This window comes from Microtus pennsylvanicus, chromosome 3, assembly GCF_037038515.1.
Source record: "Microtus pennsylvanicus isolate mMicPen1 chromosome 3, mMicPen1.hap1, whole genome shotgun sequence".
NCBI lineage: Eukaryota > Metazoa > Chordata > Mammalia > Rodentia > Cricetidae > Microtus > Microtus pennsylvanicus.
This window is the reverse complement of record NC_134581.1, coordinates 48117096-48242360: the sequence shown is the minus strand read 5'-3', so window position 1 is coordinate 48242360 and position 125265 is coordinate 48117096. Positions and strand designations below refer to the sequence as shown.

At 43.3% G+C, this 125265-nt stretch overlaps 2 protein-coding genes and 1 pseudogene across 2 annotated transcripts; 2 read left to right on the top strand and 1 right to left on the bottom strand.

Annotated features, from left to right (window-relative positions):
• The first annotated feature begins 59922 nt into the window (after positions 1–59922).
• Positions 59923–84520, top strand: Mns1 (meiosis specific nuclear structural 1). The gene is made up of 10 exons (XM_075965297.1): positions 59923–60041; positions 60615–60833; positions 67345–67472; positions 68451–68553; positions 70010–70239; positions 70960–71176; positions 71262–71369; positions 73847–74104; positions 77967–78092; positions 79540–84520. The coding sequence occupies exons 1-10, from the start codon at positions 60039–60041 to the stop codon at positions 79630–79632; spliced, it is 1485 nt and encodes a 494-aa protein (XP_075821412.1). The 5' UTR covers positions 59923–60038; the 3' UTR covers positions 79633–84520.
• Positions 84521–84843: 323 nt separating this feature from the next.
• On the bottom strand, positions 84844–120137 carry Tex9 (testis expressed 9). The gene is made up of 11 exons (XM_075965298.1): positions 120006–120137; positions 119265–119328; positions 117512–117591; positions 112382–112430; positions 110756–110838; positions 108913–109091; positions 106297–106379; positions 104811–104984; positions 98928–99062; positions 86109–86243; positions 84844–85250 (listed from the first exon to the last, which is right to left on the bottom strand). The coding sequence occupies exons 1-11, from the start codon at positions 120020–120022 to the stop codon at positions 85173–85175; spliced, it is 1077 nt and encodes a 358-aa protein (XP_075821413.1). The 5' UTR covers positions 120023–120137; the 3' UTR covers positions 84844–85172.
• Positions 105279–106105, top strand: LOC142847008 (protein BEX2-like; annotated as a pseudogene).
• Positions 120138–125265: the final 5128 nt, after the last annotated feature.

The window sequence follows — 125265 nt, the reverse complement described above, 5'->3', positions numbered from 1 at the left end:
AACAATTCAGATACACAAAACAAGCCTTTGAGTAGTGGTGAGCAATCAAGAAGCACAGTAAATATTGAGGTCTATGTGGCTTATAACATGGAAACTGCAGTGGAAAGTATGTAAATACTGAGCCTGTTTGTGAGCCAGTATAACTTTTTTGCAAAGGATATTGGATAGATGTGGGCCATAAGTTCACTTATACCTGCTTTGAGTTTGGGTAAAGGCTAGTGATGCACTCAGGTTCAGTAGATCATTTACCTTGTGGCTACAGTTCAATGACATTGAGAAGCATTATATTGCTTTGTGGGGTTTCTTTTTAATTTATATTAAAACTGAATACCTTGTGTTATTTCTTCCCCTCTGCATCTTTTCAGTGTTTTACAGAAGATCTTGTAAGGTTTTCACCCTATGAATATATATATATATATATATTTGTGTGTGTGTGTATGATGCAGGATTGGGGGGTGTTCATGTATTGGTGGGAGTGTGGAAGTCAGGAAAATTCAAGTAGATCTCTACCTTTATGTGGGTTTGGGAATAAACTCAAGTCATTAGGCTTGTGCAACAAGCCCCTCTCCTTGCTGAGCCATCTCTCCATTTCTTTGTGTTTGTTTTGTATTTTGAGACAGGGTTTCTCTGTAGCTTTGGAGCCTGTCCTGGAACTAGCTCTTTTAGACCAGGCTGGTCTCTAACTCACAAAGATCTGCCTGCCTCTCTGCCTCTCTAGTGTTGGGATTAAAGGCGTGCGCCACCACCGCCCAGCTATCTCTCCAATTCTTATCCCATGAATACTTAAAGAATTATTCTAAACATTTGTAAAAGAAGCTAATAAGATATGTTATATTGGTTATACACACAAAAGTGAAGAAACCAATGCCTGGGCAATTACTGCATAGGGTCGTAATACTAGGACTTGGGCCTAACTTTACCTGGCTCTAAAACTGGTGTTTCTACCACACCTATGATCCCTAGCACTAAATATTCTCTTAATCAGCTTTTATTTTTCTTGCTATTTTCCTTACTGATAACTCTTACTGGCAAGTCATTACAACTTTATTTATTATTCTACAGTAGTTATAAATATGAAATCAAAGATTTAACCAGCCGTGTATGGTAGCAGAGGCTGGTTAAATCTGAGGTAGGAGGATCAAGATCCAAGTTTGGCCAGCCTAACTCTCTAGTGAAACCCTGTCTCACAAAACAAGAGCAGCAAGTCTTAAAATGAAAGAAAGGGTGGTACTTTGTATTATTAACCTCTCCTCAAGGGGAGAGGTTAGCATATAATTTTATATTTAGAAAAGAAAGTATGTAATTTAAAGATACACTTTGAATAGCTTATTGAAATTTTAGCATAATTACACTAGTGTAGCCATCCTTTATATAGTTTTTGTGGTTAACATGATTATTTCTGTTCCCATCGATTGTTCCTCTGGGACTCCATGGTAAAGCGTCTGCTGCACAAGGATGAGGACCAGAGGACAGATTTCTCAAATCTACATAAATGCAGAGTGGAGTGGTCACAGCCTGGAATTCTAGTTCTCAGAATGGAGTGACAGAGATGGGGTCCCCAGAGTGAGCTGACTAGTTGGACTAGCCAAATTGGTTAGTCCAATTGAGCTCAGTTGAAAGGCCCTTTGGCCTTCCACACCTGCACACACCTACAAGCACACATGCTAGTACTCACACTGCATATGCACACACATTTGTTAACTTCAAGACCACTCACTTTTATTAACTATAAATCAGGCATTAAAGGCTTTAAAGAGGGATTACAAACCTCTGACTTTACTAGATTATTACAATACCAGTGCCTCTTCAGCTAAAAAATGAAATGCCTATTTCTAAAGTTCAGAAAAAGAAGCAGTTGTTGTTGTTGTTGTTGTTGGTGGTGGTGGTGGTGGTGGTGGTGGTGGTGGTGGTGTGTGTGTGTGTGTGTGTGCGCGTGCCCCCTGAGCCTATAAGAGGAGCATCGAATCCATAGATCTAGAATTGACCGGTGGTAAGTTGCATAAAGTGGGTGCTAGGTATCAAAATGGGTTCTCTGAAATAGTTGGACATGTAGCACCCATTTACTGTTGTGAAGGGAAAGGCTTCTTTTGTAAATTTTTTTGACCTATGAGTTATGCAAGTCCTGTCTATCTGTCTGTCTGTCTGTCTATCTATCTACATATATATATAATGCAGAAACATTAGTTTCTCGCCTCACCAACTCCCTTGAATTGATGTGTGGGCACTTGAATTTGACAGTTAAGTAGGTGTGCTCCTTCCTCACTCTGAGATAATGAACCAGGAACAATGAAGCAATCATCTTTTAACAGTGATGCATCGTTATTCTTTTGGGGTACGCTCCGCAAGCTCAACTCTTGTCTTTCATCAACAATGAGTGGCACTGAAAATTTAAGGTGAAGACTGAAGAGATGGCTTGTAGTGGTCCAGCACATAAGCTGCTCTCCAGAGGACCTGAGTTCTGTTTCTGTCACATGTGGAGCTGTTACCTCCAGCTCCAGGGGATCCTATGTCTCCATTCTCCAAGAGCACTTATTCCACTTGCACATACCTGCACATACACACAGAGTGTCTTACTTTTTTGTTGTTGTTGTTTGGTCTTTGAGATGGAGTTTCTATGTGTAGCCCTGGTCTTAAAATTTTTAAGGTGAGACCATACAACAGGAAATTAAGCTTTTTAAGGTGAGCAGTGGAAACATGGAAATAGCACATACTGTGTTTCCTGGGTTGTGCAACCCTGCCATCTAGTTCCCAACCTTTCTAGCCAAAGTGAAACTGTCTTACCAAATAAGTAACTTCTCCCCATTGCCCACTTTCCACAATCCTGAAACCGCCAGTATCCATGCTATAGAGTTGTTTTCTTTTCTGGATATTTGGCGTCTTAGAACCATACAGCAGGTGACATTTTGGAGTCACGGGGCTACATCTTCAGCCTACAAACAAATAACTGGAAAGGTATCTTATGTTCATCAGTAGTTAGTTAATGCTATGAAAACCTTCATAATCCCCAAATAGATTTAATGAAATCCTTAGCCAAACCCCAGTGACATTTAAAAATCTATAGTACCACAAATACCACTGAGTAGTCAAGGCAGTTTTGGGCAAGAAAAAAGCTAGAAGCATTGTACTCCCTAATTTCACAAAATATTACAGAGCTACAGTAACCAAAATAATATACTGTGTAAACTCAAAGTAATGGAGAACTCAAAAATAAACGTGCCTATATATAGTTAACTGATCTTCTCTCGAGAATATACAAGGGGGAAAGACTGTCTTCAGTAAACCATGCTTGGAAGATGGAAATCCACGTGCAAAGTCATGACACAGGACCTGACCTCACTGAATGCAAGTTCCCACCCTCTCTGAAGAACTGTAGGCAGTTGACGGCTTCTGTGTGAGAATTTCGGTTTTCTTTAAGGGTACAGGCCCTAGCAAGTCAAGCACACTCCAGTGGATGCCCCCACAACCAGAAGTATGTGAACAGCTTAAATTGGGCTTAATAGGTTTTAAATTTCAAAAAGGCAAAGTTGTGGGTAGGGCAGTGGGTGGATGAGGGGGAAGTGGGGTAGCAACTGCCAAAATACACTATAAGAATTTTCAGAGAATTAATAAAATATTCAAAAACATAGGAATAAAAGATCTGAAACTATTGAAGTAGACTATGTAAGGCAAAAAATTTCTTGACGTTGTTTTTGACAGAATTTCTTGGGTACGGTACCAAAAGCACAGTTAACAAAATAAAAATTAAGTGTAATCACATCAGACTAGAACCTAAACAGCACAGGAGACAGCAAAATGAAAGACTAATAAAAAACTGATGCAACTCAACAGTGAAGTACCAATACTACTTACTGAAGATGGAAATTATTTTTATTAATATGTATGGGTATTTTGTCTGCATGTGTGTGTGTACCACATGCATGCAGGGCTCACTGAGGTCAGAGAGGACACCAGATCCCCTGAAACTGGAGTTAGAGACAGCTGTAAGCGACCACGTGGGTGCTGGGAATCAAACCTGGGTTCTCTGGAAGAGCAGCAAGTGCCCTGAAGTCAGGCCTGTGACCAGACATTACACAGAGTAGCTGAGTAGAAAGTGTGTGAACAAAGACATCTGACTCATCAGCAGAGGAATGGAAAAATACTCTAAATATCACTGGCTGTGATGCTTAGTTTGTCAACGAGATAATCTAGAAGCCTTTGGGAAAGGAGTCATAAGAGATGGTCTAGATTTTGACTGTGGGCATGTCTGTTGGGGATGGTCTTGATTAGTGGGAAGACTTGCTCACTGTGGGTGACACCGTTCCCTGGACAAGGGATCTTGCATTATATTTTTGGAGAAAGCCAGCTGAACACAAGCACTTCCTGCTATTGACTAGGGATGATAATCTGACTAACTGCTTCAAGTTCCTGCCATCTTGACTAACCTAAAGTGATTTACTGTAACCTTGAACTGTGAGCCACAAAAGCCATTTCTCCCCCCAGTTGCTCTTGTCAGAGTGTGCTATCAATGCAACAGGAAATACAACTAAGATATCATCAGGGAAATGCAAGTCAAAGCCACTTGAGGTAACTCCGCAAGTATGTTGGGGGAGGGGTAAATACAAAGGTGTAGGGAAAAGAAAAAAGGGTTCCTTGTACACTGTTGGATGTGAATTCTACAGCCTTTATGGAAAACAGTATGGAGTTTCTTCAAAACATCAAAAACATAACTACCACGTGACCCAACACTCATTTCTGAGCATATACACAAAGCACTCAAAGCCATGGTCTTAGAGCTAATTTCACCCCCATGTTCATTGCAGCACTGTTCACGGTGGTGAAACACGGAGGCGATCTAAATGCCCATTGACAGATGAATGGATACGAAATGTGGATATACATACACTGGTATATTATTGAGCCTTTAAAAGAAAGAACTCTTGGGCTAGGGAGATGTCAGCAGGTAAAGGCATTTGCTTTGAAGCCTGATGACCCAAGTTCCTGTCTAGAACCCATGTAATGGTGGAAAGAGCTGACTTTACAGAAGCTTTCTTCTGAAACCATATCCTCACTATGGCATGTGTGCGTATACTCATTTTCAAAATTAAATGACTGAGCCAGGTGGCACACACCTTTAATCCCAGCACTCAGGAGGCAGAGGCAGGCAGATCTCTGAGTTTAAGGGCAGCCGGGTCTACAGAACAAGTTCCAGATAAGGGTTAAACAGGGAAACCTTGTCTCAAACAAAACAAAACAAAATTTAAGAACTCTCTCAGGCTGGGAAAGTAACTTAGTGGTAAAGCACCTGCATAGAGTGTGCTCTGGTTTCAATCCATTATACTTCAAAGGAGGAGTGATCTTGTTATTTGTGAAAACATCAGTGACATGTTAAGTGTCACAGAAGACAAATACAACAATTCCAGTTATACAGATGGAGTTCTGTATCAAAGTCATTGCCTAAAATCAAACATCCAAGCTGATAGAGCACTTTAGATGGGCAGTCTCACGCCTGATCTCACAGGATAAAATACAAATATACTGCATGGTTTTCTAAGCACCCTCAAAGGATAAAAGGCCTCCTGGCCCCATCAACTGCAATATATGTTTGTTTAATGTATAGGTGAGCAAAGTGCATGTAAGGTATATATAAAACATCAGTGACGCTGGGCGATGGTGGTGCACGCCTTTAATCCCAGCACTCGGGAAGCAGAGGCAGGTGGATCTCTGGGAGTTCGAGGCCAGCCTGGTCTACAGAGCTAGTTCCAGGATAGGCACCAAAGCTACAGAGACACCCTGTCTCAAAAAACCAAAAAAAAAAAATCAGTGAATTTCATATATAGACTCTGGTCTCATCTTCTAGATAGCTCATGTGTATGCAAGTATTTTGAAAACTTCCTGTGTCCCATGCATTTAAGATAATGGAACACACCTTTCATAAGAAATCTAAAATAAGGGAATTTGTAGAAAAAGAAAAGAGGTCTCCCAGGTGGATAGAAAGATGTCAGAATGTGTTGATACTGCCCAAAGTGTATAAAGTTCCAGAAATGCTAGAATTTAGATGAGTAATACAGTAAACACCTGTACAGAATAGCACCTATAACTAGCAATGCCAAGTTGTAAATTCAAATGTTTTTCTAGAATGTATGCTTATCACATACAAACCAATTACAATAAGAGAGTAGCACTGAATGTGACAGGGGTTTCATGAGTAAACACCCTCAACCTCACTAAAGTGTAAACATTTTTTGTATCTTGGTATGTGTTAATTTTACATCAACAGTGATTTTTTTTTAGATCTGTTTTATTTTTAATTATGTGTGCATGCATTGTGTGTGCACATGCATGTGTGCACTTGAGTGCAATGCCTGCAGAGGGCAGCAGAGAGTGTTAGATCCTGGAGCTGGGGTTGCACACAGTGAGCACATGTGTTCTGAGAACCAAGCTCTAGACCTCTACAAGGACAACAGTGAACATTCTTAGTCATTGTTCCCTCTCCAGCACCTACAATGGGACTTTTTAAGAAAAAATTGAATTGAAGAAGGAAATTCTGACATATGTTTCAACATGGATGAGTCTTGAAGATATTGTGCCCAGTAAAATAAGTAGGTGTGGTTGAATGAAAATAGCTCCCATACAGCCAGGTGTGGTGGTGCATGCCCTTAACCCTAGCACTTGGGAGGCAGAGGCATGTGTATCTATGTGAGTTTGAGGCCAGCCTGGTTGACACAGTTAGTTCCAGGCCAGGCAAGTCTGTTTGTTACACAAAGAAACCCTGTTTTGGGAGAAAAAAAGGAAGGAAGGAAAAAAATGGTTCCCATAGGCTCATATATTTAAATGTTTGGTTCCCAGTTAGTGGAACTGTTTAGGAAGGATTAGGAGATATGATCCTGGTGTGTGCCACTGGGGGCAGGCTTTCAGGTTTCAAAATCCCACACTAGGCCCAGAGAGAGGCCCAGGCGCTCTCTCTCTCTCTCTCTCTCTCTCTCTCTCTCTCTCTCTCTCTCTCTCTCTCTCTCTCTCTCTCTCTCTCCCCCCCCTGTGAATCAGGGTGTAAGCTCTCAGCTGCTGCTCCAGTATCATGCCATGCCTGCCTGCCACCATGCTCCCCACCATGATGATTATGGACTATCTCTGAAACCGTAAGTAAGCCTGCAATTAAATGATTTCTATTATAAGTAGCATTGGTCATGGTGTCTCTTCACAGCAAAACGATAGTAATTAAGACACTCAGTCATAAAGATACAAATATTCTATGAGTCTGTTTGTATGAGGTACATAGCACTAAAATTCATAGAGGGCATGAATAAAATGGTGGTGTCAGGGCACTTAGGAAAAAGAATAATAAGGAACATTAATTTGTGTAATTAATATGTGGGTGTGTGGGTGGGTGTGTTCACTTACCCGTGCAAGTGGGGAAGCCAGAGGTTGACATCACAATGCTTTTCCTTAACCACCTTCCCATCATCTGTTTTGAGACGGTGTCACTTATTGAAATTACAGATTGGAGGGCTGGAGAGATGGCTCAGTGGTTAAGAGCATTGCCTGCTCTTCCAAAGGTCCTGAGTTCAATTCCCAGCAACCACATGGTGGCTCACAACCATCTGTAATGAGGTCTGGTGCCCTCTTCTGGCCTGCAGGCATACAAGCAAACAGAATAATGTATACCTAATAAATAAATAAATAAATAAATAAATAAAAGAAATTACAGATTGGAATTCAGCTCGACTGCCTCGTCGATGAGCCTCTGTTTTCTGCCTGTCTCCACAGTCCCACCCTGAGGTTACAACCTGCTGGTTACAGGCAAGCACCACTGTGCCTGACACTTTCTGTCTGTTCTGGGGATCTGAACTCAGTTCCTCATGTTTGCACAGAAGATGCTTGCTAGAACACTAAACCATCTCCCAGCCTCTAAAATTATTATTTAAAAGGTATAAAGATTTAGTTTTACAAGATAAAAGGAATTCTATAGATAAATCTTGTGAAAATTTAACAACAATAAGTGTTGTGAACTTTATACCTCAAAACAGTTAAGACTGTGAATTTATGTTATATTAAATATATATTTAACCACAATTTGAAATTTGAAAATGATCAAAGATATATGGCTTACTTCTGAACTTACAACCTATTCCCTTGGTCTATATGTTTCTCCCTATATTAGTATCACAATTCAGTTTTTTTTCATTGCTTAGTATTGAACCCATGGTCTTGCCTGGTGCATGTTAGACAAGCAATCCACCGTCAAACTGCACCTGCTGCCATGATGGTACCTGAATGTAGTGCTTTCTGTCATCTCTCGCTCTTCTCTCTTTTCTTTCCATCTTACCCCAACCCCAACCACCCATTCGTATGTCTATACAATGAGAAACTAGAACTAGTTGGCAGACAAATGTAAGATCTGTGATCTACAAGTCGGGGAACCCCAGGAGGCAACGATACAGAATACATCTGAAGGGTGAGAACCAGGTAGCTAAGGGAGAAAATTCCAGTCTGATCTGAGACGAGGACAATAGGGGAGAGCATTTTTTAACTCACTTTCTTTTGTTCATGCCTTCACTGGCTCGGATGAGGCCTGCCCACCTTCGGGAGAATAGCCTGCTCTCTTCATCCTAATCTGATCCTATCCAGGCCCTCTCTCATAGACACACTCAGAAATAATGTGTAACCAAGACGATTGGTACCTAATGGGCAGTAAAACTGACATCTAAAATTAACTAGTTCTCTTTCCTAGTTCTTGCCCTCAGCCATGCTGAGAACCACCATTAAGGCTTTGATAAGGACGTGGCTCTGAACTGTCTTCAAGGAGCCAATACTTATCTAAATGCTTAGATGCATGCTTTTAAAATATCTATATATGTGCACATGGGGTGTGTGCATCCAGTACAGGTGCCCGGCAGAGTCCAGAAGAGGGGTTCAGGTTCTCCAGAGCCGGAGTTACCGGAGGGTTGTAAGTTAGCTGCCTGCTGCAAGTGCTGGGAATGAAACTCACAAGGAGAGCAGTGTGCACTTTTAATTGGGTGGTTTTTAAAGTAGAAATTAAAGAATGAATGAGCAGATCATTTGGGATGAGGAAATCAGAGGAAGTGAACTAGTGAAGCTTCATCCTCATGAAAGGTGAGATTCTAAAAACATAAACGAAAGAGCCACTTCGGAACCCTAATGCAGGTTTGGTGTAGGAAATGAGAAAGATGACTTTAATTTTCCAGCACAGTTTGAAAACTTGCCATTCGATTACTAAATATTTAAAAAAAAATTTCAGTATGTTCCTGCTTTCATGCTTATAAATCTTTTATGAGTTGGGGGAAAACTCAGTGTAGCATTCATGAATAAGTAAGCACCAAGTCTGGTTTGGTGCGAACTCAAGGATCATCGCCATTTTCTTCGTCATTTGGCGACGAAAATAAACTCAACACATAAACATAGTTATTGAATTTGTGATGTTTTGTCCTACAACCCTAAATTTCAAAATACAGAATTTATATCTGCTTGTCATCTGGGTTAAGGGAAGAACTGAAGTCAAGCTGTGGAGCCAGTCCTGGTTCCTGCTGGTCAAGGGTAGACCCTCTTCACCACCCTAACTGAGAAGATGTACAAGACAAAATGGGAACTGTCGGCAGTATATTCTCAGCTCAATCAAGACGGGTGTCATCCACTCAGACCTGACCGCTCCAGGAAGGACAGGAGCATCAGAACACACCAACCAGGTACAGTTTGAAGTGTTTTCTCACTCCCTGTGAATTAACTAATTCTGAGAATAATTAAAACTTTCCAAGGAAATAATTGCATATATCACACATTATATATACATTATATAGATGTATAAACCTCATGGGATTATTACAAATATTACGTGGCAGAACCTGTGTATTCCATAATAGGTTTGCATAGCTGAAGATGATCTTGAACTTCTGACTTTCTCACCTCCACTTCCCAAATGCTAGGCTTACAGGTATGAGCTCTTAAATCCAGTTCTATGTGGTGCTGGGACTGGAACCCAGGACTTTGTGCATATTAGGTAAGCAGTCACGTGTAGACACATGTGGAGCCCTCTTTAAGGATGTTGTCTGCTTGGTTTTTTCCATATGGCTGGCAATTTCATGTCATGGTCACTCTTTTCCAAATTCGTCACCTTCTGAACCTATAGCATGGGCAGTACTGAACCTGAGGTTGAACTAAATTTTGGAGATGAAAATAATCCAAACCAAATTTTTATATTGAAAGGAAGTGAAGCTGAGGAGGGCTGGAGTCTGTAAATTCAGAAGGACTTTAGATTCATGCTGTCCAAATTCTTAAAACTGGGTGGTTGGTGCCTCTTAGGAGTAATGGAGAAATTAGAATTGTCTGCTTCCTTAGCCTGGCCAGGGTTGACCCAGGAATACAAGTCCCTTGTGGAGGAACTGTTTTAGAGCCTTCGACAGGAAAGTCCTCTCCCAGCTGCACACAGTTGCTCTTGTAACACTGGACCTAGAACAGAGGGTTTCTATCTGTCCCCTTCTGTATCCCCAGCATCGTTTCCAGATCTGTAGGCAATGAAAGCTCTGAAATTCTCATTGTGATCAATCATATTACTGAAGCCCTTAACAATGAAACCACTCCAGAGGGACCCAGGCATCTAAAAACAAAACAAAACAAAAAAAAATGCTCTTCTGTCTGGAGCTTTGGTGGCTGCTGGGGACAGTACTTGACAGCTAAATTATAGACAATTTGAATTGGTTTTTTCTTTTCAAAATAAGCAAGGCAGGAGGGTTGGGGTGAGATATTCTTGATACATAAAAAATTTTGAAATTCTTAAAGACCATATGTCCAATTACGTAATTCCAACATATCCTAAGTGACCCTCCTGGCTTTACTAAACCATTGGCCGAAACAGCTTCTTTAATAACCAATGGTAATAAAACACAATCATAGCATATAGAGAGGAATCCCACATCATCTTCCCTTTTCTTTCTAAATAAAAAGGAAGGTTTTAACACAGTAAAATTACATATAACAAAACAGGTATCAAGCACAAATTACAGTTACAATATTTGTATCTACTTTATCTTTTTTTTGGTTTATTTTTAGTTGTTGAAAAAAAAATTCCGTCTCCTCCCCGTTTCCCATTTCCCTCCCCCTCCTCCCACACATCGCCCCCTCTCTCCACTCCTCTCCTCCTCTCCCCCTCTCCCCTACTCCATTCCCCCTCCCTCTTGAGAATGAAGATTAGTCCAGATTCCCTGCCCTGCGGGAAGTCCAAGGTCCTCCCACTTCTATCCAGGTCCAGGAAGGTGAGCATCCAAACAGGCTAGGTTCCCACAAAGCCAGTTCATGTTTTAGGATCGAAACCTAGTGCCATTGTCCTTGGCTTCTCATGAGCCTTCATTGTCTGCCATGTTCAGAGAGTCCGGTTTCATCCCATGCTTATTCAGTCCCAGTCCCGCTGGCCTTAGTGAGCTCCCAATAGATCAGTTCCACAGTCACAGTGGGTGGGTGCACCCCTCGTGGTCCTGACTTCCTTGCTCATGTTCTCCCTCCTTCTGCTCCTCATTTGGATCTTAAGAGCTCAGTCCGGTGCTCCAATTTGGGTCTCTGTCTCTATCTCGACCCATCGCCAGATGAAGGTTCTAAGGTGATATTCATCAGTATGGCTATAAGATAGGGTCATTTCAGGTTCCCTCTCCTCAGTTGCCCAAGGTACTAGCTGGGGACATCTTCCTGGACACCTGCGAGCCCCTCTAGAGTCAAGTCTCTTGCCAACCCTAAGATGGCTCCCTTAATTAGGATATATATTTTTCTGCTCCCGTATCCACCCTTCCTTTATCCCAACCATCCCATTCCCCCAAGCTTCCCCCATCCTAAATAAAAAGGTAAATAAAAATAAAATAAAAAGCTAAATAAAAAGGTGAACCCAAAGAAAAACATATAGTCATCCGCCTGGATATGGGAAGTAGACAAGATTGCCGGGCAGAAACTGGGTACTTGGGGGTGAGGTGGCATGGGGCTAAGGGGAAATGGGGTGAGAAATCTACTTTATCTTTTATTATAACTAAGGAAAACTATAATTAGAACTATCTATTCTTCAACTCCATCAAAGACTCCAGAAGTTGCATTGTAAGCAACTTCTAAAACTTTAGAATTGACAGAGACATCTCACTGCCTGGACAGTCACCCAAAGTTCCTCTGTAACATTGGGGCATCCATCTTCAGCCTACAGGCCCATAGTATCCAGCAGACTTTTCCATGAAGCAGGAAATTTGAAAGACTGTTTTGCCTCTTTTGGCAGTTTGTCAGTCACTTTCTTCTGTATCCTGCAGAATGTCTAGCAGACTCTTTGATGAAGCAGGAACCCTGAAAGATAGTCTCACCTTTAGGAAAATTCAGCAGACATTTTTCTGTGGGTCCTTCAAGTCCAGTTCATACAGCGTACCATTAAGCAGTCCAGGCAAGAGCAGTCTCTTGACCAAATGGCTAACAAACTCCATAAGGAGCCTCTTTGATGCCCATTATCTTCTTGAAGTAGATTGGTGCTGCCAGGAACAGATGAGTCTCATTGTCATGAAAAGTCCTAAGTTCTTAAAACATTTTAAATGCCATATTCTTTTAGTCTTTGAAAGGTTTGAAGAATACCTATCTAACTGAAATATATCTCTGTACATCTAGAAAACCTAACTAACATGACTATAGTTTGACTGTTATAGATGACTATCTATTAATCTGTTATTTCTTAATTATACATTACATTTTTAAATGAGCTGCACAAACACAATACCTTAATCAAGAGCAGAAATGTACATATAACAAAATTGACTTTAAATTTGTATCAATAAACCAAGATCTATATCAATGCAAAGTATTCATCTCTATAGCATATCCCCCTTTAAGTATAAACAAACATTTGTAAACATCACTTAGGGAATTTGGGCATTGTTCTCTAGACTACTTCCTGCTGATTGGGGACACTGTTAATCATATTTTTCAAAAAGGGGAATTGCTGCAGGACAATGATCTTGTATTGTTTCAATAAAATGCAGATTGGCCAGTACCAGGCAGGAAGTATGGGTGGGTCAACCAGGCAGGAAGTAGAGGCAGGGTGATGAGAACAGGAGAATTCTGGGAAGAGGAAAGTTTCAGTCAGCTGTCATCACTCAGACACAGAGAAAGCAAAATTAGAATGCCTCACTGATAAAAGGTACCCTGCCACAAGGCTAACACAGACAAGAATTATGGGCTACTGTAAGATATAAAAGTTAATAAGGGGGCTGGAGAGATGGCTCAGTGGTTAAGAGCATTGCCTGCTCTACCAAAGGTCCTGAGTTCAATTCCCAGCAACCATATGGTGGCTCACAACCATCTGTAAAGAGGTCTGGCGCCCTCTTCTGGCCTTCAGGCATATACACAGACATAATATTGTATACATACTAAATAAATAAATAAATATTTAAAAAAAAAAGTTAATAAGAAGCCTGAGCTAATAGGCTAGACTTCTGTATGTTCTTTGGGACTGATGACTGTGGGACTGAGTAGGACAGAAATCTCTGTCAACAGGGTATCCTGTGTGGTAGGTCCATCTCAACTAGCAGTCTTGAAGCTGTCATGGATTTTGGCCCATCTGGGCTATCTTTGTTTGATCAAACCATATCCACTGCCCCAGCTTAAGGGCAAAGCAGGTCTAGCCATGCAGCCTTTGCTGCCAATACTGAGTCAGGAAGACCTCTCTCTCTCTCTCTCTCTCTCTCTCTCTCTCTCTCTCTCTCTCTTTTTTTTTTTTTTTTTTTTTTTTTCAAGACAGGGTTTCTCTGTAGCTTTGGAGCCTGTCCTGGAACTAGCTCTGTAGACCAGGCTGGTCTCGAACTCACAGAAATCCGCCTGCCTCTGCCTCCCGAGTGCTGGGATTAAAGGCCTGCGCCACCACCGCCCGGCAGGAAGACCTCTCTTAAAGGAGTCATGGCACCCTTGCTCACCGCAAGCAAACAAAAACCATCTGAAAAAAAAAAGTGACTACCAAGAAGCTGCACTAAACTCTGTTCTTTGTGTCTAGAATTTCTTCCCCAGCTCTCTCAGGTTTTATGTGGATGCAGTTGCCCCATGTTGGCACACCATTTTGTAGTAAGAGACTGCTTGTTTATTTCCCAGCTGCCCAGATGTGAATAATCACACATAAACTACATTAATTACAACACTGTTTGGCCAGTAGCTTAGGCATATTTCTAGCTAACTCTTACATCTTAAATTAGCTCACTTCTATTAACCTATGTATTATCACTATGCTGTCGTCTACCGGTAAGATTATGGCTAGCATCTGGCATCTCTCACCTTCAGCAGCACATGGTGTCTCTTTCACTCTGCCTACTTTCTCTCAATATCTCTGTTCAGATTTCCTGCCTGGCTTTACTCTACTAAGCCACTGGCCAAAATAGCTTCTTTAATAACCAATGTTAATAAAAACATATTCATAGCATACAGAGGGGAATCCCACATCAAACTATCATCTTCCCCAGCCCCAAACCCTGCTATCTTTACAATTCTATGAGTGACTTCACCAAATTCCTCATGTATTTGTCTTTCAGACTGGCTTGTTTCATTTCCTATCCTAATTACTTTTCTGTTGATGTGTAGAAACATCATGACCAAGGTTATGCATAAAAGAAAGCATTTATTTGGGGACTTGCTTAACAGTTTTAGAGGTTGAGTCCATGACCATCATGGAGACGGGGAATATGGCAGCAGAGAGGCAGGCATGGCACTGGACAGTAGCTGAGAGTTTATGTCTTATCCACAAGTTGAAAGAAGAGAGAGAAAGAGGAGTTATGGAGGACAGGAAGAGAATAACCTAGTGTGGGTTTTTGAAACCTCAAAGCCCACCCCCTGTGACACCCCTCATCCAACAAAGACACACCTCCTAATCCTTCTCAAACAGTTCCACCTACTGGGGACCAAGCATTCAAATATGTGAGCCCATGTGGGGTGGGGGACCATGCTCATTCAAACCACTACAGATGCCTTTAGGCACGCTACATTTTGTTTATTTTATTCACTCATGTGGATATTTGAGTGGCTTCCACTTTCTGGTTGTTAATGATTGTAGTGATATTTCATTTGTATTTTAATAAATAAAGCTTGTTTGAAGGTCAAAGAGTAAAACAGCCCCACTGGTCAGCCTTACAGACCTGGCAGTGGTCACACATGCCTTTAATCACAGTAGCCACACTAGTTTGTCATAGAAGCCAGGTGGTGCATGTCTTTAATCCCAGCACTAGAGAGGAATATACGACAAGAGGAGACAGCACTCAGTCTCAGTCTCATCCTGAGATCCCTGCAGGCATAATCGCCATTCCAGATTGAGGTAGAGGTAAGAGCCAGTTAATGTTTTTCCAGTAGTGGTTACCTTAGTGAATCAGGTGTTACCCCGCACTTACGATTTTCCAGATCTTTTCAGTATCTCCTGACCACTTTTATACTTTTGTTAGAGACATCCTACACAAATCTGTTTCAATTCTTATTATTTCCGAATTATAGGTATTACTACTTTATCACATAACTTACTTAAACTATTTTCTCCTATTATATGGGCTGAGCTTTTTGTTTTGTTTCATTTTTTACTTTGCTTATTGTGTTTTTGGATGACTAGAAAATTTAAACTTTGATAGTTCAGTTTGTCTGTCTTTATTTCCGTTGCCTCTGTTTTGTCATTATGTCATTATGGTGAAAGCTGGCATCATAAACTTTTTCTTCTAAGAGCTTTACAGTTTTAGCTCGGGGGTGGAGAGTTGGCTCGGTGGTTAAGAGCACTTGCTGCTCTTGCTGAGGATCTTGATTCAGTGCCCAGCACCACAGGGTGACTCACACATGTCTATAACTCTATTCCCTGAGCATCTGACATTCTTTTGGCTTCCTGGGGCACTTCATACATGGCATACATATGCTGTGGGACAGTGGTCTTATACCCTGTAAAGATTTGTCACTTATATTGCTTTGATAAAATGCTGATTGGCCAGTAGCCAGGCAGGAAATATAGGTGGGACAACCAGAACAGGAGAATTCTGGGAAGATAAAAGGTTCAGTCTGCTGTTGTCACCCAGACACAGAGGATGCAAGATTGCATGTCTCACTGATAAAAGGTTCCAAACCACGTAGCTAATACAGACAAAAATAATGGGTTAATGTACGATATAAACATTAGCTTATAAGAAGCCTGAGCTAATAGGCCAAGCAGTTTATAATTAATGTAGGCCTCTGTGTGTTTCTTTGGAACTGAACAACTGTGGAACCAGGCGGGACAGAAACCTCTGTCAACACATGTACATACAGGCAAACACTCATATACATACAATAAAATAAACAATTTTTTAAAAATTATGATTTTCTGGTTAACTTCCTTTTTCTGACATGAATTTTTATTGTTAAAGAAATCAGATTGGTCAGAGGAGTTGTACTGAGTTTCTCAACTGTGAAATTATTCCATCCCCAGTAGTGTTAATGAAGACATTACTCTGTTTCTTGTTTTTCTTAAAATTTGGCAATGCAGTCTAGACCTTAATCAGGTTTGCTTTTAACTTAATAATTTTGTGTGTGTGTGCATGATAAAATATATGCCATACAAACTTTACCACTGTATGCAAAACCTCGTTAAATGTAGTGGCAGTTGACTACATTTTCAGGATTATAACCATTGCCCTAACCGTTATCTCTAAGAAGAATCCTGTGCTGAGTAAATCCTCCCTCTGTGTCTGTTGATGTCTCCCTGGACAGTAGTCTTCTCTTACTGTCAGGGAACATATTCTCGGTCACACAGTGGATGCCTGAAGCCACAAAGGTTTAGTTCCAGATTCTGCCTTCTCCTCTTTTCCCTCATGAATAGATAGCTATGATGAATTTAATTAATACATTGAGCACAGTAAGATTTTAATAACCAGCAATGAAATAGATTATAACAATATAATAAAAACTTATTCACATGTTAAAAATTATAGTTTTAGCTGTAAAGGCTTAAGACCCATCAATAGTGACCAACGTCCTTTAACAAGGCTCTAACTCCTCTGGTATTCACGGCCTTCCACAGATTGGCAGCTGGTGACCAGATATGCAAACAGTGAGCATATGGGGTTGTTCATTACACTGCAACAGAGGCTTACATTGTTAAGAGTTTGTAGTGAGGGGCTGGAGAGAGGCTAAGCAGTGAGGAGCACAGTGCTCCTCCAGAGAACCAGGTTCAGTTCCCAGGATCCACATGGCAGCTCACAACCAACCTAACTTCAGTTCTGGGGATCTGACGCCCTCTTCTTGTAAAGGAACAATTCTGGATAAAGGCACCTTGGGGTTTTCACACACCGGTCTGGAAAAGCTGCCAAGGTCCACTTACTTGAATGCATGTTTCCAGAGTAATTCAAAGCACATAAGCTCGCTCTAGCCCCGCGCTAATGATGAGAGTGGCAAAGCAGAGAAGCGCCATTTGCCGCACTAAACATAATCGCCTCTCATCCCCTGGAGGGGTCCATTAAAAATGACAAAAAGATTTTGTTATGTTAGAGGTCTCTAGCAAATAATCGATGCCATCAGTTCATTTGCTGATGTCAGGCATTAAGTGCATTCTCACTGCCTGTGTGTGTTTTTACAGTTTTTGCTGTAGAGTTTTTACTTTCATTGCCTGTGAACATGACTAAAATTAGATACGGAGCAGTACATTTCAAAGGTTGCTGTTGTGCTTTGAGTTTATTAAAGTATTTAGCTAGGCCAAGCGTGGTGGCCCACGCGAGAGGAGGAGGCAGGCAGATCTCTATGAGATCGAGTCCAGCCTGGTCTGCATAGTGAGTTCTAGGCTATTCAGGGTTACAGAGTGAGACCCTGTCTCAAAATTTTAAAAAGAAAGGAGGGAAGAAAAAAAGTTAAGCAGAGAAATTCCTCACTGTCTCTAAGACATGAGCAGAGGCATGCTCGTTGATCAACACTTGAATGGGGTGGAAGGAAGTCCTTCAATAAGGTCCCACAAATATGGGGATGTAGTGTGGGATGAGTATGGGTTATAAGGAAAAGATGGGGTCTCTGGTAAGCCAGGCAACCTATGCCAAAGTAAACCATACATGCAGTAAAACATAATGAAGATAACGACTCCATAAGTACAGGAAGACCCAGTTCATTCCATGTCATTTTGGAGTAATCTTAATTTTACACAAGAAAGATTAATTCAAGTGTAAGAAAAAGTTTTAAAAGTCCTATAAGAACTTCCCAGTTTTGTTCTGGTTTCTCTTCACCTTGTATAAATCTTTCCTCTCTAACTAAAGATTTCTGTGGCCAGGAGTGACTCTTACTCTCACCCACATGGCTGAAGTCTCTCAAATGCCATTGCCGTATCCTGTAGTTTGCTTCCTTCTGTAGATGGAGATATTTCTTAATGTCATTGTTGCGCAGCCCGTATCTTCGTGTGATGCCTAGAATCCTCCTGAGACCTGAAATAAGTGATTGGTTTAAGATAACCGTAGGAGTGTTGCAGGTATGTGTCCTTTCACCACTACTCTTTAATATAATCCTGGAATTAATAATAGCAACAGCTCTGAAGGATAAGAAGATAGGCGTGTGCCTAGGTGGCGTGCAAATCAATAACTAGCATTTCGCTGATAATGCAGCCCTACTTGCTGAAAGTCCAAATGAGCTGCAGGCCATGGTGAACAGAGTGATGGGAGTAAGTGAAAACCTTGCTATGAAAGGAAACATTGAGAAGGCTGAGGTACAACATCAGGATTTTAACATTGTAATAAAGAATCAGAACCTCAAACAAACAATCAACTTTGACTATCTGGGAGGAAACTTCAGTTCAAAGGCGGGAACTATTTCAGATGCCAAGAGGCGGACAGGGATAGCGAGGGTTGCGTTTCAGGCTCTAGGAAAGGTTTGGTCAGCAAGAGATATAACGACAACAACAAAATCACAAGTGTAGGAGGCCCTTGTCATGAGCTGACTTCTTTACAACTCCGAAACCTGGACAAAGAAACGCTCCTCAGAACAGCAGCTGAATGTGTTTGAGACGGCTTCTTCCTCAACGTACCGGTGCCTAAAATGTATAAAAAATGCTCAAGTGTCAGCAACGAACGTGTCTAATCAGAAATGGCTCAAACACACAAAGGGATACTTCTGGGTTTTTGGTTTTATTTTCTCATTGATTTATTCTTCAGTATTTTAGTGCATGTCTATAACGCATTCTGGTCACTCCCCCTCTCTTACCCCCCTCCCTCTCCTGCAGCCCCATCCCCCAAGTCCCCATTCCACCTGTCTCTTTGTTTGTTTGTTTGTTTGTTTTTGCTGCTGGGTTTAGCCAGAGCCACCCACAGTGGCATGAGTGTGGAGCCTCCACCAGAGCAACAGTGGCTCTGCCATTAAAGACGATGGCTTCCTCTCCTCCAGCAGCCCACCTCAGCTGATACGCTTCCCAGAGCAGGACTGAAAGTTTACAGACTCATTCTTACTTAGGCCACTGCCGCTGCTGTGAATTCACGAGGCCACAGCCTTGTCATGTCTATGTAAAGAACCGTTTCACACAAGAGGCACATACATGGGTGTCAAGAAGCAAGTGGCAGTGTGCTCAGCGCCAGTCATCGGTAGTGAACAGCACATTCCAGCAATAAAATGACGATGCCAACCAGAGCCCTGGCCCCTCCACTGCTAGTGGGAGCAACATGGTGGAGCCCCGCTGGAAAACAGCCTGGCAGCGTCTCAGCAAACGGAACATGCACAGAGATACTACTCAGGAATTGTAGTCCTGGTCCTTTATCCTAGAGAAATGAAGACTTGTGTTCCTTCTGCCTCCACAACATAATCCCACTGCCATCTATAAATAAGCAGTAGGACCATGGCAGAGAGTCCCAGTATCACCACTGCCACCTATGAATGAACATGAGGGCTTGGTGGAGATTCCAATGTTAACAGAGACTGATCTTTTGTTTCCCTGCCACCCAGACTCGAATAATCACACAGAAACAATATTAATTACAACACTGCTTGGCCAATAGCTTAGGTGTTTTCCTAGCTAGCTCTTATATCTTAAATTAACCCATTTCTATTAATCTATGTATCACCATGAGGCTGTGGTCTACCAGTAAGGTTCTGGTGGCATCTTTTTCCTTTGCAGCTACATGGCATCTCCCTGTTCAGATTTCCCCACATGGATTTACTCTGCTAATCCATCGGCCAAAACAGTTTTATTCATCAACCCAATAAAGCAACACATACAGAAGGACCACATCATTCCAAGGCTTGCTGACTTGAGCATCAAAGAAGTTCAAAGGGCTGGGACCTTAGTAAGAATATCCATGGGAGCCTCCTGGAAGCCAGTTGGAAATAACATTTGGGTTACTCAGCTACTTGGTCCAACCTGTGTGATGTCTGTCCATGTGACCTTTTCTAATAGTATAATTATGCAGACTTTTACCATTTTCTAGTGTAGTTCCAATATGATAGAAGAAAAAATGACAAAACTACATCATTCCCTTCTGTTAATTTGCATAAGGCTGAACAGTTGTCTTTTCCATGAATTAATATTCAGAATGAGAACGAAATGCTTCACAGTGAATGAGACCGATGCTGTTTGACTGGTTCACTTCCTTTTTTTTATATCTATGTCAATACAGAGTGGTATTGGCATAGATAAGCACCTAAATCAATGCGAAGGAAGAGACAGTTCCCAAAACAGATATGTGTATCTGTTGTCAGTTGAGTTTTGAGCAGCATTCTAAAACGATTCTCTGAAGAGAGGGTGGTCTTTTTTCCTTAGGAAATGGAGTTGAGTTAGTTACATATCAACCTGTATTCATCAATTTCCTTTCCTGGGTAAAGAACTTGAGCCACACCACACACACAAACCATCTCAAAGAAATCAGAGGCAAAGGCCCACATGCCAAACTAAAGCTATAGAATTCTAGAAGGAAGCATAGGCAGGGTTCTTGTGATGTTGAGTTAGGCAAAGACTTATCAGAAAGGATGATTAAAGCACAATTCATCTTAAAACTGGTCATGTGGGCTATGTTTTAAACTTTTCTTCTTTAAGAAATATTTTAAAAAGAAAAAGTCTTACTACAAGCTTGGTAAAATATTTCCAAATAATGTATGTAAAATGAGCAAAATTTTATAATTCAGTAGTGAAATGCAACATGGACATAGTTATTAGAAAAAATGTAAGCAAAGAAGATATGCAAATGGATTCTAAGTACATAAAAAATGTTCAAGATGTAGCATTTTGGCAAGACATGAACTATATTAGACAACATCACTCAATTCATATAAGGAAAAATCTAGACAAACTGAAAACCAATAGCTCTCTTTTAAGTAATTTGATTTGTGTGTTTATTTTGTTTGTGTGTGTTGAGCCAGTGTCTCATACAGCCAGGGCTGGCCTCGAACTCACTATGTAGTTGAAGACAACCTTGAACTCCTGATCTTTCTACCTCAGCCTCCTGGGTGATGGGATTACAAGCACGAGCTTAGCTTTAATTTAATGAGTATACAAAATCGATATGATTTATGGGGTACCACATGGTGCTTCAACATTTGTCTACATTGTATAATGTTCAAAGCAGGGCACACATCTGTCCCCAGGACTCCTTGCTCTCTTGTGATGAAACACTCAATTTTTTATTTTCTTTAATGTTTTATATTTTATGCATAGGAGTGTTTTGTCTGCATGATTGTGTGTGTATCACATGTGTACCCAGTGCCCACAGAGGACAAAAAATGGCATTGAATCACTTGGAACTGTACTTAGAGACTTGGGAGTATTCATGTAAGTGCTAGGAATTGAACCTGGGTCCTCTGCAGGAGCAACCAGTTCCCTGAATCACCAAGTGTCTCTCCAGCCCCATCTTTTAGGTTGTTTTTATTTTGTTTTGTTTTGTTATTTTAAATATACAGCATGCTATCATTACTTACGGTCACTCTATGCAACAGAATACTAGAGCTCGTTTCTCCTGTCTACACTAGCACTGGCCAGCCCTGCATGCCAATGGCGACACTGGGGGTCTTACATGGTCTTACATGGACTCACTGGTCATTTGCATAACTTCTTTTGAGAAACACCATTTAGTTCTACATAATTATTTATTCAGATTATTTGTCGTTTTTATTTTTGCTATTGAGTATGGTTCACGCTCTGTATTAGCCCTCTATCTAGTGTATAGCCTGAAGGTATTTTCTCCTATTCTGCCATACAGAAGGGTTTCCACTTGATAAAAATTTTCATTTGTATAGTTTTGTTTTTGTTGTCTGAGATTATAGGGTCTTATCCAAAAAATTCTTAATCATTCCAATGTTCTGAAGCACTCAGTTCTTGTTTTGTTTTGTTTTGTTTTTTCTGGTAGTTTATGTACTTAGGTCTTAAGTCTTTAAAGCTTTTTTAGGTGAGTTTTATATGTGATGAAAGATAGGTGCCTAATTTTATTCTTCTCCATGTAGATTAGATATCTGATTTTCCAGCACACATTTTGAAGAGATTGCCCTTCTTAAGTGAACATTCTTACCACCTTTCCTGAAGATCTGTGGGTGGCAAGGATGTGGGTTTACTTCCTTTGGGCCCTGAGCGTTTGTCCACTAGTACCATGATGTTGCGATTTCCATATCTTGGGAAGTATATTATGGAATCGGATAGTGTAATGGTACTTCTTTGTTTTGGCTCCAGATTGCTTTAATTATTTGGGGTGCTTTGTGATGCCATACAATTTTTAGCAAGTTGTTTCTAGCTCTGAGAAGAATGTAATTGGTATTTTGATAGAGATCTCATTGAATTCATAGATCACTTATGTGGTGGCATTTCATTTGTATTTTAATAAATAAAGGTTGCCTGAGGATCAGAAAAGTAAAACAGTCATACTGGCTAGCCTTACAGATGAGGCAACAATGACACACACCTTTAGTTCCAGAAGCCACACTTGCCTGCCATAGAAACCAGGCTAGGGAGGTGGTGCACACCCTTAATCCCAGAACTAGAAAGGATTATAAAACGGGAGGAGACAGCTCTCAGTCTCATTCTGAGATTGCTGGAGGCAGGACTACCATTTTCAGACTGAGGTAGAGGTAAGAGCTAGTGTCTGGCTGTTTTACTTTTCTGACCTTCAAGCTGAACCCCGATTTCTGTCTCTGAGTTTTTATTAATCATGCTTCACTTGGCAGCCAACTTTTGGGGCACAAATTCATGAAAAGGGCCATTTGCCTGAGGCTTTTCAGTCAGTGGCACAGTCCAGAGCTGGACCCAAACCTAGCCACCTGGTTCAGGAGAAAAACTAGTGCTCCCAGCTCCCATTTCCCCCGGCTTAGCATCCATGTCAAGAGGGAAAGTACACAGAGAGTCTGGATACTGTGTGTTATTGTGTTGTCTTTGAATTGTTTGATAGCTAAGGAAGGAACAAAGACATTTGATCGTAAATGTTGCTGAATTAAACCAACCTAAATATTTAAAATTTTTTGACTTCAAGATATAGGTCAAAAGATATGTTACTTTGGGAAAGAGGTTCTGCTTTTGTTTTCACAGGAAGTGAGAGGCTGTGGATTCATTCTGGGTTAAGAAAAATAAGGTTTGATCAAAGAAGACCTCCTAAAAATCTCTGATAGGAGCAGATGGCCCAGATGATCCAACCTTTCAGAGGATCTCTGTTGCAGTTCCCTCTGAGTTCTACAGCCAGAACAGCCTCAAGACTGCTGCTGGCTGAGATGATCCAGCCTCACAGAATACTCCAGGCAGGACTTGACCATAATCCTAAATTTTCTTTGTTTTCTCCATAAGATTATCAGCACCCCCAATCAGTAGGAAGTAGCCTGGGAAACTATATCCACAATCCACCCAAAATGAATCGTGGATGTTTGATTTTATTTAGTGTGTTGGTTAAAAGTTGTTATGGATAATTGTCAGAAAAAAAAGCTAAACAAAGGAAATTAGATTCAAGGTTCTTGTTTTGAAAAGAAGAAAAGGAGGGATATAGATATGATAGGATAAAAGGGTAGATTATTGAATCTACCCTGAAAAAGGGGAAGGATATAGATATGATAAGATGAAAAGCTAGATTATTGAATCTACTTTTTTTTTTTTTTTGGTTTTTCGAGACAGGGTTTCTCTGTGGTTTTTGGAGCCTCTCCTGGAACTAACTCTTGTAGACCAGGCTGGTCTCGAACTCACAGAGATCCACCTGCCTCTGCCTCCCGAGTGCTGGGATTAAAGGCGTGCGCCACCACCGCCCGGCTGAATCTACTTTTAAAAAGCAACTACTAGTTTTAAATTGGATTTGCCTTTGTATATTGTACAAACATTTTGTATATTGAGATAAATGTTGTTAAACATACTACACATACATTTCTAGTCTTGTTTAAGTTATTTTACCTATATAGCTCATTTAACAATATAATGCAAATTTCTAGTCCTTGAAAGTTATTATTTCCAACTGTCTAGAAAAATAAGGCAATGCAGGTTAGTAATTAATTTCCTATTATAATTGATCTTGAACTTGTAGTCACATTTTCAAGGTCAAACAAAGATATATTTTAGATACCCCAATGTTACAGAGGAACTTTGGGTGATTGTCGAGGCAGCCAGCTGTTTCTGTCATTACTCACATTTTTGGAAGTCACCTGTTTGCACTTCCTGATTATTCAGTTAATATTATTCCCTTCTTGGATCTCTGAGGGAGTTGAAGACTAGACAGTTATAGTTTTCCTTGTTTACCTGATGCAGAAAGCAAGTTATGATAGAAAGTAAATTAGGTACAAGACTTTGGACTCATCAAGATAGGACAGATAAGGAGTATTTTCTCTGAATTTGTCAAATGCAAATGGACAAGACATTGTTGCTGTATTTACTGCCTGTATATATTGTATATAGTTTTTCTTGTATTAGTTATAGTCTTCTTTTTTATTTTAGACAAAAAAGGGGAAATGGAATGGAATCTCATTTGTATTTTAATAAATAAAGCTTGCCTGAGGATCAGAAAAGTAAAACAGCCACACTGGTCAGCCTTACAGACCATACAACAATGACACACACCTTTAATTCCAGTAGCCACACTGCCTTGAAACCAGGCTAAGGTAGTGGTGCACGCCCTTAATCCCAGAACTAGAAAGGATTATAAAACAGGAGGAAACAGATCTCAGTACCATTCTGTGATTCCTGGAGGCAGGATTGCCATTTTCAGAACTAGGTAGAGGTAAGAGCCAGTGGCTGGCTGTTTTGTTTTTCTGACCTTAAGGTTGAACCCCAGTTTCTGTCTCTGAGTTTTTATTAATTGTGCTTCACACTTGGAGTGGCATGAATATCTTAACAACACTGCGAACCCAGGAACACAGGAGGTCTTTCCGTGTTTTCATGTATATTCCTAATAATCATCAATGTTTTTGTAGTTTTCATTGAAGACATCTTTTACCTTATTGGCTAAGTTTAAAGCTGGATACATTTTGTGGATAATGTAAATGAAGTTGCTTTTCTTGTGTCTTTTCCAGATAGTTCACTATCAGCAATGTTCTGTAATTCTTTGGTGGGGTTCTCAGAGTTCTTGTCAACTGCAGCATGACGGCTTGACTGGATGCCCTCTTTTCTGTTTTGTGATTGCTCTGGCTTGCACTTCCAGTCCTGTTTTGCATTCGCAGTGACAGCGGGCATCCCTGCCAGTCTAGGCTTCGTTAAGAAAGCAGTCAGCTTTTCACTGTATTCAGCAGGATGCTGACTTACCGGATGTAGCCTTGTTTAAATGAGCTACATTCCTGCTTTGCTTCATTTTTTTTATCATACAGAAATGTTCAATTTTTATCACATGCCTTCTCTGCCTATATTGAGATAATCACATGCCTTTGTCCTTCATTCTGTTGATATGAATAGTCAATAATCAAAAGCGATTGTTTCCTAGGGCAAAAGGAAAACTAAAGCAACTAAAGGCAATCTGCCATAGCATTCTGCTGGGAGGAATGAAGAGTTATCATAGTTTCACCAAACAACTCTGAGGACATCTCCATCCACCCATTCATCCATTTGTTTATCCATTTATTCATTCTTCCTTCCTCCTCCCAATGTCAGCACTAGTCCGTGTGAGAGAAGCTGTTTCCCTCACACAATCTGCAGTCAAGGAGGAGGAGGTTTACTTATGCTAACTGATGAAGTGTGATGAGCACCCAGGGTAAGAACGAACAAAGAGGGAGGGAGACATCTACTGCCCTGAAGTCTGTGTGTCCCTGTACCTGGGATGACAGCCAGCATCACAGCTGCAGAGCTGTGGTTAAACCACAGCAAAAACAGAAAGCAAGATGAGGCCAAGACAGGAACCACACCATTGTGGTTAACAGGTGCTGAGGCAAGGACGAAGGAGATCTGAGACGAAGCCACAGCCAGGTGTGAGGGGCAGATGCGCCATCAATGCAAGAAGCAGCAACGTGAGCTGGCAATGCTGCTGCGTCCACCTCCAATTGTTAGGATCTCAAGCCTTTTCCCCTGGTTTTACAGGTCGTGTGGCACTTGCCAGGGCTAGAGTTCTGCCATGGAAGTGGAAGGAAGTGTTGAGAATCACGGGTCTGGAGATAAAAACTGAACTGGGGTAGCAAACAAGCTGGAGCTTTGATTGGCACCTTAGCAATGCTTTCTCACTTGTTAATACCTCGTTCTCTGTCTCTCAAAAAAGGGCACCGTGGGGGCTGGAGCAATGACTCAGTCAGTAAGATCGGTGCTTATGATGCCAGCACGAGGACCAGATTTGAGATCCCCAGCATGCCCACAAAGCCTGGCAGAGCACACCTCTCATTGCAACACATTGGAGGTGAGATAGGTGTGTCTCTGAGGCTTGATGGCCAGACAGACTAGCCAAATCACGAAGCTCCTGCCTGGCTCAGTGAGACCTCTGTCCCTCTCTGCTTTCCTTCCATCCCCCCTAAGCGAATCCTCTGTCTCCAGTTTACTTTCCTGGTCCTTTTCTTCTGTGGTCTGAGTCAGCTAACTGCAGACCCCCCTTTCCCTGGCTTCTGTTGCTCTGGAAGAAATGAATCTGGTAAGCGCATTAAGAAACACAGTGCCTTCACCGTGCTACTTTGAAGTCAGGACATTTGAATCTTAGCAGAAGTCTTTGCTGCTTTGCATAAAACTTTGGATGTAGCAATTAGGTGCATGCAAGCTTTTGCATGTGGCCATGCAGATATTCTGGGGACAGGGAAACAGATACTTCTTGGTCTGAATGGAGTTGCATGCCACAGTGAGGAGTGGGCCGCCTTCTAACTGCTACCATCTTGATGTCTAATTTGGCTGTAGCCAGTCACCTGTAGACTGTAGTCACCCGTAGACTGTAGTCACCCGTAGACTGTAGTCACCCGTAGACTGTACTCACCCGTAGCCTGTAGTCACCCGTAGACTGTAGTCACCCGTAGACTGTAGTCACCCGTAGACTGTAGTCACCCGTAGACTGTAGTCACCCGTAGGCTGTAGTCACCCGTAGGCTGTAGTCACCCGTAGGCTGTAGTCACCCGTAGGCTGTAGTCACCCGTAGCCTGTAGTCACGGCTGTAGTCACGGCTGTAGTCACCCGTAGGCTGTAGTCACCCGTAGGCTGTAGTCACCCATAGACTGTAGTCACCTGTAGACTGTAGTCACTGTAGACTGTGGTCACCCGTAGACTGTAGTCACCCGTAGACTGTAGTCACCCGTAGACTGTAGTCACCCGTAGGCTGTAGTCACCCATGGACTGTAGTCACCCGTAGGCTCTAGTCACCCGTAGGCTGTAGTCACCCGTAGGCTGTAGTCACCCATGGACTGTAGTCACCCGTAGGCTCTAGTCACCCGTAGGCTGTAGTCACCCGTAGGCTGTAGTCACCCGTGGACTGTAGTCACCCGTAGGCTCTAGTCACCCGTAGGCTCTAGTCACCCGTAGGCTGTAGTCACCCGTAGACTGTAGTCACCCGTAGACTGTAGTCACCTGGAGACTGTAGTCACCCGTAGACTGTAGTCACCTGGAGACTGTAGTCACCCGTAGACTGTAGTCACCTGGAGACTGTAGTCACCCGTAGACTGTAGTCACCTGGAGACTGTAGTCACTGTAGGCTGTAGTCACTGTAGACTGTAGTCACTGTAGGCTGTAGTCACCCGTAGGCTGTAGTCACCCGTAGACTGTAGTCACCCGTAGACTGTAGTCACCCATAGACTGTAGTCACCTGGAGACTGTAGTCACCCGTAGGCTGTAGTCACCTGTAGACTGTAGTCACCTGGAGACTGTAGTCACCCGTAGGCTGTAGTCACCCGTAGACTGTAGTCACCCGTAGACTGTAGTCACCCGTAGACTGTAGTCACCTGTAGGCTGTAGTCACCCGTAGGCTGTAGTCACCTGTAGACTGTAGTCACCCATAGACTGTAGTCACCCGTAGCCTGTAGTCACCTGTAGCCTGATAGTACATAGTTATGCTTGAATGGGCTTTTGATGTAAAAGGTTCTTGTGTCTGAAATCCCTGTAAGAGGCTCTATTCAGTAAAGCTCTGGAGAGATGGCCCCGTGGGTGATTGTGTCTCCTAAGCAAGCATGAGGGCCTGAGGATGGGTCCTCAGCACCCATGAAGAACCTGGGTACAGGGGTGTGGATCTGTAAGCCCGGTTCTGGGATGCAAAGGCAGAAGGCTCACTGGAGGCTACTGACCAGCCAGTTTAAAAAGGCAACCCTGGGTTCAGTACGGAAAACCCCACCTCAAAAATAATGTAGAGAGCAACTCTTGAGGACACGCAAACTCGGGTGCACATATCTGAACATACATGTGCACACAACATACACATGTATATGATGATTTTGTTGCAATATTTGATCCATGGTTTTCAGCCAGAAGGATTTTTGCCAGAATTTAGATGCTTCCCACGTCCTGCCATCTTGTTTTTTTGTTGATGATTTTTGTTTGTTTTGGTTTTTTCCTAGACAGGGCTTCTCTGTGCAGCTTTGGCTGTCCCGGAACTCATAGAGATCCCCCTGCCTCTGCATCCTGAGTGCTGGGATTAAAGGTGTGCACCACCACGGCCTGGCTCATCCTGCCTTCTTTGTCTAACCCTAAATAATAATCCCCATGTGGCCATCTCAGGAGATGGAGATTTCTAACATCTGTGAGTCCCAAGTGAAGTTCTAGAAGAGAGATTCTGGGTCTGTACCATTGTTAAGATGTCGAGGGGACAACAGATCTCTCAGTACAAGCAAAAAACCTGCTCTGTGACAGTCAGGGAACGTTCAGTCTTCAGTCTGATCCCTGCGTGCTCTCTGGTTGGCAGAACTGGGAGGCACAAGTAAGAAATTATGCTAATTAACTCTGATCTTGCAGAAGCAGAGCTGTGGGCCAAGAACTGACGATAACAACTTTTCCAGCTGGGCCTCGGGATGGAGGCTGAAGTTGAAATGTGAGCGGCTCTCTCCTCCTTTCCTGCCACCTTTCTTCTACGAAGAAATGGAATTCCAAAATTCTCCCTCTCCAAGACTCCTGAGGGGCCTTGCTTATCAAGCAAAGGGCTATCTTTTAAACTAACACCTTAAACAGGTCCCCTTGGAGAAATTCCATACAGTAGCATGTCATGGGGGAGGGGCCTGACGACTAGCCCCGTGACTTAGGTTTCCGCTGTGAGGGAATATTCACCATGACTAGCTGCGGGGGCTGAGCCACCCTCCTTCACGCTGTCCTGGGAAATAAGTTCTGGAAGCTGGCAGACGCCTGGAGAATTCTAAACTTGCCTCTCTCCGCCTGAACGAGTCTCCCCCTTTATCAGACAGTTGCTATGTACAAAGTAAGTTAACCCAGCGCCTTGGGTGACTGAGAAGCCACGCGGGATCCACCGCAGCTTTCTCCATCTGCGGCTTGGCCACGGCTCTTGCATATTAGTGCAGATCCCAACAAGCAGCAAGAGGGCTGTTGGAGCTTGGATTATGTTTGCTATGCTCCAAAGCTAAGGTGCAATCTGGTCTGGGGTCCCCGCGGTCTAACTAATGCAGTAATGAACTGCGACAGCTTGATGGGCCTCGGGTCCCCCCAATTCCCAGGCTGTTCTGTTCTGGGAAGATACTTGCAAAGTGAAAATGGGGTCCGTGTAATGAGCCCCACTCAGAAATGACAAATTTCATTGTAAAGTCACCTGTAAATGAATAGAAGCAATGACGCCTTTAACTATTCCTCTGCTGCCCAACTTATATTTGAGAGTCTTATTGTCAAGAAAACACGATGCGTTTATTAAATACCCTGTAGGCTACTGTTCTAGAAATGCCTGCTCTATCTTATGCAATTTTTCTATTTAATCTGAGTTGTATGTATGCTGCCGCAGCTTCAAAACATCTGGGTACAGCAATTTTTTTTTCTAGCCTGCACCTGCGAGGGTAAGTAGACACATAAACAAAAAAAGAAAAAAAAAAAGAAATTAAATCTTCCGCAGAGCTGGGGGTGGGGGAGAGCCCAGCCAGCCATGAAGCTCCAGGGAGCAGAATGACAGGCACTGAGCTGTAAACAACCTTGAGAGGGATTTAATTCTTCTGACAAGTGCCCGTGGTGGCATCTCACACGGACTCAGCATATGTACACACTTCAGAGAAGAGCCACACAGGATTTCATGCAACGGGAAAGTCGGGAGGAAGGGAGAGCGCCCCAGCAGCAGCGCCTCCCAGCTATAAATAGCCATGCAAATCAGGGCGAAGCTCGGCTAGTAATTATCTTGATTTTTCAGAATTCTTGCCACCCAGAAGAGATTTTTAGAGTCTCCTCTCTGCTTCTTATAATTACAGCTGCTTTTTCAGCCACCGCCAGAGGGTTGGTGGCTGTGTCCCAGTATTCCAGCAGGCCTCTCTGCAGCCGAGGAGAAAATGACCAAGTTGCCTTGGTGGGTCTGGCTTTGTCATTTCAGAATCAAATCAAAATGTCAGAGGACAGCTATTCATTATTCTGTGACAACCACTTCTTCACTGTCGCTGTAGCTTCTAGACTCTGGTGCTGTGGGACCCTCTGTGCTGAGCCAGTGACATGCCTGAGATACCAGAGAAGCCAAGCAGAGAGCTGCAGACATAGCAGCGAAAGAAGCCACACCTATGACAACCCAGAACATGGATCCTTTGCAACTAGAGAATGCCACATTTTCTGATCCATGCCCTTTCTCCTGGTACATGCAGGAGCTGCAGGGGAGGATTGGGTGACCATTCCAGAGCTCTCTCTCTGTAAGGAGATGAAAGTCTCCAACAACTTGAAGACCCCGAGATCCAGATGAGACCCCCAGCTGGTGTCAACATCTTGATTTGTCCAGTGAGCAGGAAAATCCAGTACAGCTGACCTGTGCCTGGATTCCTAACCCACACAGACCAAGAGCCCACACGGTCTTAGTCCCTTAGTGGTCATTTGTTCAGCAGCAACAGAAAACAAAAATCCAGCCAGGAATCTGAAGCCCGTGTCTTAAGCTGGGTATGGTAGCACATGCTCATAAATAATCCCAGTACTCAGGAGGCTGAGGCTGGAGGGTTTGGTGAACCAGCCTGCCTCCATTTTAGGCTCGAAAGTTATCTTATAGTAAAGACAAACCAGGCTCATTCCTGTTGATGATTAAATCTTTCCCCCCAAGGTTTGGGCTATGTCCCACCTGTAACCTTAACTACAAATGGTTCTGTACTTCCTGTTACAGGGAATGGCAACTGTGTCTTTGTTTCAAACAGTTGGGATGACCATTTGGCAACCCTACCTTTGTTTCAAAACATTGTTTCCACCACCTTGTTAGACTACCTTGTTATCGTCTGCTTCTCTAACTCTGTCTATTTTGACCCTCAAATTCCCCACTTGAAAACCCTTACCCCTGAGCTACCAAAACCTTGTCTTCCTCACACCCGAGGCTGGCCTCTCAAACCCCACCTTAGAGGGAGGGAGTCCGTATAAACAAATTAAAAAAGAATTCTTTCTTTAGTTAATTGATTGCCTTAATTAATTTGATCATGATGATTTGGGTCTGTAGTCTTTCTCCTCAAATTTTTAGGATTAACAGATTGCCTAGAGTTCAAGACCAGCTTGGGCTACATAGCTAGCTAGTAGTGCTAGGCTAACCAGGCGTACATAGCAAAAGCCTTGTCTCAAAACAAACAAACAAACAAAAACAAATGAAGTTAGGGAGGGAGAAAAGGACAGAGAATAGACGAAGAAAGAGACGAGGAAGAGAGGAAGAGAGGAAGAGAAGGAAAGAAAAGGATTAGAAACGTCTTTTTCTAGGATTTTGCTTCTGGGATTAGCAGCTTGTTTGCTGGATGTTGTACTGAGCAACAATCTCACAAAACCTCGCGAGAGTCTCCTAATCAGTAGAACCCCCCACCCCCTCCACCCCACAACCCCCTCCACCCCACAACCCCGCAACACACAGTGGCGTGTCTCTTGCCCTGCCGTCGTGGCTCGCATGGTTCCATAGCACGCACGGTGCAACTTCATCCTTTTGTATCTAGGAAGGCTGGATTCTGTGGTCTGCTCTTCAGAGCTTCTACGCATTCTGGATTCAGCTAATGAAAACCGAGACAACAAGAATGTTGGAGAGCAAAGCCCCCAAACATGCACCTGGTTTTTCCATCATGGATGAGTTACTTTGTGCTCCTCCTGTTGGCCTTCCCGCCTAAGTACCCCCATACTCCTCGGGTAGTGCCCCCCCCTAGCTCCCAACAGGTTAAAACTCTGCTCTATTGCACGCCCTGCACACAGTTCCACTCTGAATATGCTTTGCAAAGAATCTAATAAACATGCCCACTTCTGTGATGTGCAAATGGACTCTTCCCTTCCGAGACCTCTAGGGTACAGCACTCATCAGATCCCCATTGTAACTGCACAGTAGAGACAGGGTTTGGAGTCTCACTAGGGCATCCATCAGGTCTCAGAAGCTGTAAGCTGGCAGGTGTTTTGTACACTGTAAGTAACCTGGGAAGGTTCATAGCCTTGTCCTTCCTTCCCTAGCCACTGACCTGGACTTGGTGGCAGCCTCTACCCTTTGGTTGGGGAAAATATATTCAGGCTGACTCATGAAACAATGTAACCCCCTTTACACAGCACAACATATCTGTCGGGAGAAACACTGTCTTCCGTCTCTCTTTGATCAGTCTGAAGGTCTCACTGTGTGGGCCAGACAGGTGGGGAACCCCAGCTTCTCTTCTCATAGACTTGTGTGTCCCCACCAGGGCACCGACTTCTGTTCTGTGATGTCATGACTGGAAAAAGGAGTCAGTTTCCTTAGGCTTCCTCTATCCAAGGCCCCATCTCTCACCTGTCTGTCTGTTCTGCTGACTTTCATAAGGCCTGGGGCACAAAGGGTCAGAGAAGAGATTCTATGCACTAGAGGGTCATATGGTCTCTGCTGACATCACCTAGTTCCGCAGCTCTAGAGCGGCTGCCCATAGCATGGAAAGAGGGGTGTTTGTTTACAGAAATGGATCACACCCACAGGCGTTATTTCATCTACCCCTACGGGTTTCTTGGCTCACCTCTAAAATCCCGAGGTAAATCCTCATGGGCCCCAACTCAGAGCCAGGTAACGTTGTAACAAGAGCAGGCCCCAGCGTGGTTCTACGTACTTTGTTTTATGTCATGAGTGTTGTGTGTCCTGTGTTCTACATACCTTGTCATGCATGTGTCGTGAGTGTTGTGTGTGCTGTGTTCTGCATACCTTGTCATGTGTCATGAGTGTTGTGTCATGTGTTCTACATACCTTGTCATGGGTCATGAGTGTGTGTCATGTGTTCTACATACCTTGTCATGTGTCATGAGTGTTGTGTGTCCTGTGTTCTACATACCTTGTCATGGGTCATGAGTGTTGTGTGTCATGTGTTCTGCATACCTTGTCATGTGTCACGAGTGTTGTGTGTCATGTGTTCTACATACCTTGTCATGTGTCATGAGTGTTGTGTGTCCTGTGTTCTACATACCTTGTCATGTGTCATGAGTGTTGTATGTCATGTGTTCTACATACCTTGTCATGTGTCATGAGTGTTGTGTCCTGTGTTCTACATACCTTGTCATGTGTCATGAGTGTTGTGTGTCATGTGTTCTACATACCTTGTCATGGGTCATGAGTGTTGTGTGTCATGTGTTCTGCATACCTTGTCATGTGTCACGAGTGTTGTGTGTCATGTGTTCTACATACCTTGTCATGTGTCATGAGTGTTGTGTGTCATGTGTTCTACACACCTTGTCATGTGTCATGAGTGTTGTGTGTCCTGTGTTCTACATACGTTGTCATGTGTCATGAGTGTTGTGTCCTGTGTTCTACATACCTTGTCATGTGTCATGAGTGTTGTGTGTCATGTGTTCTACACACCCTGTCATGTGTCGTGAGTGTTGTGTGTCATGTGTTCTACACACCTTGTCATGTGTCGTGAGTGTTGTGTGTCATGTGTTCTACATGCCTTGTCATGTGTCATGAGTGTTGTGTGTGATGTGTTCTACACACCCTGTCATGTGTCGTGAGTGTTGTGTGTCATGTGTTCTACATACCTTGTCATGTGTCATGAGTGTTGTGTCCTGTGTTCTACATACCTTGTCATGTGTCATGAGTGTTATGTCCTGTGTTCTACATACCTTGTCATGGGTCATGAGTGTTGTGTCCTGTGTTCTACATACCTTGTCATGTGTCATGAGTGTTGTGTCCTGTGTTCTACATACCTTGACATGTGTCATGAGTGTTGTGTCCTGTGTTCTACATACCCTGTCATGTGTCGTGAGTGTTGTGTGTCATGTGTTCTACATACCTTGTCATGTGTCACGAGTGTTGTGTGTCCTGTGTTCTAAACACCTTGTCATGTGTCATGAGTGTTATGTCCTGTGTTCTACACACCTTGTCATGTGTTATGAGTGTTGTGTCCTGTGTTCTACATGCCTTGTCATGTGTCATGAGTGTTGTGTCCTGTGTTCTACATACCTTGACATGTCATGAGTGTTGTGTGTCCTGTGTTCTACATACCTTGTCATGTGTCATGAGTGTTGTGTCCTGTGTTCTACATACCTTGTCATGTGTCATGAGTGTTGTGTCCTGTGTTCTACATACCTTGTCATGTGTCATGAGTGTTGTGTCCTGTGTTCTACATATCTTGTCATGTGTCATGAGTGTTGTGTCCTGTGTTCTACATACCTTGTCATGTGTCATGAGTGTTGTGTCCTGTGTTCTACATACCTTGTCATGTGCCATGAGTGTTGTGTCCTGTGTTCTACATACCTTGTCATGTGTCATGAGTGTTGTGTCCTGTGTTCTACATACCTTGACATGTGTCATGAGTGTTGTGTGTCTTGTGTTCTACATGTCTTGTCATGTGTCACGAGTGTTGTGCCATGTGTTCTATATACCTTGTCATGTGTCATGTTGTCCTCTGAGCACAGCAGTTACTGTTGTTGTCAAAGCAGTTGTGATCACTGCCACATGCAGCCCTCAACATCTGACCCTGTTACATTTCCTTCTAGGAGAGTCTGGGGAGGGTCATCAAGCCCTCAACTGAGACTCCAGATAGTCTGTCCTGTCCCTCCCCAGCCCCTCCTGGCCCAGCTACAGGGGGTATCAGGAGGTGCTTATACAGTATGTAGAGCAGTGGTTCTCAACCTGTAGGTCGGGACCCCTATGCCAACTCTCTCTGTGATTTGTAACAGTAGCAAAATTACAGTTATGAGGTAGCAACAAAAGTGATTTTGTGGTTGGAGGGGACATACCATAACACGAGGAACTGTTTTTAAGGGTTGCGGCATTGGGAAGGCTAAGGACCACTGACGTAGTGTGAGAGTTAATTTAGGAGGAGGGGACAATGCCATCTATTACAGCTGTGGAGAAGTCATTATCCATACTGGGTTAAGATTTTTTTGGTGATGCAGTTGTTTTGGTCACTTGGTTCCTGTAAGGAAACCCAAAAAACTCGCCGGTTCATTAAGCCAGACTTGGGTTGAACCCTTTGGTTTGTCACTGGTACCCTACTTGGGGTTAATAAGTGTTTTACATCTATCCAGAACAGGTTTATGCAACACTTGGTGCCTAGATAGGGACAGGACAGAGCCACAGATGTGTTGGGGAAAAGCAGGTACTTTGTTCCTGCTGTGGGAGATAAGACTTGTCCCTAAAACTAAGCTAAGGGAGAGCACACACAGAGGGGATCCCGACGTGACTGTCTCCCTCTCCTCCTCGCAGTGTGGAATTCTGACGTGACCGTCCCCCCCTCCTCCATGCAGTGTGGAATCCCGACGTTACCATCCGACCCTCCTCCGTGCAGTATGGAATCCTGACGTGACTGTCCCTCCCCTCCTCCATACAGTGTAGAACGGAGTGTCTTTTTCTGTAATCCTGTTGATCCCTGCCCTGACTGAGTGATATGATACACAAAAAAAGGCCACTTTACCAGAGGGAAAATGAAGCTGGGAAGTCCAGGGGGTAGATTTTGGTGGGGTCATCTTCCTCTAAGACCTGTGTATTCTTGCTGGATGTGCTTCACCACCCTGAGAATGGTTGATGGACCAGAGAGTACATTGCAGTTTCTGAACGTAGAGTGTAGGGAGCAAGGTTGCCAGGGAGCTCAGACAGACATTACACTGCACCCGCTGTGAGGAAGACATCCATTGAGACTGAGCCGTCTGCCTAGAAATGTCTTGCTGGTATAAAACACAAAAAGAGACACAAAGGCTTCCCCAGTCCTCCGAAATGACAACATCAGGGGAAGAAAAGGAAGCAAGGAATGGAGATGTTGGCTTGTCATTGCTTAACGCTGAGCTGACATATTAAAAAGACCATGCTATATTTCTGTTTCAACACTTCATGTGACCCCAAAACCTGGAGCACATTGAAGCATTTATTTATATTGTTCTATTATTAAATAAAACTTGGGAGTCTGATTTCAGGGTAAAGACATCATTGATCAGAAAAGTGTCAGAGAAGTGACCTGTGACCTCCTCTTTCCTTCCTCCATCCAAAGGGCTCTGGAATCTAAGTCCCTCCCTCCTACTTCCTATGTCTATCTGTATTCTGACTTCTCCAAAACCTCTATGGCTAATTCTGGTCAACTAGTTGCCAACTCCGCCCTCTTTCCCCATTTCAATTTCCCAGAGATGAGCATTTAAACTACACATTTCTCTCTGACTCATGATATAATGAGCCCTACAGGTTTTCTCTGGTGCATACTATTTCATTTCCCAAAGGGGTTTGTTATCTTTTTTTTTTTTAGTTTCTAAGCATGTATATTGATTTTGCATTTATTGCTTCTAGTCATCTAATCATCATTTGATTCTTTGGAATTTATCATGGCTTTCTCTGTGTTCTGTTCTGCAGTGATATGCGTAAATGTTTCAGATGTACACGAAAAAGAAGTGCATTTTCTTTTAGAGATAATAGATACATATTAGCTAACTTGAAGCCAGGGGTAGTGGCTGCACCTGTAAGCCAGCACAAGCTGCAGAGGCAGGAGGATCAACACAGGTTTGAGGCCACCCCGGACTACAAATCAAGTTCCAGGGCAGCCAGGGCTACACAGCAAGTCCCAAGCCAGTCGGCACTGTACAGAATCTATCTCAAAACCCGACCAACAAACACAAATGTTTTGTCAGTGGACTCAAGTTCTTAGTGTTGTTATTTGAGTCTTCCTTATATTGATTTTTTTTTTCTCTGAATGAAAGTTGGCCTCTGGAACCTTAAGTCTCACAATCCAAGAGTTCAGTATTGGAGAAAACATTGGCTGTGGGCTGAGAGGTGGGGAAGGGAGTTGACTTTCTTTCTGTTTATTTTTATCCCCAGTATCCAATTTGAGTCTGCTACACTGGTAGCTCACTAAATTGAGGTGTGTGCTTTATGTCTTTTGTTTTAGAAGGAGGGGGGATAAAAAGAAGATTTACTGAATGTCTCCAAGGGGCGTTCAAGAGGATGTTAAACATATGCTTAACGTGTGTGTGTGTGTGTGTGTGTGTGTGTGTGCGTGTGCGCACATGTACCTCAGCACATGCGTGGCAATCAGAGGACAGTTTGGGTAGTCTTCTCCCTGTCTTCCATTCCACTTTAGGAATGCAGGATCACAGTGTGTGCTCTTATTACATAGGTTCTGGGAGTCAAACTGGTCAACATCCTTGCATATCAAACACTTTTATTTGGGCTGAGCCATCTCACTGGCTCCACCAAGAAGGTGTTTAAAAGTTCCTTACATGTAAGACTTGTGGCTACCACCCAGTCTGGAGAAAGACAATAGTGCATAGGCACATGTGAGTGTTTGTACGCACATGTGGACACAAGAATGTGTGCCTTTCGTGAGCTAGAACAGGTCATCCTGCATCTGAACGGGGATGCCAGCAGACAGCTGAGCAAAGAGAAGAGGAAACTCTCATGTCACCCCGAACCGCTGCCTCGACAGGTAAGAAAGTTCTAGAGTCAGGTGGCTAGAGTGGATATTTAAAGTCCACCCACTTGTCTTCAGAATACTAATAACCTACAGCCAGAAAGAATGAGTCCATTTGGGGATGTTCAGTATTTACACAGTGGCATTCTGTCCTATCTGGCTCCATTTACTGAACAGGGAAGGACCCAAACATTTAAGAATGCAAATTTGCAAAGCCAAATGAGGCGTCATTTAATTCTTTTATTGTCTTACAGCGAAAGACAGCAAATGAGCAAGTGGATGGCTTCATGCCAGTGATTTTCAGCGGTTGTCTTTTCTGCTAGGGATCGCCGAAAGCAAGCCCTCAAATGCTAGCAGAGGTAGTAACATGAATATTTTAGGGGCTGTACAATTTCTTTTGTGGGTTACAGTTGGAAATAAAAATTTTAGGTTGCAAGTCCTTTGGCAAATACATAGCAAACTGCCAAGATTAAAACTCTGTGTGGCTTAGGTCCCAACTCTGTTCCTACAAGACTAGGATGTGGCTCAGGTGTTTCCTGGCTCGCTAAAAGCTCTGGGCTCCACCCCCAGCACCAAACAAGCTGAGCACGGGGTGTGTGTGTGTGTGTAAGTCTGTCCTCCTGTCCCCGCACAGAAGAAACAGAAGTTCAAGGTCACCTTGGCTACAGAGCAGGTTTGAGGTTGGCCTGGGTTAAGGGAGACCTTCCCTGAAAAGAGAAAGGAAGAGAAGGGGGAGGAGGAGAAGAAAGGGAAGGGAAGGAGAGAGAGGGAAGGAAGAAACTCTTGGCTATCAGAGGCCTTCCACAGTGTGACACCCCTGCCTATCTTTCTGTTAATCTGTTTCCTCGTGCACTTAACTCAGCCCGCATCTCCTGCATCTCCATATTGTAGGCCTGTGGGTATTTTACGGTAACTGTGAGGAATGCCTAGGCCAGCGACCACACAGGACAAGGGCAGCCAGGGAGACCGCTGAGCTCAAGGGAACATGGCTGACAAGGCTGAAGGTCCTGGGCGTGTCGGCTGTCTCCTCTGCCCTTTCCCAAACTCCGCGAACATTGCTGCTTCTTGCAGACTCTTGGTCACAATGCGGCAGTATGAATCTCTCCCTCCCTTCAGCAAACCCCTATGCTTTGCAGTGAAACAACCTGGACTATCCCTTCGACCTCAGCGGGCTGCTGTTCTTGAGGCTAACCAATGACCATTAAAGGGTGCGCCCCCTGTTCTAGAGGAAGGGTAAATACCAGATTTCTTACTTGGAGGTGCTTCAAAACTTAATAATCTTCATTTTTTTTTTCTTTTACCGAAACCACAACGCCGCTCAAAACCACGAGCCAAACGCTGACCTAGCCAGTGGTTCTAGAACTTGACCCCGCCCCCGCACAGCAGTTTTTCAGGCCTCTCCTAGCAAGTGACTACTTTAACAATAGTCTCGGTTTCATGGAGAATAGAAATCCCTTCCTGTAAAAGATGAAGTTGACTCTGTGCTGCCCTAGAAATCTTAAAGACATTTCTCTAGCCTTTCAGTTCGTTTGGTGCTAATTTCACCAGTCACTTCTGCTGAATTATTTAGAGCCCCACCTTCCTGCTTTAGCTTTGAATTTGCATCAGAGAGCACCGGGCCTGTAGGTCTCCTCAGTCCCTGGGGCTCTCAGAACCAGAGCAGGCTAATCCTAACCACACACACATGCCTATGGGGGACGGACGAAGCTCTGCATGAATGAAGTCCTGAGTGAATGTTGACATGTATGACCACGTCGAGGGCCCCAGCTCTTCAACCCCAAGGGAAAAGCAAAGCCCCTCCGTGACCCAGTGAGGCTCAGAGGAATGGCAAAACCTTCTTCTGGGATGTAATATCGATACTGATAGTGTTGATATTCATGTTAATGATAGTATGTGCAGAAAGTGTCCACCATTGCTTTCTCCCCCAGGTGTTTACAGCCGGAACCCTGTTCCCTTCCAGAGACTGTTCCTACCACAATTAGCTAAACTGGTCTCCTTAATCCAGCTGCATACCACAGACCTGCTACTTTGTCCAGCTGTATGCAACAACCCCACCTTCGTTTTCAACTGCAGGTAACAAACACGCTGAGTATCGTGTGCTGCAGCTTCTCCATCAGAGCGCCCAGTCCCCCTTATCCCAGCTTTTCTGGGTGAGTCTGTGTGTTGTCTTATCTTCATTACCTCGCTACCCCAGTCAGGTCAATCCCCGGAGCCATGCTGGATGTGGCAACCTGTCTTTGCTTGTGACCTTTCTGTTGTCCCAAGCGTTAGGTAAAATAAACCACATATAGGACTTGCCATGTGCAAGTGTGAAGGCCCCCATGTAAAAAGCTGGGGTAGGCGGCACACACCTGAGGAGACAGAGACAGGAAGAGCCCTGGGCCTTGCTGGCTAGCGGGCCTAGTCAATCAGCAAGCTCCAGGTTGGGCAAGGCCTTCTTCACACAAAAAACAAAGTGGACCCGTGCTGAGATGACTCAGTGCCAAGTGTGATGACCAGGGTGTGACCTGGGGACCCACATGGTGGAAAGGAGAGTCCAGACTCCTGCAAATCGTCTTCTGAGCTCCATGTGGACAGCTTGGTGTTAAAAATGAAGCAAGCGGAAGAGAAGAAAGATACTGAGCACTGACCTCTGGCCTGCATTCACCCCCCCACACACACACACAGGTGCCTATGCACACAGACACACTGACTTTACACTGTTAGAACACTGAGAGACAATAGTCACTTTTAAAGGGCCAGATCCACAGCCTGGGGAGCTCAGGGGACACCTCCCTACGGCTCTCTCTATGGGACAGAGAGGTGACAAACAGTTTGTGCAGTGGCTTGACAGATCTTAATTTGTGAGAACTGCCTCCTCCACAATCATGATGTGAAACTTCCTGCCTGCTCCCCAAAACTTACAAAAGTGTGATTTTTTTTTCTTGGAGTTTGTTTAGGGCGGTCTTTCTGGAGCCTCATTCCAATGAGTCTACTCCCCCCTCCTCCACCCTATCCATCTCGTAACGAAGCTCCTTAAAACCATCCTTTTATATGTGTGAATGTTTTGCCCACATGTATGTCTGGGCACTACAGACACACCTGGTACCCACTGAAGTCAGGAGAGGATGTTGGATACTTGAAATTAGAATTAAGGATGGTGAACCACCATTTGCGTGCTGGGGACTGAACCTGGGTCTTCTGCAGATGCAATAGGTGCTCCTGTGTGCTGCACCAACCCTCCAGCCTGCCCTTTTCAGTTTTAAAGGGAAGCCCCTCTCCATCATGCTCCGAGCTCTCTATATTGACTTGTTCTGTCTGATGCTCTCCCCTCACCTCTAGGTCTGAGCTTGGCTTTGAGGCCCTTTCTCCTAATTAGCGAACGGGTCCTCTGAAGGGAGCCGTGTATCTGCCATTTTTCTGGACTGACTGCTCCTGTTTTATTATTGCTTCTTTTATTATATTTAACACAGACATGAACACATTTGAGCATGTATGCGCATATACTCTCACACCCATGAAGACTGCAGGAGGCAGTTAGAAGGAAATCGTTTGTTAGGGTAACAAAAAAACCCCACATATTTCCAGCCATCCACTAGACTTTTTAATTTTTAATATATTTACACATATATGTACATATGTATACACATATATTCCAGTTATATAATGTAAAAATATAAGACTTTCTGCTAATTTCAATTTTATTTCCTCCTAATCAAAAACAAAGATGAAAGACAAGACTTTACCTGAGTGTATTTCCCTTCTCTTCTCCACAAATTTCTCACTAGTGGAAGCGTAGCTACTGTGAGCAGGTCCCCTATGGCTTGCTCAAAGCAGGCCCCAATTGTTCCATCTTCCTCACACATACTTCTCTGGCTTTCACGAAACCTTTCTAGAAGCCCTGACTACCCAGAATGTCTGCCTTGAAGTCTTACGTCCCTTCTGTTCTATCCAGAGAAGGCTGGTTAGCCAAGCCCTTCCGGAAAGGCACACTGGCTGGTCCCATCTGGTTTCAGGCATTCTGGTTACCTTGCTAAATGTGGGCACTGTAGGGCTGTCCACACCGGCGTTTATAAAAGAGCCGGCATGTTTGATTTGCGTAGGGATTGCCACATGTCTTAGGTCCACTCTAACAGATTAACAGAGTCCCTAAACCCTCTGAGAGGGTACAGCATCAGTCTGGATCGGAGCGCCATCTACTGGCACAAACGCTAAGCAGCGCCAGCTACAGGGCATCCTCTACTCGGGAAGTAAGCGGAACCTCAAGCTCCAAAAGGTGGGTGGGAATCTCGGACTTATCCACTGGCTGTCTTGAAACAGCTTTTTAAAAGTTTATTTTTCAAAAATTATACATGAAATGAAGATCCAGAAACAGTGGGGCCACAGGATGGGTTAGGTCCCTCTGAGGTGACTGTTTATGAAGAAGATAAGCCTGTCTGTCTGTTTACTCAAGGATACTCATTTCTCTGTAAGGGGTCCCTACAGAACCAGCCACGTTTTTGCCACAAACACCGGAGTAAGGAAGGATGAGTTCTCAGTGTGGATAGCAGAGTAATACTAGTGATTGTTAATCCCTAACAGGGTGTCATATTCAGTCTATAAGATATTTTCTCAGCCGGGCGATGGTGGCTCACACCTTTAGTCCTAGCACTCAGGAGGCAGAGGCGGGTGGGATCTTTGCGAGTTCGAGGCCAGCCTGGTCTACAGAGCTAGTTCCAGGACAGCTAGGGGCTGTTACAGAAGAAACTCTGTCTCAAAAAAAATGAAATAAAATAAAATAAATAAAATTCTCAAACCTAATCAATCTCAACCTTTCTTATCTTAAAAAAATTGCCTTGCGGGTAGATTTAAATAAAGCTCACAGAAGTTGCTCTCTACATTTGAGAGAAAACTTCTCTTTGCTCGCACAGGGGCCGATGTGGATAAGGGGATCATTAGTGCCCATCACACAATGCCTCCCTCCAGCAGAGACGGAGCTCAGCTGCAGAAAGCCCTTCGATTCCAGCAGAGAGGTGAGCTCAGATCGTGTCGCTGGTTTCTGCTTGTACTTAATCTTCCTGTTTATTCTTGCTTCATTAAAGTCAATCTCCACAGGGCAAACTGTCATCCGAGCTTGGCCCATCCTGCTGTCGGGCTCTCTCCAGAGAGGAGGCTTCATCCTGACAAACAGGCTGCAAGCCGAGCACGTGACTGACCGTGACTGAACTCCTCTGGGAAAACAGGTGACCTGGAGGTGCCCATCTCACACCCGCACAGCAGAATCTGTTAAAGAGGACCGTTGGAGAGGACCTCTCAATGGGGATGATGCTTTTCCAGAAGACAGGCTTCAGATTTCCTGTCTGAAGTGAGGCAGAGGATCCTTACTTTTATCATTGCGTGGCGCAAGGCCCTTCAGGTTGCATTGGTTGGTGTCACTCACCTGCCAGGCATTTCCGTTGGGATTCAGTATCATCTAGAGGCTGTTTCTTGAAGACGAGGCTTCCTGCTAGGAACTGCAGACAAAGATACTGCCTGTACTGGGTGCTTTTTCATCACGCTGACCAAGTATCAGACCATGCCAGTTTTCTCAAGATCTCAGTGTGAGAAACCAAGAAAGCCCTGAAGGCTGAACCCTTTCAATAACGGCTAAAAGTTCAACGGGGCTTACTACCCAGCCCGAGGGTGTGGTGTCTTGTTCTGCCAGGGCCTGCCCTGGGCTCCCGGCTGCCTTTCTGCTTTCTCAGTGGTAAGGGCATCAGTGATCAGGGAAGCGCTGGACTGGTCGCTCAGCAGAAGCAAGGGCTGCCACAGCTCCCACACGCAACAGCTCAGCTCAGGGCTCTTTCTCTCAACACCTGGCTCTCTCCTTGGACTACTTGCTTTGCTCCTGTTTCTTGGCTCCTTTTAGGGTTGGAACATTTAGTCCTTTATTCTTCTCAGTCTTAATATCGAATTGTCCCTTGTCTGACGTCAGAAACACACGGGGCCAATATATGGTTGGTGCCTATTCCACAAGCGTTTGTGGAAGTCTTTATGCAGCTTTTCCCTTTAGCAGCATGAGGAACCTTTTCTCTGCTGGGTGCTGCTGAGATACAGAGGTACCTGAGAGGTGGGTCAAGGTCTCAGGCCTTTCTCTGAGGCTTGACGAAGAGGATGTAGTAACCACAGGAGAAACCCTCTAGGGAAGGCGAAGACAGCCAGAGAGCGCTCAGGCAGGGGAATGACAGATCAGCCGAGGGACTTGGTTGATTTTATGGGGACAGTGGTATCTGAACTCTGTCATGAAGGCTTTGCTCTGTGGAGTGAGTCCTCTGATTTCATCATTGTCAAAAGCTGAGAATGTCACTTTGCATAAATGTGTAGTCCAAAATGTTAGAAGCATCGTTAGAGCCATTTCAGAAGTTGTTGAAGCCAAAATTTCTTTGTCGGTTTCTTTTATGAAACTCAATCCAGCAACTGATACGAATAGGTTTTAAAGTCAAGCGTTCTGACATAATACCAACAGCATGCTAATTTGATGCTCGCATGGTAAGGAATTATGGAACAAAATATTAAATGTCCTTGTTTCCTATAATCAAACCACTATGTCTCTGTAAGAGACCTTTATGGGTACCTTGTATGGGTACCAAAAAACACAACTCAGAGCATACATCTCTGACCTGAGCTGAGGTGACTCAGACAGAAATTACGGGTGACGCATAATGTTCACCTGGTACGGACTGGCACCCTGTGTGTTCAGATCTGAGGCTACGACAAAGGTGCGTGAAGCAGCAAAGGCAATCACTGCCGGAAACAGGTGGATGTGATACCTGTTTACCTGTGAGTTATTTGTTGACTGCTACATAAGAGAAACCTCTCATTACTCACAACCCACGTTCAGTTACGCTCGTGTGGGCGGTCACAACCCACAGTTTAAGAAGTTGGACTTTGGGTCCGAGTACCATGTTATCTTTTATTTAATGTCTCAAGGTTTAGGACAAATCCGCCTTTATTATACAGTTGGAAAAATAATGATCAAAGGCTTTAGCAGATGTACAGTTTCCTGTTGCTTAAGGTGGCACGCTGAAGGAGGGCAATAATTTGCTCAATTATTTTCCTCCCCTCCCAAATGCTCTTTACTTACGTTACTTGACCATGAAGAGGAGCCTCACCCTTGGTCTCAGCTGTCCATCAAGACTCAGAACTAGAGTTGTCTGGTGCTGATGGACAGGCTGGCCTCATCCTGCTGCCCAGGTCCTTTGAAACATTGATAGCCTAGGGCTGTCTGTGGGCTTGGGTAGTGTGGAGAGGCAATGGGGTGGGTGACATGCCTCCAGTCCTGCAAAGTAACACACCACCAGCCCTTCAGGGTGACACTCCATCAGTCCTGCAGGGTGACAAGCCGTCAGTCCTGCAAGGTGACATGCCGCCAGTTCTGCAAGCTTCGCTTCAGAACACATTCTGGACTCCTGGCCTGATAGGGTACAGCCGTCCAGGATTTAGGCACACTGGGATAGCCCATCTCTGGGCTAGTCTATATGGGGAGGTACAGTGACTGCTCCCAGTCCTCACAACCCCTAGCAGGGTGTTGTTTGATGTCTGACTAGTTAATGGTTAAGATTCAGGAGGATGGTTTAGCTATTGGTCAAACCATCATGAACAGCACAGTCATCAAATAGTTAACATTTGTCTCCTCATAAGAAGTTCAGCACCAGTGAAAATAAAAATGATCTAAATAACACACATTTGAATGTACAATGAGGGTTTTCCTGGCCAATCTAAGTGGATGCTTTGGAGTCAGTGAACCTGAGGCTCACGGAGCTGGAAGCCTTTTCTCCAGCTCGCGTACCCTGGCTCCCTCTAGTGTCCTTGGCTCAGCCTATATTCTCCGGATTAAAGCATTCAGAGTCTGTGCTCTACGGACGGGAGGATGCAGAGCCTGCTTCAGCAGCATCTGCCTTGAGTTTTGTCATCAGATCCAAAGGGAATTTTTTTTCAATGGGGTGAGGAGTGGCGTCACAAGCCCGTAATCATAACACCTGGGAGGTGAAGGCAGGAAGAACAGGAGTTCAAGGCCAGCCTGGGCTACGAGAGGCCCTGTCTCCAATAAAGGGAAGGAAATGCCCATATTGCATGTAAAGTTTAAAGTAGATGTGCATTTATTTAGCATTCTGTTTATTTGCAAAGAGATTCCTGAAAAGTAGATTCATGAATGAACTAGATACCTACTAAGGTTGCATCTGATTACATTTAAGATGTCTGAAATTGAAATTAGCCCTACATTGGAAAGATTTTTTAAAATTTCTTCTTGTGTTTAGTAGGTACCCACTTAATGTTTCTTCAATAAAAAATTATATGAGCAGAACTGTGCTATAGAAAGAGGAAATTATCGATAGATTTTTAGCTATATTAGTGAGGCAGGCCAGAGAGGATATAAACAGAAAGGTGAGAACATCATTGCTAAATGGATTGGCGGAAACGAGGGTGGAGAACACACAGTGAGCATGGAACCAAGATCATTGCCTTCTAGCTGTTATGTTTTGTATCAGTGAGCTGGAAATTGTAAGAACAAAAAAGGTATATCTTTTTTGATATTTATTTATTTATTATGTATACAATATTCTGTCTACATGTGTGTCTGCAGGCCAGAAGAGGGCACCAGAACTCATTACAGATGGTTGTGAGCCACCATGTGGTTGCTGGGACTTGAACTCAGGACCCTTGGAAGAGCAGGCAATACTCTCAACCGCTGAGCCATCTCTCCAGCCCTGGTATATCTATTTTTTAAAATTATTTCACTTTTATTTATATGTGTGTATATGTGCACTTGTGTGTAGGTGACCACGAAGGCCAAAAGAGGGCGCCACATCCACTGGAACTGGAGTTACAAGCAGTGTGAGCTGCCTGAGCTCTGGGAACTTCATTCAGGTCCTCTAAGAGAGTGGTAAGCTCTCTGAACGGTAGAGCCAAATTTCTAGCTCCGAAAATATATCTCAATGGCAATTTGCAATATAAACTAATTGAACATTCTGAATGAGCTTGAGAAACTTCTGTTGCTTGCGTAAGTTGTTGAGATGGTCTTATCTGAGGGTACTTGGGTATCCAAGCCCTTGGACTAAAGGCAACCGGAGAAACTAAAACTGAGTCCAGGACTTAGGTGATCTTGATCTGAGATAGAAGGGGACACAAGAGACAGCAGCCGCGTCCATGTCGGGCAAGCATGTCAGTGTCCTCAACACCTGACCTTCTCCTTGCTGTATTTAGTTTATCTCCTCAACATCTGGCTCTGTTTACCATGTTATCCATGGAAAAGACTCTGTTGTAAACCAGCCTCAACAAAAATACCACTTTCCAGGGTAGAGGCGTGGGGATTTAGAAATAATAGTAAAGAATATGAAGACACAAAAATAATAAAACAGAAAAACATAGAATAGGACCGGGAGGGAGTTCCAGTGAATAGTGAAATCGCCCACGTTTAATTTCCAATTGATTAAAATACCCCCAACCCCAAGAGGTAGGGGTAAGATAAAAAAACTACATTAATATAATACAAGGAAGTGGATAGACCACTTGAATAGACCACTTGAAAGTCGCCGGCTACATCCATAGTTAAATATTCTGTTGCTAGGACAAAACAAGTCACGCTCACACCCTAGACCAAAACACTCTGTAGGCAACCCACTCCCTGGGTGGAATCCCGTGTTATCTCCATAAGGAACTGGAACTTTAGTTGGATCCTTAGACTTTTGTTTGAGGTAGAAATGTATCTACTTCTCTATTCCTGAAATACAAGGTCTGGCTATTAGTCACACCTGTTGACAATCCTTGCGCTAGCGAACTCTCTGACCTGAACGTAGGTGGGACCTTTGTTTGACGTGGGAACACAGTAGCCTTGAAGGAATAGAGGTGAGTTCCAACTCTCCGACCTGTGGTCAAGGTGGAAACAGGCTCACATTTTTGGGCGTCCGCGGGCCTCTCAGTCTCAGGACACAGCCGTACTTTCTTTCTGTCTCTTCAAGGATCTTTTTTGTTCTAACCATCGGGCTTCATCACCCATCTACAGACCAGTGGTCTTCCTCCTTGGCTGCACTGGAGAACTCTGACAGGAGACGTGCTGGGGCTGGGGATATGGCTTACCTGGCAGAATTCTTGCTTAGCATCCGTGAAGCCCTGGGTTTGAGCCCCAGCACAACACAGGAGGTCATGTTCTGCTACGCCAGCAGCCAGGAGGTGCAGACAGGCATGTCGGAAGTTCAAGTACATTCCCTGCTCTGTTGTAAGTCTGAGACTGGCCTGGGTATGTGAGTCCATCCTGAAGGAGAGAGGGTAGAATTACTGAGGAGTTGAAATCTGAACATTTGGGTTCAATCCAAACCCAAACTCATTCATTCATAACCCCGAGGACAGATGCAGGCTCAGTCTTAAATGCTCTGTGATTTCAATCTGCACCAAGTGTATTGCAAGCCTCTGCCCTAAACACTGCAGGTGTTTTTTCTTTATGTATGTCTTGCCATGTACACCTGTGGACTGGCCTCCCGGGGCACCCGTAGCCCCGAGCACTGGAGAAACTGGTGAAGAATTACAGGAGGCCACCGTATAGTTTCTTACAGACCTCTCAAGTGCCTTCCCAGGTCAGGAACACTGTGTCTGCACAGTCGCTGTTTCAACAGAAAGATCTGAGGACTTGCCGTCACCATTTATCCACCAGGCCCGACTCCTTGCCTGGAACTCCTTGCCAACATGTTAATTTACAAGTTTTAAAAACAGCGTTGAACTTAAAACGAACGCGAGTTGGTGTAGATTGCATTCTGCCGGCTGAGTCTCATTTTCTCCTGTGATGGGGCTGCCAAAGGGCGACCACGGCGGAATTAATTGCTTGAGGCTCAGAAACTCAATTAATCTGTGAGCTGACTTTTATTTCAAAGAACGTTAGTGCTCGAAGAGGCCTCAAGGATCACGTAGCTCAGCCTCTTCATTTCAGAGAGGAGGAAGCATATGTCAGAAAGGTTAAATGACTTGTTGAAGGTCAAAGCTACTTCTACCCTTGCCGCTGTTCCCCGCGAGTTGATTCAGCATTGCATCCTTGGGCCCTCGTGAGTGTCTGTGTTCCGTTGTGAAATACTACTGGATGTCTTTGTTGTTATTGTTTTTAATTTCATAAGACAAGATCTTACTATGTAGCTCTGGCTGGCCTTGGAACTCTCTATATAGACCAGGCTGGGTTCAAACTCACAGAGATCTGCCGCCTTGGCCTCCCTAGTACGTGGGCTAACCGTGTGCACCCCCACACCTGGCTAAGACTCAGTCCTTGTGTGACAGCCTTCCAGAAAAGTCACCTGGGAGTTATCTCATGAATGTTGCTTTGCAAGGGTTCAAGCCTCCATTTTTAAATTCAGAAGGCTTTTCCATATTCCCTGTGCAGCCAGGGTCACAAGAGGGGAGAGGGAGACAGTGGAGATTATCTTATTTGCACAGCCAAAGGGAAACTCTGGGCACAGAAAAATGCCTGAATTTGGACTCCTAGAGAAACAGAGGTCGTGGTGTCTCAGCCTGGTGATACTCTGCAGGCTGCCCTGTCCGCCAGGGATCCCACCTTCCTGCTGCGTGCTGTGAGCAGAGCAAACCAGCCCACACAGTTGTTGTTTCAGAGAGACGTTCAGTGAGGTGTCAGTGACAACGAAGGTCACACATGAGAACGGTAGAGGAGAGGCAGCTGGACCCAGGAGAGCATGGTGGCCATCCACCCCAGCACCTCAGTCACACAGGTGTTCCAGGCAAATCTACCCTAAGAACCCGATGGCCACTTTCCTTCAGGAAGCTCCAGCTGGAGCCCCTTTGACTCATTGCCATGTCCATGTGGAGACCAGTCTCACCCTGAGGATTGCCAGTCCGTGCCCACAACCCTCAGTGCCCCTAAATGGGAGCCTCTTCCAGGAAACCACTAATGGGGACTTCCTGGTGGCCCGGCAGAGACTTTTTCAGGGTTGTACTTTATACTGAGACTCTTCCTTTGTTTCTTCCCATTGCCTGTGTGTGACAGGTGTCAGCACTTGAGTTATGCTGAAGGCTCTTCCTGCCTTCCCCTGCTTCTTCTCACCCTTTATCCCCCAGTTCCAGAGGATCTGATACCCTCTTCTGGTCTTTGCAGGTACTGCACTCATATGCACATACCATACACAGACACATACTAACATAGTAAACACATCAGATATGCAGCAAGAAGCCCATTGATACAATATTTGAGTTCTAAGGCTCACTAAAACATCTCAGGAAACAATGTCTCACTTACAAGGTTGGACACACTCTGTTATTTTCTGCTGTGCTCCTCATTCTGGAAATCCCTGGGCTCCCGGAAGGATTATGAGCCGAAGAGACTGGTGTGTGCCATTGGCTCGTTCTTTCCCTGTGAATGAGCTTGCTCCATGTGAAGTGGGTGAGTTTGTTCTGATGAGTAAAGTAGTTGTGTTCTCTATAAAGTGACCAGCAGGCAGTACACAGTAAATGCTAAGGTAGCTTTCTAATGACCATCCCCTCATTTCTGCACAGGTCTTGACATCTGGTACTGCCATCCTATTCTTGTTTGTTGCTGTAGTTAGTTAACTTGACCCCTCCCCAATATCTAGCAATGATGGAAGTTGGTGCTGGGTCTGAGGGCGACGTCAACAGCTGGTGTCAATGTTTTTCTTGCTCTTGGCAAGCTTGGCACCTTCCAGTCCCCTCAGTGAGGACCACTTTACCCATCTGCCCTTCTTCCCAGAGAGTGATAGCATCCTTCTCTTCCCAAGGACCTCAGAGCTGAGTGGCCATTGCTCCCCGTGACAGTGTTCACCCTGGCTTCCCAGGTCACGGCTCCAAGGCCCGTTCCTCTGGCCCTGCAGCTGTGTGTTTTAGCACAGCGCTCATCTACCGCAACTAGCTAAGCTGCTCCCTGAGTATTTACTTCTTTCCCATTTTTGCTAAGTAACAAAATTCCACAATAAATAAAAACTTACACTTAGTTTAAATTTTTTGATTAGCTTAATTTTTCATTAGAGAAAAATGTCATAAATAGATCAAATTTTTCTTTATTCAGGTGTTAGCTTTGAAAGAAAAAAGAAAGTATATACAACATTCATTTTTTTAACCATTAAAGATTTTTCCAGCACTTGGGAGGCAGAGGCAGGAGGATCTCTGTGAGTTCTAAGCCAGTCAGGACTACACAGTGAGCCCTACGGGGAGGGGCTTGAAGAATGTGCACAGTCCAAGGTGAACACTTTTGCCTTTAACAATAGATTAATCAGACCATTCCCCCCTCCAACCCCACTGCTCTCGGTCTCTGAGCACAGTCCTGCTGCATCTGGCCCTGGACTGCATGGGTATGGATGTGAGGGAGGGATGTGCCCATCCTAGAGGTCCTACTCGCTTGGAGCTTGTCAGCTCCCTTGTCTGCACCTGTTCTGTCTTCACTCCGTGTCTTTCCTCTGTGACTTTGAATATACAAAGAGGGAGAGCTGAAGCAACTGTCTGGATAGCTGAAGCCGTTGTCTGGATAGCTGAAGCCGTTGTCTGGATCAAGGACATTTTTCTCAGTTGCCTGGTATTTTAAATGAAAGTGACTTTTCGCAAAATTTCTCAGGTAAATTTATATTCCCATCCATGGGAGACCAGGACTCTGTACGGTGTTCCCAGGTCCCGGCAATCCTGTCACTTCTAATCATAAGATTTTTTTACTTGTGTATGTGTGTGAGTGAGCATGCATGTACACCCATGTATGTAAGAAGAAAGTGTTGAATTTCTTGGAGCTGGGGTTGCAGAAGGTTGTAAACTGCCTTACGTGGGTGCTGAGGATCCAACCCATGTCCTCTGCAAGAGCTGTAAGTACTCCTAACCACTGAGCCATCTCTCCAGCCCACAGTTATAATTTAAAGTCAACAATCCCCATGTGTTTGTCTACTATTGTTTTGTAGACAAGATCCCTATGTAATACTGGCTGAGCTGGAATTTACTATGGGGACCATACTGGCTCCGAAGCCCCCACCCCCCGCCATGGCTTGTAGACTTGGTGTGGATGCATAGATGTGGAGAGAGGAGGCCACTAATGACAGATAAAGCCCTTACCAGTGTCCTCTCACCCTCCAAGCAAATGGTTAGTGCTGGGTCACATCAGACCGTGGCCGGAATACCCAGGCGCAGAGTGAAGTAGCAGCGTTCGACGTGGGAGAGCTGGTTCAGCTCAAGCCAATCAGAAAGTTGTCGCTTTGTCGCTGCAGCTTGGAGACAAAGTGTGAAAGGAAGTTATGTACCACGGAGCCATTAAGTGCGAATTTGCCACAAGGCACGATGGTAATGCGCGAACATTATGAAGTGAGAAATCTGCGCAAACACATTATATTTTAAACACTTCATCCATTTAACAAATTCTGTATGCTCTTCAGCTAAATAAGATGAATTGAGAATTCAGGAGGCAGCGCCTCGCTGGCAGGCTCTTCCTAAAGGCGTCCATTAATATAAATCAGCAGCAGCAATTTGGTTTGATCATTTATTTGCAAGAATCATTAAGGTTTATTAGCATAATTATTCCCTGTGGGATTTCATGTCGAGGAAATGAAAAATGGCATTATCAATATTGAGAAGATAAGTGTGTGATGTTCAGAGCGCTTTACCCATCCTCTGCAGGTGGGGGTCCAGATGCAGCAAATTAGATCATTTTGGGGCATTTTTCTGAATGAAAGAGAGTTGTTTGATTCTAATTGCTTCGTTTGAGAAAGCAATGCAACTTCAGAAATAAGTTCTACTGTGTAGTACCAACTTGTAGTGAGAACCTACTGGATGCTTCATCTCAGACCTGTGACTCTGCCATGTGCGGCCCCGCTGCACTGTGACTATTGGGAAGAGTTGATTGGCATGATCTGCCATTTGTTATTTGGAAAATCTGGGCAGTAGCCTAGACCTTTCATGCAGGTTTGGAGGTGAAAAGCTATTTTCCTGACAAAGACAAACCAAAGCTTATTGTTAAGACTGGGAAAACATAAGCAATCTTTTTCTTATGTTTATGGACTTGGTTTTTATTTTATTTATTTTCTTTTTTAATTGTTTTTATTGAGCTATATATCCTTCTCTGCTTCTCTCTCCTCCTCCTCCCTCCCCTTCAACCCTCTCCCATGGTCCCCATGCTCCCAATTTACTCAGGAGATCTTGTCTTTTTCTACTTTCTACTTCCCATGTAGATTAGGTCCATGTATATCTCTCTTAGGCTCCTCATTGTTGTCTAGGTTCTCTGGGATTGTGATTTGTAGGCTGTTTTTTCTTTGTTTTATGTCTAAAATCCACTTATGAGTGAGTACATGTGATAATTGTCTTTCTGGGTTACCTCACTCAAAATGATGTTTTCTGGATCCATCCATTTGCCTGCAAATTTCAAGATGTCATTATTTTTTCCCTCTGTGTAGTACTCCATTGTATAAATATATCACATTTTCCTTATCCATTCTTCGGTCAAGGGGCATTTAGGTTGTTTCCAGGTTCTGGCTATGACAAACAATGCTGCTATGAACGTAGTTGAGTACATGTCCTTGTGGTATGATTGAGCATCCTTTGGATAGATACCCAAAAGTGGTATTGCTGGGTCTTGAGGAAAGTTGTTTCCTAATTTTCTGAAAAATTGCCATATTGATATCCAAAGCGACTATACCAGTTTGTATTCCCAACAGCAATGCAGAAGTGTTCCCTTTTCCCCACAACCTCTCCAGCATAAGTTGTCATCAGTGTTTTTGGTCTTGGCCATTCTGACAGGTGTCAGATGGAATTTCAGAGTTGTTTTGATTTGCATTTCTCTGATGACTAAGGATGTTGAACATTTCCTTAAGTGTCTTTCAGCCATTTTAGATTCCTCTATTGAGAGTTCTCTGTTTAGGTCTATATCCCATTTTTTTTGGATTATTTGTTCTTTTTATGAACAACAACAAAAAAAAAAAACAACCAAAAAACCTTTCTTGAGTTCTTTGCATATTTTGGAGATGAGACCTCTGTGTGTATGTATGTGTGTGAGTTTGTGTGTCATTCCACACATGGAGGTTAAAGGACAACTTACAGGATTCTATTCTCTCCTTCTACCGTGTACATCATCGGGGAAAGCAAGCTAAGATCATCTGGCTTGGCAGCACGTGTCTTTACTGTGAGCCCTCTTACCTGGCCAGTAACTATTTAATGGTAAACAATGGCATCTTATTCCTGGATATGAAATGAGCTCTCAAGCTACCACAGAGCTGAGCAGGGAAAGAAGCCAGCTGGAAAGGCTACATAGTTTTGATTCCAATGATGTCATCCTGGAAAAGGCCAGCAGTAGATAGGACAGAAAACAGGCGGTTTCCAGGGCTTCAGCAGCAGGGAGGGAAAGAGGCTGCGTAGATGGAGCACGGAGGAACTAGATGCTAGAGAATCTATCACTCGGGATACTGTTGGCGCTAGAGTTTGACCTGTATGCCTTGGTCCCAGCCAGGAGACCAATGCCAACCTAAGATCAGGCTCTAGCCTTGATTATCAATCATGTACCAGTAACGGTTTATTAATTATAAAATTGATAATGTTAATACATTGTAGGAGAAACTGTGTGGGCATAGAGTCATGGGGGCTCACACACATACCCCCCACTTTCTTGTTAACTCCAAATTGCTCCACAACAGCCCACAAACTTGAGAAGGTGCATTGTTTAGACCTCTTCCCAGTTTCTCTTCTTAGATGGTTCAGCTATGCCTCCAATCCTCCTGTAACACCCAGGCGTGTGTAGAAGTAAGCCATGACTAAGATCCCTTTGCGAGCTGAAAGTCTTCAGTGAGACGGGTAAATACTGACGGAAGAGTACGCCTTTGCCAAAAGGCTTTGCAGTGCCGCTGGGTATTAAATTCTAATTAACACTCAAGTGCCTGTGTTATGCTCGCTGTCCCTAAACCTGGGCTCGTCACTATAGAGACTCTGACCCTTTGGGGAGAAGGACGCAGTAGGCTGTGTGCCTGACCCTACCCTGCACCCTTTCACAGAGGGTAAACAGTGGGTTCAGAACAGAGGTATAAGATACCAGAGACTTGCAGCTCTCGACCTTGTTTGAAAGCTCGGGCTTAGCTTTGTTCACTGTTTATGGCCTTTTCCTCTCATTCTTGGCTTAATATTTCGTGCATCCCCAACCCCAAAGGCTGTTTCTTGAGTGCATTCATGTGCTCTCCCAATTGCCTATGGGCTCACCTTTAGTGCTTTCTTCTTTCACATACATGGTGTGTGTGTGTGTGTGTGTGTGTGTGTGTGTGTGTGTGTGTGTATTTGTGTGCTGTGTGGGCACAAGGGCACGGGTGGAGGTCAGAGGACAACCTCAGGTGTCAGTCCTTGCCTTCCACCTTGTTTGAGACCCTTTTATGTGTCTTTACTGTGTGCACCAGGCCAGTTGACCCATGAACTTTAGGAATTCTCCTGGCTCTGCCCTGTCTCCCTATAGGAGTGCTGGATTCCAGATGTTCCCTCAATGCATTTGGCTTTTACGTGGGTTCAAGAGCTTCAGCTCAAGTCCTCACGTGTGGCCTTCTCCCGGGGCTCACCTTTGCTCATGTGAGGCCGTTGTCTCATTTGCTGCTACCTGTGTGAGCACCCAGACCGCCACTTGGTCAGACCCCACTGGCCTTCTGGCTTTTCTCTCTGTGGCTGTAAATGCCCTGCTAGCTCTTCAGTTCCATAACTCTGTCTACACACAACGCCGTTCCTTCCTCCCACACAGGCTCTTCTTCTGAATTTATACCTCTGATCGTCCTAACACGCAGATTACCCTGTCTTGAATGTATAGCTAATCAATCTTTCAACTACATTTGTCAAGATATTTTATGCCTAAAGCTCTGTGAGGAGCATGTTTTGATAAATTCAGACAATTAGCAATGCAGTCGAACTATTGACTATTGTGGATAATATTCTAAAATATTAGCTACGTATTTTTACAAAGGGGATGAATGTTATGGATATATTTAATTGCCTGACTAAGCTGATATCTGTGTATTGATGAGTGAAATACTGTGTACATTTGATTAGTGATCTGGTCTCTAAGTTAAAACTATTTCCTGGCCAAACTAACGCATGAGTACCATTCATACGTCTCTTTGTTCGAGTTAGCAATACACGGCACTGTGTTTCCCTTAAGTATGTGGCGACAAGATTTATACAATGTCAATTTTTAAATTTTTAAAAATTTTTCTTTGATCCCCCACTCTCCTTTGCAGTCCTTTCCCTCAGTGTCGATTTTTAAAAAAGACATTTATATTGGTCTGTGGACATTCAAGGGAACAGTGGCGATTCCACCACACACAGCCAGGATGGCAGATCATTTGGTTGTTGAGAAATCAATTGAGTCTTGTTAGATAAAGGGAATTAAGAAAGCATGGCTTACCTGGGCTTTGGAGAAGCCTTTTTAGAACATTTTCCTAGTAAAATCGTATAGACACCCTAGAAGCACACTGTTGAAGTCAAAGCACCCACTGGCTGGGCAGTCTCAAAGGCTGCTGGCCTGCTTCTATTGGGAGAGATGCCCCTTGATGTAGGTCAGAGCTGTGTTCTTCCAGATCTAGTCTGCCTTTTGCTATAAGACAGGTGAAAATGGAAGCCGGGTGGTGGTGGTGCAGGCCTGTAAAACCCCAGCACTCGGGAGGCAGAGGCAGGCAGATCTCTTTGAGTTCGAGGCCAGCCTGGTCTACAAGAGCTAGTTCCAGGAGAGGCTCCAAAGCTACAGATAAAACCTGTCTCAAACAAAAAGGACAGGTGAAAATGTAAATGAATGCTTGTCCAGTTTGTAAATGGCATAACCCTGAGAGGTACCAAATTAGTAGGAAAACACGAGAGGATCTTTGGGAAAACAAAATTGAGAGTCAAAGTTGTAGTGCAGGAGCTGGAGAAATAGGTCCATGGTTAAGAGCACCCAGGTTCCATTCGCAGCACCCACATGCTGGCTCACAGCCACCTGTAATTACAGTTCTAGGAGGAATCTGATGCCCTCTACTGGCCCCTGTGGACACTGCATGCACCTGGTATGCATACATACAGCCAGGCAAACACATAGACATAAAATAAAGACAAATAAATAGTTTTTTTTTAAAAAAAAAGTTGTAATACGGGGGGACTGGAAGGACAGAAGAGAGAGGGAGCTGGTTTGGTATGTAAAATAAGATTGTTTAAAAAAATTGTAATACATGTTCTTTGTCAGAGATTAAAGGAAGGAAACTGAGCTGGGCGGTGGTGGCGCATGCCTCTAATCCCAGCACTCGGGAGGCAGAGGCAGGTGGATCTGTGTGAGTTTGTGGCCAGCCTGGTCTGCAAGAGCTAGTTCCAGGACAGGCTCCAAAGCTACTGAGAAACTGTGTCTCTCACGTTCACACAATCATACACCGTCTTCTTTTTGTCTTGTTAAGAATTTTTTGAGAGTTGGTTTTATTTTATGTGCATGGGTGCTTTCCTTGCATGTGTGTCTCTGCACGACTTGTATGCCTGATGTCCACAGAGACCAGAGGATGGTATCAGCTCTCCTGGGACTGGAATTAGAATTGATTACTGGAGCGGCCGTGTGGGTGCTGGGAACCAAACCCAGGTCCTCTGCAAGAGCAGGAGGTGCTCCAAACCACTGAGCCATCTCTCCAGGTCCATCCCAGTCATGCAATGTCTGTGTCTAGCACCTAGATTATTTCAGCAGACATCTCCAGTTCCATCCACACTGTCATAAATGACAAGGCTTTGTTCTTTTCTGTGACTTTGTCCATCTCTCAGTTGACGGACAGAGGGTGTTACCACGATGTGTGAGTTCGGCGGCCTCTTCAGCATACTGATTCCATTTTCTTTAGATATATACCTACTAGGGATGTTGCTATATCAGACAGCGGTTCTACTTTTAACTTTGGGGGAACCTCAATACTGTATTCTATAGTGGCCATACTAATTCACATTGCCATCCAGAGTGTATAAACGCTGCCCTTTCTCTGTGCTCTCAGCAATGTTGATCAGCTTTAGTCTTTTTGAAAACCATTCTTGCTGCTGTGAAGTGACCTCACGTTTGACTTGGATGTCCCAGGTCATTAATCATTAGAGATGTTGGGACAGATATGTTTCCATGGTGGCCTTGTATGTCTTTGTTGTTAGAAATGTCTAGGCATGTTCCTTACACATGGACACCCGGTTTCCCGAGCACCCCTACTGAAAAGACTGCCCTTCACGTAGTGGATTTGGGGGGCTCTCATGTTGAGCAGCAGTGGCCTGCAGATGGTGGGTTTCCTTCAGGCTCTCTGTTCTGTTGCATTGGTCCATAAAGCCGTGCTGAATGACAATTCCACGTGATTTGATTACAGAAGCTTTTCAGTATGTCATGGAAGCCAGGCGTACAAGGCCCCTGCTTTCTTCGTTTTGTTTCTCATGGCTTTGGCTTGTGCAGATTCTCAAAAAGCAGCTTCTAATTAAACTGTGTTCACTGACCTGTCAACAGCAAACTATCTCTTCAACCTTAACTATTCCAGGCAGTTAAATCAATTCCCAGAACTTATCAGTGAACAGATGGTTGAGGTCATATTACTATTTTGCATGTAGAGACAGTACTCCCTTGAAATCACTTTTCAGAGGTAGTGGTCTTTACTAGCCCAGTGAAAATTATAAAATTGATAGCAATTTTATCTCTATTTTCTGAAGACATGCTTTTTGTTTCATTTTTCTATTTTAATTCTGATTTCTTCAGTATTTCCTTTCCTTCTGTTTGCTTTTGGTGTAGTTTTTTTTTTACAGTTCCTTAATGTAAAGGCTTAAATATTTGAAAACATTTATTTTAAGAACAAATATTATTAATTTTTCTCTAAACTTTAGCTACCTCTCGTATAGATTTTGGTAGGTTGTGTTTAACGCTCATTTGTTTAAAAATAGTCAGGCTTATTAGTTGATCACTGAGTGTCTTAATAACTTTTTTATTGCAATGATAAAACACTCTAATCAAGGTAACTTACAAGAAAAAGTATTGCTAGGCAGTGGTGGCACATGCCTTTAATTCAAGCACTCGGGAGGCAGAGGCAAGTGGTCTACATAGAGAGTTCCAGGACAGCCAGGGCTATGTAGAGAAACCCTGTCTCATAAAAACAGGGAGGGAGGGAGGGAGGGAGGGAGGGAGAGAGAGAGAGAGAGAGAGAGAGAGAGAGAGAGAGAGAGAGAGAGAGAGAGAGAGAGAGAATTTAATTTGACCTATAGTACTAGAGGGCTAGAGTCCATGCTTGTAAAGAGGGGGCATAGAGGCAAGAAAGGCTTAGGGCTCACATCAAGATCCGTAAGCAGGAGAAAGAGTGAGCATTCTGGGGATAGTCACACCCCAATGACACACCTCTTCCAGAAAGGCCACACCTCCTAAAAAGATCCTTGCCGAACAGCACCCACAGTTGGGTAGCTCGCTACAGCCTGGGGTCGCTCTAGGGAGGGCACGCCCTTAGTCCATTGCAGTGAGAATTCCGAGGTATTTTGTTGTTGGTGGTGGTGGTGTCTCTTGAGGTTTCAGCTGGGCTCCAGCCCGCGGAGATCAGCTTCCATGGAATGTAAACGGCTCCTGCGAGGGAGCAGCATCCGAACTTCGCGCCTTCTGGTTTGGTCCTGTGGAAGGCACGCTGCTGCCTGGCAACGAAGATTCCTAGAGCTGATTGGATATCGTGCCAGCCAATAGGAGGCTGCATTGCGCTCGGGTGGGCGGCGCGCTTTGGCGGTTGCCGGGACACAGCGTAAACATCCGAGCTTGGTAGTGAGGCGGAGGCAGCTGCTGCGCGGGAAGAAGCGTTTGCAGCCAAGAGACTCACCCAACCCGAGGAGGTTTAAAGTCAGCCAGGATGGTGAGCAGCTCGGAGGCCGGGGCAGGGATCGGGGACCTTCACACTGCATGCGTATATACAGTCTAGAGCTCACTACCTCTGAAATATAATTCGAAGTGTGTAATCCGAGAGGTCAGTGAGAAATTTTGATTGCTTTCTAGAAGGTTCCGGGTTGTTTTCTGAGAGACCTCTAAGGCTTTTCTGCACTTCCCCCCCCCCCCCCCCTTCTCACCGAGATAGCTATAACTTTAAATCTGCTTTTTGGGGGAGCGGCTCTCTGGTGGCAAAGCTGCAGTTGGAGACCTTCGCTCTCATTGGTACTGTTGAGTTTTGAGTTAAATTACTTCAACTTTTCCCGCTTCCCCTACAAAACAGGGAATGTTATTAGTACCCATTTAATCAGTACGTCATCATTTTACCCTATCACATCTGAACTTTCATCTGGAATACTATGAATTCAGGAAGGGGGCCAAAGACCCTTCAGCCTGTTGCCTATTTTCACATCGTTTGTTATAGGGATTTTCAGCAGTATCTTTTGGAAAAATGGATCGTGGAATATTGAATTATGTGTATTTCCCTCGCCCCGCATCGTAGGCCTCCAGAAGAACTTTGAGCTTTAGTGAAAGACACCAGAAGTTAGTGGATGAAAACTTCCGCAAATCGTTGCATATCCAAACCTTGAATAAGTTAGAGAGGCAAACCAGGAACCAGATCGTGCAAAATGAAAACGACGAGAGGGTCCAACGGAAGAGATTCCTCAGGGTGCTGCAGAATGAGCAGTTTGAGCTAGACATGGAAGAAGCCATCCAAAAAGTAAGTTTCAGTGTTCGTTGTTAGTTTTCTTCACATGGAAAATTTGGAAGATGACTGCCAGTTCTGAAGTTGAGGAAACAGAGGAAGCTGGGAAGTGACCGAATCCTTCCGAGTACGGGTTGATTTAGCTGAAGAACTTGGGGGTCGGTTCGTCCCTTTTTATGCTTTATCTATAAAATCTGATATGGTACGCCCTTCCTAGGATCGCTTTAATAATAAGCAAATGTGAAACCTTTGGAACAGTCTGTGATAAGAATAAGCATTCTTGATATTAAGCATAAACGAAGTCCACAATTGCTAACGTCACAGGTTTTTATGTGAGTACAACTGTGTTGCCTTCTATATGTTTCTAATAAAAAATCTTTAAGGATTTCTTTTTAAAAATTCCCAACACTAAGTGATGGAGGAAGGTCATTGGTTAAGTATTACTACAATTAAGCATGGACATTATTAAGCAGTGGGGGATGAACGTGTATGAGATAAACATATACTCACATTTTTAATTTTTGAAGAATTCAGGCACCATATGCATGTGTTTACGTTCTGATGTACTGGCTAAATCAATCATGGGCATTTCTAAATATTTTTAGGAGATTGTAGTAGAGGAAACAGACGGGAAATGGTAGGTGATTTCTCATAAGCGCGAACAGAGTGTCCTCGTCTTTTGCTAAATTTTGCGCACCAGCGCACTGTGTGTCCAGTGTTTTGAGGGTGGGTCAGGACATAGCAAGAGGGCCTAAGGGTGCTGGCTTCCTTCCGGCCCAAGTCCCAGCGACTTAGACCCGGTCCTTCAGCTTTGAGCGGGCAGACCCTGGACATTCCATCTTTTCTGTAAGGAAAACCCCCCACAGCCCACTCTGCCTAGCAACCGCCGGTGTGCACCTGCCGAAGCAGGGATGTTTTCTTTCTCATCTGTCATAGCGTTGTCCTCTCACCCTTTAGACAAATTCCAGTACTGTGTCAAATTCTGCCTTTAGGGTTGGCTTCTCATCAGAACCAGGTCAGGTTCATGCAGCGGTTATAGTTTTGATACCTAGGCTCTGTTAGTACAGACAGCTCTTCCTCCATCCTTCGGTGGCTTCATGTTTCTAACCTAGTGGAGACATGAGGCCTGTTGACTGTACATTTTAGATCTGTCTCTGCTTCCTTTGGTGTGTGCCTTCATCTTTTCTGTGTTCTGTAAAGAAAGGTCTCCAGGAAGACTTAGGACGCTGTGGAGAAAATAGTTACTTTTTCATGAATTTGTTTCTGCACACATTGTGGTTATTTTAGAGTTTTCTTCTCTTGATTTTTTTTGGTTTTTCTTTAAAAATATGCTGGAGAGATGGCTCATCAGTTAAGAGCACTTGTTACTGCTACAGAGTGCCCAGGTTCGATTCTCAGCACCCATGTGACAGTTCATAACTGCCTATATCTCCCATTCCAGGGATACAGCACCCTTTTCTGGTCTCTGTGGGCACCAGGTACACACATGGTGCATATACACACATGCAGGCATAACACTGATTTGCATGAAAAGAAGTCTTTTCTAAAAACTCATGTTCATATCTTTATGACGTCGGGAGTCTTTGTACATGTTTAATCACAGTTAGTGTTTCCCCCCCCCCCCCCGGCATTATTTGGGATTGAACCTAGGACCTTGTGTTATGCAAGGCAAGTACTCTGTCACTGAGCTACAGCCCAGCCTCTGTTATTCACTTTAAGGAAATATTTAAATTTTTCTTTCTCTCTCCCTCTCTCTTCATTTCTCTCTCCCTCTCCTCCTATCTCTCTTTCTCTCCCTTTATTTCTCTCTCCCTCTCCTCCTATCTCTCTCTCCCTTTCTCCCTCCCTCTCTCTCCTTCCCTCTCTCTCCCCCTCTGTCTTCTCTCTCTGTGTAAAGGAGGAGGGGAAGAGTGAACAAGTGTGCTGAGGTGTGTATCTTGAGGTCAGAAGACCATTTACAGGAATCACGTCTCCTATCCTGTGGGTCCTGGGGATTGAACTTACAGGCCTTAGTCTTGGCCGCAAGCCCCTATCCACTGAGCCATCTTCCTAGCCTCTTGTATCTTTGGATCCTTAGAGTATCCTGTCCTTGGATAGATGGTGCTCTTTTATGTTGCTTCTGTGTTCTTTTGACAAAACACATTTGATCTTTGATATCTTTCTTGCTTTCTGACAGAAAACAAATAGCTTACAATGGTTGATTTTATTTATTGGTTGACTGGACCCTCAGCCGACCTTATTCTGGGTGTTTCTAGATAAAGTAACATTTGAATCAGTAGGTTGAGTAAGCGGTTTGCCCAACGAGAGCATCTTATCCTGTCTGTTGAAGGCTTGACTAGAGCGCAGAGGCAGTTAGTTGCCGAAAGAACTAATTCTGTCTGCTAGCCACCTTCAAGCTGAGGCATCTGCTTTGGCGCTTTTGATTTGTTTTTTGTTTTTGTTTTTTTGCCTTGGACTCTGGTTGTCACATCAGCTCTTTCTGTGTCTTAAGTTCACTGGCATTAGCTTGAACGCGAAGTACAGTATTTCATGTGCTGATTCTTCAACATAAGACTCGGAGTAAGATGCTACAGTTAGCTCTTAAGCTTGTTAACTCACCCTCCGGCTTCTGGGCTTGCTGACTCTGGAGCAGCCTGCCGGCACAGGGCTCATCTGTTAATGTCCTGTGCCGCACCTGGAATTAGCCGTTGTGCCAAGGTGGGAGTGGTCATCCTTCCCGGATTATCATTCCCTCTCGGACTATTTGGTGAACAGATGTGGGAAAAATGCATTTTATAGCTTTCTACTTTGAGGCAAGATTGGATTGATCAAAGAGTTCAAAATTGTATAGAGAATTCATAAATCTCTCTCCTGCCTTCTTATGCCAGTGTCTTACATAGAAGATGAAAAGCCGTAAAATTATCACCACTGAGAAATTAGCCTTCCTAACATTCTATTACTGAACTACAGGGTTTACTCAGATGTACAGTTTTCTTCTTCTAGTCTAAGATCACAGGTTACGGGTAGTGTCATGTCTCCTGCGTCTCTTCCAGACTGGAGAGTTCCTTGCTGACTCTGAGGAGTGCAGTTCAGACTGTGCCTTTCCATGGTGTAGTTGATTCTTGCAAAATTAGCTTGCAACAACTGGTGTTTACCACACTGAGTCACGAACACAGGCGTGCTGAATTCCCCACGAGCTCTCGGGCTGACCCAGGTGCTGGCTGGGATGCTTTCTCCCCCAGAGTCAAGGTAGAGTTTGCTTCCCTAGAGCCCAGCTGCTCCTGGTCATGGTTAGGGCTCCTGACTAGGTTGGCCTCATTCAAGACACATTCCCTTCTGATTAATCAAATCCAGCAGATTGTCAACCTAAATGCCCTTTTGATTCGTGGAATCAAGAGATAGTGTCAATTAAGTGTTTTTGTTTGGGATCCTGTCTTCCTTAAGATTTTTTTTAATTTGTGTTTTTATGCGCATTTTATTTTTTATTTTTATGGCTTGTTTTGTTTCTATTGCCAAGTGGTGTTCCTTAGTGTGGATGTACCACAGTGTGCTTGGACCCTTCACCTGGTGAGGAATTTCCAATACTGGATATTAGGAATAAATTTTCTATAAATATTTAAATACAGTTTTTTTGTCTGTTTGTTTGGTTGGTTTTTGGTTTTTCAAGGCAGGATTTCTCTGTATAATAGCCCTGGCTGTCCTGGAACTCACTCTGTAGACCAGGGTGGCCTTGAGCTCACAGAGATCCATCTGCCTGCACCTCTCTGAGTTCTGGGATTAAAAGTGTGTGCCACTACTGCCTGGCTTAAATACAGATTTAAAAAAAAATTTTTTTTAAATCTTTTTGTTTTTTATTGTATTTATTTATTTATTAATATTGTGCTATATTAAATATAGGTTTTTAAATAAACGTGTTTTCTTCTGAAACTTTCACTATTTGGTATCTGCACTGTCTTTTTTTTTTTAATGTGTCTGTGTTTTTGTTTTTTAACATATTAATTGCAACACTGCTTGGCCAATAGCTTAGGTGTCCTTTTAGCTAACTCTTATATCTTAAATTAACCTGTTCCTATTATTCTATATTTTACCACAAGGCTCATGGTTTAGCACTAAGGTTCCCTGGTGTACATCTCCCTCGGCAGGCAGATACACGGCGTCTCCCTGACTCCACCTTTTCTCCTCTATTTCTGCTTGGAATTCCCACCTTGCTCTATTCTGCCCTTCCAAAGGCCCAAAGCAGATTCTTTATGAACCAATGGCAATAAAACATATTCACAGCATACAGAAGGGAATGCCCATCCCCATGTGACCAAGGAGAGGGGAAGAGCTAGAAGGATGATAATTTCTAAAATTGGGTTAGATTACATATTCCTGTGGAGTATGCTGTGCTCTGGTCAGATCAACACACCCTTCGGAGTGGGGTAAGGATGCCAAAACAAATTAGAACACAAGATTAGAAGTTAAAATTGAATATCAGGTAACTAACAAATAATGCTTAAGTATGTACCTCGTAGTTACATATTCTTAGATACATAGTCTACTATACACTGGAAACACTTGCAAAGAAGTAATTCATCTAAATTTTGTTCTTTTAATCTGAAATTCAAATTCTAATTATCTGCCTATCTTTTTATTGGATAAGCCTGATGTGTCTGTGTATTAAATGGACATTCCAGTCTGTATGGTATGATGTCCTGGTGTAATTTTAATTTGCTTTATAAGATTTCTTATTTTTAATTGTGTAGATTACATTGTGGCTATGTTCATGGGAATGCAGGTGCCCTCAGAGACCAGAGGCATTGCATCCCTTGGATCTGGAGTGACAGGTAGTGGTGAACCACGTGCTGTGGGTGCTGGGAGCCAAACTCGGGTCCATCTCTCCAGTTCCTGATCTGCATTTCTTGATGCTAACGATGTTGAATATTGCTGATGCGTTATTTTTGTTTTATTTGTTTACTTACTTTTGAGACAGTCTCAATATGTAGCTCTGCCTTGGAACTCAGAATAAGAACCAAGCTATGCTTGGATGTCTGGTGGTTTTCTTGCCTCGGCCTCCTGATTCTAGGTTACAGGCCTGCGCTGCTATGTGCTTCCGAACTCAGGAAGAAATGAAGTCTCCATGTCTGCCTACCATTTCACAGAAAGTGTAAGAGAAGGTAGTTCAGGGAACCTCTGAGAGAGCAACCAGAGAACACGGGGATACAATAGGATAGCGTTATGTCAGTTTGACACAAGCTAGCATCGTTTAGGAAGAGGGAACCCTAGTTGAGAACGTGACCCAGACTGACCCGTGGGCAAGCTTGGTCATTTTCTTGGTTGATGGTTGCTGTGGGTGGGCCCAGCTCATGACATGGACCACTGGTGGTCCTGGATTCTGTGAGAAAGCAGACTGAGCAAGCCATGAGGTGCAAGCCACTAAGAAGCATCCTTTCTCGTCCTCTGCATCAGCTCCTGCCTCATGGTCCCTGTCCATCATGGACTATAATGTGGGACTGTAAGCTTAAATAAACCCTCTCTTTCCCGAGTTGCTTTTGGTTATGTACTTGATCCCAACATCAGAAACCCTGACTTAGACAGGCTGTGATTGCACTCATCAATGGTTTAGGGGATAAAAAAATGTGTATGTGTGTGTGTGGGGGGGGGTGACCAATGTGTGAAATAGACTAGACTTGAGAAAGACAGCTAGATACAATGCGTGGACCTTGTTTGGTTTTGATAAAGACATCTTTGAGATGGTTGGGAAATGAATGTAGGTAAGACGTTTGACCTCACTGAGAAAATACTGCTAATTTGTGGTGTGGTTATAAAAAGAACTGCTTGTCAGGTAGATCCAATGTCGCTGTTTCCCTGGTGGGCAGCAGTGGTCAAAGGTATGTTTTATTTTAAAGCTGTATTTATTTGTATGTGAATCTGTGCACTGTGTGCTTGTCTGGTGCCACGGAAACCAGAAAAGGGCGTCAGAGCCTCTGGAACAGAGGGTGTGAGCCACCGCGTGGGTGCTGGGAGCCAAACCTGGGTCCTCTGCAAGAGCAGCCAGTGCCTTTAATCTTGGAGCATCTCTCCAGCCCCCTGGAATTTGACTTAAAATATTGTAGTAGAGATAGCAAGATAATAAGAAAAATGGAATGGAATACAAGAGTAGAGAAAAAATTGTAAAACCTTGATAAATTTTGAGAAGAATGAAGATATAGGTATGTTACTATTCCTCACAATATTCTCTGGTAAGGTATTTGAAATATTATTTTTTGAAATAGTATTTATTTATTTATTTATTTATTTATTTTCGAGACAGGGTTTCTCTGTAGCTTTGGAGCCTGTCCTGGAACTAGCTCTTGTAGACCAGGCTGGCCTCAAACTTACAGGGATCTGTAAGTGCTGGGATTAAAAGCGTGCAACACCACCGCCAGGCTGAAATATTTTTTATTTTAAAATACACAGTTGACTGTTGCCATCAGGGTGGCTAGTTTGCTGTTCTGACACATGCAGCTTTGACGGGGAGAAGTCTGAGCCAGGGATGTGGGTAACTAACGCTACACTTCCTGTTCAGGCAGAAGAGAACAAGATGTTGAGGGATCGACAGCTGGAGCAGGAAGAGAGACTTGCCAACGAGCTGGCCCGCCTAAAGCACGAGAGTCTGAAGGACGAGAAGATGAGGCAGCAAGTGCGAGAGAACAGGTGGCGTGGCTTCTGCTACTTGCATTTGTAGTCCGTCCCTGCGCGCTGCCACCCTTAGCCCTGCAAGTGAGACTCTTTACTTAGATCATCACTCTTACAGCTAACGTTGTCCCTGGAAACACCGCATTAGCTTAAGATGCTCATTTAAACTGCTCTGTTTGTTACGGTGCCGACTACTGAGGCCAGGGCCTTGCATGTGCTAGACACGTGCTCACTGAATCACGGCTTCAGCCACAGAAAGAGATGAGAGAGTCAGCTGTGGCAGTAGAAGGGAGTGTTAGTGTTGACAGGGAAATCTGAGTATTAGTTCCTTTGGTCTTTTTCTTTAAGGATGAATGTTAAAATGATTTCTAAGTATAGAAGTCCTGACTTATGGAATCTAGAATACTTGGCTTTTGTTGTTGTTTTGTTTGAGATGGGGTCTCACTGTTTTGCCCTGGATGGCTTGGAACTCCCTGCGTAGAGCAGGCTAGCCTCAGACAGAGTTCCACCTGCTTTTGCTTCCCCAGTTCTGGGTTCTAGGGCATGTACCACACTCCTCGTCCTATAATGCATTTCTTAATGCTGCTTAGCATTGAATTACTTAAGCCAGCCATGTCTTACTGTTACTCCAGATTTAGGAGATACAGTTTCCAGAGAATTGCTAAGATTTTACTAAGACAACCAAAGATAGAGACTACCCTAGGATAGAATAAAATGTAGTAGCCTGGTAGTTTAGTACTAACCTGCTGCCTAGCTTGAAGGCCTGGGTTTGATTTCAGATCCTTAGGGTAGAAGGAAAGGACCCCCACAAATTAAAATAAATAAATACATGTAAAGGAAGATTAAGTTAGGAAAGAGTAATCCATTAAATCTAATGAGTTAACTGTGAACCTCAAATACCAGTTGTACAGTCTAAGTAAATAAGAATTCGCCAGATTTTCTGTGAAGCTGAATTCTTTTATTGTTCTCAAGTTTAAAGCTGCATTTTCCCCACAGTATTGAACTCAGAGAATTGGAACAGAAATTGAAAGCCGCTTACATGAATAAGGAGAGAGCTGCCCAGATTGCCGAGAGGGACGCCATCAAATACGAGCAAATGGTAAAGCTGCTTCGGGTCTGTGCTCAGCCCAGTTCCAAGAAACGGCCTCTGCAAAGAACCCGCTCAGCCAGGTCCCCCCACAGAAACGTTCAGACCCTGAGTGATTTCCACCGAGCTGTCAGGCCCAGGTGACCCCCACATTCACTGTTCTTGAACTTGCTGTGACAAGCTAACATGGCACAACTGTCTGTATCCTGGCATGTGGCTGCTGTGCTCTCCACAGTTGTATGTTTGAGTGTTACTGCGTGGTGGGTCTGTGCAGAAGCTTTCCCGCTGTAGAAGCCCCCGCCCCCTTCTCCAGGCTCCTGTTTCCATCTCCCGTTTTAACTCTTGTTATCTAAAGTAACCCTTTTTCCTGGTTTTCTGTTTTCATCATTGTCTAATTCTTGAAGGCAAGGTTGCTCCCAGGAGAGCAAGGTCCAGGGGATCCTCCAGCGGCCCTGGTGTGAAAATAAGGTTTGCTGAGTTAGCAATCAAAATGTAGGTGCATGGCATCACCCAGACAGTTACATATAAAAGTGTATGTTTATACATGTGGACTGTGCATACCAGCCAACATGTTTATACACATAGGATTATAATGTAATAACTGTTTAAACCAGTGTGGCTCAGCATGAGAACTCCTAAGAATGGTCACAGGCTACTCTAGAAGATTATAGAACAGTGGTTCTCAACCTTCCTAATGTTGTGACCCTTAATTTAAAATTATTTCATTGCTAAGATTCATAACTCTAATGTAGGTATCTCATATGCAGGTGTCTGATGTGCGACCCTGTGAAGGGTCACACAGACAAAGGGTAGTTTAGTCATTACTCCAGTAGGTTTAAACATACTAGTTGAGTGGTTTGGAAATGCTAAAGAAAAGCAAGGGCTTTACCTTCCTGAGAGGCTCGTCTGTAACTCAGTGGAGTGGCGCTGTGTGGACGAGAGAGTGAGAGTCACAGTGACATTGGGACCTTTTAGTTGAAATCACCACACTGAGCCTTAATACATAGAAGGCTGTATGGCAGGAAAGAGCTTCAGCTGGGGGAGCTTGAGAGTTGTTCAGAGCCCTCAAATGGCAGGTGGGCAGGAGGGGTCCTCGGCAGCCTCTGGAAAACAGCAGCCTTAGAAACGGACACCGCATGCTCAGCTTACAGACGAAGCCGTAGTTTGGCGGCTTTAGTAGTTAGTTACTGATAAAATACTTTGAATTTTACGTTTTATTTTCTGAATGTGGACTTTATTACCCTCGCCAGGTGTTGCCCTAAGCTTCTGGAAAGATTAAGAATACTCCTTTAGGGCCTGACTCGTCAGTCACAGCCTCCAGGTCGCAAAGACTTACTCTTGCTTTTAACCTAATAGATCAAAAATATTTGCATAGCAGGCTTTCCCATGCGCAGCTGTCTGATTATAGTGCTGTGATCAGCCGTGTTCACTGCGGGAAGCGGAAGGATCAGTTCTGTTTTCATGCTAGAAACGTGATGCCGAGATAGGCAGGACCATGCTGGAGGAGCACGAGCGGCTCCTGAAGGAAGAGAGCGCCAAGCAAGACCGGCGGAACAGGGAGAAGGCGCAGTACCACCTGGACCTGGATAAGCAGCTCAAGGAGCAGGAGCGGAGGAAGGAGGAGGCCTACGAGCAGCTGCTGAAAGAGAAACTCATGATTGATGAAATAGTCAGGAAGATCTACGAGGAGGACCAGTTGTAAGTACACCCCAAAGGTGCCTGGCCCAGTGTGAGTCCTCGGCCAGCACGGGCTGTTCTGTGTGTTGGATGGCTCTTCCTCATCTTTGTCAGCATGAATATTAATAGATGATCTGAAAATAATAGGTGTGTAAGGGGTAAATGACGTAAACCTTTGTTCTTCTTAGATGTGTACGTCTTCTTTGTCAGCACGCGTGTGTTCTGATGGCACACAGCTTATGTGCAGAGTGTGTCAGCACGCGTGTGTTCTGATGGCACACAGCTTATGTGCAGAGTGTGTCAGCACGCGTGTGTTCTGATGGCACACAGCTTATGTGCAGAGTGTGTCAGCACGCGTGTGTTCTGATGGCACACAGCTAGTGTGCAGAGTGTGTCAGCACGCGTGTGTTCTGATGGCACACAGCTTATGTGCAGAGTGTGTCAGCACGCGTGTGTTCTGATGGCACACAGCTAGTGTGCAGAGTGTGTCAGCACGCGTGTGTTCTGATGGCACACAGCTAGTGTGCAGAGTGCTGCATGGCTCTGCGGGCAGTGTCACCCTTCTGAAATGGGGTGCTTTAAATGTCACCACTAGAAGAGAGGCCCGGTAGTTCATGGAAAGTCCACCCTTGATACCCAGAAAGTGTGCTGCATTAGTGACTCCAAAGCAGTCTATTTTTTTTGTTGTTGTTGTTATTTTATTTCTGTAACTATAAAACCGTCCCCCCGATTGCTTTTTAGAGAAAGGCAGCAAAAATTAGAGAAACTGACCACAACTAAGAAGTACATTGACGAGTTCCAGCGGGAACAAGCCCTCTGGAGACAGAAGAAGCGTGAGGAGATGGAGGAGGAGAACAGGAAAATTATAGAGTTTGCCAGCATACAGCAGCAGAGAGAAGGCGAGCGGATGGCCAGAGTTCAAGAGACTGAGGAAAAGAGGGCCCAGCGCCAGAATCTGGTATGGAAATGACTGCTTTTTAAAGAGCCCTGAGCCCCTGAATCCGTCGCCCAGTTCATGTCTTCTGACCGTGTCTTCCTACCAGCTGATCCAGAAACTGGAGGAAATGCTGCGGCAGCGCGAGGACCTGGAGCAGGTGCGGCAAGAGCTGTACCAGGAGGAGCAGGCCGAGATCCTGAAGCAGAAACTGAAGGTGAGTCTCAGGGCCAGGGGAGTGACTGGAGAGAGGAGTCTGAGATGAAATTGTAGGAGGATAGCGTGGTCAAACGCAGCCACGTTAGTGACTGCATTGTTGGTAGGCAGCGTAGATACTGCAGTCAAAAGACTAAGATCTCAAGCTTGGTAAAAGCAGAGCATGCTGAAGAACACGATGCGGCTGTGTTGTTCACAGTCCACACAGCTTACCTGAGCGCACATGGAAGGAAGTTCAGGGCAGTATGGGGGAAGACTCAGTCCTGGTGAATGCTAGCAGGCTGGAGTGTATGTGTTAATATGAGACAGAGTTAACGTCGGGGCAGGGATGTTTTTAATAAAAATAAATCTATCCAGGTAGATAATCCTAAGACACATGAATTTTAACAGCCCAACTTCATGATACACGAGACAAAACTGACGGGGGGGAGGGGAGGAGAAATAGCTCAACCAGAGTAGGAGGCTCAGCAGTCCTTTGTCATTGGCATGCTCGAGTCCTCAGCAGCAGAGCTCACTGCCTAATGGGAGCGTGATCCGGCTGGGCCAGCCCACGCTAGAGAAGACTCCACCCAACAAACCTCTGTGCACTCACAAGATCTTGTCATATCCAATCTGTTTTCTCTCTACAGTGAGAATCAGTAATGAGAATGACTGTCTAGTCCTAAAGTATACAGTAATGAAGCCATGTGTTTGTAGAAAAGCAATGAGCAAAGGAAAGATACTTCCCACTGAATGATAATAATTTTTAAAGATGTAGCAAAACACGTGGGACACAGCAGAGGTTAGTGGAAAGTATTATCTTTAAGTACAGTCTTGGAAAGCGATAGGTACAAATCAATGATCTTGTGTTTATACACACGAGTTTATACACAGATGTTCAGAGCAGGACTTCTGATCGCTAACACACGAAGGTAGCCTGCATGTCCATCATCTGATGTGCATAACCACGGTGCTGTCTGAGCCTTCGGCTGTGTCAGAGAGTGCTCAAGAATGCTCTGAATGGATGATGTGAGTGGAGCCTCGTGAGCTCAGCTGCTGTCCGGGGCAGCATTCTCGGAAGTTCATCACGTTGGTGCCGTTCAGGGACAGCTGCGGGGCACATTTGTAAGAGCTTAGAGTGATCATGCTGGCACTTCTCCACTGTGGGGACGAGTTGTCACCATCCCTCACCAAGTGGACATTTACTTCCTGCCAGGGAAGGTCCTGAGAGGACGTCCTCCATGCCCACGGGTGACCATCTTCCCTAGCTGCCCTGTGTTGGCTTTTCTTCTTTCCTGCTACACTCTGTTTCTCACCGCTGTTTCCTGGGACTGTCTCCATAAAACAGTATACAGTTTCTACACACGCGTCCTTGTTTAGTGCTGTGATTCTGGCAGAGAACCTAAAGTTTCTGGGGTCAGAGTGACTGCAGCAAATGATTTTTTTCCCTGGTTTTCTCTTTGTAGCCCTGGAACTTGCTTGTAGACCATGCTGGCCTTAAAACTCAGAGATCCACCTGCCTATGCCTCCCAGGTGCTGAGATTAAAGGTGTGTGCCACCACCGCCCAGTTATGTACAACAAATGATTCAAAGGTTTTCAAGTCCATGTAACAAGGTTTAGCAGGAAGTGTGGCAACTCATACTGATAACTAGTACAGTCCTTATTACAGACCTAGCAGAGGGTGTGTGGACATTTTCACAGTACAGCAGTACTTTGGCCAAACACCTCCCTCTTTTTTTCTTTCAAGATGTCTTCACTGTTGAATTAAATAAAATTTTGCATAGGTGTTAGAGTCCCAGGACTGCCAATATCATGTGTGTGTGTGTTAGATCTAGTACTAGATGGAGCACATTACTGTGTGTAACGGGATGTGATAAACTCAAGACACATTCCAGACTCAATATCACAAACTCCACTGTCTTCTCTGAGCCTTTGATGTCTGTGCAGTATGTGGCAAGTAAGTGAAAACATTGAGTATCAACATCGTGTGCCCAGAGCCCAGAGAAGAAAGTGTGTCTTTGGGGGGTGGTGTTGTGATTTTCAGAAGGGAGTGGGAAGGCACATGTTACATGGAGTGCAGTGGCGGGTGCAGGCGGTAAGGGTTTGAACATACGGATGTTAGGTGACTAGGGTTTGTGCTGGGATTGGGCAAAAAGGATCAGGTTAGAAAAGATGAGTTAAAATTTGTGCCAGTTCTAGTTGAATAGACAGATGATAGAACATATATATAAGTAAAAATAACATGACATTTTATTCAGATAGACTTAAGTGGGACAGAGCGTTGTCATGAAAAGGCTTAGTTCTGTTTATATGATGCCATAGTGTAATGTGTATCAAACCCAAATCTGCCCTTCTCATTTATCTTGTTTCCCGAGACAAGTTCACCAGCCCAGGCTGGCTTCAAGGCCCTGATCCTCCTGCTTCGGCCCCCCGTGTGCTGAGATTGCCCTGTCCTGAATGTGCAAGGAAATGCTTAACTCTCGCTCCATCTTGTGCAGGAAGAAGCAGAGCAGAAACTGCGGAAGCAGAGGGAGATGAAGCAAGACTTTGAAGACCAAATGGCCCTGAAGGAAATAATACTACAGGCTGCAAAAGAGGAGGAGGAGACCTTCAGAAAAGCCATGCTGGCTAAGTTCGCTGAAGACAACCGGATAGAGCTCATGAATGCCCAGAAACAACGGATGAAGCAGCTGGAGCACAAGCGGGCCGTGGAGAAACTCATCGAGGAGCGGCGCAGCCAGTTCCTTGCAGACAAAGTAAGGAGAGCATTGGGTTCTTCGGTCCTCACTGAACAGCAACCAGCTCTTCTGTTCATCAGTAAACGTTTGCTGAGCGCCTCTGTGTGTGTGAGGAGCAGATGACAACTGCACGCTTGGTTCTGTCCTTCAGTTTGAGGCAGGGTCTCTGGAGTTCTGCTGCAGATGTCCTGGAGGCCAGACAGCCCGCAGCTTCCGGGGATTCTCTTATTGCTGTCTCCACATACATGCTTTCACCTGCGTACTGGGGATGTGAGCTCAGGTCCTCATGTTTGTGTGGCAAGCACTTTATCCACTGAGCCATTTAGGTGTCATACTATGTTAATATTTGTTTATTAATCATATGATCCATAAGTTTACCGAGCGATCATTTATTAAGGCATCTAGAAACTGGTTGTGAGGCTTTTATGAGGCAACATCTGTGTCATGTGAATTTACAGTCTTGGTTGAGAAAAACATAAATTATATTTCATGTGTGATGATAATGGCATGGAGGTATTGGTATAGCAGAGAGGAATTCCACATTATGATACCTTTGTATATTAAGATGAATTCCCATCCCCGCAAGAAGTCACTGAAGCATTAGGAAAGCTGCATGCTAAGGTTGGCGTGTGGAAGGTGACTCAAGTGGCAGCAATAAGGGAAGGTGTGAAATGGGTGATGCTGAGCTGGGGAACGCAGTGGGCAGTGCTGGACCTCAGGGAGAAGAGGTCGAGCGTGCAGACAGAGGCCGGACATGCAGCACTGACGATGGGGGAAGGTAAGCCTGGAGGGGTCGTACAGATCACAAAGATAGTCACCTCCCTCCTCAGTGAGAAGACCGTGCCCTAGAGATTATGTACAGGGAAAAGTAGATTTTGAAGGAGTAGGTGTTTGTTCACATTGATTTTTGTGGCCTAAAGAGGTGAATTGTTAGAAACATAGTTTAGGAATTGAACAGGGAACCAGACTGTAACTTTGACATTCCGACTTAAATATTTATGTTCCATTGGCAAAGCGGAAAGAATACTCGAATGTGTGTGTGACTGAGCGGGTGTTTGAAGCACCTGGCATAGCCGTGTGTAAGGGCTTTAAAAAATGGCGCCTCCGAGTGTGGCAAGTGCAGCTTCCTAGGCATACAGAAGGTGCGGTGTGCAGCAGACGTGCACTGGAAACAGCTGCAGTGGGAGGCCACAGAGAGAGTTTGAATATTCTTTTCTTAAAAAAAGAAAATGAAACTGCATATGATATTTTCCCCCTTGCATATAGGGAAGAGGAAGGAAGGAATCAAAATAATCCAAACATCCCAAGTATGTCAAACTCAAGGAACACGTGTGCAGTTACATTTTAGAGGGAAGCTTAGGCTGTTTTTGTTTGTTTGAGAAGTGCTTACCTGGAAGTAAGTAGCACAAAGAGATTTATGTGAGTCGGTGTAATAGCAAGAAAGCATCAGGGGGCTTAGGATCGAGTCTTGGAGAACATTGTAGTTTTAAGATGAGGAGGAAGGAAAGACCAAAACATGTTCAAAAAGCTAAAAGACTGTAAATGGTATAATCACAGAAAACCAGAAGCCAGCAGCGTCTACTGCTCCCTGAAATTTCTGCTTGGTCTCCTTGTAACTGGTCAGTCTGCCAGTCAGTGGCTTTTATAATTGTCATGTCCTTTTCACACTTAAGCCTCAGTGGGCTCTTAGTCAGATAAAAGCCTCCATTGCTCAGACTGGGTGTAAGTCAGTCTCGGCCCAAATCTAGCCATTAGGGGAGATAATGATCTATAAAGTGCAGTTTGCCTGACACATGCTAAATATTTATAAATGTTGAGTTAATGAAGGCAATAACTGTGAGCTCAGTAATTAAGAAGGCAGAAGAGGAAGACGCTTTGGAATGCCTGTAAGGCCTTGAATTCTCCCGTGTAAAAGGGTAGAACCAGTGATGGGATTGGCCTATCCAGGGTTACAGAGCTGAGAACACTCATAGGTAGGACCAGTGATGGGATTGGCCTATCCAGGGTTACAGAGTGAGAACACTCATAGGTAGGACCAGTGATGGATTGGCCTATCCAGGGTTACAGAGTGAGAACACTCATAGGTAGGACCAGTGATGGATTGGCCTATCCAGGGTTACAGAGTGAGAACACTCATAGGTAGGACCAGTGATGGATTGGCCTATCCAGGGTTACAGAGCTGAGAACGCTCATAGGTAGGACCAGTGATGGGATTGGCCTATCCAGGGTTACAGAGCTGAGAACACTCATAGGTAGGACCAGTGATGGATTGGCCTATCCAGGGTTACAGAGCTGAGAACACTCATAGGTAGGACCAGTGATGGATTGGCCTATCCAGGGTTACAGAGCTGAGAACACTCATAGGTAGGACCAGTGATGGATTGGCCTATCCAGGGTTACAGAGCGAGAACACTCATAGGTAGGACCAGTGATGGATTGGCCTATCCAGGGTTACAGAGCTGAGAACACTCATAGGTAACCCAGCGAGACATGTACACACGGAAGCACGACAGCCACCCAGTGACACACAGACACAATTTACGCTGTAGAAATGACAACAGTTTGCAGATGTGGATGTCTTAACAGTTCATGATGCCGTATCGCCCTGAAAACACTAAAGTGCCCATTTATATTTTAGAGAGAGCCTAAGCAGGTGTCTGTCATCCTGTCTACCTCTAAGAATCTGTGTGGTTTAGACAAAATCCTAAACATTCCCCAAGGCATTTCTTACTGGCAATCATTTCAGATCTTGTCCCACATGCGCTAACTCACTGTAGAATTTGTGACACAGGGATGAACACTTAGTGTGGGGAGCACGATACAAGAAGGGAAACCCAAGTTAGAGAGGCTACCTCATCTGATAAAAATGCCGGAAGCGGAGCTGGGCTTTGACTCAGTGGTAGCGTTCTTAGGTAGCCTGTGTGGAACCCCAAATTCCGTTCCCACCGCTGCAGACCTTGTTCAGTGGTCTTATTTGGGTAAAGTTCCGTGTGTCCCTAAGGACCTTAAGACTATTCAGACAGCATCACATCTGCACTGTATGGCTCAGGGCTGTCAAAGAATTCGGGATTCTCAAGGGAAGCACTAGAGTGCCTCTGCTGGCCTCTGCTGGCCTCGGCTGGCCTCTGCTGGCCTCTGCTGGCCTCCGGCCTCTGCAGTGCTCCACACCTACATGTGGAAAATGGCCTTCAGACAAGCCTGGTCTGTTTCATGCACATGTTTCATGGGGTTTTTTTTTGGTTTTTTTTTTTTTTTGGCTCATATACTGTAAACAGTTTTGGGTATTGGGTACCTGGTATATGGTGGGAACTCCATAAATATTTGCTAAATTTATTAGGGAATTGCTCTTTTGAATACATTTTTTTTTCTTGAGATTGAAAATTTTCCTAAAAATACACACTTGCCTCTTTAAAACTTCCTGTCATAAGGGCTAGGATTGTAGCTCAGTAATAGAGTGTGTGCCCAGTAGGTGCAGGGCCCAGGGTCCAAACACCAGCACTACTAAATAAAGAAACCAAAATATGTGGGTGGGACATAACTTGTTCTTGAAAGTTTAAAGAAACAGCGATGATGAAAATACAGGTACATTGTCCTTTCCTAAGCAGAAAGGAGGAGGAGTGGATTAGGGGATGAGAATGGGAGAGGGGACTATGGCCAGGATATACAATAAATAAAAAATAAAAATTAAAAATTAATCTTTTTATTAAAAAATACAGGTATGTCTATTTGTATATGTAAAAGTCATACACTATTGTCTTCTAAACTTACAATGAACCCATCAGCTTGTCATTCAGTTCTCTGCAAGAACAGTTTGATTTGTAAACTTCGTAAGAGATTAATGTATTTTGTGACAGTTAAGACACTTTTACTTCATTTCCAGAAACGCGAGCTGGAGGAATTGCAGCTACAGCAAAGACGGCAAGGCTGCATCAATGAGATTATTGAAGAAGAGAGGCTGAGACTCCTCAAGGAACATGCTGCAAAATTACTAGGCTATCTCCCCAAAGTGAGTGAGAACTTACTTTAGTGTGTGATCTTCATGACTTGTAATGACGGAGGAAACAATGGCCCGACTCTAGATGTCAGAGGGTCTAACTTCATGTGCTTTCAGGCTGAAGCCCCGTAGTCCTTTCTAAACACCTCTATAGGAAGAGTTGGTCTTAGAACATAAGTAGCTATTCGAGCCAGAGTTATTGAACTTCTTTTTTTATTTATTATTATTTACTTGCCTGCTTACTTTTTGAGACAAGGTCTAGTGCAGGCTGGCCTGGAACTCGCTCTGTAGCTGAGGATGACCTTGAACTTTTGGTCCTCCCTGCTTCTACCTCCTGAGGGCTAGGACGGTGGTAACTTTGCCAAGTTTATTTGGTGCTGGGGATCTAACCCAGAGCCTTGTACACACTGGGCAAGTGCTTTATGCAGTGAGCCACATCCCCAGTCCCTGAGCTAATATTTTTGAGGTTCTTTCTTCTCCTTGTTAAAAATGGGAAATCTAAAAACAAATTGTCCTAGAGCAGCTATATAAGGCCAAAATTGAAGACGATGATAAACATGGAAGCCTTGTCATTGGAGACACACATGCTTGACATGAGACCGTGCTGTAAACAGTGGATTTTCATGTGTATCCGAGACACATAATGACTGCTAATAACGCGCTTCCTAGTTCATATAAACACGGTGATTCATAAAGCCATAGTCCTTCAAATACACAAGTCATATTGTTTGAGGCCTTTATTGACTGCAGAATCAAGTGTGTGTTTTGTATTCAGTCCCTAACCAATGAAAGGAGAAGAAAAGTTATTAAAAGTTCCTGGACACAGGGTCTTAGAGTCTAATTAGTTAGGCAGATTTAATGCAGAATGATAGACGGATGCTAAAACCCACTATGACTGCTCTGTTTAAAAAACATACTATAAATGCTAAGAAGACTTTTGGATTTCAACATTGTAGTGAGAAAATAGTCTGTAGGGCAGACAGGACCTATTAGAGTTAAACTCAATGTCCCAAAATGAGCTTCGAACTGAGGCATGAAGAATGTAACCATGCAGTAATGTAGGCCAGGCCAGCCTTCTCACCCTGACCACCCCACCCCATACACATGACAGCCCATTTAGACAAGGGTAGAGTACAGTAGGCGCAAAGCTCCGTTCCTTCCAGGCAATGTAGGCAGTCATGGTAAGCTAGATGTTCTAGGTCTGTGCCTGTATGCGCTTTCCACTCTGAAGGTGACAAATCAGGAAATTGGGGCAGCTCAAGAATAGTCAGGATATACTTGAAGACATATTCTTTGGAAAGTACTAATATTTTTAATTAAGTTTTATTAACCTGTCGGATGGATTTCATTATCTTGGATAACTTTTTTAGCTTTGTGTCCCCGCAAGTTAGCCCTAAGAGCATTCAGTGAAATGCTCTCACATTCAAAAGTAACCAACAAAATGCTTTTTTTTTTGTAGGGAGTGTTTAAAAGAGAGGACGACGTTGACATGCTCGGTGAAGAGTTTAAGAAAGCGTATCAGAAAAGGGGGGAAGCCAGTGAAGCGAAGTGATCAGCACTGCAGGACGGATGAAGCCTGGATTTCTCAGATGCTACCACTAGATGTCAGTGTAATTGCGCTCTTCCAGTTGTGACAGTGGGTCCCCAGTGTCTGCATGTTCTAAAACATCCTCCTCTTTCTCCATTTATAAACAGTTAGACAAAAATTAAACACGTCAGTAGTTTAACTGAAGGATTAGTCACTTTATTCATTGTGCACTGTACGATGGCGTCATGTCACAGAATCCCATAGAACCACTGAGGCCAAGCAGAAGCAGTTTTTTCTTTCTCTTGCCAGTTATCTCGTCGGCGCTCCTGCTATGATTTAAAAAAAGCATTTTACATGTGTTTGCCTGCATGTATGTGTACTACATGCATGCAGTGCTCAAGAAGGCCAGAAATGGGCATCATATCCACTGGAGTTACATTGTTATGGTTGTGAGCCACTATATGGGTGTTGGAAACCAAACCTGAGTCCTCTGCAAGAGCAAGCAGCCAGTGCTCCTAACTGTCTGATTTTAGGTCTTCTAGGTATGGCCAACCTGGCATGTGGTCAGGATAAGTATGAATGTAGCCCAACACAAATAGCAACCTTAAAACATGCAAAATTTTTGTGTTTTTCTTTGTTGCACAGTTCTCAAGTGTGAACTTTAGTAGATACACAGTCATGTGAGGATAAGCGTCAGCTTTTCCTGTTTGGTGTGTCGTTGGCTGTGCGTCTGTTGTATGTTGAAGAACATGCCTTCTGTAGCCTACATTGTTGGCAGTTTTTGTTATGTTGTTCAGTCTTGTTCTGTCAACATGACATGCTTATTGATTGAACGCTGACTCATCTAGGATGAGCCCACTTCGTCATGGAGAGCGAGCTTCCTATGCACTGTTGGAGTTGCCTGCTGGGGTCAGGATGAGGATTTCTGCATCTGAGTTGATTGGGATATTGGACTGTGGGAAGTTGTTGCTTTGATTTTGTTTACTTGTCCCTTGAATTGGCGTTACATAGGTAGTTGTGAGCTGCCCTGTGGTGCTGGGAACTGAACTTGGGTCCTCTGCAGTAGCAGGAACACTTGACCACTGAGCTCCTCTCCGGGTTCCAATGGGACTTTCTGTTATCTGTTTGAGCTCCTTGACCTCCTTGCTCACCGTGGGTCTGTTAGATTTTCTGTCTCTTCACAGTTAATTCTTGGTAGGTTGTATATCTCCAGAAATTAATTTATTCTGTGTAACCCCAATTATTCATAGATAATTTAAATTTATAACACTCTTATGATCCTTTGTATATGGTACAATGGACGTGTCCCTTCTTCATCTCTAATTAGGCATTTTCTCCTTATTGGCTAAAAGTTACTTTCTTTCGACAGCCAGCTCTTTCATGTGGGTTGAGTATATGCTGTATCTGCAATTGCTTGGCATAGAAGTTGGGATATTTTGTTGTAGCTGTTGATTTTTGATTTTGGAATGTTTAAAATACACATGATGTCTTGAGAAAGGGACCTAACTCTGAGACAGTAACTCACATCCCACACATTGGCATCAAGTTCTGTTTAGCAGCACACTGCTGACCCTCATTCCTCAGCCTCCTGGACGCCAGAGTTTCAGGCACGCACCACCATGCACAGCTAGCATTAATCCTTTTATTTTAGAAATTAAAGTCTTTAATTATTAATCTTTGTGTTATTTGTGAGTGTGGGTGTGACCTGTGCTTGTTATGGTTGTATTTGGGAGTCAGGGGACAGCTTGCAGGAGTTGGTTCTCTTTCCACCAGGGATCAGGTCCCACTGAATCAAGGTGGCAGGTTTGGTGGCAGGTGCCCTTTCTACTGAACTATTCCACTGACCTTTGTTTATGTCTAATAATATATCTTATACTCGTAGCCTGGAGGTGATCTTACACATGACTTTTGGTCACGTGAAGTCAGATTTGGTATTTTACACCGATAGTGTCAAACCAGTGACAAAACAACTAGATTCTCCAGACCCAGGCGAGGGCTACATGACCGCTATTATTTTTGTAATTTATTTCTTCTTTGATCTTTCCTGTTTTTCTTGCACTGACCAGACTGGATTTGGCTTCAGTATATTACTTGGGCATTTCTGCAGTGCTAAGATGATACTTTCTTCTTCTATAGGCATTTGTTGCATTCCCATTTTGTGTAAAAAGTTTTAAATTTGCTTTATCTCTTGAGCGCACTGGTTATTTAGGGTCGTGTGGCATAATTTGCATGTGTTTGTAAAGTTTTTAAGTTCCTCTTGTTGGTCTATATTTTATACCATCGAAGTCCAGAAAGATTCAATATGTCTTCTTAAATTTGTTAAGACAGGTGGTCTGTTCTGGAGAATGTTCTATAGACTGGAGAAGGTGTGTATTATGCCGTTGGAGAGAGTGTTTTGTGTCTTTTTAGGCTCATTTATTTAGTCTAAAGTATAAATTAAGTTCACTGTGTTTCTTTGTGGCTTTTGGACACAAAGTATTGTGTATCCCAGGCTGGCCTTGAACTTGCTATTTGCCTGAGGATGATCTGTACTTCTTACCCTCTTGTGTCTGCTTCTTGCTGATGGGATCATGGGTGTGGGCCACCAAACTAGATTATGAGGTGCTGGAGATTGAACTCTGAGCTTTGTGTATCCTGGTAGACACTCTTTAACTGGGCTACAGCTAAGTTCAGTTTTTCTTTTGATTTTTCTGTCTGGTCTATTGTTGGATATGGGGTAATAGCTGTCTTCTACCATTCTAATATTGCAGTATGTCTTTCCTTTTTGCAGATGTCTATGTATTTTAGTTTTGTTGTTGGTAGATACATGCTCACCACCGTTACTGTTGATGACTTAATCCTTTTACCATTATGTAAGGTTTTCTTCCCTCTTTTTATAGCTTTTGATATAATATCTATTTTAAGTACCCATTCTCTCTTGGTTCCTTTTTTTTTTTTTGAGACAGGGTTTCTCTGAGTAGCCCTAGCTGTCCTTGAACTCACTTAGTTGACCAGGCTGGCTTCAAACTCTTGAGATCCATCTGCCTCTACCTACCGAGTGCTGGGATTAAAGGTGTGTGCTATTCTCCTGGCAGTTCCAATTTTCATAGACTATATGTTTGCCATCCCTCCACATCCAGTGTCTGTTCTGTTAAATGAGTCTTTTAGAGGCATCATGAATTTGTTTAGTCCCTCTATGGAGCAGCTGGCTGTGTGTCAACACAGGCTAGAGTCATCAGAGAGGAAGGACCCTCAGTTGAGAGAATGTCTCCTTTAGCCCCAGCTGTAGGGCAGTTTCTTAGTGATTGATGGAGGAGGGTCCAGCCCATGGTGGGTGATGCCATTCCTGGGCTGGTGGTCCTGAGTTCTATAAGAAAACAGACTGAACACGCCAATAAGCAGCCCCCCCCCCCATGGCCTCAGCTCCTGCCGCCAGGGTCCTGCCCTGTTTGAGTTCCTGCCCTGACTTCTTCAGTGATGGACTACACTGTGGAAGTGTAAGCCGAATAAACCTTTTCCCTAACTTGCTTTTTGGCCATGGTGTTTTGTCAAAGCAATAGAGACCCTGACTAATCCTACCTCTATCAGGTTCTCTAATTGGAGAACTTAATCCACTCATACAGTACCGAGAGTCACTGCTTTGCTGAATCTTTTCTTCTTACTTTCTTCACAGTTTAGAGCTTTTCTCTAATATGTTTAACCATTGCTTTTTACCCGTGGATCTTGTACAAGTTCTTGTTGTTTTATGTTGGTAACTTTGATTACAAGAAAGCAGCATATATTTCTTCTGCACTCTGTTTTGTGTGCAGTTCACAGTTACATCTTTCAAATGGTAGACCCTTGACCAGATTGTTGCCACTTTTTAAAAAAAACACTTCCACCTTATAAAGATGGGAGTGATTTTCATGGCTCCATCAGCATTAGCATGCTCTCAGTTTGACTGAACTGAACTTCATCCATGCCTACTGTCAGCATCCCCTTCTTTCAGCTGAGGTGATGAACTCACGGGCTGGTTTGAGAAAACATTACCTGTCCATCTCTGGAGGACGACTGAGCTGGGTTCACTATTCTTAGCAGGTTTTGTAGTTTTGTCATTCAGAGCTTTGAATTTATCACTCCATCCTCTTACTGCCTTCTAGGTTTCTGAGAGACACGAGCTGCCTGGTGTCCAACTCCTTTAAATGGGAACCTTTTAGGATGTGCTGTCGGTCTTTGACAGGCTGATACTATGCCGTGGGTTGGTCTTACTTGGATTAAATCATTTGAGGCCTCTGATCTTCCTGTCCTGAACATTTTATGTTCGAATTGAGAAGGTGTTGTTTCTTTCATCGCTCCCCCTTTTTCTCCTACCCCTTTATGAGCCAGCTTCTCCAGGGTTTACTTGTGAGCTGGACTCCTTCCTCCCCTGACTGTATTGCCCGTCTCTAGGGAGACAGATCCTTCTGCTGACACTTGATACTCTACTCTGCATTTTCATTTTGTTCACTGAATTTTCATTTTTAAATAAAAAGCCAAATCTCTTTTATTGAGTTTGTGTATGTCCATCACCTTGGGGTCAGTCTCAGGCACCTTGGTTTATTTGGTGATGTCTCCCCCCATTTTAATCCTCACGGCAGACATCACCACCCATGCACTGGGAAAGCAGGCACTTCCTTCAGACTTTGCAGCCTGGCTTTGGCCTAGAGTGTCCAAATGCTCTTGTCTCGATCTCAGTTCATTGCAGCCCCTGCAGCACCACAGGGTGCCTCAAGCCCAAGGTCAGCACGCTAGTTCAGTGTGGACTACACCACGGCCATCTATGCCGCCACAGCACCTGGGATGGGGTTGGCAGCTGGCGGGGTACACCGCTGAGGCCAGCCAGCATGGAGGGTCCTAAGTGCATACTCAACGCAGGGCTGCTGCAGTCGGCCAGACCAGATATGGGGTGGAAGTTCGGTCTATCTTGCAGGAACCATAGGTTCCATTTTAGCATCAGGGCAGGCATGTTTACTGGTCTAGGGCCAAGAGTCTGCTGAGTTTTACTGTCGTGGGCCCAGTGCTGGAGACCAATGAAGTTTCTTTTCTCTAGCTGTCTCTCTGTGTATCTCTGTGCTGTGCTAGAGGAAGGGTAAACTGTCCGGCCCTCGTCAACAAAGTTTTCTTTGCTGTAACCAGGAGCTGTCACTTTTACCTAGGTGTTACTCGGTGCTCTTTCCACACTGTCTCTGAACTACTGAACACAGGGTCCCACCTGCATCACTGCTGTTCGAATGCAGCAGCCTTGGGTAACAGGTAACCACCTAGCTGAGGGAGAGTATCTCTGGAGTCTTGTTCTGCCCTATGCCGCATCTAATGAGGTATAAAAAAAGAATTAAAAGTCAAAGTCTTGCTTCTTTATGGTACAACTATCAAAGAAAAAGGGAGTAAGGCCAGTAGTGTAGTCTGGCCTTGCCTTAGAATGTTCTCCCAAACACGGTTTATTTCAGCAGGCTGATCCCTGAGCTTTTTATTTCACAAACATCTCATTATTTATGAACAGCAAAGAAACACTACAATTCGATGTTGGATAAACGCTCACAAACAAGCGTCATGTTGAAGTCTCTCACTCATGAACTGCCCCACTCGAGAGCCTTCATAAACTCTTCCTCGCTGAAAGACAGCATCTTGGCAGCTTCAATGTGCATCTGTTTAAAAAAAATCCATGTCTGATTCAGAGAAAGCCACACAACAGGAAACTTGTAAGTTTGTGATAATATGCTATCACTAAACAAGCCCCATTGTTGGACACATACTCTAATTATGCAAGTATTTTTGTTTGTTTGTTTTTGTTTGGTTTGGTTTTTGAGACAGGGTTTCTCTGTGTAACAGCTCTCTGGCTGTCCTGGAACTCCGCTGGGATTAAAGGCATGCGCCACCACACCTAATGCCAAGTGGAACATTTTAAACGGGCAGTACACTCAAGACCAAGCTACTGTTAAAGGAATAATTCATTATTATTTTACCTGATCTTTGAAATAAAGTGAGAACTGTGTGAGTTGTCTTTTGTCACATTTCAAAAACGGTGCAGTGTGCTTTGGAATTACTGTTCAAAGTTTGAAGAGGGAAATAATCCACTAAAACAGGTCATTTTCCTGTATGATACTTTCTGAAGTTGGGAAGAACCACACACACATATATATATGTATATGTATATATATACACATACATACACACATATATATACCAGTGAAGCTCAGTATATTACACATGTGTGACTTTACATGTATATAGTGTATCACACGTGACTTTACATGCATATAGTATATTACATACATGTGACTTTACATGTATATAGTGTATTACACACATGTGACTTTACCTATATATAGTATATTACACACATGTGACTTTACATGTATATAGTGTATTACACACATGACTTTACATGTATACAGCGCATCTTTAGGTACAGTTTTATGTACAATATTCTAAACAAAGCAACCCTAAACTTTATAGCAGGAAAGTCTGCAGCATATCTACGTAGCTTCTGCTGTTAGACTTACCTTCTGCCTTTTCAAAATGTCAATTAATTTCAATTGTTTCTTGAACCCTATCAATAATTCTCCTTTTTGTCTTTCTAGCTTCTTGTTTTCTGATTTTAACACTTCAATTTTTTGGTGGTCCTCATTTGTAATATCCTACAAAAGAAATTTTTAGTTGAAATATAAGATTGTTCTTTATGAAATAACCACAGCTACCTTCTTAAATTTTTTTTTCAAAATTTCTTTTAAAAAATGACTTTGAATTCTAAGGAATGTAAACTTGCAGAACTTTTAGTAGCAGAATCTGAATATGGTGTGGCCCTCTGAGGTAGGAGCTTCATATTAAACTAGCTCTTGGACAGGACTTTCCAGTGTGCGGTTTACAGTGGAGTCCTGTGGGGCTGAAGACAGATCGGGACTGACAAGATACTACCGACTTCAGATGGGAAATCCAAGAAAGAGCCTCAAAGTCTGCACATGCATTTTCACTAAACCACTGGCAGACAAGTATCACATCCAGGGTGAGAGTTCCAGGAACCTGTGAAAGATTATTCTAAAGAGCTAAGCAGAGAACTCATCTACAGCAATGGCAAGGGCAGCAAACCCATAATCTCAGTAAAATAGGCCAATAGAAGTTACTAGGTCCCGGAAGATCTACACTTGCAGTAAGGAGTACGATGACAGAGGAGCTAGGATTCTACAAATACATTTGTTTAAAAGGAGAAAACAAGGGATACTAGGAAACAGCATGGGGAGTATAAATAGCTGTAAAGAGAAAAAGTCTAAGAGTGGTGTTATCAATATGGCCAGTGAGGAAGCTCCAGGCCCACATTCTAGCACTGAAACAGTCACTTTCTGAACTCTAGAAACCAAGGAGGCAGCAAGAAAGTTACCCATGAAGTAAAAGCCACACTCAAGCAGGTAGAAACTCCATGGTTACAATCTACAGCACCACAGGTGAACAAGTCTACTATACAGCTGAGTGAAGGGTGACATTAACAGGGAAGCAGAACTGTAAGACTGTAGTTTGCAAATGATGAGGTTAATTTACCGCTTAAAATAGATTCCTTTAACTTTACAGCTAGATCATAAAACATTACCAATGACAAAACTGCTATAGAACAAATGAGAGGCAAACAGAAAAACTAAGTAAAGAATACAAGACCAAAACAAGACATACAGTAAACAGCGAAATGTCGGTGAGAAGCCTGTCCTTATCCGTAATTAACTATAGACAACTGAAAACGCACACGTTGGAAGAGATGGATTAAAATAGAACAGCACCCGACTGCAGGTAACTGACTAGCTCTAAAGACATGTACCATGGATGGAAGAAGATACTCCAAAAAAATAGTAGCCAAAAGAAATTAGCCTATTTTTGTCTGATGTCTGTAGAGCCGTTCCCCAGTGAGAATTATGAAGAGGCATGAACATTACATCCTGACAAAGGGGTCCATTCTCTAAGTTGTGACAGGTGCATCAAATATAAGCATGCCTAAACCTAAGAAGCAAGCATGAACAGATTGCAAGGGAGAGGTCACCACAGTAAGAGCAGACACCTCAGTATCCTACTTTAGTCATGTATAGTCACTAAACAGGTCAATAAGAAAACGGGGGACAGATGAACTGAGATACAACTCCCAACAACAGAGAAATAAATACAGTTTTCTCAAATGCAGCCAGGTCATTTTCCAGAACAAATCATGGTGAACCATAAATCTTAACAAGTTCAAGAAGACTAAAATCATAAAGTGTCTTTAACATAAAGTGTCTGTAACAGTGGCTGAAGCTAGAAATTAAACTGTATGAACTAAGCACAAACAGAGTCAGCTTCCTGCCCTGGAACAAATGCCCACAACAACTTGAGGGGCTTGCTCTGCTCAGCTCCAGCACTTTCCACATTGGCTGGCCCAGGTGCCCTGGGCGTTGGTAAACAGTACGTCACGGTGAAAGCACACAGCAGAGGGCAACACTGGACTTCAAAGAAGCAGGAAAGCAAAGAGAGGAAAGGGCTCAGTTCCCAGTATTCCCATCACAGTGCACCCCAATGACCTTCTGCCAGGGACCATCTCCTAAAGGTTTTACCACCTCCCAGTTGTACAGACACAGGACCAAACAAGGCTTCAACACAAGCTTTCAGGGACATTCAAGAACCAAAATATAGGGGCTAAAGAGATGGCTCAGTGGCTAAAAGCACTGGCTGCTCTTCTCGAGGCACTGAGTTCAATTCCTGGCAACTAATGGTAGCTCACAGCCATCTATAATGGAATCTGATGCCTTCTTCTGGCCTGCAAGTGTATAGGCAGACAGGACCCACACACAAAATACATAAATAACTTTTTAAGAACCAAAATGTAATAAATTCAAACTACTCAATTTTTAAAGAATATTAGAAAATCTCTTCAAGCACCAACATACACAGGTGGGACTATGACATTCATATGCAGGATGGTCAAAGCCTGAAGATTGAAGAATGATCTCAAATCAACCTCACTTTTCATAGTAGGGAAAGAAACAAACTGAAGCTGGCAGAAGTGGAAATGATAAATTTGAGAGCACATGTAAGTGAATTAATAGAACAGACAAACATATTTAAAAAGTTGGCTCCATGACTATCAAGAAACCTTTAGGAACACTGGCAAAAACCCCGCAAAACTGACGTGAGTAAAACCAGAAACCACAGAGGGGCCACTGCAGCTGACTTTACAGAAATAAAAGGATTGTATGAATGTGGAGGCCAGGACAGGGTGTCATATCCCCTGGAACTGGAGCTATGGACAGTTGTGAGCCATCATATGGATGCTGGAAAACAAACCTGGGTCCCTGTGCAACTGCTGGTCATCTCTCCTGCCCACGAAGTGGTTTATTAGGCTCACAGTTCTGCAGATTCCAGGGAATGGATCCAGCAATAGCTTGGCTCTGACGAGGGCCTCATAGCATACAGGACAGCAGAGGCAGGGATGTGTTCAAGAGAAAAGCAGATAAAAACTATGGCCTCAGTCCTTTCTGAGGACATATCCCCAAATGACCTAAGGACCTCCTAGGTCACACCTCTTAAATGTTCCATAACACCTCCTAACACCACCCAGATTGGGACCCATCTTCTAGCAATAATATTTAAGCCACTGAAGAACAAAATCAAGCTATATCCAAACAACAACATCTAAAGCCATTCTCAGGGAAACGTTACTCATAACCAAAGTCAGACTGAAGGCATTGCAAGAAAACCTCAGATCTGTTTCACTGATGAAATCTGATGCAAAACAAACTCAACAGTACATTAAGGGTTTACAGATGATGGCCACGGGAAACCTACTGCCAGAACAGGGTGGTTCAACATAAAACTCAATGTTAATATGCTAATATTCCGTATTCACAGAATAAAGGAGAAACACATGATTATTGACAAGAGTCAATATTTTTTCATGAGAAAAATAAAGTATTAAATATAAGAAAACTACCCCAGATACGAAAGTCCATATGTGAAAAGCCCACAGCTCACAAACAGTGGACTGGAAGCCTTGCTGTCGCTCAGGAACCAGACAAAGGCCCTTGCTTTTGTCACCTCTGTTGCACACAGAACTGGGACTTGTAGCCCCACAATTGGGACAGAACAATTGACATCCACACTGGAGAGGAAGAAGATTCCTCATAGATGACAAGATCTCAGATATGGAAATCCTAAAGATTTATAAGAAAATCATGATAACCAAGAAATGGATTCAGCAAAGCTGCAGGTTACAAAACCAACAGAAAAAAATGGTTGCTTCTACATACTAAAGTTAACAGCTCAGAAAAAAAAAACTAAAAAAACAATTCCACTTATGAAAGAATCAAAATGAATGAGCGAATGAATGCATACAAAAATAATGCTTCCTGACATCAAATCATAATATTTTAAGAATAATTAGAACAGTGTACCATTGCCGGGCGGTGGTGGCTCACACCTTTAATCCCAGCACTCGGGAGGCAGAGGCAGGCGGATCTCTGTGAGTTCGAGGCCAGCCTGGTCTACAAGAGCTAGTGCCAGGACAGGCACCAAAGCTACAGAGAAACCCTGTCTTGAAGAACCAAAAAACAAACCAGTGTACCATTGATGTGCATGTATGTGTACACACACACGCATTCACGGGGGCAGGTTGCAGAGTTTCCTAGCACTATTTTTCAAGAGACTGTTCTTTCTTGATTGTTTAACACCTATGTTAAAAAGAATCATTTGCTCATATATGTGAGGGTTTCTTTCTGAGGTCCATGACATTTACTTGTATTTTTTAAAGTTTTATTAATGTATATGAATGTTTTGCCTGCATGTATCCTGTGCACCTCATACAGAAGAAGGTGCCAGATCCCCTGGAACTGGAGTCACAGCTGGCTGTAAGATCTGGAGCCTCTGCAAAAACAGCAAGTGCTCCAGAAGCATGCGTGTGGTGTGTGTGTGTGTGTGTGTGTGTGTGTGTGTGTGTGTGTGTGTGAAATGGAATAAAGACTTGAGCAAAAAGACTGAAACTAAGAAACTTAATGACACTGGATTTTGGCAGAGAAGCACAGGAAACAAAGGAAAAGTAAACTGGACTGTATCAAACAAAGGACACACAGGATACAGCAAAAGGTGAAAAGGCAGTCTGCTGAGTGGGAAAAAATATTTGCAAGCCATACATCTGCATAAGGCCTAACGTCCAGAATACACAATAAAATGTAAAAAAGGGCTTTTCTGGATGTTTCTCTAGAGAAGACAGACAAATGGTTACTAAATACAAGATGCTGAACAATTACTTATAATTAGACATGCAAAACAATCAAACCCAATAGGATGACTGGTATCAATAAAAATCAAAATAACAAATGTTGACGATATGAGAACACTTAGTCATTTACAAATAGATATGTAAAATTGCTACAGAAACCAAAACTGAAGAGCACTCGCCTCTGATCCTGCAATTCCACTTCAGAATATATACCCAAACAAGAGCAAGACCTCACTCAGATCTGGGCGTCTCTGTTCCTAGTGACCAAGAGTTCAAAACCTAAGCATCCACCAGGAGGTGAACAAACAAAAAGTGGCATGTAAATATGACGGGTTGTAGCCGGGCGGTGGCGGTGCACGCTTTTAATCCCAGCGCTCGGGAGGCAGAGGCAGGCAGATCTCTGTGAGTTCGAGACCAGCCTGGTCTACAAGAGCTAGTTCCAGGACAGGCTCCAAAGCGAGATGTGTGTGTGTGTGTGTATGAGTCAGGATGTTATTGAGCCTTCTAAAGGAATCAAATTTGAAAAGACGGAACAACCCTGAGAACACTGTATTAAACTAAATAATCCTATCAAAAAGATAAAGATGTGATTCTCCTCCTAGGAGGGAGGCACCTATAGAAATCAGCTTCACGGTTAGAAACAGAATGGTGTTGCCAGGGCCTGGGGAATGGGGTACTGAGTTCCCTTTTTTTTCCATGATAAAAAGTGTAAAGACTGATTCCAAAACCATAATAATTATTTTATACTTAAAAATGTTTAGGAAAGTAAATATTGTGTGTGCTTTGCCATAAAAATCAATGCAATAGCAAAGAGGGTAAGATAACTGCTTATAAGGTTCCTAGGTTATCTATGAATTCTGTGTTACCTGAGTATAGTTAAAGATGTGTAGTAAATACTGAAGTGCAAAGGAGCCAGTAAAAGGAATACAGTGTTGATATCAGATAAGCCATCTATATTAGGAATAATATTAAATATAAACACTTCCAATTAACAAGAGATTGCTAGGCTGGATAGAAAAAAGCCAAACTCAGCTACGCTGTCTACAGTGACGTGGGACATGGACAGAAGACACGGCAATGGTAACTGAGTAGAGCTCAGGCTACTACTTTAATACCAAGGCTCCACCAGGAGTAAAAACAGTCATTTTGGAAGTGGCCAATCCATCAAGAAGACAGAACAATACTGAATGTTCTGTCTAGTAGCAGCTTTGACAAACAGGATGCAGATGTGGATCGAGCTCAAGAGGAAACGACAGATCCAGTTTCATTTATGCGCCTCTTGCTCACTGAGACACAGAAAGTATGTGAAGGTGCAGACATGACAACGGTCAAGTAGCTTGGCCTGGCTGCGCTTGAGGACGGCTCCGTCCAACAAAGGCAGAAGGCACAAGGAGCATCTCTCTTCAACCATATTTGGGATCATAAAACAAGCCTGCACCAACCTATAAAGATCCAAACATATCATGGATGTCCTATCTGTGATGGGATTAACTTGAAACCCTTAAGAAGGCTATCTGGGGGATGCCCTAATGTGTGGAAATAGACTGGCAAACTTCTAAACAGTGCATGGGTCCAAGGAGAAGACAGAAGGAGAATTGGTGCTTTAAACAGAATGATGAAAACTTTAAAAATAATCAAAATCAAAGTTTATCAGAATTCACCAGCAGCTTACATACAGTAAAATCCCCAGGTTAAGCTCTTCTGTCAGACAGAAGGAGATTCCAGTGCAGCAGTTCCACGTCCAAGCAGGAAAATTAGCAAAAGAAACAAATTGAAAAAAAAAAAGAAATTGAACCCAATTCAGAGAATGAAGGAAATAAAAAGACCAGTTGGATATCATTTAAAGAAATACTTTTTAAATAACTACAGGAAATGAAGCTGGAGAGATCGCTTAGTTTAAGAACTCTTGCTGCTCTTGCAGAAGGCCTAGGTTTAGTTTCCAGCTCCCGTATGTCGGCTCATAACCACCTGTAACTCCAGGCCCCGGGATCTGACACCTTTCCTGGCCTCCATGGGCAACTGTACACACACGGTATATATACATATATTCAGGCAAACATACATAAGTAAGTAACTTTAATTTTCCTCACAGATCTAGCCATTTGATTCTGAGAGGGGATTCATATCCAGGATCTATAAAGAACTAAAACCTCAAACCATATAATTAATTGGGCAAATTAACTGAATAGACAAATCTCAAAAGAAATACAAATGCAATAGATATAAGAATAAGTACTCATCATCTTTAGCCAACTGGGGAAATGCAAATGAAAACTACAGTGAGCTCCATCTCACCCCAGTCAGAACAGCCATCAAGACAAGTACGGATGTGGCAAAGAGAAGGCCCGATTACAGCCGGGGGGATGTAAACTGGGAAGGTAGTATGACGGTGTCTAAACAATAAAAATAGAATCACCATGAGATCCAGATGTGCCACCCTAGGTATACATGTGGAGGAATCTAAGTCAACATGCACATCCATGTTGATGCAGAATGGTTCACAATAGCCAGGTTAGGGAACCTCCATAGAGACCCATCAACAGATAAATTGGTAAGAAATGTGGGATATAGCATGGAGGAATGAGATCATGTCATGTGCAGGAAAATGGATGCAACTGGAGGTCATTGTAGTAAGTGAATTAAGCCAGATCAGATAATAATGCTTGTTTCCTCTGGTGAAGAGTCTAGACTTATATATGCATCTACATGACATTAAAGCAAAGGGGAAGCCGCTTGAGGGGAAGAAGGGAGAGGGCAATAGAAAGGTGACTGTAAGTAAGCTATGACACATGTGAAAATATATATCCATGAGAATGTCATCGAAAAGCATCATCGTGTGTGCTCCTGAGAACACAACGCCTGAATACAGTGACTCGTGCCTCTATCCCAAGCTGTAATTGCCAAATTCAACCACATTTTACACCATCATGTACAGGTTTATTATATATAGTTATGTCTTCGTAGTATAATATATATTAAAGATGCCAAAAATTGCTGGGCGTGGTGTGCACACCTTTAATCCCAGCACTCAGGAAGCAGAAACCAGTAGATCTCTAGAATTCGAGGCCAGTCTGGTCTATAAAGAGAGTTCCAGGACAGTCAGGCAGCCAGGGCTGTTACATAGAGAAACCCTGTCTCGAAAAAACACAGCAAACAAACAAACAAACAAACAAACAAACAAACAAACAAACAAACAGAGAAGCAGGTCAAAAATTGTCAGACAAATGTAAAGCATCAATTTAAAGACAGGTGTAGCACTAAATGCTTTAGAAAACAAAGTTTAAAATCAGCGATCTAAGGTTCAACTTCAGCTAGAGACAAAGGAGCAAATTAAAACCCAAACAAGAAAGCAGAAGTGAAAGGGATATGTCAGGGAAACAGAGCAGACTGAAGTAAAAACAAAAGCTGATTCTTTGACAAGAGCAGTGATAACTCACTGGTAAGAGGGTGGAGGGAAAACCCCAGCACGGGTCAGTTCCGACTCCTGCACAGAGCAGGCATCCAGTCCCAAGAGCCCACGCAGAGTCCGCTTGTGTTTAACTTAGGAGAGGACGGCAGTGCAGTTGCACCTCTGGGAAAGGCCTCGGCAGGACACAAGGATCTTTCTGAGCAGAGAGAATGTCCTGTAGGGAACTGAGCTATGGTCATGGGAATGCCTAGGAGCCAAGACTCAAACTATACATAATCAATCTTCACTTCACCATATTTAAATGACCTTATTTAAAAATTAGGTCAACTTTGTATTTCCCTCCACGTCTACACTTCACATTCATTCACTCGGTTTCCTCATCTCACCCGGTTTGAATCCCACACAGAGCAAGCACAGCCTCCTCACCACCCTACGGAAACGTTTCTGAGCCCAGCTCTGCTGTTCACTCAGCACCTTGTCGGCACTCACAGCAGTGGCCACTCCGCCACACCCTGGCTTCTCTCCCTCTCACTCATCCGCTCTGTGCAGATGCTTACATCTTGATATCCCCTCTCGGGTTCCCAGAGTAACTTCAGTATTACAATATCTTAAAATAATTCATAGTTTCTTCCCGAACCCTCCTGCCTCATCTTCACTATTTCCTACTGGCATGTACTACAATTGTCCTTCCCTAAACCTACTCAAGTCTTTCTTATTTCAGTAATGGCAGTACCTAGTTTAAGGAGAAAAAAACCTTAAGTAAAAAAAAAGTCCTGGAGCCAATGGGTGATTCCATAGCTAAGAACGCATGAGCTGCTCTTACAAAGGATCCAAGTTGAGTTCCCAGCACCCACATCAGGGAGCTCACAGCAGCTGTAGTTAACTCCAGCTCCAGGGATCCAACACTCTGTGTTCTGGCCTCCTCAATCACCTGAACTCATGTGCACATACCCCCACCCCCCACCCAGACATACACACATGCACTTAATATAAAACTTAAAAAAAAACAAAACACCTAAGACTTCCCCCTTTCAAAACCTATGCCCAGTCCTTGTGGTTTTCTCTCTTAAGTACAATTTTTGATACTCAATTCATTTCTATTTTTGTTGCCATCAGTCAGTCAAACCTACACTGTCTGACACTGTGCCTATGCTCTAGAGATCCAGCCTGTCCGCCTCCATTTTGGGCTCCCTGCATCAAGTTCCCTACTGGATGGCCAGGGGAACCACAGCTGCTCTGCACTGCTCTGTGAACGAGCTCCAGACCGATGCATAGCCTAGCGAGCCAGGAGAATGACTTCAGGTGCTCTCCAGTGTTTGTGGCTTGCTTTCTGCTCCTACCTTCACATCTATGATGCCTTCCTCCTCTTTCTTGCCTCATGGACATTTCTACACACTATTCCTTCTGTTCATAATCTTTTCCTTGGCACCTAACTGCTACAAATTATTCCAATTTTAGCTTAGACTACATTTAGAAAACAAATGTCATGGTCTGGCTGCCTGCTCAGAACACCATGTACCCTCCACAGCTTCTGCCCCATGGACTAGCGCAAGAGCATGATTATGCCTGACTGATTACCTAAGCACTTCCTTATGCACTCAGTCAGCTTCAGTATATGAATACAAGGACGACATCTGATCTCAATCCATCTATCTACAGCCTCCCATAAACCTCTGGGTGGTACAGTACCTAACAGGACCTCATAAATATTTCTTTTTTCCCCCTTTTTTCTTTCTTTTATTTTTATTTTTTAACTTCCTTTCTTCTTCTTCTTCTTCTTCTTCTTCTTCTTCTTCTTCTTCTTCTTCTTCTTCTTCTTCTTTTCTTCTTCTTCTTCTTCTTTTTGGTTTTTCAAGACAGGGTTTCTCTATTACAGTCCTAGCTGTACTGGAAGTTGCTTTGTAGACCAGACTGGTCTCGAACTCAGAGATCTGCCTGCCTCTGCCTCCCAAGTGCTGGGATTAAAGGCGTGCACAACCACAGCCTGGCAATATTTCTAAATAAATTTAAAAAGAATCAGAAATTATCACTTCTAAATGAAGGAACATGGACTTTGGTCCCATATGTCAAACAACCACCTCATCAAATGCTGTTTCTAGGTAGATATCCATTTCACCCCTCTTCCCTCAGCAGGCTCCACAGTGACAACTCTGTAGCCTTGGAGAACACAGTGTGAGACGTGAGGGACAGTATGATCCCGGAAAGAGGAGAGAGAAGAGAGGGCGCAGATAATGGATCACTGGTTAGGTGTGAGGCCAGGGCTTGGATCCCTAGCCCCCATGTAAGTAGTGCTGCCTATGTGCATTCTGGGAGCCAGCCATTCGGGTCAACTAAGGAAACGGGCCAGTTCTCAGTTCAGAGTGAGACCTCGTCTCAAGGAGTAAGGTAGAATGATTGGGGAAGACACCCAGTGTCAGCCTCTGGCCTTCAACACACATAAATATAAATGTGTGTGTTCACATGTGTGGTGCGCACACACACACACACACACACACACACCACAGCCTTACACTAAGATTCCTGCACCCTTATATCTGGCTAGGGTGACTGACTTCAGTTCAAAGGGTTATTTTTACTTTAAAGCTATTGTTTTGTTTCCCAGCCTCTGTGGAGAATAATTTGTCATTATTTTAAAAACAGATCTTTAAGTTTCTGATGACTATGAGGGAATCTTATTCTCTTTTATGTAAACCTTACTCTTTTCTTGTCACGTTTCAAACACACAGACCGGAAAGTTTTAATTTACCTAATCATATGTCTAAAAGGAGTAAGAAGACACAAAAGATGAAATGGGAAAATCCCTCCTCGCCAAAGAAGAGTTACACACAGGTTAGATGCTAAGAGAAAAGACCACAACTTCGGAGCCTAAGCATGCCCAGAGACAAGCCCTAAAAATACACAAATAAGTAAAAATTTAAAAAATGAGTCATAAATACATAACTTTTTTTCCTCTGGTTTTTTGAGATGCTGTCTCACTAAAATAGTGTTTGAAACTTTGAAATAATTTGAGTCAACTTTGCATACATCCAAGTTTTTGTATTCCTGGTGACTCATGGAAGTGTTCACATACCAAGTCTCTTTCTGTTTGTTTGCTTGCTTGTTTTTTGAGACAGGATTTCTCTATGTAGCCCTGGCTGTCCTGAAACTCACTTTGTAGTCCAGGCTGGCCTTGAACTCACAGAGATTTGCCTGCCTCTGCCTTTCGAGTGCTCAGGTTAAAGGTATGGCTACCAAGTCTTCATTACTTGAATTTTCAACACTGCTGGATAGAAAGAAAGTCACTTACTGGAAAGAAAACAGCTTTCCTTTCTATTTCTCTAACGTGTGCAGCAAGTCAGAGATCAGATCAACAACCAGAAGGGCAAATCCCGATACAGTTACTCTGCCTTTTGCTTTCTTAAGTCGCAGCAACATGCTGAGTGCTGGGATGTGAAGATAACTTATCTCAGTTAGATCATCGCTGATGGCCTTTAAACACGGAGCAGCTGGCCAGCTGCAGCAGGTGCCTCAGATGGAATCATTAAGATGGTGTAGTTAAGGTGTCACGTGTTGGCTCTGCTAATCATCTCTTGTTTCCAGCCAGTGTTACTGAGACAATTCAGAATCCACCATCAGTTATAAAATAAGGTGGTTCCTAAGTCATTGTTAAGGTACTAAATGTCATAAGGAAGCAATTCCATCAGGTTGATGCGGAACTAATTGTACAGACTGTGAAAGGTTCTGGCATCAGTATCCACCTCCATTCACTGAGGATCAACAGATACTCAAGGAACTGGCTGCCACTGGAGGCGTGACAGCGGCCTTTACACATCTCTAACAGGTGCTACCACCCATAGTGACGCTGTGATTTTCAGGCCTCCAAGGGTAGGATCCAGCGGTCTGTACTTAACAAAGCCCCCAGAGCTCAAGGCTCAGACCTGTAGCCCTGTAATACATCTCCTCCCTCTGTATAGCAGAAGCCTGAGATTCAGAGAAGAAGGCGACATACAAAAGGTGCTTACTTTTCATGGCTTATCCACAGGGTTCAGGAAGAATCTGACATATAACATAGCCCTCTAAAGATTATGTGAAGAAATGACTCCAAAGGAGTATGCAGTCACCCAATTATAACAGCCAAAACAAAATCCTAATTAGTGGAAAATCCTAACTAGTGGAAAATGTACCGATTATTAAGAATTTTTTTTTTCTGAAAAGAGAACATTCATCACGACACAAGAAAACATTTTTTTGGTTTCAAGACAAGGTTTCTCTGTGTAACAGCCCTAGCTGTCCTGGATCCTGGAACTTGTACTGTAGACCAGGCTGACCTCAAACTCAGAGATCCACCTGCCTCTGCCTCCCGGAGTGCTGGGGTTAGTGGTGTCAGCTACCACTGCCCAGCACTCAAGAAATTTAAATTTCACAGGGGCCAGTGAGGTTATTTTCTGGGCTGGTGAGACAGCTCAGGGAGTAAAGGCTTAACACGTAAGATTCATCATCTGATTTAGACCCCCGACTGCACACAAGAGGGAGAAGGAGGTGACAAACCCCGGGAAGCTGTCCTCTGGCCTTCACAGGAGCACCTTGGCCTGTACGTCCCGCCCCACCCACCACCACAAGAAGCAATAAATCCGGTTTCTGCCGCTTGCCTGCCGAGGGAGGGGAATCCCAGGGCGAGCCCTACTGGAGCTACCCGGCTTTGTGCACCTTGTTACTTTGCCTGAGTTTGTTCAGCTCCACCTTGTACTTCTCCGCTTCTTCAAGAGCGCGATTCAGGCGAACTTCGGTGGCACTCTGACTTGTAGCGGCCTGTTTTTGTAATCTTCTTTTATTTTCTAATTCCTGTGTAGTTAAAAATACAGAATATTGAAATGCCATCAGTTCCCTTTTACATTTTGCATTGTTTCATTTCCATGCTTCCTGCTTTTACTCACATGGGGCTGCAGGCCAAGCATCAAGAGACACAGTTCTCAGGAGTGTCACCCAAAACTGGCACTAGAGAGACACCTAAAGATGTAGTTGCAAATGCTTTTGTAGTTTTTTAATTCTATCCGCTAGTTCTCAGCGGGGGAGGGTGGTGTTGTCTGCTGTGTTATTATTATGCCCGGGTTCACATGCAAAGCAAAGAGCCTTTACTGAAGCTCAAGCATGGGCTCTCCATGCGTTCTGACACTGCGGTTGGATTGGGAGAGCCTCCAGCTCAGTTGAGCTCGTGATTTTAAGGAATAAAGAATGGAGGTGGGGGGATAGGTGAATTCCAGATTCAGATGGGGGCTGAACTCCTGCTTGGGCAGGAGTGGGACAGTAAGAGTCTTGTCAAACAGGGATTGGCACTGGCATTGCTGGAAGGAGATTGGCAACCTATATACAAGTTAGGTAAGCTATTTCTAACTTTCTGGAGCATCTAGTACTAGTTTATCTCAATTCTGATTGGTCCCCACATGGCACAGTCTGTAGCTTTTCCTGGTTATTGTAAGGGTAAGACTTAGCCCCAGTGTAGCTGGTCTGCAGCCTTAATGGCTGCACTGGTGTCAAGTTAGGTCTCTTCAATTACGTCTGTACCACTTGTGTGGCTGGTGCTTTTGGAGCCCGGAAGAAGGCCTCAGACCTCCTGGAGCTGGAGCTAAGATGGTTGTGAGCTACTATGTGGGTACTGGGAATTGAACCTGGGTCCTCTGGAAGGACAGCCAGTGCTCTTAATCACTAAGCCATCTCTCCAACCACAACGAATGTTGTTCTTTTGTTTAATATTTTCTGCCTCATGTTGATTCAAAACACTGTATAATTATTGTCCATACTTATTTTAGGAGTAAATATTTTAAAACTGAACTGTTAGGAGACAGGATCTTGCTGTATGTTCAGCCCAGGCTGACACTCTAGACCCTTCTGTGTCTGCTTCCTTAGTGCTGAGTTTATAGGCATATGCCTGAAGCATTAATCTAATTAATCTTATTCTTAATAAGAATTATTATTCTTTATTAATTATCAACTGTTGGGTGGGGAACCCAGAAGATCAGAGAACCAGGAGCAGCCGCCAGCTGCTTCCTTCCCCTCTCGTTCCTCAGTCCAAAAGGGGCTCAGATCCTGTCTCCATCCCACCTTATCCCTTCCTGTCTCCACCTCCCAAAGCTGGGATTAAAGGTGTGTGCCACCACTGCCCAGCTTCTATGGTTCACTAGTGGCTAGCTCTGCTCTCTGGTCTCCACAAAAGCTTTACTGTCAGAACACAAACACAATACACACAATATACGCCTCTAAGCCTAACTCACTCACGGTCTTCTGGAAACACCCGAAAGTCCTGGTTAGAGACCGCTTGCCCATGAATATTGCTCTTGTGGAGAACTGACAACGTCTACCGCTTGAAGAAACGAAGGATAAATGGAAGGTTGCATATTAACCCCACTAGGAATTATCCAACTTGAGGAGAAACAGCATATCTTGTATTTGTGCCAATATTCTACGGTAGTTTGTTGCTGAAAAGGGACAGCTAACAATCCATCTCATGAACTGTGAACTCTGTGGTTACCAGGCCCCTCCCCACCACACTTGCTCCATCAGGGGCTCCAACAGCACTGGGATTTCTCCCTGGACTTGAGTTCTCTGCCTCCAGTCCCCAGTTACCTAATTAGCTCCTACACACGGTGCCCAGGCTCCACCTGGGTGCTCAGCAGGGCTTGAACTCCTTCCTGGTATCATCCCTAGTCCTTACAGCAGACATGGGCTGGATTTGGTGCCTTTCCTTCAGGACTTCTAGAGTAGCCTGATACAGGCTAGCATACCATTTGCGGCAGGTACCAAAACCATTCACTTGCTTGGTTCTCCCACTGAAATGTAAACTTTTAAAGTTATCAGCTGTTTTCATTTCCAGCATTGTAGCTGCATGTAAAAGGCACTAATAATATCTTTATAAAGGCTGGAGAGATATATCAGTGCTTACAGAATTTGCTGCTCTTGCAGAGGAACCAAGTTTGGTTCCCAAACCCTGTACTGGGACTCACAACTGCCTGTAACTCTAATTCCAAGAAACTGATGCCCTTTTCTGGTCTTGGACATACAGCTAAGCAGGCATATATATATTAACAGATATTTATTATTAATAATAATTAATAATTAAAAATGACTCGGGCTTGTCCTGTAGTATTGAATACCCGTACTGTACCCCATACAACACACAATGGTCTGGCTGGCCCAGAGCCTCCAAAGAGCACTCAGTAAATGTAACAATCACTGTAGAGCCGGAGCTCACTTGAATGCGACGTTTGTCTTTTTAAATATTTCTTCCTTGGCTGTATCACATCATCTTTGAAACCCATCTCTGTGGCTTTGAGTAATTAAAGGGAAAAACAAAACAAAACACATGCTGCTCCTTCTGTAGGTCTCTAAACAAATCAAGCTGCGCCTGGCTGCCATCTGCTGTCACAGTCTTCCGCACAGCCTCGTGGGAGGCAGCGACGACGGCTCCGCAGCTCGCTCACTGTTCACATGGGGAAAAAGCTACTAGTTTTAAAACCCACAGTGCCGACTGCTTCACACCAGCTGCGATAAGAGGAGTGCCATAAACCTTTGCCCTTCTCTTCTGCTGGTGACTTTGTAACTTCCTTCTCAGAAAGCGGAAAACATCGCCTCCTTGAAAGCATGAAAAGTACAGCAAGGAGAAAGAAGAGCAGAGTTTCTCCACGTAAGAAAATCCACCGGAGAAAGCGAAACCGAGTTTAAAACTTTGAAAACATTTGTTTTCAATCACACACTGGTAACTTTTTTTTTTTTTGAGACAGAGTCTCACTATGTAGACCAGGCTAGCCTCAAACTCACAGAGATCTATCTGTCTCTGTCTCCCAGGTGGGTTATCCAAGCTGGAATAAAAGGTTGGACCATCAATCCCAACACTACATCCTGGTAACTTTTTACAGCATGCAGAGAAGACACACTGCATCCTGCAAACAGATAAAATTGCAACAAACAAACCAGCAACAAGCAAACACATTGCCAGACAAAACTTGACAGAAAATCTCAAGTCTTCAATCTTGTTGTAAAAGTCTTAAACTGGGCCCCACAGTCAATGACATGATAATAAAATGAGGAAAATCAGTATTTCCCATGTTATTACCTTCATGAAAAAAGACATTTATTTCCTACTATACATAAAATTAACTTTAAATAGATCACATGTATATGATTCATATGATGCTGATATATATAAACTACATGAAATGCTTAGAAGAAAGATTCTCATGGCTTTGGAGCAGGCAAAAGTTTCTGGGAAGAATGAAAAACCAGAAATTCCAAGAAAATATAATATATAAAATTTACCAAAAATTTAAAACTTCTGCCTTTTGGAAACACATGGTAAAAAACAAACAAACAAAAAAAAAAAGAAGCAAAGTCAAATGACAAGAGAGTATACAATACGTGAGGGGATTACAGTGGAGGCAGGAAACGCCCTCCAGCCTGGTCTTGTCACATGTGCAGACGGACCACAGAGAAGCACACACATGGCACATGACAACATCAGCACCCACACACACTGCAAAGGCACACTGCTCCCTCTCTAGAGCTAAGGCAGTGATGCTGGCAGGACCACGAGCTGGGGACACTGTCGGAACACAGGCAGGAATTTCAGGTGTGGCAAGCATTTTAGAGCACAGGTTAACAGGTTCCTTACATGTTTGTTTGTTTATTTATTAATTTAGTTAGTTAGTTTAATTTAGCTGGTTCTTTTTCCCCAGATAATTCATTAGCCGTGGGTGGCTAATGAGCCCCACAGGACTCATGCTGGCCTCAAACTTCTGTTAATCCTCCCGACTTTACCTTCTGAGTAATGGAATTAATTACAGGTACCACCACACCTGGAAGTTTCTTAAAATGTTTTAACATAGACTTTCTCATAAAAATCCAGAAATTCTGTTCATAGGTATTTATCCAACGTCATGAGAATAGATATGCACGCACAAAAACGTGTCTACGAAAAATGGAAACAGTGGGATCATTTGTAATTACTAAATTAAAATGTGGTGTATTTGTGAATAAATACAGAGCAATAAACAAAAACATGGAGCGTGTAAAAACAAAAACAATAAAACAGCTGAACAAAAGTGACCAGACTTAAAAAGTGCACTTCAATGACTACACCTATATGAAATTTTAGAATATTAAAAAGTGCACTTCAATGACGACACCTATATGAAATTTTAGAATATTAAAAAAAAACCTGAAACCAAAAACCCACTGTGCAGTAGAAGACCGTGGCTCGGCATCTGCCTGGGATGGTGTGGGAAAGAATGCAAAGGAAACCGGCAGGGGACAGAAATGTCCTTTACATTAGCTGAATTGGTGGTTAATGTCACATCCATCGTATCCAGTGGATTAGCTTGTCAGAAGACAACATTACTACATTAGTCCTCTGTGTGGGAACAAAGGAAATCTTTCCTATGGTATGTGTCAGAGAACACACAGAGAAAGGGAAACTGAGCATGAATGGTTAAGCAAACTGCCAGTGATAGGGTAGTAGCAGGGCAGGAATCAAACTATTTGACTCCAAAATCTGAGCCCTCCACGTTGACAAATTAACTCACTAAAGTGTACATTTAGAACAAATACATTTCATTGTCTTTAAGACATTCCTAAATAAAGTTGGGCTTTTTTTGTGTGTGTTGCTGTTTTGTTTTTTGAGACAGGGTCTATGTTACAGTGGCTGTCCAGAAATTTGCTATATAGAATAGAGTGGCCGTGAACTCAGAGACCCACCTGCCTCTGAATCCCAAGTGCTGGGATTAAAGACAGAGGTCATCACACCCAGTCAGTAAAGATAACTTTTATTAAATTTCTTTACTGCATGTGTGAAAGTGTATGCTTCTATGAGGGGGCATCCACGGGTCACAACACTCGTGTGCGTGTGTGTGTGTATGCGTGTGTCTAAGTCAAAGGACAACATTTCTGCAAGGAAGGTCCACAAATGGGAAATGAGTACATTGTCAGTCACTGTTCACACCAGAGGGATGCTAACCAAGAGGGGCAGCTGAGGTGCGGAGAGCTGGGCCCTCACGCTGCTACAGGGACCAGATGCAACAACACTAGGAAACAGCTGGTGGCTGTCCCTGTGAAAGGCTCCGGCTTCAACCCCAGCATTTCAAGATAAATAAACAATAAATTTAATAAATGTCACATATACAGAATATACTTGACAATTAAAGAAGAATTGAACAATTAGTGTTGTAACATGAATGAACAGTAAAAAAAAAAACCAAGCAAAATTCTTTAATAAGAGAAGTCAATCACAAAGACTGTATATTATTTGAGTCTATGTACAAGGAAATTTCCAGAACAGGTAGATTTACTGAGACAGAAAACAGAGAAGTAGTAACCCAGGGCTGGCATGGATGAGATGTGGGATGTGGAGGCTGAAAGGCAAGAGTCATCTTTTGGAGGCTGTGAATATGTTCTACATTTGAGAATGAATTTATGAACATACTAAAAGCCACTGAACTGCATACTTTACTAGGAGGTGATTACTGTATATGTACCTCAAAGAGTTGTCAAACATTCTGTTTTAGGGGGATGTTTTCATCATTATTAACCAGAGTGTGTCCTCACCCTCTCTACCGACGAGAGCTGCTGCTGAAGTCCGTCACATCTGCTGTTTGCCTCTTCAAAAAGGTTCTTATACTTTTCCATTTGAGACTGCTGTGAAGTAATTGTTCGCTGCTGTTTCACACAGTCTTCTTCAAAGTTTTTCACCTTGGACTTTAAGTCCTGAATTTCATCCTCCTACAATAAGACATTATCAATTATGTAAAAAATACACAAGATCTGACGCCAAAACGTATAGCTGAAAACAAAAGAGCCTCAGACGGTCTTTGATGCGATATTTACACGAATTCCTGAGGATAAAGCCTGGTTGATATTCACTATCAGAAATGGAAATCAGATATTTTATACTGAATAGCTTATTATCTGGCAAGTCTAAAATAGTAAATTCTGACTCCCGTCTGGCCACCAACTCCATGCTTCCCTGCGCACTGCAGGCTGGCATCAGGCCCTGGGCTAGCGGAGCAGGTCTGCTAGCTGAGTTGTGGCGGCGTCTGGCAGCGACAAATGAGAGAAGGTCTATGCAGCAAGGGAAAGACTCAGGAGAAATGGAATCCAAAGAGGAACAAGGAGGAAAAAAACTCAACATGGAAAATGACCATCAGGAAAAGAAGGAAAAGGAAGAAACGCCGCAAGATGTTAAGAAAAGGGAGCAGCCTGTGGTCCTGTCCTGGAACTAGCTCTGTAGACCAGGCTGGCCTCGAACTCACAGAGATCCATCTGCCTCTGCCTCCCGAGTGCTGGGATTAAAGGCATGCACCACCACCACCCAGATTGGTCCTGCATTTTGAAGCAGGTGAATACTCTGTGCCCCAGGAACTTGCAGGCGGTTTGCTGTTAGGTAGCCCATGATGCACTATAGAGGAGACCTGATGCATAGGGTTGGAGCCCCAGGCAAGGATGAGAGAGGAGAACAGGGAAAGGCTTGGGGAGGATGTGAGACAGCTCATGGAGAAGTTGAGGGAAAGGCAGCTGAGCCATAGTCTGCGGGCAGTTAGCACTGGCCCCCCTCACCATGACCATCATGATGAGTTTTGCTTTATGCCCCGAATCCTGGTTTTCTCTGAAGATAATATGGGGACCCCTGCTTCCAAAACTTAATGTTTGTGATGTGCTGTTGTAAAATTTTTGATGTTACTTATTTCTCATGGGTCTCCACTTAATGCCAGCTTCTAATTGAAACTTGTGTTTTTGATTCAGTCTTAAATTTTTTTCCTGTTAGCAGAATTTATCTAATGCATGGAAAGAATCTCATTATATATTGTGGAGCTAATAAAGCAGATTTAAAAAGCAAAACAAAATAGTAAGGTCTAATGTCAACAATTTTGATACATTCTTAAGCTTTGTGGTAATTCATCATTTCAGAATAAAGTTTGGTATTTATATTTAATTTTTAAATCTGATTATTTAACTGTGGATTGAAATCTAAAAGTATAATTAAAACTGTCCCTCATGTCTTTGGTAGAGCATGCGAGAAGCCATTTCTGCTTACCTTCTTATTGCATTCACATACAACGCTGTCCAGTTCCTCCTGCATCACATGGAGTTTGGCCTTTAGAAATCTGAGCTGAGCCTCTGTGGAGTCAAATCGTTACATGACTGCTTTCTTCCCCCAAGTCTAAGACATTATCAACTGGGCGACAGATCATACATTATGAGTAAAATACAGTCACAGTAGACAATCTAACAGGAGACCATGGTAGAAACACCATAAACATTAAACATTTCCCATGTCAGACAACAGAAAAGAACAGCAACAGGTGGTCACACAGACCATGAAGAGTCAGTAAAGACAGAGGAACAGGGACAAAAACCCTTCTTCCTAAGAACCACACCTAAAAGCTGGTGCTTGCTCACGTTTATAGACTGCACTCACACCTACCACAGTGATCCAAAAGATATCTACTTAATTTATAGTGGTCTCAGGCTAGCAGTGCCCAAGAATTTGACAGAAACAAGCAGACCCTCTCTAGCAAAAATAAAGCTTCAGATCTTACAATCTCTGCTTCCAAACTGACTCCAGATCATTCTATCTTACCCACAACCCAGCCATTCCAAGTAAGCATCAGGAGTACAAAAATATTCTCCCTGGGACAAGACGCCCAGGCATGCACGCTGAGGAGGGAAGATACGGAGACAGTGGCCGCAGGAAGGAGCAGTGTTCATGGTAAAGTCTGCAGCTGGTCCTGAATTTCTGCATCTCTAGCCTGTAACAGGGCAGTGGGTGACTGTCTCCAGGAACAAGCATCTGCCCAGCATGTCCTGGAAGGTAGCTCAAGAGTGACAACCAACCTCCTGATTCACTTACGGTCCTTCCCTCTAACGGTCCCAGAGGGTTGATTAGTCAATAAATGCTACAAATACATAAATGAATTGCTGGCCTCTGTGACTGACTAGGGTGTAGCTCAATCATCATTACACACAACCTATTAGGATTCTTCAGAGAATCAGAATTTCAGAGATAAACTTTATGATCATCTGTAGGGAACACTCAGAACTAAAAAGAAGAAAATAAGATGGAGGCACTACTGCTAGTCATCGTGACAATCAGAACACGCTGATGGCAGAAGCAAGCACCTGAGTGTAAGCAGCAAAGCCCTGGGAGCAGGCGGTTCACAGCAATCAGAAGCAGGGGCTTAATGTCTGCACTGAGGAGACAAGTCACAGAAGGACCAGGCAGCCCGACAGAGGCTGGTCTCCAATGTACCTCACTGCACATAAACTACAGTGCTGCAATAAGGGACTCTTTCAGCGATGTTGGTGACCGCTGACTGTCTGAATGGCGAAGCACAACTGAAGCATGCCTTTCTGGTCTCTGGTCTCTACTGAGCTCAAGCAACAGAGCTTTGAAGGATCATCTGCCTCAGAGCTAGCACCCACTCCCTGCTCTTCCTCCACCAGTGGATGCAGTCAAGATGGTTTGCTGTGCACTGGGCTATAAGACCTGCAACCTATTCCGTGCTACTACTGCCACTGTCTGAGTGAATCCCATCTCCAGACACCAGCAGCATGACTTAGAGCTAGGAAATTAAGATTCATTTGCTGTGAGTTTTCTGCCCCTCCCCACTTTTAAGGTGTGAACAATAAACTGTGTATGTGAAAAGTACAGACTGTCAGCCTCTTGTGATGCATACATTGTGTTCAAGACATCATTTGACTAACTCTGATTCTCAAATGGAGAAACTGCTATTACAGAGGAGTTAGGTAGCCAGAGTGGAGTCACAGCTGACTATATTGCACACCCAAATTCATTATACAGCTCACAGTAACTATGCTCACACATTCAATTGTTCTGGTTTTTTGTTCCAACAGCACAGGTGGCTCCTCATAATTTCAGTAATTTTAGAGACATTTCTGCTAACGAATACAATTTTTTTAGATGATTAAAACAGTTTTTTCTAGTTACATGCAGAGTGTAAGTTAACCAGGAAAAATTATATTCATAAAAAATCATTTCATTACTTATCTGTTGCTTTATCAATTCATTTACCCTTTTTAATATATTGATTTAACATACAATAAACAGAATATAATAAAAATAAATAAAAGTAACTCAGAAACTTTATTCAGTGATAAACTATTGGACATTTTAATTTCAGTTGAAATAAACTCAAAACAATACTATAGTCATGACTTTTTATAATATAAAATATCAAACAGAGATGAAAGTAGAGGTAAAAGCCGGGCAGTGGTGGCACATGCCTTTAATTCCAGTGCTCAGGAGGTAGAGACGGGCAGATCTTTGAGTTTGAGGCCAGCCTGATCTACAGAGTAAGTTCCAGGACAGGCTCCAAAGCTATAGAGATACCCTGTCTCAAAAAAAAGAAAGAAAGAAAGAAAGAGAGAGAGAGAGAGAGAGAGAGAGAGAGAGAGAGAGAGAATAACGAAAAGAAAAAAGAAAGAAAGTAGAGGCAAGTTCAGTGAACTCAAACCACCACCCTTGGTCAACAAGTATTTGGCCAACTTAAATTTACCTAGAATCTTCCTTCCATTCACTACATCTCTCTAGATTATTATTATCTAGACACAAATCCATATTCATAATAAAAATTTAAAGAAATAGTTCTCCCAAATCTCTGAGTATCTGTAATGCTAAAAGAAAACCTACCTGTCCCAATGTCCTTACTGACACCACAGAGAATGTCGTCATCGGCGTGCCCTGGCGAGCTGTCCTCTTCCAGTCGCCCTTCAATTCTGCTAATTGTCTTGGCAAGGGAGAAGTCTGAGAAATCGTCTGGGATGGCCACATCATTGGCAGTCTGCACACTGGGATATTTCAGCTTAACACTAAGAAGCAAAACATGCACACACACGTGAGCAGAAATGGGATGGTGGGGGAGGGGATGGAGCTTTGACCAAAAACAAAGCAGATAAACCTGTTATAAAACTGAACTTAAGATAAAATCTACAATGGAACATTTAAGGACTTTGCTCTAAGAGTCTTAGTAACCATCAGTCTTTACGAGGGGAAGTCCAGGCCTACCGGTCAGATCCGGCCTACAGTTTTCATTTTGCACTCTGCTGGAGAATTGCCCAAGGTAATGTCCTGACACTGAAAACTGGGAAGAATTTCATCGCTTAAGAAAGAATTACCAGGTCCTCAGTGCCATCAAACTCAACATTTATTTTCAATGTAGGGAAACAAGAATCAAAGTTGACCAAAATACCGGGTTTAACTTTTTAGCACTAACATTGAGGAAGAATTAGGGAATAAAACTCACTTCTAAAGACACAGTGGCCTGAATCAGGGCAAACACACTGAATGTCACCAAGACTGTGATTCTGAAAGCTCAGCTTACTTTTAACACGAAGGCAAATGCTTCTGAGTTCTTGTAATAACCACCTTATATTTAAATAGTGACCGTGAAGCCTGACAAGGGAATTCTGTAGTGATACATGCAATTTAGCCAATGATCTCTTCGGGTTCTTTTTGTTAATTTTATCTTCTATCCCTTCAATTCTATTTTTTCCCCTTTAAACAATTAAAATACACAATAGTTAGGAAAGATTTCCCCATTATTATAATTACCAGCTTGGGTAGGTCATAGACATAAAGATTAAATAACTTACTGGTTACTACAACCAAAGTCTTTTCCTTTTATTAAAAAAAAAATTCACCAGGTAGTGGTACATGCCTTTAATTTCAGCACTCGGGAGGCAGAGGCAGGTGGATCTCAGCGAGTTCGAGGCCAGCCTGGCCTACAAAGCGAGTTCCAGGACAGCCAGGACTGTTATGCAGAGAAACCCTATCTCAAAAAAAAAAACAAAAAAACAAAAAATCATAAGCCCGAGTAGAATGTAAATAATAATTATGACATAACCTAATTTATATCTAATCAAACAACTCCCATCTCACAAACACAATAATGTATGGCACTCTGTCAAGCAGTCAAAATCTAGAAAACAATTTGCTCTATTTACAAGAACCCAACCCAGACCCCAGGGGCTAAAAAGATAGCTTAATATTTAAGAGCACTTGTTCTTGCAGAGGACCTAAGTTTGGTTCCCAGCTCCTACACGGCAGCTCACAACCAGCGTGATTCCAGGTCCGAGGAGTCTGACACCCTTTTCTGGTCTGGAAGGGCACTTGCACACAGGTAGCATAGAGTCACACAGTACATATATACATATGCATTTTTAAAAAAATCTTTAAACAAAATAAAACCCAAATTTCAGTCCCAGTTCCAATAATGTCTCATTAAAAACAACAGTAAAATTTATGGAAAGGTAGTGATTTTGTTTTAGAGAACATAAAATGTTTATTAACTGCTGTAAACAGTTCCAAGTGCAATTGCTTTAAATTACTGAGTATGATGGGATACGTGGGATACAGGGGCTTTATACTGGAGGTATTTTAAAATCAAGAGAAACAGAAAGTTTATAACTAGGAATGATGATACTGTGGACTGTAAAACTGAGAAGGAGAGTCAGGCCTGCAAACTATACTGTACCTTGAATTTGTTTTCCTTTCTTTCTCTGCAGAGTGAAGTCTGGTTTGAACCTTGTTTACAGGACCAGTGCTTTTGGTCTTTGGCTAGAGAAAAAAAAGTCGAAACTACCAATTAATTAAAAGTTTAATCATTTCTTCTTTTTACAACATTTTTCCATGTGCATTGTTGCTTCTATGTGAGGTCCCCTGGAACTGGATTACAGACATTTGTACGCTGCCATGTGGGTGCCGGGAACTGAACTCGGGTCCTCTGGAAGAGCAGCCAGTGCTCTTAACCACTGAGTCTAATCATTTCTAACAACAGAAATTTTGCTTGGTTTAATTTTGGTTTTTGGTTTTTATGTGTATGAGTATTTAGCCTACATGTATGTCTGTGCACCACATGCGTGCCTGGTACCCTGGAGGCTAGAGAAGGGCATCAGATACAGACAGTTGTGAGCTCCCATGTGGTGCTGGGAATTACACTTGGGTATTCTGGACAAGCAGCCAGAGCTCTTAACCACTGAGCCATTTCTCCAGCCCCAATAATTTTGTAACATATGCAATTGTTGTTTTGCTACAAATAAAAATTGCTATTTTTAAATAATTTAATCCAATTGCATTTTCAGCAATCCCAGAACTGTGCAGGAAACACCTAAAAAATCACCAGGACCAAGGGAATCAGGAATACAGAAAATGAATCCCAAAGACAAATGTTTATTCAGCCAGCTAGTGAATGTTTAAATCAGGATGTTCTGATTCACCAAATTCAGTTCTCCTCATTAGCCAACCATGTGCCAAGCAGCCCTTTGCTGGCCTAGAGGTGTGCAGTTCCCTTGACTTAGAAGAGCTTTGTGGATAGAAACTTAGAGATCTCAGGGTGCCCGGTTTGCAAAAGAATGATCTCCATCCTATGCTTTTTAGAAGAGGACCTGTCTTCGTTAGGGTTTCTGTTGCTGTGAAGAGACACCATGACCACTGCACTCTTATAAAGAAAGCACTTAACTGGGGTGGCTGGTTTAGTTTCAGAGTCAGTCCATCATCAGCACGGTGGAGATGGCAGCACACAGGCAGATGTGGTGCTGGAGCTGAGAGTGCTACATGTTATGGGCAACAGGAAGTCAAATGAGAGCTACACTGAGAGAAGCTCGAGTAAGAGACCTCACAGCCCACCCCCACAGTGACACATTTCCTAATAGTGCCACTTCCTTTGGGGCCATCTTCTTTCAGACTACCACATGGGATTCTGGTTCACAGAGAAGTGAATCATTCCTTTAGAGCTCTGTTCACTATCCTCCAAACAGTCCGTGGGATGACAAGGCAGAAGTTATTCAAGAGCTTTTATGCTGAATGAGCATATCACACCTGAGTTTTACATTCTATCTATTGAGTCATACTCTTTCCCTAATTTTTTTTTAAACAAAAACCAATCCTAAGGGTCAGGCAGATGGTTTATAAGGTCAAAGTGCTTGCTGCCAAGTATGGGGAGTTCCATTCCCAAAGTCTATACCGTGGATGGGAGAACTGACCCCACAAGTTGTCCTCTGACTTCCACACGCATGCTGTGGCACAAGTAAATTTTTTTTATTAATTAAAGTCCCATATTCTATAGAATGTAATTGCATTTTCAGAAAGTTTGATTTCATACCTTGGTTTCTGACCATAGATGAGCCATCCCTTCAGATGACAACAGATCTCTACAAACCAAAAGTAAGCACTACATTAAAATAGGTGATATTAAGCTGAGACAGCATGAAAATCAACAGTAATTATATTCTAAAGAGGAAATATTGTTCTAATTTCAATTAGTCATACGTTAACCTGATACTTATATGAATTATAAAGTTGATTTCCACATAAGTTATATCTAGACATATGTATATATTTAATAAGTTTATATGCACGAAGAATTATATTTCACTTTGATTTTAGTTCCTAGACATTAATTTACTTTGAATGAAGGCTATTAAAAAGTGTTTAAATATTTCACTTCAGAGAAGGTACAGCGGTATTCTTTAGGAAAATGAGTACAAATTTTTATTAGTATAAATCATACTGACGATTGATAATGACTGGCTACATAGAGAACTATCAAATTCTTTATTGATTCTTTGGAAATTTCACACCATACACCCAATCCTGTTCACTTCCCTGTCTCTCCACATCTGCCCCTAACCCCTGCAGCATCCCACCACCAAAAGACACCCCCAAAATTAACTAAAAACAAAACAAACCCCACCTCACTCCTCCATCTTTCTTACCTCTTCAACACCTCTTTATCCCTCCTAGTGGCACTGGGAACTGCAATGTGTCACACAGTAGACCCTTCTGTCCAACCAGCCCTCCCGCAAGTGGTCATTGCAATGAGTCACTGGTCTGGTCAAAGCCTCTGGCGCACCATCATCACTGGACCCTCACCGAAACTCCTCCCAGACATCCTGCTGTTGCCTTGAGTCACAGAGATCCTGTAGCTATCATCACATAGGACCTCACGCACTCCAGCAGGTCATGGGTAGGTGAGATGTTAGGTGAGCCAACCCAAGACCCAGGATGTTGGCCTGGGTGAACCATCCAATTCTTAAAGGAATCAGAGCTGATAAGATGGCTCAGCAGGTAAATGCACAAAGCCTGACCATCTGAGTTTGAGCCATAGAACCCACATGGTAGAAGGAGACTAATTCCAACAGGTTGTCCTTTAACCTCCATATATGCATGGTGACACACATGAGCATACACACACACACACATACACACACACAATAATAACAAAACAACTCCTGCATCACTTTTACTTGTACGCATGTTCAACACCACCATTCTAATGTACTTGAACACTTGGTCAGGATCTGTCTTCGTAACAGTATAAACTCATGAAAGTAGGATCCAACCTGCCTTTCCCACTGTGTAATGCTATCAATCTGACATAGCAATTCACACATAAAGTGACAAAAGTAAATAGACATTGAATAAGTGAGTGGATAAATCTAAATCCATCTTATTTCCGGAACCTTTTATCTTAGGTTTACAGAGCATGTCTGTAGTTTAAAATGAGACATATCTGTAGGTATATGCATGCACTAGCTCATCAACAGGCTGGATCTACTCATAGCCACTCTCTCTACAACAGCAGAATTGAGTGGTTGTGACGGAGACTATCTAAGCCCACAAATCCTAAAACATTTGCTATCTGTCCCTTTCCTGCCCCTGATTCACTATCTAAAGCATCTGTATTAGTATCATGGACTATACTGTGTTATTGTCTATTGCTACTATAGGGAGAATGCCAACTGGTCACTGTAGAGGACACACAAAACAAAATGACTTTCTGTCAGATGTCACCTTCTTGCCTGGCCATCTGCAGGTTTTTTGCTATTTAACTTGAAGGTATATTTCCTATCTACTAGAAAAATCACTGTGAAAGAAAAGTAGCTTTGAAAATACCTTAAATTTATGGAAAATAACCTTTTCACACATGATATAAAAATGTTTCCAAGATTGAACATAAGCATCTTGAACTGTCCTTATTTCCAGCTAAAGCCTGCCATTTCATTAGCCCTTAGCATGTTTCCTGAACTTTTCCTTTCCTTCCAACCACCACCCACCTCTCCCACACGCATGTATACAGCTAAAAATATCTACCAGGGGCTGGAGAGAAGGTTCAGCAGCTTGGAGCACTAGAGTTCAATTCTTAGCACCCAAGTTGGACAGCTCATAGCACTCTGCAACCCTGATGCCTCTGGCCTCCACAGGCAGTGACATGCATAGATACCCACACCCACACACATAATCAAAAATAATACACATCAAAATAAAGAACTTCTCAAAAACATCTGCCAGCTGCCCATCACCATGAGGTGTGCATGCCACTTCTCCTGGTGCACTCCCACGCAAGACACACTGCAGCACAATGGTCTGACTCATGTTAAACTTCATGAACGGTTTGTCTGAAGTATGACTGAGATGATCTGGGCAGAAAACCTTGCTTTCAGCACAATAGAGGATTTGGATGTTATACTAAAGGAAACTAAATTCTAGTTTCCTTACTATCTTTCTGACAGAGTAACCACAGATACTGAAGACCTATCATAGAATACACTGCCTGAGTCTTAAAAAGATTACTACTGTTCCAACCTGAAATGGATGGTCTCTTTATAGACTTATCTTTCATCTTTAATAATCCCAATAAGTCAAATGCCATGTTTCATATGATAAAAGCCACCTGTTGAAACAGATGCATTAAGAAAATATTCCAGAAGCCGGGTGGTGGTGGCACAGACCTTAATCCCAGCAGCTGAGAGGCAGAGGCAGGTGGATCTCTATGCTCAACGCCAGCCTGGTCTACAGTGAGTTCCAGGACAGTCAGGGCTACACAGAGAAACACTGTCTTGAAAAAAAGAAAAAGAAAATATTCCAGGTTTGACAAGATAGCTTACAAGATAAAGGCACATGCTGTTAAGCCTGATGCCTGGAGTTCAATCCCTGGGGCTCACATAGTGGAAGGAGAGCAGCAAATGTAACTTCCACACTGTATGCATGTGTGCACACAGACATGTGGACACACAGAAACACAAACAAAAAATAGTGTTAAAAAATATCCACTTTACCCAGGTAAACAGATGTCTCATCACCACTTTGGACATGAGAAAAACTCAGCAAAAGAAAATCAGCAGGTTCATTTTTTACACTTGTAAAATCAGTCTTCTGCTTGCTTCATCAGGAACTAAGGATTAGCTGCCAGTACAGCATCTCAATTCTTTCATTTACTGGATAAAAGCCAGGCCCAATTTTTATCTGTAATCCAACCTTTGGAATTTGGGTAGCTATTAAGTATCTTTATTTATTAAACATCAGATAGAATCACATATGATGCAGATAAGTGATTTACCATTACATGAACATATGCACATGGCAAATAATGATACAAAATATACTTTTATTGATTTACTAGAAAGAAAAACTCAAAGTAACAGGCAGTGACAGTCCTCTAACAGCCCATGCCTTTAAGCTTCTTCTGAGAACTCACAGTTGTTTTGAGAGTTACACAGTGTGATTTTAGCCACACGCAGTTTCTGTGCTGTGTGATTCTCTCTTCCATGGTTCCAGTGAGTACCACACTCTACTGCATCCAGAGTTCTTTCTTCACTGTAGAAAGCATGTTCTTCACTATACAGAGGATCCCGGTCACAATAGCTGTGTTGTGATGTGTCTTGCATGGTAGTGTACCAACAGTTAGTAATGTATACCTCACAGTGATGGGCAACTGGTAGATGTTTTGAAAAAGATCTTCATTTTGATATTTTCTATTTTTAATTGTGTATGTGTGGGGGTAGGTACGGGTGTGTGAATGTTACTGCCCCTGAAGGCTATAGGCATTACATTTCTTGGAGCTGGAGTTGCAGGTGTTGTGAGACAAGCCATGTGGAGGCTGAGATCAGAACCAGTGTCCTCTGCAAGAGCAGTTAGTGCTCTTAACAGAAAAGTGATAGCTGCTTGAGAGAAGAGTGCCTGGCACCCTCTGGATGTTGAAGAAAAGCTTCACAAAGAACTGTAGACTTGGTTGTGGAGTGTGGTGCTCATTGGAAACAAGAAGAGAATCCCCTTGAACAGAAACTGTGGGTATGACGTAAGATTTCCCTCTGTATGCTATGTTGTTGACCTGTTGATAGGGCAGAACTTAGGTAGGCAGGGAAAACTAAACGGAATGCTGGGAGAAAGGAGGCAGAGTCACAGAGAAGCCATGGAGCCTCCACAGAGGGAGATGTGCTCACCCTATTGGAGTCACAGAGAAGCCATGGACCCTCCTCCAGAGACATGCTGAAACTTTGCTGGTAAACCACTGCCTCGTGACAATTCACAGATTAATGGAGATGGGTTAAATTAATATGTATGAGTTAACCAATAAGAAGCTAGAGCTAGTGAGCCAAGCAGTGATTTAATTAATACAGTTTCTGTGTGATTGTTTCGTGGCTAAGCGGCTGGGATGAACAAGTGGCCTCCACCTACAGTATGGCTAAAATTTGGTTTTGTAATGCTTGGAACAGCTGTTGAGTTCTCAGAAGACAAAGCCATAGCATGGGCTGTTTGGGACCATCACCGCCTCTGCTGCACTAAAACAATTTTACTCACGTAGAACTCATACTTTTGCTAAAGGTATTACTAATATTTTATGGTTGCCTAATTTCTTGATTTGCCAAAAATGTACAAGAAGTCTAAAAATGTATGTGTATTAATTTATCACTACCTGGTCTTCACACAGCTCTAAAAGGCAGGCAGCAGAGTGCATGAGAAAAGGTCCAGAAATCTCTCACATGGCTGTGGGGTGAACCCCAGGGAAACTACTCTGTTTGACCTTTGCACAGCACTGACCTTCCCTAAGCTACAGTTTTTAAATGAAGACAATACTGTCTATTTTCAAATAATACCTGGAGCCGGGCGGTGGTGGTGCATGCCTTTAATCCCAGCACTCGGGAGGCAGAGGCAGGCAGATCTCTGTGAGTTCGAGGCCAGTCTGGTCTACAAAAGTTAGTTCCAGGACAGGAACCAAAAGCTACGGAGAAACCCTGTCTCGAAAAATAAAAAAAAAAAAAATACCTGGAGAATTACATGAGATAAAACAGGTAAAAACTTGCCTGTGTCTGGCTAGAAAAGCCCCAATTATAATTTTACATATTATATTCTTCCTTGAATTACACTTTAACATTTTCAAAAAAATTTTATACATTGATGTTTTACAAGGATTACTGAACGGAAGCCATGTTTGAGAACTGAAGTCACGTACCTTGTACTGGAACCATCTTCCTCTTTGCATGATGTAATTTTTGTTGAAAAAGGCCTAGCTCGTACTTCTTGCTGATCTCTCTGGTAAACAGGATAAGTTGTGAATATTCAAGATAACACTCATGGAGTCCAGTTTAACACCTCTCTAAAAGCTCATCATTTCAGAGCTGTGCCAGGTCTCTACAATATGAGAAAAGCTACACAGTAACAAATAAATACTGACTATGCTTTTGCTTCTCTTTTGCTCAGGTGTAAGAAAATTACTTCAAAGACAAAAATATGAGAGTTTGAAGGTCCTCTTATTCTTCACCTCCCCACCCCCAGCAGTCTATGTGAAGCAGCGACAGTAAAAGCTTCAGTGAGGAGCCATTGAACAAGAGAAGAGTAAATGCAAATTGAAGATGGCAAAGGACATCCCACTAGCTGCTGGGGGAAGAAGGGTGTCTTCCCCCTCCCAAACCCCCTCAGTTTTTATTCTGTTCTTCCTGGTGTGGAAATAAAGGCTCTCTTTAGGGAACTCCTTGAGCACATACAAAATGCACCCCTCATTCTACCATGACACGCTGTCCTTCCAGACAAAGATTTTCCTTCTTTTCAGATACTGGCAAAACTGTAAAATGAAATTAAATATTTCCAGTAAAATACTTAATTGTAAACACAACTAGGAGTTCTGTAATTATTAGGTATTAAGTGAAATGTTATAGATGCTACATTTCTTAATCCTCAACTAATAAATAATTATGGATTTTTATGAAGCATCAAAATAAAATATTAATTGAAGACATGTCTCAGTGAAGAATTAATGGCACTACTACTCTCGCAGAGAACCCATGTTTGGTTGCCAGCACCCATGTCGGGAAGATCACAGTCAATAACCTGTAACTCCAGATCCAGGGGATCTGACATCTCTGGTCTCTGTGGGTCTCACGTACACACAGACACAGACATACAGACACACAAAATAAAAACAAATCATGAAAAATAATAAGTTATGATTAGAATTTCTTTCCTGCCTCCATCAGCTCCATTTTGGGGAGCAATGGGATTAAAGGGGGACTGAGTGAGGTCAGGACAAGAGTTCCCTGACCCCTCTGGGAAGGCTGTACACTAGCACTGGGACACTGGTGCTGAGGGAGCAATGCTTGAAGAACGGATGCCTAATCTGATACCAGAACGGAGGCTGATATTTGGAGGCTGGTGAGATGACCTTACATTTTTCCTGGGTATGTGATTTATTCTAGCCCTAAGAAGCTCAGTTATATGTAGAAAACAGCTTAATATTAGCACTATTTGAACACTGTTACTTTCAACTCTACTGAATTTTTGGTGTTAATTTTACTATACAGAAAATCTCAAAAGATGACTAACATTGATATTCTTATTGATTACATGACTGGACCATCTAAACAGAAACTACTTTTATCACACACATTAGAACTACACCTATGCACACACATTCATGTTTAGCTTGTCACTCACTAAGTTGATCATTGATGCTTTGGGTATTTTTTTTTTTTTTTGGTTTTTCGAGACTGGGTTTCTCTGTGGTTTTGGAGCCTGTCCTGGAACTAGCTCTTGTAGACCAGGCTGGTCTCGAACTCACAGAGATCCGCCTGCCTCTGCCTCCCAAGTGCTGGGATTAAAGGCGTGCACCACCACCGCCCAGCTGCTTTGGGTATTTTTATATGCATGTTATGCATTCAATTTAAAGTTAAAAATTAGCACTTACATGGAAAAACTGTACATCTACTTACTATTGCTTCATCAGCTTGTCTAACCAGATCAGCGGTTTTTGCCTCCAATTCTGCATTTAAACGCCTAAAAGCAGAAAATAACACTTGACAAATAATAACAAAATTCTAACAACAATAAATGTAATTAAATTTTAGCAATTACATTATAATCAATATTTGCCAAAGCACACACAACATTTTTGGTTGAAAATGAACAGATCTATTAGAACTCCCTGCCTCTTCCTACCTCTGGAAGGAATGTAAGCACTGCCCTGGCTTTCCATGGCTCCTTAGTCATATCTTCCATGAAGTCAGTCATCTAACTAGTAAACTAGGCAAGAGCAAACAGCTCCAGGATTATCTGACCTATGGAGAACACAAGTTCCAACCGTGCATCCTGAGACAGGTGGGTCCTGTCTCCTGATGACTAGAGGGGCCAGGGTCAGGGAAGCCTGCCTGGGCTGGGTGTTACAGTCGGTGGGGAGCCAGCTCACAACTCAGCCATGCACTCGGTACCAATACCACCAGAAATATGGGATTTATTTGGTCTCCATTTGCAATCTAGCAAAAAGCATGACTATTTCTTGATCCAATTAAGCAAGAATGATTTTAAGGGAAATGTTTTAAAAGGGAGAAGTTCACTGTCATCATTCAACCTTTTTGTTTTTAATATTTCCCTCCAATCATCACCTGCAGCACACACACACACACACACACACACACGTCTGCATGCTCCCAGAGGCAGGAAAGAAACACAGTTACCTCCACATGGTCAGCATCTCAGCTGCCTTCACAGCAGTCTCGGGAGCGGTTAGCCTAGTGCACTGAACTCTAGTCCTGTCTCTTTCCCTTGTAAAGTTTCACACCACGATACACATCTTTCTCTCCCTGGCTTTTCTGAAGTTCTATCACAGATTTGTCAAGGAGACTTACTGAGGGATTTCCCCCACTTTGGTGCATGATTCAGAAATAACATGAACACCTACTTCCCTACCCTGATGAGGACTGGGTGGAGGAGGGGAAGGACAGACAGCACCACATCCTTTCCTAAAACGGCCTTACCTTTAAGAAATACTTTCATTATTTTAAAATTACTTGGTTAAGAGAAATCTAAGAAATAAATTATTATATTTAAAGTGACAATTTTTTTTCTTAAAAAATCAGAAGGACTACTTAAATTGAAACTTCAAATTAATGCAGGTCAACCAGGAGGATTAAGTCTAGTTTTCTCCTCTAAATCCATTAAAATGAGAAATAAAATATGACTACAGAAATAATCAGTAAACTCAAACTCAGGAGAAACGCCCTAGTACTAAGAATGACTCAAAATTCTGAGTGAGAGCCACGAAGAGAAAAAGAAACCAGAAGAGCTGGCAGCTAGAAGTGGATGCACACGCGAGTCATGACCTACCAAACACAGACTGCAAAAACTCCACTCACGGCCTCAGGGGAGAGGTCAGTGGTGAGGTGGACAGACCACCTTGTAATCCAAACACATTCATCTCATCCAGAATGGCTCAGAGACACTGTGCCATCTTTCATAGTGTAGAAGGGAAGCTAAGCTGATAGAGGGAAATTCAAAGCCAAGTTACAGGGATATTTGCTCACCTAGAATATAAGGACTCTAAAAACAAACCCTGCTGAAGTCGACTTTAAAAGAATAACAAATCACATAAGTCACCAAGGGAGAACAGGAAGGCACAAAAATGGAAAGGAGAGATTTACACTATGAAAACAATAAAATTTTTTAATCAAAATTCTAGTTTGAAAGAGGGGGAAAGAGCAAGAACAAAGACAGTTATGGTCTGAAAATGAACTGTTTGCCACACTTCCCCAGTTAGTGGGGCTGCTTTGGGGAGTGTAGCTTTTAGAGGCAGGCCTCTGTGGGGGAGGTCTTTGAGGCTTGCAGTCCAGCATCACTTTCTGCCAGAACTCTGTTTCTTGATCCTCCGAAATGACCTGTCTACCATAAACTCCTCTGCCACATACATCGGACCTGAGTTAAATTGTGGAGAAAATATTTTAATACATATTTTTAAAGTTATATTTAGTGAAATCAGGGCAAATTTATAAAGCCCGATTTAAAAGGAATCTACCCAAACCCTGGAGCAAACCTCAGAGATAATGATGAATTATTAAAAGTGAGCTCCTCAAAATTACAGCTGCGCTACGGCAGCTCATGGTTACTTTTGTATTCCACCTTGCGTCGTCATAAACAGGGAAAAGGGGATGCAGAGAAAACAAAACCAGAAAAAAACATAGCTAGCAGACGGTCTCATCCAGAAATCACAAGGCTCTACAGCATGAGTTGCGCAGTGCTGAAGATTTGCATTTTGTTGTTGCACTAGTAACAAATGAGTTGAAGAGCTTTAAATTTTAACAGTTGTTGCTGGGTGGTGGTTATCTCTTGTCAGTTCAGCCTGGTCTACAGAGCTAGTTACAGGACAGCCAGGGCTACAACAAAGAAATCTGGTCTCGAAAAACAAAACAAACAAACAAAAAAGTTGTTAAAAATATACTTTATTTAGTAAGGGTACATTCAAATGGCAAATAATGCAGACATAATCTCTACTCTGGTATCCTGGTGGAGTTTAGAGTTCAGTAGAGGAGGCAGAATATAAGAAAATAAACTATGGTGGTGAATGCCTTTAATCCCAGCACTCTGGAGGCAGAGGCAGAAGGATCTCTGTGAGTTCAGGGCCTGGTCTACATAGTGAGCTCCAGGACAGCCAGGGCTATGTAGAGAGACCCTGTTTCAGATCTTTTTGTTTTGTTTTGTTTTTTAAAACATAAGCGATCAAGTGAGTTTATATTAACAGAATATGCTAATTGGGAAAAAATATGAAACAACTAGGGATCTGTTTAGCATGGTCAAAGTCCCCTCTGGGCTTTGCAGGCAGGTATGATTTCCCTCAAGAACAGAGAGGGTTGGAAAGAAAGACCCATGTCCCTTGTGACTGGAGAAGTGCAACCTGTATAGGTGAGAGAGACAGGCAGAAAGCTAAATAAAAAAAGCCAGAGCTGTCAAAGCATTGAAAGTGCAACAACAACAGCAAAATGCAGTTTTAAGCAGTGCAACGAAAAGACAAATTGAAAATGAAAAGGGTTGCTCTGGCTGCTGCATGCAACCTGGGGAAGGGGAGTGGGGTGACGATGGGAGCAGAGATAACTGCCAAAGAACAAGGCAAGGAAGGGAAATCATTCTTTCTCCTTCCATTGTAGCCAGGACCTGATTCATTTAGAAAACAAGCCTCTACGAAATTTGCACAAAGTTAACTCTAGTAATTTGAGAATTCTCAAAATCTTCTACTCTGGGCCGGGCAGTAGTGGCACACGCCTTTAATACCAGCACTGGTCGGGGGAGAAGGGAGGGACGGACACGGGATGGGATGGAATGACAGAGGCAGGTGGATCTTTGTGAGTTCGAGGCCAGCCTGGTCTACAAAGCTAGTTATAGGACAGCTAGGGCTGTTACACAGAGAAACCCTGTCTAGGGAGAAGAGAAAAGAAGAAAGCAAGAAGGAAGGAAGGAAGGAAGGAAGGAAGGAAGGAAGGAAGGAAGGAAGGAAGGAAGGAAGGAAGGAAGGAAGGAAAGAAGGAAAGAAAGAAAGAAAAAAGAGAGAAAAGAAAGAAATTTACTCTGGAAACTCCACTCTTGGTGGCGATTTGTGTGTTCTAAGGCACTTCCAAGTGAACCCTCCTGATGCCCAACACAGTTTTTGTACTACATTTTTGCCCTTACAAGTATCTTCTCAGCTCCGGCTAAATAGCCAAGGCTAAAAGGATGAGGAGTGGGAGGAGGCCCCCAGATACAACCACTCTACAGGAAAGGAACCCCAGTAACCTCCCTAGGGCATGAGAGACGCTCACTTGTACTCTTGCTCCCGGGCGAGGAGGTCCTGTCCAGCTGCAAGCTGCCCGCGCGACTGAGTACCTGCAGCACCGCATCTCTGCAGACAGAATTGCAGAGCTCAAGTTCAAGGGAGTCTGGGGTCCGTCCCGCCTGCCCGCCCACAGCCCAGCCACTGGTCAGAAGTTAGGGGCTGAACTCACCGGCACTCCCACATTTCGCCCCGCCATCTTTCTAAACCAATGTGGTTACCATGGTAACAATATATCTTCTCGCGAGAGTTCTTGGGTCTCGGGCAGCCTCCCGCCAGAAAGCAAGGACCTTTCTATCTCCACCTAGAACAGCGGCTGCGTGGGCTTTGAGCAGCAGTTCTGAGGCTCCAGGGTACCCACCTAGACTCGCGGTTTAACCTGTCCTCGGCCTGGAGGTGAGGTTTCAGACCCCACGACGCAGAGACAGCAAACACGCATAAGCCTCTATAGGAGGTGTTTCTCCAGCCCAGTAGGGCAATCCGACTCACCGTAGTTTTTGTTATAATGGATTTTTTTCAGTACAGTTCTACAGTTCTGGTTGCTATCATTATTCATGCCACGGCTGAGAGCTCGGGCTGTCAGTATCAGCGCAAGTTTGTGTCCAGACATACCATCCACTATCTAAACTACTTCCTCTGCAAGGCGGGACCAAGAATGATGTTAATATCACTGAGTAATTGAGAAGTAGATGAGCTCATGCATAGGATCCTGCCTGCAACACAAGTCAACAGTTCCGGTTGTTTGGGGAATAAAACTGAGAACCCAGAAATAAGCCTTTCCAGGTACAGTCACCTGGTCTAAGGACCTCAAGGTCATTCACAGAGAGAAAGTGTTCAGCAACAATGGAAGGCAACTGCCTATCCACACGCAAAAGAATAACTCCGGCCAGTATTTCACACTAGATAGAAAAAGGAATTCAAAATCATAGCTAAGTGAAAAACTGTCTATAAGCACCATGCGTGTGAGTTGTCAAGACTGAATTAACAGATTTTTTTTGCTATGCTCCCAGAAGGATAAGCAACAAAAGACAATAAACTAGACGTCACCAAAAGAAGATACCATAAAACGAAAACCCAAACCACAGTAGAACATTTAGAAATTTTATCTAACATATGTCCACAACATGTAAAGAACTATCAGAAAACAGGAAGAAGAAACCAAAGGGCCTTTTATAGGTGTTTAGCCAAAGAAACACACAAATAACTAAAATATATAAAAAGATACTCGGTAGTGTTGGTCTTCAGGTAAAGGGAAAGCAAAACTGCAGTAAGCCGCCCTCTCATGCCCACCAGGGCCACTGTAATAAAAAGGAGACAGGAACAAATGAGGGAATATATGGAGATATATGAGCCTTATGCTGTTAATGGCGATATAAAGATCATAGAGTAGCTGGGTAACCCAAGCAGTCTGCCAATTCCCTTTTATGCAGTTATCCCACAATCTAGCAATGTACACCTATATGTGCAGGTTTGGATGAGACACACACACACACACACCCCAGCCATCGCCATAGGCTCACTATTCGAATGTCTGGTCCCTAGTGGAAGCTGTTTGGGGGATGTTAGGAACCTTCATGAAGTGTGGCCTTGCTTGAGAAAGTGTGTCATCGCGAGTAGGCTTTAAGAGTTCCTAGCCTCACCACACTTCCAGTCCCTTGTCTGGACTTCATGTTGGCAGCTCAAGATGTGATCTCTCAGCTTCCTGCTCTGGCTGCCATGACCCCTGCCATCAAAGCTTTTCTTTCTGGACCCATTAGTCAAAGTAAACTCTTTCTTCCAAAAGCTGTTTTGGTCATGGTATTTTCTCACAGCAACTAGCTACAAAGATAGCTAGTGCAATATGTGTATACCAAATAAGAATAAGAATAAATAATAATTAAAAACTACCCAAAAATTATATAGAGAAGTGTATAGAAACATTATTTGATAGCCAAAAGTGGAAAAAATACCCAAATTATCATAAGTTGATGAAAAATAAATGAAAACCATCTATTTATATAATAGACTATTATAACAAAATGAACAAAATATCTCATTCCTGTTACAATATAGAGGAATCTTGACATTAAGCTAAGTGAAAGAAACTATTCTTAAAAAAAATCACACTATATCATGTAATTCCATTTACAAAGGGTCACAAA

Bases quoted from the DNA above. Each gene is read 5' to 3' on its own strand.
- Tex9 (XM_075965298.1), bottom strand. The intron at 104,985-106,296 runs GTAAGCAGAAAT...GTCTTATTGTAG, and splicing joins TATGTGAATGCAATAAGAAG to GAGGATGAAATTCAGGACTT. The intron at 85,251-86,108 runs GTAAGTCTAACA...TTTTTTAAACAG, and splicing joins ACATTTTGAAAAGGCAGAAG to ATGCACATTGAAGCTGCCAA.
- Mns1 (XM_075965297.1), top strand. The intron at 60,834-67,344 runs GTAAGTTTCAGT...CTTCCTGTTCAG, and splicing joins TGGAAGAAGCCATCCAAAAA to GCAGAAGAGAACAAGATGTT. The intron at 71,177-71,261 runs GTATGGAAATGA...TCTTCCTACCAG, and splicing joins GGGCCCAGCGCCAGAATCTG to CTGATCCAGAAACTGGAGGA.